The 144,179-nt window shown below is 42.2% G+C and overlaps 2 protein-coding genes across 2 annotated transcripts; one reads left to right on the top strand and one right to left on the bottom strand.

Annotated features, from left to right (window-relative positions):
- Positions 1-18,407: 18,407 nt before the first annotated feature.
- On the bottom strand, positions 18,408-41,619 carry LOC144600965 (uncharacterized). The gene is made up of 4 exons (XM_078412870.1): positions 41,343-41,619; positions 25,514-25,672; positions 22,708-22,758; positions 18,408-20,469 (listed from the first exon to the last, which is right to left on the bottom strand). Exons 1-4 carry the CDS (start codon positions 41,613-41,615, stop codon positions 20,440-20,442), a joined length of 513 nt encoding a protein of 170 aa, XP_078268996.1. The 5' UTR covers positions 41,616-41,619; the 3' UTR covers positions 18,408-20,439.
- Positions 41,620-50,570: 8,951 nt separating this feature from the next.
- Positions 50,571-74,245, top strand: glrx3 (glutaredoxin 3). The gene is made up of 11 exons (XM_078413650.1): positions 50,571-50,740; positions 56,974-57,082; positions 60,875-60,949; positions 62,913-63,084; positions 63,974-64,146; positions 64,876-64,937; positions 66,358-66,415; positions 67,190-67,242; positions 67,340-67,379; positions 69,967-70,059; positions 72,788-74,245. Exons 1-11 carry the CDS (start codon positions 50,682-50,684, stop codon positions 72,842-72,844), a joined length of 951 nt encoding a protein of 316 aa, XP_078269776.1. The 5' UTR covers positions 50,571-50,681; the 3' UTR covers positions 72,845-74,245.
- Positions 74,246-144,179: the final 69,934 nt, after the last annotated feature.

Raw genomic sequence — 144,179 nt, forward strand, 5'->3', positions numbered from 1 at the left:
ACTAATTCCTCAGCAGTGCCTTCTCTTTCCCAATCCACAAGTAGTGGGCCTCCCACCTTCCCAAAGCTAAGTAGAGTACCTCCGGTTTTTTTCCTGATCAGCATGTGGGCAGACTTCCATCTTCCCGATCGCCCAAAACAGAGCTGTTTCCTTTCCTCTCAATCCCCAGATAAGAGCTAAACACAAAGTTTTCAACATCTGCACGCATCCTTGACTTTCCATTGCCAAGAAAAAGGCAACGTTAGACTGAAATTAGAGAATACTTTCGAGGAAACTGGCCCTTTGGCCCACTGAGTCCACGCCGACCAGTGATCGGCCCCGAACACTAACACTATCCTACACACTGGGGACAAATTACAGTTTTACCAAAGCCAATTAACTTACAAACCTGTTATTCTCTGGAGTGTGGAAGGAAACCGGAGCACCGAGAAAATAGCCACGCGGTCACGGGGAGAACGTACAAGATCCGTACTGACAGCACCTGTAGTCGGGATCCAACCCGCTCTCTGGCGCTGTACGATAGCACTCTACCGCTACGCCACCGTGTGCCCCAAGTTGTTCCAGGAGTACACAGTGATAGACACAAAAAGCTGGAGTAATTCAGCGGGACAGGCAGCATCTCTGGAGAGAAGGAATGGGTGACATTTCGGGTCGAGACCCTTCTTCAAGAGTAGGGTCTGAAGAAAGGTCTCAACCCGAAATGTCACCCATTCCTTCTCTCCAGAGATGCTGCCTGTCCCACTGAGTTACTCCAGCATTTTGTGTCTATCTTCGGAGAGTTACACTGATGACCTAGTTGACATTCCTCCCCTAACGGCACGGTGGTGTGCCTATCTTTTGTGCCTGTCTTTGGTTTAAACCAGCATCTGCAGTTCCTTCCTACACAGTACACAATGATGGTTGTTCCCAGGATATTTCTTCTGCAACTTCTAGATATTACTTCTCCACTTACAATTAAAAAAGATCAGACACTGAAATCAGCCTGGGCAAATGTCTTTGTACATCTGTACCAATATCTATCTCAAAGCTAATTTGAACTAGTTTGGGAATTTGGTAGTAACCTAGTACTGCAATTAACTTTGGCATACACCAGTCCCGGCATTCCTGTCACCAGAGATGAGGACATAAAAACATTTTGTTTTAAACATTGATCTATCTTAAATGGAAATAAATTGTTTAGGTCCAAAAAGAGCAGAAATGCAGCTGATATGAATGCATTCTGCTTCAGATTATTTTGTTATTTAAGGATTTATTCTTTGTCCTTTCTTCGATTTCTATGTAACTATAGTAACACCATTAAGCCCAAGGTAATAGATATAAATAGAATGGGCCATAAATCAAGAATTTAATGATTTACAAGCACATTTGTCAATGATTGTTTTTATATTGAACATTGAGATTAATGAAGTTTGGATGATGATATATGTGGTCAATTGAGATGACTGATATGTCAGTTTCAAAAATATTTCACCTGTATTGTCCATTGCTGAAATAAAGAGATACTAAAGCTACTTAATAAAAAAAAAACATTTTTCAAAACTAGTAGCCTAACATTATTCAATATCCTTCAAATAAAAATTCAAGACCAAATGCACTGTGCAACCAATGTTGCTTCAACATTACCAAGAGTTAACACTGGTCAGCTGGGTGTCTGGTGTTTCTGGAAATGAAATTGGAGTCAACTACTTCACGGGCCTGTAATGTTAATAATGGGCACAATTCAAGTCAAGTCAAGTTTATTTGTCACATACACATACACGATGTGCAGTGAAATGAAAGTGGCAATGCCTGCGGATTGTGCACAAAAAAGAATTACAGTTACAGCATATAAATAAAGTTAATATAGAGAATTCTGGTGAAAGGTGATGCACCTGAAATGTTAATTCTCTCTCTCTCTATCTCTCTCTCCCCCTCTCTCTCCCCCCCCTCTCTCTCCCCCCCCCCCCCTCTCTCCCCCCTCTCTCCCCCCTCTCTCCCCCCCCCCCCCCCCCCCACAGAGAGAGAGCTCTGATGAGTATTTCCTGCTCAGATGACTATTTCCACCACTTGCTGTGTTATACCACATCGTGTCAACTGCATTGCTGCATCAGACACTACTCAATGTCTATTCCAGTCGTGAATCCTATTCCAGGATACTATTCCAGCTACTGTCACAGAGTTATGGGCTTGGACCCAAAAATACCTCAGTACATCAATGCTGTTAAAGGTCCAACAATTAACTGTACACTTTCCACTTACATTTGACCTCTCGAAATGCAACACCACACATGCCCAGGTTAAATTCCATCTGCCATTCCTCCACCCATATCTATAATTGATTTATTTCATTCTGTATCATTTGACAGCCTTCTTCGCTGTCCACAACTCCACCAATTTTAGACCAAACTTGGTAACTATCTACATTTTCTTCCAAGTTATTTACATATGTCACAAATGACAAAGGGTCTAGTACCGATCATTGTGCAACACCACTGGTCACAGACCTATAGCCAGATTAACACCCTTCCACCATTACCCTCTGTCTTCTGTGGGTTCTGAATCCAAATGATCAAGTTAGCATGGATGCCATGGATCGTTTAATCTTCTGGATCAGCTACCAAGATGAGCGAGATGTATTCCTGCTCTCCATCCACAATATGGTCAGATACTGCTTTCTTTGGCCTTGATGGACCTAGAAGATTGTGTGTTTGGTTTGCATTCTCCTGTTGGCATTTTTGAACCAATTATAACGTTTGCTCTTCTTTTGGTGGTTGCACTGTGCTAAAGTCTGGTCTTATCTTATCACCCGATACATATCACTTTAACAGGTTACCAAATGCAGCAAGCAAGAAAATAAAATATGCTCAAAACATATTTATATATTGCTTTTGGTTTTAATCTATCCCACTACAATTGTAACTTAAAAGTTTCAACGATTAAGGAAAAACAAAAATCTGAAATGTTTACCGATAAACTCATCCATTTTTATATAACAAAAACTTTCATCCTGCAAATGACTGTGACTTTGATGCCTTCTTTACTGATTTGGGAGCTTTGAGTCCTTCAAATGCTGTTTATCAGGCACATGTTTATGTGAAGTGTGTAAGAAGGAACTGCAGATGGTGGTTTACACAAAATGCTGGAGTAACTCAGCGGGACAGGCAGCATCTCTGGAGAGAAGGAATGGGTGACGTTTCGGGTCGAGACCCTTCTTCAGGATTTATGTGAATCATGGAGCTACAGATTGTCCATCTATATCGCTGGCAAGTTTGACAAAGAAAGGCGAATGGAAAATGAATAGATCTGTGTTAGCAACGTCAGCAGCCAGCCATGTCTTCTGGATACGTGGATACATTTCCCCTGCACGGTGGCAGATCTCCGTTGTGTTTGATCTTAATCCCTCTCGACGGGTGCAGGCATTCTGTCCTCAACGTAAATAAATGCGAGTTGTTGTCCAGCTCTACTTTTGTTTCAAAACTTTATCAGGCTGTCCAACTATTTTAGTTCTTTCCATTGGACATTCCATTACTTAGATTCATCTGGGAGTGTAGTCCAAAGTTACTCCAATTGTTTTGCAGGAGAGGAAACAGTTCATTATTTACAGCAATGTGTTACCATAAATCGCATTTGGTAAAGATTTTAAAAGACAGGCGTAATTTAAAGGAAGACATTCATATTTCCCAAGGGGTTTTGGATGGTCTCTGTGAAAAGACGGATCATTATCTACGCATAATGTACAATCAAGGGAGGCACTAATTTTTAAGGTTAATTCTGTCGGGGCACATCAGTCACTGAAAGTAAGCATGCAGGTAACAGCAGGCAGTGAAGAAAACTAATGGCATATTGGCCTTCATTACGAGAGGATTTGAGTTTAGGAGCAAAGAAGTCCTTCTCCAGTTGTACCGGGCCCTGGTGAGACCACACCTGGAGTATTGAGGGCAGTTTTGATCTCCTAATTCGAGGAAGGACATTCTTGCTATTGAGGGAGTGCAGCGTAGGTTCACGAGGTTAATTCCCGGGATGGCGGGATTGTCATATGATGAAAGAACGGAACGACCGGGCTTGTATTCACTGGAATTTAGAAGGATGAGAATGGATCTGATGCAAACATATAAAATTCTTAAGGGATTGGGCAAGCTAGATGCAGGAAACATGTTCCCGATGTTGGGGGAGTCCAGAGCCAGGCACCACAGTTTAAGAATAAACTGTTTCCATCGCCCGGCGGGGGTTTCAAAAGTCGGGAGCCTCGATCGCCTCGAGGCAGCAGTTTGACTGCCTGACCGCGGGGGAAGAATGAGGAGGAGATAAGACTTTCCTTGCCTTCCATCACAGTGAGGGTGTGCCTGGAGCAATCACTGTGATGGTTGTTTGTGTTAAATTGTAATTGTGTGTCTTGTGTTCTTTATTGTTTATTGTCGGACCCTGACGTGAGAGGACGCTGGCGCTGTTTGTTCGCCGCTTCTCCGTCTGGACAAATCTTTTGTTTGTTTGTTTGTTTTTATGTTTTGTTTGCTCTGTAAAGCGTCTTTGAGTATCCTGAAAAGCGCTATATAAATTAAATGTATTATTATTATTATTATTATTAAGAATAAGGGGCAGGCCATTTAGAACTGAGATGAGGAAAAACTTTTTCACCCAGAGTTGTGAATTTGTGGAATTCTCTGCCTCAGAAGGCAGTGGAGGCTGATTCACTGGATTAATTCAAAAGAGAGCTAGATAGAGCTCTTAGGGATAGTGGAATTAAGGGATATGGGGAGAAGGCAGGAACGGGGTACTGATTGTGGATGATCAGCCGTGATCACATTGAATGGCAGTGCTGGCTCAAAGGGCCTATTTTATATGTTTCTATGTTTCTATGCTATCTCAATTTTCCAAACTGTAGTCTTGGCAAGCATGTTTCTTCTGGGAATCTAGAAATTAGTTTCATTGGAGGTAAATTCATCTTTCTATCGCTGACATGGAAGGAACCACTTTCTCTGTCTCTTCTCACAATAGTTTGCTCAAGTGATATTGCTCACTACATCAAAGTCAACAGTACTTCAAATGCCTTTTTAGAGTTAATCCAAATTACAAAATGCTGTTCTCCCTTTAACGTCAGAACTTCTAACTAATAGTTCATCTTCTTTGTAAACTATTAATGCAAAATATTATAGATAATAAGTCTTTTGAGAATTTTTTACAATGGTTTCATGTCAAAATTTGCCTAGTAGTTTCCTGTCAAGTTTCACATCACAATTAGTTGCAGGCTTCAGCCTCAAAATGGCAACATGGGCCTTGTTATCTATCTGCCAAACTCCCATTAGTACCAGCACTCCCCCTCTTCACCCTTTCTATTTCCCTTTTCCAACCTATTCGATAACCAACACCACTCCCTCCATTTCTGACATTTATCTTCCTACCCCTTCTACAACTGCTAGGATTTTCATGCCGCCCATTCCTCTCCCCTTCCATCTTCACACTGCTGCACTCCATCCTTTCTATCCTTTTATCCCCACCATCATGCTCCCCACCTCCCAAAGCACAAGGTTTGATTGACCCGCTCGCAGGCCCCTCATCGCCCTGCGTGGCCTGGCCGCGGCGGCACTTTCCATCGCCCGGTGGGGGCTCAGGACCTACATCGGCCTGCTTGGCTCGGCCCTGGGACTTTCCATCGCCCGGTGGGGGCTTCAAAAGTCGGGAGCCTCGATCGCCTCGTGGTTGCGGGTTGTGCACAAAAAAGAATTAGTTACAGCATATAAATAAAGTTAATAAGTTACTATTAGTGTCGACAAAAATTTAGTCTCTGGGGTTATAAAAGTTGACAGTCCTGATGGCCTGTGGGAAGAAGCTCCGTCTCATCCTCTCCGTTTTCGCAGCGTGACAGCAGAGGCGTTTGCCTGATCGTAGCATCTGGAACAGTCCGTTACTGGGGTGGCAGGGGTCCCTCATGATCTTGCTTGCTCTGGATCTGCACCTCCTGATGTATAGGTCCTGCAGGGGGACAAGTGTAGTTCCCATGGTGCGTTCTGCCGAACGCACTACTCTCTGCAGGGCCATCCTGTCCTGGGCAGAGCTGTTCCCAAACCAGACTGTAATGTTGCCGGACAGGATGCTCTCTACAGCCCCAGAGTAGAAGCAATGAAGGATCCTCAGAGACACTCTAAATTTCCTCAGTTGTCTAAGGTGGTAAAGGCGCTGCTTAGCCACGTCAGATCCTCTGTGATGCGGACTCCCAAGTATTTAAAACTGCTCACCCTATCCATAATAAACCCATTTATCTCCAGTGGCGTGTACGTCCTTGGATGTTTAGCCCTTCTGAAGTCCACAATCAGCTCCTTTGTTTTAGTGACATTCAAGAGGAGGCTATTGTACTGACACCAGAGTGCCAGATCAGCCACCTCCTCCCGGTAGGCCTTCTCATTGTTGTTGGAGATCCGGCCCACCACCACAGCGTCATCAGCAAACTTGACGATGGAGTTTGAGCTGAACCTGGCCCCACAGTCATGTGTGTACAGGGAGTACAGTAGGGGGCTAAGGACGCAGCCCTGGGGGGATCCTATTTTCAGGGTGAGGGAGCTAGATGTGTGTTCCCCCATCCTGACCACTTGGGGCCTGGCAGTGAGAAAGTCCAGGACCCAGGCACACAGAGGGGTGCTAAGCCCCAGTCCCAGCAGCTTCTCAACCAGTCTGCTGGGGACTATTATGTTGAATGCTGAACTAAAGTCAATCTACTGGCTGTCCAGATGAGAGAGAGCGGTGTGTAGAACCTGGGAGACCACATCATCCGTGGACCTGTTCGGACGGTATGCAAACTGTAGTGGGTCCATGTTGCGAGGAAGGAGGGCGCAGATGTGCTTCTTGACTAACCTCTCAAAGCATTTCATGACAACCGAGGTGAGGGCCACCGGTCGGTAGTCATTTAAACACGCTGGAGAGGCATTCTTTGGCACCGGTACAATGATGGATCTTTTGAAGCATGCAGGGAACACGGACTTTGCCAAGGAGAGGTTGAATATTGTGGTGAGCACTGGAGCAAGCTGAGTAGCACAATACTTTAGTACTCGAGGAGGGGAAGGGAGGGACAGAGAAACTATCTAAAGTTGGAGAAGTCGATGTTCATACCACTGGGCTGCAAACTGCCCAGGCGAAATATGAGGTGTATCTCATCACCATTCCCCAAACTGCATTTATCCACACCATTTTTCCCTTATGAATTCCATATCCCCAATCTCCAACACCATTCCTCTTCTGCGATTTATATCCCTGGCGCCTTTCCCCAATCCAAAGGGGGAGGGGGTTGGGGAACCTTGTTGATAAGCTCGCATTCCCAGCAAATTTCTGCCTTGGGGCTATACGCACCCTGCGCATGAGCCCTTATTTTCATTGTTTCTGTATACCTGTATCTGGCCTCTATTTCTCCCCATGTTCCCAACCCTGGTGTTTGACAGAGCTCCCTCTCTCTGCTCCATAACCATCACTTTTTTTGACATGGCCAAAGATTACTTTTATTTTAATAGAGCTCACGCGCCTTGGTATTTTGGCTGATCTGGATGTCAGTTTCCTACTTACCCCAGGACAGGTCCCAAGTAAATCAATGACTGTCAAAGCCAGCCCCCTTTCAATGGCCTCCTTCCACTCTCTTCAGCTTGCTGCTCTTGTCAGCACTTCTTCATCCTGAATCTTTTTCTTTTGACGGTTTTCTCTGATCCTTTCAAATGCAGTCTGTCTACATTTATCTTTGGTCTGCAATCAGGCTCTTGACAGCTAAGAGATGGGGGTCAAGAGGCTAGGAAATGGAAAGGGGTAAAGGGTAGGAGATATGAGCTGAACGCCGCACGAATATAGGGCTTCACGATGTCATCGCCCCTCAGCATAATTACTTGCTTTCATTTGGCTGGATTGGGGGAGCCAGTTTTGTTTTTGGAGAGACAGCAATACAAACCTGACAACAGCAGGCATGTGACAAACCATGTTTTCTTATGTACAGTCAGCAAGGCCGCAGAGATTTGAGCTTTATATTTATTTGTTTGTAGCTGAAAAATTATGGTTTTAAAATACATAGAATTACTAGGCTAGTCTCCTGCTAAGCACAAGTACGGTAATAAATTATAATTAATAAGATCAATAGCAAAGCTTTCAAAAAATACTGCAATTTGCATGAATGAGGTACTGCATTAACTAGGCCTATCAGCATTTTCTATTCAATTGACATCTTCTAGTATTGTAATGGTGTCTGCCTGCTCCTCCACAGGAATCATGCAATTCCACCTTAACATGACAAGCCTTTGGCTGGCTTTACATTCCAGCTTATCTACATGTTCTGTTCACGCAGAGCGACTGAAATGTGCACTTCTTAGTTCACAATATTCTAGAAATAATGATAAACCATATAAAAAATATGGCATTGAACAGATGTTCTTCACCAAAATAATCTAGATTCAATGACCCCCAGAAATCAAATGCTTTAATTTAATAAAGTGCTCACAATAAAACAGAAAATGATATCAACCCTAAGCAAATATGCCAACTTTTCTGGAGTTTAATTTGGAGATCTAGCATACAAACAGGCCCTTCGGCCCGCCAAATCCGTGCTGACCAGCAATCCCACCACGCTAACGCTACCCTACAAACATTAGGGTCAATCAACAATTATACCAAGCCAATTAATCCACAAACCTGTACGTCTTTGGAGTATGGGAGGGAACCGGAGATCCCAGAGAAGACCATCGCAGGTCACGGACAAACCTCCGTACAAACAAGCACCCGTAGTCAGGATCGAACCCAGGGCTGCTGCCCCAATGTGGAGAAACATAATTAATATTTCAAGACTGATTTTTGGATGAATGAATATCTCAAATAGCTCTATTTCATATTAGCAGTTTTCCTTTTAGGGTATTAAAGAGATTCAGCATAAAAACAGCCCAATGAGACCACCATCAATCACCCACTTACGCCATTCCCACGTTGATCTCATTTAAATGTTTTTTTCCAGCATTTTTGTCAACTTGGCCCAGATTCTAGCTTTCTTGACTTATTCAGATTTATACCATCATAATATATACCTAGATAATACATGCCTTTAACTTGTCACAAACGGAAATCACTTAGATTAGCATAGACTGTGAATCTTGGTGAGGATGTCCATTTAAGACCGTTATGAGGGGGAAAAAAAATATTTTTAAAAATTGCATTGTGGGCAGAGTCCCAGGGTTTATTTAAGACTGACATGGATAGATTTCTCTTCAGTAAGGACCTCAAGTGTTATGGAGAAAAGGAGTGGACGAGGCATTTTAGATCAGCCATGATCCTATTCAATGGCTGAGATGACCAAAATGGCTAATTGGTCTACGCCCATTCCTATATTGCCTTATGAGCTAACAAACTCAGTCAGCAAGGAATTTTGGTATATGCTAGAGGGGCATGGACCCGTTGGGTCCAAACCTCTCCTGCGGGCCTGGCTACCCTCCGTCCAAACCTTCCCCAACTGACGACCCATGGACCCGCTGCTGGCCAGGGAATCTCCCCAGAGCCACTCACCCGAGCCCCGGGCGGCCATCACGGCATCCAGAGCGACCTGTGAACCCGTTGGGTGTAAACCTCTCCTGCAGCAGCAGCTCGATGGCAACGGCCATTGGTTTGAGCGGGACGAAGCCCTGGTGGGCAAGCAGCAGACTTTGAGCACACACGCGGATCCGGCGGCCATCTTATGTAAGTATTAGATCAGTGGGCCCCAACAGCGCAGGCACGGACACATTGGGATCCCATTGTGACGTCGAACACGCAGGTATTACTGCGCAGGCACGGCTGACGGGCAGGGCAAGTGGAAAAGGGGTTTATTAAAGTTTAAAAAGTGATTTCTAAAGTTTAAAAAGTGAATATCTTTTAAAATATAACAACCATTTGATCCACAGGCCAATGGTGAGTAAGATGGGCCTAAAATTGATGTGCTATCGTGAACCGTTTTGGCTGTATTTCAGGTACAAATAAATAAATATGTACACCAGATGAGAGTTTTAGTAATATATAGATTTTTTTCTTGAAATTAGGTATCCGTAATCAAATATTTTAACCCCCGGATTCTTTCAATGTTTTTCTTGAATTTAAGCTTCCATATAGCAATAATTAGGAAGGCATTGGTCTCTTACTATCATAGTGTTTTTCAGTTGAAACAACGCATTTAGTCATAGCACCAAGCGCAAATAGCAGGCACGGGAGAGATCGGGTCTTGATTCAAATCTACTTCAAGATGCTGAAAGAATAGCAAATGTGTAATCCTTGTACTTCAAAATACGAAACACTTTCCATTTGTTTGGGCTTATTTGGGGCAGCAACCAAACTGGCCACATGCGTCTCCCTGGGATTACTTTTATTATTTACATTGTAAAAAAAAAATCTTTTGATTTTCAAATTTATGAATTAATGTATTTTAATGAAAATATTAGGCTACAATTTTAGGGGCTTAGAAATGTGCGGGAAATGACTGGGGCACCAGTGGCAGATTCTTTCATTGTTGTGGTGGAGCAATTTCATAAGGAGCATGTACCAACATATTTGTGTGATCTCGCACAGTGGCAGAGCTCTTAAAGTGGTACCTCTCAACAGAATTTTCTGCCTGGAATAGTCAATTTGAATCAGATGACCAATTGACGAGAGATCGACAGACACCCAACTTCTCCAAAGTACGGCTATGCATCATGGCCACAAAAGTGGCCACTTGAAGGGAAGTAACAGAATACTTCCACTTCTCACTCCTCTCGGTCACTTAGAGATAGAAAAAGATCCAATCGAGAATTTCTGATTCATCCGAGTAATTGCCAAGGTTGTCATCAGCAGTTTCTTCCTACATACAAACTATTCCTTTAGGACAGCTTTCCCAGTCAAGACCCACTGTATCTCCAGTGTGCATGTATGTCTCATTCCAGCAGTAATTTCACACTTATTTTGAATGGAGACCAACATCACTGTTGTTACATAATCTCTGAACACTGAAGAAGTCTGGTCTACTGCAACAGCTGTTGATGACATTCCACTGTTGCACCTTAGAGAGCATCCGAACACATGGCATCCCTGTGTGGTACCTCAGCTGCACGGAGGCCGAGAGGAAAGCTCTTCAGCGGGTAGTCCATAGAGCTCAGAGGACCATCGGAACACAGCTACCAGCCTTGGAGGGCATCTACAACAAACGATGCCTCAGAAAAGCTACCAGCATCCACAGAGACTCTTCACACCCCTGCAACAGTCTGTTTGAACTTCTACCATTGGGCAGACGATGGTAAGGTCTTCTACACCCGCACCTCCAGAGTCAGGAACAGCTTCATCCACAGGGCCATAGCTGCTATGAACCGGTCCTGCTGAGCCGGATGGTCACATCGCACAGTGATCCGGCACAGATCTACTTGCACTTTATTCTGTTTTAAAACTGTTACAATTTGTTTCATTGGGTTGTTTAAATTAATACTGACTAGCTAATTAAATTATTGCATCGTATGGGAGGCACATTCCCAACCTCGTTGTACCCCTGTACAATGACAATAAAGATATATTGTATTGTATTGCATTTTGGCAGGAAACTTGTTGGGAGAACCACTGGCTACAACCTTCCTACAGAGCAGCACATTCATGACTTCTGGACCTGTGCATTACAACAATGAAATGCTGAGGTGTTCAAGGTCAGATGCCAGCATATTGCCTCTCTCACTGTCTCCAGCCAAACTGGCACATCAGAGTGGCCAGGAACCCTGCATATCAAGCCCAGAGTTTTACATTGGCCATGACTAATAATATTGTGCATCGCAGGCCTTCATTAGAAGTGTAAAAGGTTACATTTCACTACAGACTACAGTAAAATTAAATATATATTTTTATTAATTCAATATTTTTAAATAACTATTTTGAGACTTAAATATTTCTATGTGTATGATCATCAAAAACAGGGACAGAATCAGAGCATGGAAACTGTCCCTTCAGCCATCATGATCGCATTGTACAACCAAAAAGGTCAAGTTCAAACATAGGACCAGAAGAGAGAAGGGAGCAGAGGTTACACTCAATGTCCTTGCTATCTCCATTTGAGTAATTGAATGCATAAACTATTGAACTTTGTTCTTCGTTTCTCAAGAAAACATAACTATTTTTTCACTTTTAAGTTATTAAAAACACAAAGAATTGACTGGTATAAAAAGCACCAAAGAAACAATTTAATATTCCCCTCCCACAAATTGCTTTGAGCATAAAAATCAATAATTCTTAATAAAAATGAATCTTGAAAAAAGATTGCCTCTATTCCATTTCTGTGGCTTTATTGGCATTCACATTTTGTCAAATGATTCTTCTATACATCCTAGTAACGTGCCTAAATAGTCCCTAATGTATAATGCTCCATTTTATATTATAAGAGGGAGACGGGATTTTATTGCCTATTGCAGTATACCCATCTACTCAAATGTAATAGTCTTCCAATAGTGTAAAATCAAAATGTAATTCAATTCTTCTGTGAAAGGAGTAATCTCTTTAGTTAAAATGCGAGCAGATCATTTGGCGTGGAGTTTAGCCAGTATGTTTGGCATTTCTAATTCAGGTAATAAAATGTAAAGATTTAAACATTTTCTATTTTAGTATACCCTAAAGTTTTAATTGAATATTAATCTTCAAATGCATAAAATTCAGTGGCTTGATGTTTTGGCTATTTTAAATTCAAACCTCTTGTTGTATTCAATTAGTCCTCAATTTTTTTTGTAGTATTCAGCAGAGAAGCAAAGTTACACAAATTATCTCTCTCGGTAGTTGCCCTTTTGGACTGAGGATAATGAGCTTCCACTGCTGTTCTGGGGGTTTTGAGGAAGAACCTGCTGGGGTAGAGCAGGAAATGCTTGGCAGTGGGCAAATAGTTTTGAGGTGATGCACACTTTTTGGTTATGCCCGTCTTCTGTGTGCTCCCGAGTATGAATGACTGCCTTCCCAAATGCTCTTTCTCCACTTTGAGCTACCAAGATCAGGGATTCATAGGAACTGGCAGGGATATTGCATTTTTTCCCCCTCAGACTTTAAGAACAGCTTTAAATCCTTCCTTGTACCAGATACTCTTCTTGCAATGAGAGTATTGTGGCGGATCAGGCCACTCCTCGGGTCAGCCCCCTCGTTACGTGACGGACAGGTTAAAGGAGTTAAAAGCCAGACCAAGGGAAGGCGTGGATCATCCCTTGGAGAACTACGCTGTGGGCACCAGCTCACAGCCTAATAAAGAATCTAACAAAACACTGCCTGGCGTCTTGCCTTTTCTCTGGCCTCCGCCAGGCCACTACATTGGTGACCTCGACGGACATCACAAGTAGTGATGTCAAACGATAATGTGCAACCCGGTCCTGCCGCCCTCGGCCCTGCCGACCTCGAGGCCGTCTCCCTCAAACTCCCGACCCTGTGGACCGAAGAGCCTGAGGTCTGGTTTCAGCAGGCAGTGGCACAGTTTGCTGTGCGAGGGGTAACCGTCGACTTGACGAAGTACTTTTACGTCGTCGGCGCCCTGGACCAGGCGACAGCAAGGCGAGTAAAGCCTTACCTTAATGACCCCCCCGCGAATGACAAATATAAAGGCCTGAAAGAACTCCTTATCAGGAGGTTCGGCCTCAGCGACGCCGAGAGGGCAACTCGCGTTATGAGCCAGGGGGGGCTCGGGGACCGACGGCCGTCGGCCCTTCTGGAGGACATGCTCGCCCTTATGGGCAACCACCCGCCCTGTTTTTTATTCAAGCAGGCCTACCTGCGGCAGCTCCCCGTCGACCTCCGTTCTCAGCTCGCAGAGGACCCCTTCACCGACACGCAGCGGCTGGGCGAGCGCGCTGACCAAATCTGGATGTCCCGTCGGGAGGACCTGGCAGCCCTAGCCGTCTTTTCCGCGGCGTCGGAAGGCCAACAGCAAGCTGGGGCCGCCGTCGACCCCGTTTCAGGGCGACCCCCGCGGCGAAATCCGGCCGCCATCGGGAACCCCGGTGCCGGCACGTCCTTCTCGCACGGCCCGCCGACAATTCAGCCAGACGCCACCAGAGGTCGCTGGTGGTCGGCCCAAGCAGCACCACCTCCAATACCGCTGGAGACCACCGGAGGTCGCTGGTGGGCATCCCAGTCTGCACCACCACCGGACACCAGCAAAAGCTGGTGCTATTATCACCGTCGTTGGGGACCGAACGCCAAGCAATGTCGCCTACCCTGTGCTTTTCCGGGAAACGCGAGGGCCGGCCGTCAGTGATCCCTTCGGCGGCCGGTCAGATCCACCGCGTGTTCGCTCGGGATCGCCGCACCGGGGGTCGGTTCCTCGTCGACACTGGAGCAGAGGTGAGCGTCCTACCTCCTTCCACCGCCGATATCCATACGGGCAAACACGGCCCCCTCCTCACTGCGGCGAACGGTAGCCCCATCAACACTTACGGGGTCTGCCAGCTCGCCCTTAACTTCGGCGACAGCTGGTTCACGTGGCAGTTCATCATTGCCGATGTATCCCAGCCGCTGCTGGGCGCCGACTTCCTGCGGGCGCATTCCATGCTCGTGGATGTCGGGCGGCAGCGCCTGGTGCACTCCAGCACGCTGAGGCCGGTCTCCCCCAACGTCGGACACCTGTCGTCCGTGGATGCGACGTACGCGCGCATCCTGGCGGACTTCCCGGACATTGTGGAAACCCACTTCTCCTCCTCCACTCCCAAGCACGGGGTGCAACATCACATCCCCACCACCGGGCCACCCGTGCACGCCCGAGCGCGGCGTCTCGCTCCAGACAAGCTCCGTCTAGCTCGAGAGGAGTTTCATCAGATGGAGTCAATGGGCATCGTGCGCCCTTCCGATAGCCCGTGGGCGTCACCACTCCACTTGGTCCCCAAGGTGGACGGGGGTTGGCGACCGTGCGGGGACTATCGGCGTTTAAATGACGCGACCGTTCCCGATAGGTACCCGGTTCCGCACATCCAGGACTTTAATGCCCACCTGGCCGGAGCATCCGTGTTCTCCAAGGTGGACCTTGTGCGCGGATATAATCAAATCCCGGTCCACCCCGATGACATCCCCAAGACTGCCATCATCACCCCGTTCGGCCTATTCGAGTTCCTACGGATGCCGTTCGGGTTGAAGAACGCCGCACAGGCCTTCCAACGGCTTATGGACTGTGTGTGCCGTGGCCTAGAATTCGTCTTTGTCTACTTGGACGACGTACTCGTGGCCAGCCGCTCGAAGCAGGAGCACTGCACCCACCTCCGCCAGCTGTGTAAACGCCTCAGCGAGTACGGTTTGTCCATCAACACTTCCAAGTGCCGTTTTGGGGTGACGGCCATCGATTTCCTCGGCCATCGGGTGACCCCACAAGGGGTGGTACCTCTTCCGGACAGGGTCGAAGCTGTCCGCCGTTTCCCCCGACCGACCACTGTCAAGGGCCTGCAGGAATTCGCTGGGATCGTCTCGTTCTATCACCGCTTCCTGCCGTCGGTAGCCCGAACTATGCGCCCACTCTTCCACCTCATGGCTGGTCGCCGCAAGGAGGTCGAGTGGGACGACGAAGCAGGAGCGGCCTTTGAGCAGGCTAAGGAGGCCCTGGCCAGGGCCACGATGCTCGTCCATCCTAAGGAGGATGCCCCAACCGCCCTGACCGTGGACGCTTCGGAGGTGGCGGTCGGCGCGGTGCTAGAGCAGCACATCGACGGGTGTTGGCGGCCACTCGCCTTCTTTAGCAGGCACCTCAGCGGGGCCCAACGGCATTACAGCGCGTTCGACCGGGAGCTCCTCGCCCTCTACCTCGCGGTACGCCACTTTCGGTACTTCCTAGAAGGGAGACCTTTTACCGCGTTCACCGACCACAAGCCACTCACCTTTGCGTTCGCCAAGGTTTCGGATCCGTGGTCTGCGCGGCAACAGAGACAATTGGCTTATGTGTCGGAATACACCACCTCAATTCGGTTCGTGGAGGGAAAAAACAACAGGGTGGCCGACGCCCTGTCTAGACCCGCGATCCACGCCGTCCTACAAATGGCCGGGGGGATCGACTATTCCGCCCTAGCAGCCACACAGCTGGGGGACGAGGAGATGGCCGCCTATCGTACAGCCGTGTCCGGCCTGCAGCTGGAGGACATTGTCTGTGGCCCCGGGGATACAACACTGTTGTGCGACACCTCCACTGGCCTGCCGCGGCCCATCGTCCCTGTCGTCTGGCGTCGCAGGGTATTCGAGGTGCTCCACGAGCTGTCTCACCCCTCCATTCGGGCGACGGTGGCCCTTGTATCCTCCCGTTTCATGTGGCACGGGCTGCGTAAGCAGGTCGCACACTGGGCACGCACCTGCATCCCGTGCCAAACTTCAAAAATCCAGCGACACGTGCGTGCGCCTCTGCAAGAGTTTCGTGTCCCTCGGCAGCGTTTCGACCACATTCATGTAGACATCGTGGGGCCGCTGCCGCCGTCCCGGGGCATGACCCACCTCTTCACTGTGGTAGATCGCTTCACGCGGTGGCCGGAGGCCATTCCGCTGGCAGACACCTCGACGGCCACCTGCGCGCGGGCCTTGGCGGCGCACTGGATCGCCCGGTTCGGGGTACCACTGGACATTACATCCGACCGGGGGCCACAGTTCACATCGGAACTGTGGTCGGCCATGGCAAGACTCTTGGGTGTCAGCCTACACCACACTACGGCGTACCATCCACAGTCGAACGGGTTGGTGGAACGCTTTCACCGCCAGCTGAAAGCTGCCTTGAAGGCTCGGCTCACGGGCCCAGACTGGGTGGACGCCCTGCCGTGGGTTTTGCTGGGGATCCGCACCGCACCCAAGGAGGACTTGGCCTCCTCCTCCGCCGAGTTGGTGTACGGGGCCCCCTTGACGGTTCCCGGGGAGTTCATCCCACCAGCGCACGGTCGAGTGGAGCAGCCTTCTGACGCCCTGCAACGTCTTCGGCAGACGGTGGGCAGGCTGGCACCTGTGCCCACACCACGTCATGGGACATTCCAGCCACACGTCCCTGCCGCTCTGGAGGACTGCCAGTTCGTGTTCCTGCGCAGGGACGCACACCGATCACTTCTCCAGCGGCCGTACGAGGGCCCCTTCCGGGTCCTACAACACGGCTCGGCCACATTCGTTCTGGACATGGGGGGTCGCAGAGAGACTGTTTCGATCGCACGGCTGAAGCCGGCACACGTGGACATTGACCGTCCAAGCTACCCCCTCCAGTGTCTGCTACGACCCCTCCACCTGTCGGTCAGTCGCCGGTCCCTGCGCCGGTCATGGTGCGCACCCGGGCTGGTCGCCTCGTGCGCCCTCCTGTCCGTTTTGTACCTCCGGTTCTTGGGGGGGGGGACCTGTGGCGGATCAGGCCACTCCTCGGGTCAGCCCCCTCGTTACGTGACGGACAGGTGAAAGGAGTTAAAAGCCAGACCAAGGGAAGGCGTGGATCATCCCTTGGAGAACTACGCTGTGGGCACCAGCTCACAGCCTAATAAAGAATCTAACAAAACACTGCCTGGCGTCTTGCCTTTTCTCTGGCCTCCGCCAGGCCACTACAGTATGGAATAGTATGTCTGGGTCAGGAGTCTGATATCATGTATGCAAATGACATATCATCCAACAGAGACCACGGAGTGTAATTAGGGCCTCCATGTTAGGATGTTGGCAGATATTGATGATGAATTTCATCACAAGCTATTGTATACCAGCATAACCTACCGTTTTCTGAGGAAAGGGGTGTTTGAAGATCAAGGTCTTAAACCCAAACACAAGCATATAATCCACCAGGGTGCAGGATTCCCTATCGTCCAGCACACTTCTGAAACTTGGATTTTGTTCGATTGCCCTGACAGTAGATCTGGAGAACCTGGCAGACAGTACTTTGACATGTTTGCTGTAGGTAGCTCAAGTTTCAGAAGCACACAGGCGGATAGGGAATCACTACTACCAGGTAGACCATGGATTTCGTGCTGGGTTTTCGGCTTTGATCAAACATTCATTTTCTTACTCACTAGGATTATACTGGTACAATGGAGGCAATTGTGAATTCATCACTGCTGTCTGGCTTCACTGAGAGGTGGCAACTGAGGTATGGGAAGTGATGCAACTTTGTATCAAAGTTGGTGCTCAAACAATACTCTTTTCCCAGTTATCCTTTGTCTGCTTCGGCCTCCAGCCTGGTACGATTACAATCTATATACTAAAACTCGAGAGGGGGAGACGGGGAAGAGGGGGCTGCACCAATGCAGGAGAGGCTTGGTCTAGTTTAAAGTAAAAGGTTCAGTATTAAAAAATCATTAGCGGCCATCACAGAATCACTGAAAAGACATAGCACACAGATATGATTTCAGACCACTGTAAAACTATTAATTTCACTAGCAGGATGGTTGCAAACAATTGCACCTCTATGTCCGGTACAAATCACACATCATCTTGTTTAATACAATTTTATTTGAGCTTAAATTTCAATTACATCTAGAAAGAGCCCCAAAATCAATTGAATATCCATTAAATAAGTGGATAAAAATGTACAGACTTAATTCCCAGTAAAAATATAATCTTCCCATTGCAATTCTTTTTAGGTTCTTGGATATATCAAAGCCTCAATTCTTGCAAATTTGTTTGGATTGAGGTTTCGAAATGGACAATTAATTCATTTGAACAGAAGTGAAGGAAATTGTTAAATGTCTTTAAGAGTACCGAGGATACAATTTCCTTCCGAGTTTAAAAAAAGTCAAACGTAGTAGGCGATTTTTTAAGCCCCACCTTTCTGTCAAATAGATTATATATATAGCATGGGAACAGGCCCTTCAGCCCACGCCGACCAGCGATCCCCAGCACAATCCTATACACCAAGGACAATTTACAATTTTACAAACCTGGACATCTTTGGAGTGTGGGAAAAAAACCCATGCGGTCACAGGGAGAATGTACAAACTCCATACAGACAGCACCCGTGGTCAGAATCGAACCCGGGTCTCTGCCGCTGAAAGACAGCAACTCTATCGCTGCGCCAACGTATAAATTATTTTGTTTAAAAATAAAAAATTAAATTCACGTTAATTCCTTCTCTGAAAAAGGATGACTTTCCTCCTCCCAGCTGGCATCACACCACCCCATTGAAACATTTGAACTCAACAAATTGGCCAAAGGTTCGGCTGTGTACCGCAGCAACTCAAGAGTCCTGAAAACGATTCATTCATCCTCTCTGGTCCAACAACAAAAGGCATGGGAGAGAACAAAGTGGTTTACTCCACAATTTTCCCCAGTGATATGCTCCACATAATAAAGTGCCCTCTCGGAGGTCATCCCCTTGGTACATAGCTGCAGCACATGTAATTTTGGCCATGGCAAGACCGACAATAGCAAGACCCTGTCGGGGATGAAGCATGGCAAATGAGTCCCTGGCGAGAATATCAGGTCGATATCTGACAGTGAAGGTGGCATAATTGATGGCAGCAAAAGACATAAACGCATCGCCGATCTTTTGATGTAACAAGCCGCTGCAGTGTGATTGGTCGGTTATTAAGGAACATAGATCTGTTGATGATGTTGTTGGATCCTTAATGTTTTTTAAAAAGGGTCAAGTCACTGCAATCACAGACATCGAGGACAATAATTATTCTTTTGCGAAGGCTCACATTAATAATTCACATGGTGTTAACATGTCAACCATCAATTGACAGGAAAGCACTTTTGCTGTTGAGTACGATCCTGAAAAGTGCCCAACTGTGGACATGATGAGGTTTACTACAATGTGTAATCTACTAGCTGAAGCTCACCAGCTTAGCTCATAAAGAATGATGTCACTTGCAGAGTTACTAATACTCAACTAGATAAACCATTAGCCAGCTTTATAACAAGAGGAATTAAAAGAAAGGAGGGAAAAAAAGTGAATACATAATTTGCAAATGAACTACTGCAAATCATTAACCATCATATACAATTTGAAAAATATGGGCAAAAATCCAGCCAATTTACTGTTTTGGAATAAAGTGCACAAAACATTTCTTACTCTTTCAGAATTTCAAGCAATAATCTGCTACATACATTCTAAATCAATTTAGAAAACCAATATGCATTAAGTGTCATCAATTCTATATGGCAATAGAAAATGCTCAATAATGTTCATTATTTAATTAGAATACAAAATTATTATTTTAGGCATCTATTGGTGAAAGATTCCCTGCAAGCCAACTACTTCCTCTAATTGGAAAATACATTCTTTTCCATGTTCATGGGATCATGGAGCAGGGAGGGCCAAATGGGTCTATTGTGTCCATGCAAGGAAATACCGAGTACAATATAATTATTCAAGAGTTTGAACAATAACATCAGCAATTTTCCGCTGGGTGAATCTTGGCCAGGCTTGAAATTAGTAACTTGAAATATCACTTAAGTAACTTTGTCATCTCTTGTAGAATGACATCTTGTGTCAGATCTTTCTAATGGCAGTAGGGATGATCTTGTTTGATCGAAGAATAGTCTGAAAAACTCCCCTCATTCCTTTTCTTAGCCAGTTATGATATGATTAATATGACCCTGAAAAAGAAACACATTCACTATTAATTTATTTTAGAATAGTTTTCAAACATTAACAGACAAAGTATGCTTATCATTTAGATTACATTACACATGGAAAATATACCTTATATACTAGAAGTTGAAAAATGATAAAATTGCCCAAAGAAAATGTGGCAGTTTCTCAAAGGCCAGTAGAAATGCCAGCCATGAGCTAATGACAGTCATGTTTTCTAGGAATAGCAAACAACATCTGAGCATAACCAATCTTATGCGTCTTTTCCTCTGCTTTCTTTACATATTTGAACTTTATCTTCTTGAGGATTGACTATATTTGAAAATGATTTTGCTGCCTCACTCATTATTTTCCTTTGTCCTTTTGACAACTATGAATTAGAAAAAACATTAGCGGCCCATTCAAACCAGTTGCCCAGAAATATACCTCCCGCAAAATATGTTAGATAATTGTGGCAATTTTCCTCACAAACTCAGGAACACCAGCTGCACCATCAACAAAATCATCAGATTCAAAGCCGCATCAAAATTTTAATGGTTTCAGAACTGGCATATTCATAGAAAGAGTTGTGGTGGAAGGTAGAAATTCTGGCTGGACTTCTGTGGCATGTGGAGTTCCGCAGGGATCTATGATGAGAACTCTACTGTTTATCATATACACAAATAACCTAAACAAAAATGGAGATGGGTTGATGAGCAAATTTTCTGATGACACCAAAATCGGAGGAGTTGCAGACAGTGATGAAAGCTATCAGAAGATACAGTGGAATATAGATCAGCTGCAGAAATAGGCGGAGAAAAGACACATGAAGTATTACCCGAGCATGCGTGAGGTGTTGCACTTTGGGAAGCTGAATGTAAGAGGAGAGTATACAGTTAAAGGCAAGATTCTCAACAACATCGATGTGCAGAGGGATCTTGGAGTCCAAGTTTACAGCTCCCCAAAGTTGACAGCACAAGTAGATAGAGTGGTAAAGAAGGCATATGGTATGTTTGCATTCATTGCTTGGGGCATTGAATATATGAGTCAGGAAGTAGTGATGGAGCTCTATAGGATTTTGGTTTGGACACATTTGGAGAATTTGGAACATCAGAAGTTGAGGGGTGACTTGGTTGAAGTATATAACATTGTGAGAGGCATAGATAGGTTAGACAATCAGAACCCCCCCCAGCATGGAAATGTCCAATACTAGAGGGCACAGCTATAAGGTGTGAAGGGAAACATTGGATGGAGATGTGCAGGGCAAGTTTTTTCTCACTTGTAGAGTAATGGGGGCCTGGAACACATTGCTGGTGGGGGTGGTAAAGGCAGATATAATGGTTTTTAAGAGGCTTTTACATAGGCACATGGAAGTGCAGGGAAAAGAGGAATATGGATCATGTACAGGTAGATGAGATCAGTTTAACTTGGCATCGTGTCCAGCACAAACATTGTGGGCCGAAGGGGCAGTTCCTGTGCTGTACTGCTCTATCTATGAAACTCGTAGCGGCACATGCCTTCAAGAAAGACTTCCTGAAACAGTGTGAAACTATTCTAGACTTAGTAATAGCAACAAGGCTGAAGATCACAATTACAACACGCAGTTCAAAAACATGAGCCATTAATTTTTTTTCACATGTCAATTCAGCACCAAGGAATTGCTCCATTGGATGTAATATTAATCCATGACAGTGTGTTTGTTTTCGTGCACGTGCACGCGCCCAAGCCATTTCATGCATCTCTCGCTTTTCCTGAGGGGATTTTCTCCTCCCTTACAGAAAACGGCCAAAAATAATTGTTTTACTTCATAGAGAAGCTGAATAGGATACAGCCCTAATTGTAATCAAATAATCCAATAAATTCAAGCTCGAAGGATAGCCATTGTAAGACTAAATAGTGCCAAGACCTTGTTAAAGGCTTAAATGGATGGATGAACAACTTTAGCTGCAGTTAGTTCACAGCACTGTGGGTTAACCTGGACCAAATATCCCAAAAGTTTTACACGTCTCTCAAAACTGAGGGCTTCAATGATATTTTATTACATTTTCATAAAATATTTTTTCTTTTATTAATTTGATCATCAGTCTGAAGAAGGGTCTCGACCCGAAACATTACCCATTCCTTCTCTCCTGAGATGCTGCCTAACCTGCTGAGTTACTCCAGCATTTTGTGAATAAATCAGTTCAACCTCCGTGTGTCATATTCACCATTTGTAAGGGCAACAAATTTGGGTTCAATAATCCTTGTGAAATTAAAATACTTACAGATCCACCTGCCAAACATCGTGGGCATGGCTTTAATGTGCCTCGTTGTATCTAGGGAAAGAAAATGTTGCTGTAAAAATTTACTGTATTATTATCGATGAACCTTGGGAGATTTCTTGAATGGAATGATTGGAGGACTGCATTGGACATGTACAGCATAAAAAATATTTAAGAGATTTCTTTATATATTTTGTATAAATACTGCATCACTGAAAATAGACAACAGCACATCAATCATTGTGCTATTTTAGTACTTTGTCTTAAACAAAGCATGATTCTACTTCTGAAAAAGCTCATAAATCAATAACAGTAAAAAATTACAATATTAGAAAATCTAGTGGCACCATTGCAAGTTCGTCACAAATTTCAGTTGTACTTGAATTTTCATAATGATGTTTGAGCAGGGGAGGTATGTGGAGACAGGCTCATAAGGATGGGAGAGAGATTGAGAATCTATGCTATTAGCTGATATAGTCAAGTAGAGATATTGATATTTTGTTGTAGATGGTTGAAGATGGTTTATTTTGTTGTTTTAGCTAATATAAAATGAATGCTTATTTTCAGTAGAAAGCAGTGAGATGGATGCTTGTGGCAGAAATGTTATCATTGGGAATGGAATGTGTTTGTCCCTCTAGGAATGATAGGGAGTAGACAGAGGAGTAAGGGGTTCTTTGTTCTTAAATTACTCCCTTGTCTGATAGTGTTAGCTTGTGCACTAAAACAGTTAGAAGCAAGGTCGTGCAGCTGCGAGATTGCTCGAATATAGTAGATAAAAAGTTTATTTCTCAAAAACAACTCCTTATATGGGTGCGTGTGAAAGTAGGAAAAGTTTTGAATCCACTCTAGGTAAATTGATGCGTTTCCCCGAAAGCATGTGACCTATATTAATGGTTTGGTTTTTAAGCATGCGACCTGTATTAATGGTTTTGTTTTCTCTGTAACCATGGGAATTGTATTAGAATTGTAATTGGTCATTGATTTCTTTTCTGTCACACCCTTTTCCTTTCTGTATAAAAAGTAAACAATCGTGGAAAAGTTTTGCTTTCTCTCTCCCCAGTTGAGATCTTTTCAGACACTAGCATTGTATCTGGAGATCCTCACGGGAAGAACCCCACTGTGGAATAAATCTGTTGTACTCATCCAGTATACGCATGTTATTCAGGCTGAAGGTAAAGAACTCAGATTATCAAGATCAGTGGGTTGACATGGCAGAACCCAAAGGATGAAATGGGAAGGCAAATGCCTTGCAGAATTTCTGATCCGGCACAAACAATGCCGATTTGTATCTGTACAATGCTCAATTAGGAATGCTGCAGAGAGATGGAGAATGATCAGTGCACAACTGACATTGAAATGGTTATGGCACCACGGTTACATGCCAGGTCATGCCCAGTTAGAATGCCACAAAATGATTGGCGCATTTCACTATGGGAAGAATCAATTGTTCAAATGAAAGTCTAGGCAAGTCACTTGTCACTTGACTGGGAAAACCACACACATTTACAATGTGGGTGATTTTTATCTTCAAGGATAACCTGACAATATCATTGAAAATGAAAATCAACCAGGCTCAATTTCAGATGGATAATCCAAAGAGCAAAAATAAAGTAACCACAATACCTTCTTTTTAAAAATGGGAATGGGAAAATATACCTTTTAGTCCAGAATAATAACCCTCAATTTAATTACATAAATGGATAGTGAAAGTAGGTATTCTCATAACGTTTGGGTACTATCCAAATGAACACGCAAAGCCAAGTGAGAGAAAATGGGGTTAGCATGGATAACATCTGATGGCCACCATGCAGATAGTGGGCCGAAAGACCATATATCTATGCTGTGTGACCCTACATAAACGTTGGAAACATGTAGAACCAACAGCTGACACAGCAAACATATGGCTAATGTTCAGGTAGAGATTAAATAAAATGAATAAAAGCAAGGGACAGAATATCCAAGATACCACCACAAGCCATGTATCATTTTTCCATTATTAATGATTTGATATATTTCAATACATAACTTACAAAAATACCATCTTACAAATATCAATCTCCACATAAACCAACTGAGATAAAAAAAAAGATAATTTAGCTGCACTCAGCATTGCAAAAATCTTGCAAATTATTCCCGTAGTTTGAGCTTCTGTAGATTCCGATAATCTATGTAGCTCCAGTTTAGTTGGGTAAGAGAGACTTTATTCTCATTCCTGAAAACACCATCCTAAATATTTTATGTCAATGACCATAATGTTTTAACTACAAGCGCTCCATGATCTGCTATGAAAATATTATCCTTAATTCCAACTTTTCACATTTTAATAAGGGAGTAATGCTGAGAGTGGTAATTTGAAACAGTTATATACGCACCATATAAAAAACACAAGCTACATCTCAATTTGCTCACATGCTAATGAGAACTGCAACCTCATTCAAATATTATACATAAACACAAAACACTCTGGTGTTTTCATTTTGGATAAATAAAATGTATTACTCCAACAACAAAAAACAATTTGTACAAAGCATACTTTGTGTGTTCATCCATCTTTACTTAAACCTTACTGGCAACTCTTGAATTCACAAAATTGTGAATATTCACTCATGTGAATTATTGTTAAAATGATCTGAAATGATCATTGATTATTGGTAGTCAGTATTTATCCATGGTGCTATTTAAAAACTCAAAGTTAGATAGTATTAAATTAAAAAGAGCAACTCAATGTATAAATTTAAAAAAACATGTATCTTACAATAGCAATCTTTGTACAAACATCAACTACAAGAGGACAAAAAAAATGTATTACCATGAAAGATAACTGGTCTATACTAGGCTGTGCAGAAACCCTGCATATTGTTCCAGCAGGTTGATCATGCTTCTGCAGTTCTATGGAGCTCCCATTTAGTTGGCTGTAGATGTTATTCTCATTCTCAAAACCGCCATCCAATCCTTGGCATGGCCGCTTCTGAAATTAAAATATATTATACGGGTTATTATTCCTTATCACAAGGAATGCAAAAGTGAGATCTTCTAGAATTACCGTTTTCTAAGCACATTGATAAGGCAAACACAAATATCAAGTTTTAATCCAAAAGTAACACTCTCCGCCTGGAGACATGCTTATAGAGCATGTAAATGAGGGGATCCAAATTGCTTTCATCCAATCCGACTCTATGAAAAGCCCTTTGCAATGATAGTGCCGAGTTCACCAACTTAATACCCACAAGCTTTTGAAAATTTGAAATATGGCGTTCTGACAATTATGTCAAATTTGTGCCATTAAATACTATTCAAACACTGCAGGGGGTGTGGCACTAGAGAGGAACAGAAGAGATACTTATGTCTGCATCTCACATCTTAACTTTTATTCCACATTTAAAAAAATACAGGACTTCGAATAGCAACAGAAGATGAAAGGTCTGGAAGAACCTAGCATGTCAAGCAGCATCTGTGGAAGCAAAAAGAGTAAGTTCACATCTCAAAAATCTGCCTCAGGTTTGAGGGGGAAGGGTAAAGGTTGCAGTCTATTGCAGTATGCAGGAGAGTGGGACAGATGTCAGCAGATGACGGGTAGTACCAGATGGGGAGATGATGAACAAATGGAACCAGATGGGAGGTGGTGGTAGGGATGGGAGAGGTGAACAGAGGGAGGAGGAACTAGATGGACAGGCAAGTGCATGTGGAAGCAGACCACAGAGTGACCTGAAATTAGGGAATTCAATGTTAAATTACAGCACCACATCGAAAATAAGTATAACATATGATTTGGAATTAACTATTGTTCATGACATCCTCATGATTATTCCACCCAACTCTCTACCCTTCTCAGAATCTCTTTGATGTATAACAATATCAGAGAAATTGGTAGATTTTGAGGTAAAGATTTTGATTTTGTTTTGCATCATTGGCCCCATATAACTGACAGTGAATTTGGGATTTCCAATAAGAATGCCAATTTGGTTCATTTGTTGGGCAACTGGTTGTACTTCGACTAGTTGTACTTCAACTGGTTGTACTTCGACACCAGACTCGGGGAGTTCATATTGGGAGAGGCAAGTTGGGCAAAGATGGGAGAGCCAAGAATTCACCATTGAGGAGCAGCAAAGGGATTTCTTAGAATTGGGATGATCGGCTCCAGAAGCAAAGCTACCTTTCTTTGTGCAAATCCCAGCCAGTGGTACTTTCTAGCAGCCGGCAAAAATGTTTTGGTGCAAACCACGTACCCACCCATCCAATTAACCAGTTTTACAAGGATATCTTGTTAAATACTGACCATATCTCTAAATGTGGCCTTGGTTGTACTTGTTCATGGCTTGATTGCACTTGTAGGATCTACCGAATCCCACGACAGAAAGCAAAGAACAAACGACACTTACCCAAGCCAGACACTTTGCATTACGTTTATTCCAGAAACCTCTTATCTACATTCTCACCAATCATAACCCATGTGCAGATAAGACCAATTAGTGCGTCTGACCTTGGAGTTGTGATTGAGCCCTTGTGGCTGGACCTTCTCGCGAGGCTGCTGGTGAGTCGCCAGCGGCGACAGGCTGTATGCAGCAAAGACCAAACGACACTTAGCCGAGCCAGACACCTTGCATTACGTTTATTTCAGAAGCCTCTTATCTACATAAAGAGGGCATGAAGGCGCCAGAGCTCCCCCCTCAACTACCGAGTCATACAAGTTGGCAACTGCCTGGCTTTGTCCTGCCCCGTACCAGTCTGGCGGGTTGATTTTACGGCCTGATCTTGTTTGGTACTGCAGCATGGGAGGTCTTTGACAGGAAGTGTTGGGGTCTTGTGACTTCGCCGATTCGGTGGGTGAGGTAGTAGTTTGGTTCTCGACGTATGCTGGCTTTAACTGGTCAACAGATACGGTGTCAGTTTTTCCATTCCGATAGATCACAAAACCTTTGGGTCAGCGTTGGATGACATGGTAAGGGCCATCGTATGCTTGCTGAAGAGACCCGGACGGCATTGTGTCAGACCAAAACACGTGTGCAGCGTTGGAGGTCAGCCGACACGTCGACCATTGCCGTGTCGGTTTTGGCTTGAGTAGCTGCATAGTTCGCCGTAATCGATCGACATACCTGCTTGGATCATAGGATGTCTGCGGGGATCGGTTCGACAAATTCGCTGGGCAGCTTGAGTTGTGCCGTAAACCATTTCCGCCGAACTTCCTAGGTCTGCTTTCACCGCCATACGAATGCCAAGCAGAAGCACAGGCAACTGTTCATTCCAGTTAAACGCGTCTCCTCCAGCCACCAGAGCGGCTTTCAACTGGCAATGGAACCGTTCAATCTGGCCGTTCGCAGTGGTTCGAATCCGGTTCGTACCCAAGAGGTCGGTTAGTGTTTGAAACAGCAGACTCAAAGTGAGGCCATCGGTCAGTTGTGATTGTACTTGGGACCCCAAAGACCAAAATCCATCGGACAACAATAGCGCGGGCTATTATTTCCGCTGAAATGTTGATGACTGGGATAGCATCTTGCCATCTTGTGAACCGGTCTTCACAAGTGAACAGATATGTAGTTTCTTGACAGTGGGAGTGGGCTGACCAAGTCCAGGTGCACATGCTCGAAACGAGTGTTCGGTACAGGAAACTCACTGAAAGGGGTCCTAGTGTGCCTGGAGATCTTGGATTGTTGACACGGTAGACAAGTCTTCGCCCATAATCCTTGATGAAAGGCCAGATGAAAGGTTCGGACATTAGTTTTATCGCAGCCTTCTTTACTGGATGTGATAAGTTGTGCAGCGCGCTGAAAGCTTCTCGACGCATCGTCCTAGGCACAAACGGCCTTGGTTTGCCAGTGAAAGTGTCACATATGATGGTTTCACTCGTGGCGCTGATAGGTACATCTTCCAATTTTAGGGCTGTATGCATCCGGTGGTAATGGATAAGATCGGGATCAGTATGCTGCTCGTGAGCCATGGCATACAAATCGATGAGCGTGGCCGCATTCAGAGCATCCACCTCCAGTCTTGATCGAGCGTCGGCAACTGGACTCTTGAATGTGCCTGATGTCACTGGAGAGTTGCAGAACGAAGTCCAAGTGACGATTTCCCGTGGTGAATATCTCCCCACACTAGTATGAGTAGCATATGTGAGTGGTTGGTGATCTGTATAGTGAAGGGATGGCCTTCCAATAGATGGCAGTAATGCTTGACAGCGAGGTATATAGCCAAAGGTTCTCGCCCGAACATACTGTACCTCATCTAAGTGGGTGACAATTTTGTCGAAAAGAATGCCAGAGGCTCCCACCTGCCATTGACTCATGACAGCTCTCATGGCGTTGACGGAGGCATCAGTGGCGAGTGAAAATACGGCATTGGGCCTCTGATGGACCAGACTAGTTGCGTCGGCGAGAGTCCTCTTCGCGGTGTTGAAGGCTTGCACTGCATCTTCAGGTAAACACAACGGTTTCTTTGAAGACGATTTGTCCGAACCTTTGAGTAAGTTGGTCAAGGGTAATAGGGAACCTGCGGCGTTCGGTACTAAGCGGCGGTAGAAATTCATCATTCCCCAAAAATCGCCATAATTGGTTTAACAAATTTGGCACTGGGTAGTTTAGGATTTCCTGCATCTTTGATTCGCCAGGCAGGATGCTGTTCTCCATCACACGACGACCGAGGAAAGTGCCATACATGCATTTGTTCATGTTAATGACAATACCATATTCGTCGAGACGCTGGAACATGAATCCGAGGTGTTTCTTGTGTTCATCTTCACTGGAGCTCGCTACCAACACGTCGTTCACGTATGCGTAGACAAAATCGAGGCTGGAGAGTACATGGTCCATGAAATGCTGGAACAATTGTGCTGCGTTCCGTAAACCAAACGGCATCCGTAGAAATTCGAACTTCCCGAACAGAGTGACCACGGCTAACTTGGGAATATCGGCAGGCTCAACTGGAATTTGATAGTACGCGTGCACGAGATCGATGCTTGCGAACACCCGCTTACCCTGTAGGCTTGCAGAGAAAAGCCTGCAAATGTGGGATACTGTATCGATCTGGAATAGTGGCATTGTTGTGAACAGTAGACACCACAAGGGTCGCCAATCTCCGGGAGACTTGTTCTGGACCATGTGAAGTGGTCTTAGATCTGTAGATGATCCCCAGCTCCAACATATAGTCAAATTCGGTCTTGGTAACTTTGGGGCGATCTACAGGTAACCTGCGCGCTCTTGCCGAAACTGGTGGGCCGCGGGTCTGAATATGATGCGTGACAGTGTGTTTGATATTGTTGTGTCGGTAAGATGGAGTTATTAGTCATGGAAATTGTTTAAGTAACTCCTGAGATGGTTTGTTTTGGGTTGGAGGCTGGTAAGGAGAGAGATAGTCATTGCCGGACGGCAGATGCAGTTCACCTGTGCTCGGGTGCAGTAATCACTTAAGCGGCGATTTTTAAAATCCACCAGCAAAGGAAAGTGTGAAAGAAAATCCACTCCGATAATGGGTTTTGATGCGTCGGCGACTGTGAAAATCCAGCGAAACATTTTCTGCAGACCGAAGCTGAGCGTAACTGATTTCTGACCAAATGTCTGTATGCTAGAAATGTTTGCAGCGGTGAGAACACATCCAGGGTTAGGGTAAAAGCGCTCTTGGGAACTAGGAGGAATGACCAATAACTCAGCGCCGGAGTCAATGAGATATTGCATACCGCAAGTCTAATGCACAAAACAGTTTTCCCCAGCTACTTAAAATAAGGTCACTGTATGACGGTATACAAGTTCACATTTGAGATTCACATTCAGCATTTTATCTATTTTCAAAATACTTTTGGGTCAAGTGTTTAAAGATTCAATAATTGGTTAAGTTAGCCTTCTGGATCTTTAATTGGAAATCACAACAGCTGAACAAACATTATACACAGGATACCTAACAAGAGCAGGTCTTAGAGGATAAGGTCTGTAAGCTACCACAAGAGGGCACTTGATGGTGTCTGTAGGCAAGGTGGACTTTTTACTCATTAGTTTATCAGATATTCTCAGTGAATTCTGCCCAGAATTATTAACCTGGAATAACAACTTGGATCAAATCTGATTAAAGTTCTTTTTTCTCTAATGGAAAAAATATATATTTCAGAAACATTATAAATATTATAGCAGCTGCTTTACAAATTATAACTCAATTACAGTATCATATACCTCTGAATATAACCAGATGGCATAATGGCGTAGCTGGTAGAGCTGCTGCCTCTCAGTGCCAGAGACTCGGGTTTGACCAGGACCTCGAATGCTGCCTGTGCGGAGTTTGCATGTTCTCCCTGTGACCACGTTGGTTTCCTCCCACATCCCAAATACGATATGAGAAATTTTATTTGTCCCCAGAGGGAAATTGGTCTGCTGACAGTCACAACACACAAGGTGCACAAAAATTGAAATTAAAAGTGAAAACAAAAAGAAAAAGACAAGTGACTGTTGGCTGGTTGCCGTGTGCACAGCACCTTCACGGGAACGAACAAACATACACAGCCATTCTAAACTAGAGTGCCCCCCCCTCCCCGGGTCCCCTTTTGTTCTCCCACCGTCCCTCACGGCCGCCCCCCCACGTCGGATCCTCATTGTTCTTCACAGCGTTCCCCCCCCCCCCCCACAAAGGGTCCCCATTGTCTTCAGCTCCCCCCTCACGCTCATCGACCGTGAGGCCCCACCGCCACCAAAGGCTATGTTGCCACTGCTGAGTCTCTTGCTGCCGCGGAGGCACCCGCTGCCACTGTCGCCCTGACAGGCCTTGCCACCCACCTTCACCAACCAGAAGGTCCAGAATCAACGCTTAACCACACTGTCAATCCCATGACATGGAAAACTACTGGCTATGCACTCCAGAGGTCTTGAGCAATTCTAACTTGTCATTTCTGCTTCTCAAATTCAAGAAAGATCTGCAGGTAAACTCAGACAGCTGGCACCCCGCCTGTTTGCAATCTCTGCCACACTCCTCTCCTCTCCCCGTTTTGCTTTGCCCGTGCAGGGCTGTAGGCTAATTGGCCTCTAAATTGCCTCTGGCGTGTAGGGAGTGGATTAGAAAACAGTATAACATAGAACTAGGGTGAATGGGTGATTAATGGTCAGCATGGCTTCGGTAGGCCGAAGGGCCTGCTTCCATGCTGCGTCTCTAAACTGATCGCATGATCATAAATCAAGTTCATAAATTTTGAATACCTACAATCTATAGCCAGATTGGTATATAGTACAGAAGCCTATCAGTTTGCCTGTAAATTGTAATGATTCGGTTTAAGTGAACGTCATTATTTTAAGAATAAATGATTTACCGTTCCCTTTAAGATGAATGAAAATAAATGGAAAAAGAGTCAAGCCAAGTAGAGCAAGTAACAGAATATCATTTGGGAATATAAAGGATATAATTATTATAATTTAAGATTTGGAATATCTGGAAAAGGGAAATAGACCATGCCAAGATGGGAAAAAAAGCAACGTGTAAAAGGGCCATTTTCAAATGGATGAGTACAGATCTGATACCAATAAACTTGATTCAAAGCTTGGCAGGCAAAACAGTCATTTAATAATGGGAAGTCTTTAAATTTGACATATTTTAACTACAGTCTTGGTTTATTCCCATGAGGGAATAGGCCAAGGAAATTAAAGCCAGAAATCCAAAAGCACAGCAAAACAGAACAGAAAAAGAATAAAGCATATGATATAACAGACTTGCCAGGTGAGAATCAGACTGATTACAGGAAGTTCACAGAGGAAGTAAAAGTAAAGGAAGGAATAAGCAAGGAAAGAACATGAAATACATTTGGCAGAAAGGAAAAAAGGAAATCCAAAGATATTTTATAGGCCTGCAAACAGGGTAAAGGCAAGTGAGGCCAATTGGAAACTTAGGATATAAATGAAATCAGCTCCTTAACATGTGAAATGCTGCTAGACTCTTCAAAAGGAGATGTGATTGAGATACTGGATGAGTTAAAAACATTCAAACGAAGAGGTACTAGAAAGATACTTTATCCACATCAAATGCATTCTAGGTTGCTGAAGGAAACCATGGAATGAATTGTAGATTCTTGTTATACTCCTCCACTATTTATAAACTCTGAGGACAAAGAAATGGAAAATATTAACACTTGTTCTAATTAAGATCCAGGCATAAATCTAATAACCTACAGATCAAAGAAAAAACTTGAGAAAGCTTGAGAACTAATAATTAAAGACAAATTTTGTATTTATTTGGCAAAGTGTGGGTTGAGTAAAGAACACAGGCATAGATTTGTTAAAGACAGTATGCACCTTAAAGTTTTTTTTTGACAAAATAACAGAAGGGGTCAATGACTGAATCGTGGATGACGCGGCATAAATGTAGTTTCAAAAGGCATTTGACAAGATGTGACATCAAGACTTGAAGATTAGGAAAGGAATTGCAGCAGAGGTAGAAATTGATTAAGTGAAGACATTTTAGAAGCCAATTTTTTTTAAATTTCAAATTGAAAGTGCACAGTAAAATTCCTTAGGATTTGTGAGAGGTTCAATGCTTTTCAATATGCTAATCTTTAACCTCTCCTTACCATATCATATCATATCATATATATACAGCCGGAAACAGGCCTTTTCGGCCCTCCAAGTCCGTGCCGCCCAGCGATCCCCGTACATTAACACTATCCTACACCCACTAGGGACAATTTTTACATTTACCCAGCCAATTAACCTACATACCTGTACGTCTTTGGAGTGTGGGAGGAAACCGAAGATCTCGGAGAAAACCCACGCAGGTCACGGGGAGAACGTACAAACTCCTTACAGTGCAGCACCCGTAGTCAGGATCGAACCCGAGTCTCCGGCGCTGCATTCGCTGCACCTGCTTTAAGACCCAGTACCAAAGAAAAGGTAGCATGCCTTAATGGATACTATCCAGTGGCTCTGAATCCACCATTATGAAGTGTCTCGCAAAGCTGGTCATCGCACCATCTTTCAATTTCAGACTCGCTGGAAGCCTTGATCTATTGTAATTCACCTACTCACACAGATGCCATCTTCCAGCACTACACTTATCCCTGAAATGTAGAGATTATTTAACTTGGCAACATGTTCAGCACTGACATTGTGGGACGAGGGCCTGTTCTTGAGCTGTACTCTTCCATGTTCTATTTGGTTAATGTCAGACTCTTATGAATTGATTATTGATCAACCTTCAAGACCATAATTCCAATCATACATATCTCCAAACTACTGGGCACAGTATTCAGCACCCCTCTCTACAACTGGATCCTCAACATCTGGACTCATAGACCACAATCAGCAAGGATAGATGACAAAACATCCTCCATAACACTGGTGCCCCACAAGGATTCATTCTCAGCCCCTTAATATACTTCCTATATTGTATTATACTCACAACTGTATAGCCAAATTCTGCACTAAGTTTCTTTACAAGTAGGTGGGCAGGATGTGGAACAATGAAAGACTGAAAGAGATAAAGAACTTAGCAACATGCCTCAAGCCAACAACCCCTCCCTCAACATCAGCAAAGCAAAGGATCTAACCATTGAATACAGAAAGTGGAGTGGAGTATATGCACCAGTCTGTATCAATAGTGCTGAAATAGTGAACGTCGAGAGCTTCGAGTTCCTTGGCGTAAATATCACCAACAATTGCCTTGGTCCAACCACATCAGTGACAGTCAAGAAAGCATATCAACATATTACCTCAGAGGATAGGGGAGATTCAGTATGTTGACAAATACTCTTTTGAACCTCTACAGGTGTATGGTAGAGAACTGATTTCACCATGGCCTGCTTCAACAACCGAAACACCCAGAATTGAAGGTGATTACAGGGAATACTAGACACTGCCTGATACATCTCAGATACTATCTCCGCTCCAAAGGGAGCTGTAGAAGGAGCTGCCTTACAAAAGCAGCCAATATCAAAGATTACATCAAAGATAGACACAAAAGGCTGGATTAACTCAACGGGTCAGGCAGCATCTCTGGAGAGAAGGAATGGGTGACGTTTTGGGTCGAGACCCTTCTTCAGACTGGTTAGGGATAGGGGAAACGAGAGATATAGACGGTGATGTGGAGAGATAAAGAACAATGAATGAAAGTAATGATGATAAAGGAAACAGGCCATTGTAAGCTGTTTGTAGGGTGAAAATGAGAAGCTAGTGTGACTTGAGTGGGGGAGGGATAGAGAGAGAGGGAATGCTGGGGCCACATGAAGTAAGAGAAATCAATATTCATACCACTGGGCTGTAAGCTGTCCAAGCGAAATATGAGATGCTGTACCTCCAATTTACGTTTAGCCTCACTCTTATGTGTTGGAATGGGAAGGAGAATTAAAGTGTCCAGCAACCAGGAAGATCAGGTCGGTTCACGCGGGCTGAGCGAAGGTGTTTCGTGAAACGATCGCCCAGTCTGCGTTTGGCCTCGCCGATGTACAAGAGTCCACACCTTGAACAACGGATACAGTAGTGAGGTTGGAGGTGCAAGTGAACCTCTGCTTCACCTGAAAGGACTGTCGGGGTCCCTGGACAGAGTTGAGGGAGGAGGTAAAGCGACAAGTGTAACAAGGTACCTGGGGAGGGGGTGGTTTGGGTGGGAAGGGATGAGTTAACCAGGGAGTTGCAGAGGGAAATTTCTCCGCAAAAGGTGGAAAGGGGTGGAGATGGGAAAATGTGGCCAGTGGTGGGATCCCGTTGGAGGTGGTAGAAATTTCAGAGGATTATGCGTTGTATGTGATGGCTGATGGGGTGGAAGGCAAGGACTAGGTAAGGATTCTGTCTCTGTTGCGACTAGGCAGAGGGGAAGCATGGGCGGAGCACCGAGGAGCACGAGTGAGGACCTCATCTATAATGGGAGAGGGGAACCGCCATTCCCTAAAGAATGAGGACATACCGGAAGTTCTAGTATGGAACATCTCATGCTGGATACAGATACGGCGTAGACAGAGGAATTAGGAGTACGGCAGTCTTTGCAGGAAGCAGGGTGGGAAGAAGTGTAGTCAAGATAGTTGAGGGAGTCAGTGGGTTGTAGGGTAAGTTGAACAATCCCTGTTACAGGCAACGCTGGCCCTATCCCCGAACTTGTTCTCCGTTACATTGATGACTGCATCGGTGCTACCTCCTGCACCCATGCTGAACTCATGGACTTCATCGACTCACCAATTTTCATCCTGCACTCAAATTTACTTGAACCATCTCCGACACCTCCCTCCCCTTTCTTGATCTCAGTCTCAATCACAAGAAAATGAAGCAACAGAGACAGAGTCCCCCTAGTCATTACCTTCCACCCCATCAGCTGTCGCATACAACACACAATCCTCCACAATTCCCACCACCTCCAACGGGATCCCACCACTAGCCACATTTTCCTATGGCCACCCCTTTCCGCCTTCTGCAGAGCCCATTCCTTCCGCAACTCCCTGGTTAACTCATCCCTTCCCACCCAAACCACCCTCTCCTTTGCAACTGCAGAAGACTGCTATATCTCCTCCCTCGACTTTGTACAGGGACCCCAACAGTCCTTTCAGGTTAGGTAGAGGTTCAGTTGCACCTCCTCCACCTCATCTACCGTATCCGTTGTTCAAGATATGGACTCTTGAATGGACAAGATTTTGTTTTTGCAGTGGCATTGTGGTTATTTAATTTTTGTTTATTAAAACATTTCTGTAGGTATTGTGTTTGCACGATTACTGTGTTGTTGAATGTACGAATTTTAGCGTTTCATTGTCCGTACATATGACAATTGAACACTCTTGACCTTTGAAGACATTTACTTCCTGAGAAGACGAAGGAAGTTTAGCATACCATTTCCACAGATGCACCATAGGAAGCATACTATTTGGATGCATCACTACCTGGTTTGACAACTGCTCTGCTGAAGAGCGCAAGAAATTTGAGAAAGTTGCCAGCATAGCCTAGTCCACCACATAAATCAGCCTCATCTACCCTTCACTCTGCTTGGGAAGGCAGACAACAAAATCCAGCACCACTCACACAAAGGGGAATTTTCTCTTCTCCCCACTATGTTCAGGCAGAAGATGCAAAAGCTAGAAAGAACATACCATCAGATTCAAGAACAGTTTCTTCCCTGCTGTTAAGATTATTGTACAGACCTCACATAAGCAAAGGATATAGTTCCCAATCTACCTTTTTGTGACCCTTGCACTTTTTTTCCATCTGCACTTTCTCTGTAGTTGTAACACTGAATAGAGTATGCAGGCAGATACAATTGTATCGTTCAAAAGCGAGCTAGGAAAATGTTTGTAGGGCTATAGGGATGGGGCCGAGTATGATTTGTTAAATTTCTTTCATACAGCTGGTGTGGACTTGATGCTTCCTTTAGTGTTGTTATCGGTCTAAAGGCAGTGAAGTAACAGGTGGTTGCTGAGATATTCACGTTGTCGATTCTTTAATCCAATCTTTAAATGGAATTTAGCTATACATGTATGAGAGGCTTTTTCAATGTTTGATTGTTCACAAATTCATAAGTTATAGGAGCAGAATTAGGCCATTTGGCCCATAGTTACTCCACCATTCAATCATGGCTGATCCATCTTTTCCTCTCAACCCCATTCTCCCACCTTCTCTCCATAACCCCTGACACCCGTACTAATCAAGAATCTGTCAATCTGCACCTTAAAAATACACAATGCCTGATTGTATATAATCCAGCTGCTGTCATACCTCTCCAGATTGTTAATATTTAAATTTCCCGAATATAGTATTTTTGTTTTAAAAATATTCCCTCTCAAGTGATTTCTTGTCCTTACCAATCTAATACACCCTAGCTTCTCCAGTGGAACATCTTTTTTCATTCAATCCACATCTTTTTTCAAACATGAGCTCCTGATTGGAGAATAAGATCAAAAGGAGGTAGTAATTCTGGAATTGTCAGATCCCGCAGATGGCATGAACAAAATAGTGGGAGAGGGGCCAGCACACAAATACACCCTGCAGTTTAGTATAACGCAGAGCTATGATGAATAAATGCTCTCTGGGCTGAGGTGGTAAAACCATACAACAGTGTATAAAAAGAAAATAGTTAAAGTGAGATTAATCCTTCAAAAAATCTTAGTGCTTCAATGATGTAACTTTAAGTATCTTCATTAATAACATTTTAATTATTTAAATTATTTCTAGTTACATTACAACTCAACTTTCATGTATTACCATCCACATATCTTTGCGCAAATAATGCTGAGGTCAACGCAATGCTTAAAACTTGATTGCTGAAACTGAGATAATTCTGAAAACACGGAGGAGCTAAAGAAATTCAATTAATATTTTTTTACAACTATATTGACAGTTTAGGAATAGGAATACTTTGTCACATGTGACTAGGCACAGTGAGATTCTTTGCTTGCATACACAATATATACAAATAGCAGCCACCTACTGCGTTGACAAAGTTACAAAGCACGCCAGCTCCTCCTTTTGTTGTCCCCCCCCAACAATTCGCCCACGCCAGCTCCTCCATTATTCTCCCCCCCTCACGGCGGTCCCCCCACACTGGGTCCTCCATTGTCCTTTGTCTCCCCCCCACCATTTTCCTCCCCCTCCTCCCTCACGATGTCCCCCCCATGCCGGGTCCTCCATTATTTTCCCCCCTCCTCCCTCACGGTTGTCCCCCCATGCCGAGTCCTCCATTGTTCTTCCCCATCCCCCCCTCAAGGCGGTCCTCCACGCTCTCATTGACCGTCGACCACAGGTCGACACGCGTGGTGTCACCACCGCCGAGGTGCCATCGTTGCGAGGCTTCACCTCTGCCGCTGCCGAGGCCTCGTCGCTGTCGACGACCCACTTCACGTCTCCATGGTGACGACCCCGGCCACGGGCTCCGTCGACCGCTTCGCCCAACTGGGGCTTCTACCCGCGAGGCCCCGACCCGGGCTTCTACCCGCGAGGCCCCGACCCGGGCTTCTAAGCGGCAATCCGGGAGGCATCGAGCTGCGGCCCGTCGGGAAGAGTTGTGGCAGATACTGTCAGGGCCTGACATCAGTCTGAAGAAGGGTCTCAACCCGAAACGTCACCCATTCCTTCTATCCAACCCATTCCTTCGCTCCAGAGATGCTGCCTGATCCGCTGAGTTACTCCAGCATTTTGTCTACCTTCGATTTAAGCCAGCATCTGCAGTTCTTTCCTGCACATCTTATGGGGCAAACTATATTATTATCACAAAGCTAATTTCAGTTCTCCAGCAAAAAACTGAAACTTTAGTTCAAAAAATTGAACTTCATTTGAAGTAGTACTAATGACAGCGGGGAAGTTTTCAAGTTATGAATGAAAAGTTATACTATTGTACAGCATAAGGAAGTTTAAATAGTCGGAAACATAATCACAAGTTTCGGCATCTCATCTCAAATTAAGTTGGCACTTTCACAATGGATTGTGAATTCTATGATGAGTTCCAGAACTTAATTTAAAACTCCCATCAACAATGCTATCAAATAAGGAAACAAAAGCACAAATAGTGCAAGTGATGCTCTATAAGCAGCTTTGAAAACATACGTCACATCTACAAGCCTTTTTGCACATTCCGATGGAGATCAGAAAGGCTCTGAAATTCTGCAGAATGTCTCTTTTGGTCCAAAGCCACAACATCTAATGTTTAAGACTAAACTTCAACAAATGTAAGGCCCATATTCTGCAGCAGATCGAGGAGGAAACACTGACAACAGGGAAAGGGAATGCAAGAACACAATGACGATTCACTGCTCAACCTCATCCTAATGTAACTTTACGTCTAGTGGTTTTGAGCGAAGCTAATTTTGCAATCTGCCCATGCCATCCTTATTGATTTGCGAAAAAGCAGGAAAGCACTAAAGCACCATGAATTTTTTTTTGCGTGCCATTTTTCAAGTGAGAAAATCAACTGTCATAGCATGTCATATATCAGAGGATAGTTTTAAAATAATGCACACAGTCATGTCAACTTCCACAAAAAGATCAGAGATATTCTGTAGACACAAGGAACTAGATGCAGGAATTTGAGCAAAATACTATGTTGCTGGAGGAACTCAACAGACCAATCAGCAGCTTTGCAGGGAACAGACAGGTGACGTTTCTTCAGTCTGAATTCAAATGATATACTTTAAGATAAGGGAACTCCAAATCCGCTTTTTACCATCATCCAACACTTTTTGGCAAATTACAGAAAACCCTGTTTTCACTATTTCTTTCCAACTGCCATTGGATTATTAAAAGTAAAGAATGCCTTTTGAAGCAACAACTTTTTAAAATGAGCAGCACTTAGTGACCATGAAGTCCAGCAAGCAGGGTGCAGCAAGAGATTGATTGCCTGTGATTCCTCCTGCTCTCCAGCCACGTTTTAACCCAGACTCACTAACACAGCCATGTGTTTAACCCTCGCATCCCCTCTCTCTGTCTTTCCCCCACCCTAGCCGTCATACTAGTTTCACTGTCATCCAGTTGACTTACACTGTCTGTTTAACACGTTATCACCTACCCCACAGCCAACAACAGACCATCGTGGGCTCCAAACTTTCCTTGATCACCATTGCAATTTTGCATCTTTCATTCACTCAGTCTGAAGCAGGGTCTCGACCCAAAACGTTACCTATTCCTTTCCTCCAGAGATGCCGAGTTACTCCAGCTTTTTGTGTCCATCGTCACTGTTCTCTCTTGTTCATTTAGCCATGCTTCCAGAATATAAACTGCAACCATTATATCGGAAAAATAACAATTAACCAATAACTACTGCATTAATAGGCTTTTGAATTCTACACAATTCTAGACTGAGGACTGCCAAATAACATTCAGTTAAATAACTCGTAATGAACTCATTCAGCTCCCAAAAATTCTACAATCTCTATTTTGCTCCAAGCCAAGACTCTTCTGCCAGCAGCATCATATCATTTAATATCAACTTTTGCTTCTACTTTTTTCAATGTTGTATTCTTATTTGGATAACTGTAACCACCCTCTCCACATGTTCTTGTGTACATTAACAAGAGTTGCACATAAACCTGTGGATTTTCCCTCACTACCCGCACCACCGTGGTTCCACAAGGTCACTGTTTCCTCTACAGTTCACATGCAAGGTCATCACGTTTCTCCAGCTTTCCCCTCGCACTGGGTGATTGTAATGGCCGAGAAATAAAAAGAAACACATCTTTCCACTCATGTATGTGCGGTCTTTTAACCTTTTACTAAATAATTTGGACAAAGTCTATTGCACCACGTAGGAGGTGCACAGTTTAGTTCGTGCCCTTGGTCAACTTTTCCCACCCAGTTGACATCCTGCAAGGAGTGTTTTGCCCCACGTCATAAATCCAAAAATGCACACTTAAAATACCACTTTCATGATACGGCAAAGTCAGAGCACTCCGACTCCGAGCCAACATCCGTGTTTTACGATAAGCAATGAATGTAAAAACAAACATTTAACTTTCTCTGAATGTGCAGGATCTCACCGTCGGTATGACTTAACCTTAAGTGCTCTTTCGAAGCGAAAAAGCTTTTCACTGCTGTTCCGCGGCACATAAACTAAACTAAACTTCATCATAAAGCTACATATCGGTTGGCAGGTCAACCGAAGCAGGTCCCTGGTCCACTCTCCAGCATCGGTCGCTCCAAGTTCATCACCGTCGAAGTCAGTAATAACCAGAGTTTATAAATAAACGTCGCAAACATGATTTTTAAGCGGTAAAGCTTGACCTTGTCCGGTTGCCCCCAGCTGTCCGGTTCCTCGTCGAGACGCCGCTTATGGAGAGTGACCAAGTAATCCATGGTTGGAGACGGTGGTGGTGGTGGAGACGGCACAGACGAAGCAACAAGCAGACGAAAAGGTGCAGGAAGGAAGTGCAGACGCTGGTTTACACGGAAGGGAGTCACCAAAATGCTGGAGTAACTCAGAGCTTGGGACAGAGACTCTCCTCCTCTTTTTGGCCAAGCGGCAGCTGCGACCCTCTCTCCTCCCTCCCCCCCCATTGGGGGAAGGTAAAGGAGGGAGGGAGGGAGGGCGGGCACGCGCATGCGTGGTAAGAGCGGCGGCGGCCGCGTAACGGCTGCGGTCACGTGTGCCGATTCAAACCGGTGCCGCGGGAGCGCGCGGCGGCCGCAACGTCTGTCGACGAGGGCGGGAGTGGGAGTGCGCGGCGGCCGCAACGTCTGTCGACGGGGGGGGGGGGGGGGGGGGGGAGCGGGAGCGGGAGCGCGCGGCGGTTGCAACGTCTGTCTCGAGGGGGGCGGTTCGGCAAGCAACCCGAAGACAGTCACAAAACGTGCAGAAGGAACTGCAGATGCTGCTTTAAACCCGAAGACAGTCACAAAACGTGCAGAAGGAACTGCAGATGCTGCTTTAAACCCGAAGACAAACACAACATGCTGGAGCAACTCAGCGGGGGGACAGGCAGCGTCTCTGTGGGAAGAAGGACTGGGTGACGTTTCGTGGTTGAGACCATTCTTCAGCCTGAGGGTCATGGATAAGGAAGTGGGAGGTGTGAAACCAGGACAAAGGGGATATGGGTCAAGGACAATGTAGAATCGATCATTGTTGGCTGGGAGAAGGTAACAACAGAGCAAACAGAGATAAAATGTAGTGGAAGACAGTCAGACTGGTCGGAGAACTGGTGTTTTGTCATTGTGTTTCCTTTCTGTAAACTACTCCATTACAGCTACACAACTAATTAACAGAGGCTTTCCACACAGAGACTATTCCCATAACATCCCCCTTTATTTACAAAACAGATATGTACAGGAACTTTACATGTATACCCATAAATTAAATTCTTCCATGGCATCTTATTTCACTGAGTCCAACATGTCTCCAACAAGTCCATTTTCCAACATGCCTTTGACAATCCATTTCCATGGTAGCTTCCAAATTCTCCCTTGGATCTGCGACAGTTCAGTGCTCTGAATTATCTAAACTTTGAACAACACATGTCTGGTTCCTCATTCCCTTTCCCCTTTTTATTTATTCATTTGTTTTTATTTATTTATTTAGTTTTAAAATGGCCATTACCACTACTTCTACATAAAACTATGCATATCAACTATAACCGAAAATATAATATTAACTTTTAAACATAACCTAATAGCCTTTACATCTATACTCAACTACATGTACAGGCCCTATCCTTATTTGGGCACATAATCCTGCAGATATCGTGGTTTCCGAACGCATCTACCAGATCTTGGTGTCAGAGTTTGATGCTCCCTGGGGACCGGTGGTCGGCTCATAGGTCGATTGTCTTGCCCCGGTTTAGGCGTCGTCACCCGGTCATCCCGGTCAACCAGGGTTTGATGCTCCCTAGGGACCGGTGGTCGGCTCATAGGTCGATTGTCTTGCCCCGGTTTATGCGTCGTCACCCGGTCAACCAGGGTTTGAAGCTCCCTAGGGACCGGTGGTCGGCTCATAGGTCGATTGTCTCGCTCCGGTTCAGGTGATGTCACCAGGTCAACATCAGCGCGATGAAATGGCTCGTTGGTCTTCCTCAGATGGCGCCGATTCCGTCGATAGATGACGCCGTCCTCGGTTCTGACTTCATAAGATCTGGGTTGCGCAACATGGCCTACAACCACAGCTTACCTCCAGGGCTGATGTCGATCATTGGTCAGCTTCACTCGAACTGGATCGCCAGCTTTCAGGGGAATCAGATCTTGAGATCCTCTGTTGTAGTAGTCTGCTTGTCTGTCTCTCGCTGCTCTCAACTCATCTACCTTTTCCTGTATTTCAGGTTTGAGCAGCCTCTGAGTAGTCGGTAGAATGGTCCTGGTACGTCTGTTCATCAATCCTTGAACTGGACTGCTACTCATGCCAAGTGTTGGTGTGTTGCAAAAAGCTAGTATGCTCAGGTAAGGGTCTGCTCCAGCAGCCTTAGCCTTCCTCAGCAATGGACTTCGCAACTTTCACACTGCTCTCAGCCTTTCCATTATTCTGTGGATAATAGGGTGATGCGCTCGTATGTTCAAACTGCCACTTCTTGGTAAATCTCTTGAACTCCTCAGCTGTGAACTGTGGCCTATTATCTGTGATGAGCTGATCTGGTATTCCATATCTTGCGAACTGGACTTTGATTTTATGGATGACATTCACTGCCAGTGTTTTCTCTAGATAGTCTATTTCCCAATATCCTGAGAAATAGTCCACAGTAACCAAATAGTTCCTTCCATCCAAGTGGAACAAATCTGCACCCACCTTCGCCCATGGCCTCTCTGGAATTTCATGGGAATGCAGTGTTTCTTTTGGTTGCTCTTTCCCTTGAGCTTGACATGTCTCACATTTTTGTACGAAGTCCTTGATTTCTGCACTCATTCAGGACCAGTGCAGATATTCTCTTGCTCTTCTTAGACAGCCATTCACACCAATATGGGAATCATGTACTCGTGTGAGCATGTCGCGTCTCCTGGCTTTAGGGATGATTACTCTCTCTCCCCGAAATATGAGGCCATCTCCAACACTCAGCTCGTCCCTCACATGGAAATAGGAGATAAGTTCTGGGTCAACATCCTTCTTGTTCTCTGGCCAGCCTCGTTTGATCACCTCTTGCAGTTTCTGCAGTCTCATCTTTTTCTGTTGCATCCCTTATGCCATTTAGCAGAGGCTGTGCTATTGGGATGTGCCTTGCCAGGTTTACAGTCTCCAGTTCTCTCATGGTCTTGTCAGTCTTGCCAGTCTGAATATATGCTCTGCTCAGCGTGTCTGCAAGCTGCATCTCCTTCCCTGGTCTGTATCTTATTGTCACATCATAGGTCTGCATCCTCACCAGCATCCTCTGCAATCTCTTTGGTACACGATGAAGTGGTTTTGTGGCGAATATCTCCAGTGGCTTATGGTCTGACTACACATTCACTGGCCTTCCATATGTGTACACATGGAACCTCTCTAGACCAAACATCACTGGCAGCAATTCTTTCTCTACTTGTGCATATCTGGTCTCCGCATCCGTCAGGGCCCTGCTGGCATAGGCAACTGGATGGCCCTCCTGCATCAGCGCCGCACCAAGTCCAGTTTCTGACGCGTCGGCTTGTACTGTCAGCTCCTTGGATGGATCATAGTATCTGAGTACTGGCTTGGCAGTTACTAGCTTCTTTATGTCCATCACCGCCCTGTCATGCACCTGTGCCCACCACCAAACTACATCCTTCTGTGTCAGCTGGCATAGCGGTTCACATTGGTCGCTTATTCCAGGAAGGAATTTGCTCAAGTAGTCAACAAACCCAATAAATCGCTGAACTCCTTGGACATCCGTTGGGTTAGGCATCTGTAGCACTGCTTCTACCTTCCTTGGATCTGGTTTCAGTCCTGCAGCAGAGACTCTATGCCCTATGAAAGTGACTTCCTTCACCTTCAGCTTTGCCTTCTCTATGTTCAGCTTCAGGTGTCGGTCATGACATCTCTCCATCAGAGCTTTAACCTTCCTGTCGTGGTCTCTTTCTGCTTCCTCTGCCGTTTTCGTCAGCAACAGACCTCACTCCTTCCAGACCCTTCAGCACTTGGTTCTATCGTCGCTGGAACTCCTCAGGGGCCATGGACAGACCAAACGGCATGCGTCTCCACCTATATCTACCATATGGTGTGTTAAATGTCGTAAGCTGAGAACTCTCCTCATTCAGTTCCACATGCCAAAACCCATTCTTGGCATCAAACATGCTAAAGACCTTGGCATCATTCAGGTCGGTGAGGACATCTTTGATCGTCGTCATTGGGTAATGACTTCTTTTAAGCCTCTTGTTCAGATCCCTCGGGTCTAAACACACTCTCAACTTCCCATTGGGTTTTTCTACACACACACAAGGCTGGATACCCATGGTGTGTGGGCCTCTACTGGGGCAATTATTTCCGCTTCTGTTAGTCTGCCTAACTCCTCTTTCAGCTTACTCCGTAAGGCTACAGGGACTCTTTGTGGTGGATGGATCACCTGCGTTATGCCGTCAGCTACCAGCAGATGGTACTTGCCCACAAATTTACCTGTCCCATCAAATACATCAGCATACTCCGCTATCAATCTTTCCTTGCTCAGAGGGATTTCACTGCCATTCAATGTCATTATGTTCTCTTTACACACTGAGATGAGCCCCATCTGCTGGGCTGCCCTGCTTCCCAGGATTGGAATGCAGTCTTCCTCCAGGACTACAAACTGTACTTTGTATTTCCTTCCATTCTTTGGGTTCACCAGTCTCACCTTGCTTTTCCCAAGAGGCACCACTGTCGTATTGTTGTACATGGACAATACTTGCTTGGTTTCATCCACACCCTTTGCATACATCTTGGGAATGATGTTACATGTGGCTCCACTGTCCACCTGGAATTTTACTTCCTTCCCTTTCAGCATCATGGTCACAAAGATTTTCTTTGGGAATTGAGTCTCCTCCTCCCTGTGCACATTTTTTGCTTTTACTGTTTCTGGTTGCAATTCCATTGTGTGAATTTCATCATCCTCTTGACTGTCCTCATACTCATCACTGGAACTCTCCACTTCCACCACTGCATGCACAGGTTTTTTCCCTTTCTTTTCTTTCTTCTGTTGCCCCTGCTTTTCTGTGCATTGAGAGGCGAAATGATCTTTCTGATGGCATTTGAAACACTCCCTGCCAAATGCCGCATATTTCTCCATCTTTCTCTCATGTTTGTATCCACAGTATTTGCACTGTATGGTTGGCTGGTATCTTTTCCCCTCATGTCTCACTGCACAGACATCTTGTCGCTGGTCCCATAACAGGACATCAACTCTGGCCTTGGCCAGCACCGAAGCCTGGCATGCCTTCACACACTTTTCTTCGTCAAGTGAGGTTTCTCGGAGAAGTCTTTCCCGCAGCATGTCATCCCTAATGCCGCATATTATTCTATCACGTATCAGTGAATCCTTCAACTCTCTGAAACCGCAATGAGCTGCCAAGAGCTTCAGTTCTATTAAAAACTAATCAAAAGTCTCCCCTCTCTCTTGGCTCCTCGTAAAGAATCTATACCTGTCGATGGTCTTGTTCCTCACGGGTTGACAATGCTGTTCGAAAGCATCGAGAGCCTGCTCTATCGTAACTTCTTGTACGTTGCCCTCCGGCGTCCGTGTCTCTAGCGTTTGGTAGAGCTCTCTCCCTTGCAGTCCAACTAGGTACATTAGCAGTTTCTTCATTGTCTTGTCATCCTTCCCTTCCATGCTCAAATCAACATAGAGCTCAAACTCCTCCCTCCATTGTCTCCACTCCATTGGCAGGTCCCTTGCCTCAAAATTCATTTGCCTAGGGGGCTTCAGCTGCTCCATTTTCCTGATAAATCCACCCCTCCATCAATGGAAACAATGTAGGCCGCACAATCATCTCTCGGTAGTACTTACAAACGTCGTCCGCTGTCGCCGTGCACCCAATCAACTCTCGACGAATCCTGAAACAGGCCCCGATCTGACACCATGTTTTGTTATTGTGTTTCCTTTCTGTAAACTACTCCATTACAGCTACACAACTAATTAACAGAGGCTTTACACTCGAGCCTTGGGTTCAGCCATTTTAATTCAGGATCCCCTTGGCTACGGCCTCATGGGTATTATATCCTCTGTACTGCGCCACAGAGCGCGTTATTCCCATAACAACTGGGAAGGGGGAGGGGATGGAGAGAGAGGGAAAGCAAGATCTATTTGAACTTAGAGAAGTCATTGTTCATACTGCAGCGGTGTAAGCTACCGAGAGGTGTTATACTGGGGTGTAAGCTACCGAGAGGTGTTATACTGGGGTGTAAGCTACCAAATTATGAGGCGCTGTTCCTCCAATTTGTGCTGGGCCTCACTCTGACGGTGGAGGAGACCCAGGCCAGAAATGTCAGTGTGGGAATGGGAGGGGGAGTTAAAGTGTTTAGCAACCAGGAGATCAGGTAGATCGCCGAACAACCGAAGACAGGAACAAAATGCTGGAGAAACTCAGCGGGTCAGGCAGCATCTTATTTTGTCGCCTTCCCAGTTCTGACAAAGGTTCTTCAACCTGAAACGTTACCTTATTTCCCACCACAGACGCGGTCTGACCTGCTGAGCATTTCCAGCATTTTCTCTAATAGAAAAGCCAATTACCACCTTTTTGGGCTGATTATCAATTCATGTGCGAATTTACTTCAAAATGTTATTAGTATACAGTGACATATCCACATTATTTTGTAATGTCAGTTTTTACTTTGAAATGCACTAAAAGAGGCTTGAAGCTGGAGCAATTCTGTGTGTAAATTTTCAAAATGTTTCCAATTTTTTGACCCCTGCTGTACGCCTCGCACAAGCGCTTGACTCTTTTCCTCTTTTTTTGACATCACTCACATGCCTGCTTAAAAACTCTTCAACAATTTGCTGCGTAGTATTGAGGATCTTGGGAAACTGTAATGAAAACATCAACAACAAATTATTCCTACTTTCTCCCTACATCCCTCCCCAGTCTGTAAGAATCCCATGCTATTCCTATGGCTATACACTGTCCTAATTCTTAGTAATAATACCAAGCCAATCCTTCCACCCTATTTTTTCCCAAGTGTCAATCCCAAATGATCTCACAACCCCTTGTTCTCCCTATAACCCAATATAACCCCAAACAAGACCAAATGCCCTGCTCTCTTCCTATTGCCTGTTTTGGCCTGAAACTACTTTGAGACAATGTTTTTGTTGCATGGAGAATGGTTGATATTTGGAACTCATTGCCAGAAGAATTGGTGGAGTCATGTACAGTCACCACGTTCAAGAGACATTTGGACAGACACTAGGCAAGAAATAGTGGGAGTAAAAAAAAACTGCTGGAGGAACTCATGATGAAAATATATGTAAAGTAAAAGTAAGTATATATATCATATATACACACACACACTGAACTTGTTTCTCGTTTATTATATTATTTACAGTGTACTATGTTTACATATTCCATTGTGCTGCCGCAAGTAAGAATTTCATTGTTCTATCTGGGACATATGACAATAAAACACTCTTGACTGAAGAAGGGTCTCAACCCGAAACGTCACCCATTCCTATTCTCCAGGGATGCTCTCTAACCCGCTGAGTTACTCCAGCTTTTTGTGTTTATCTCCGGTTTAAACCTGAATCTACAGTTCCTTCCTACTCTGTTGATTCTCTGCGAGCAAATGGGATTGGAGAAGAGCAAAAAAAGGTTGATGTGGATGTCGTGGGCCAAAACGGGTTCCATCGGGTGATGCCACCAGTATTGGCTTCCTCACCAACAGTCTGTCTGTCCTTTCTACTGTTTCTATTATTTTAAGTATGTGTTAGAATATGTTTTAGTGTTTCTTGGTTTGTTTTATGTGGGGAGTTGGGGGAAACTTTTTTTCAATCTCTTACCTCGACGAAGATGCGATTTTTTCCGTATCGTATCTCCGTCCCCATTGCGGCCTAACATCCAAGAGTTGGCGGCTTTTCCTGGAGACTGGCCCGGCGCTTTATGCCGCAGGCGTGGTGCGGACTTTAACATCGTAACAAAGTAACATTAGCAAATTTGCGGATGACACAAAGCTGGGTGGCAGTGTGAACTGTGAGGAGGATGCTATGAGGATGCAGGGTGACTTGGACAGGTTGTATGAGTGGCAGATGCATGGCAGATACAGTTTAATGTGGATAATTGTGAGGTTATCCACTTTGGTGGAAAGAACAGGAAGGCAGATTATTATCTGAATGGTGTCGTTAGGAAATGGGGAAGTACAAAGAGATCTGAGTGTCCTTGTTCATCAGTCACTTAAAGTTAGCATGCAGGTACAGCAGGCAGTGAAGAAAGCTAATGGCATGTTGGCCTTTGTGACAAGAGGACTTGAGTATAGGAGCAAAGAGGTCCTTCTGCAGTTGTACAGGGCCCTAGTGAGACTGCACCTGGAGTACTGTGTGCAGTTTTGGGCTCCAAATTTGAGGATGGATATTCTTGCTATTGAAGGCGTGCAGCGTAGATTCACTAGGTTAATTCCCGGAATGGCGGGACTGTCGTATGTTGAAAGACTGGAGCGACTAGGCTTGTATACGCTGGAATTTAGAAGGATGAGAGGGGATCTTATTGAAACATATAAGATTATTAAGGGATTGGACACATTAGAGGCAGGAAACATGTTCCCAATGTTGAGGGAGGCCAGAACCAGGGGCCTCAGTTTAAGAATAAGGGGTAGGCCATTTAGAACTGAGATGAGGAAAAACTTTTTCAGTCAGAGAGTTGTAAATCTGTGGAATTCTCTGCCTCAGAAGGCAGTGGAGGCCAATTCTCTGGATGTTTTCAAGAGAGAGCTAGATAGAGCTCTTAAAGATAGCGGAGTCAGGGGGTATGGGGAGAAGGCAGGAACAGGGTACTGATTGAGAATGTCAGCCATGATCACATTGAATGGCGGTGCTTGCTCGAAGGCCCCAATGGCCTACTCCTGCATCTATTGTCTATTATCTATCGTGCAGCTTGCGATCCTTTGCCGAGGATCGACCGTGGAGAGCTCCAACCGCGGGGCCTGTGGACTTTAACATCGTGAAACCCGCGGTCTCTGGTAAGAAGAGGCCGACTCAGGAACTCCAAGCCGTGGAGAATACTTTCAACCGTCCCGACGCCGGTGTTTCCATCATCCAGACACGAAGGTTGGACAGTGGGCAGCGGCGACTACGGATGGTTCAACAGCCCTGACCGCGGGTGAACAAAGAGGAAGGTGATTGAACTTTATTATCTTCCATCACATTGAGGAATGTGGAATCCGCTGTGGTGGATGTTTATGTTAAATTTTATTTTATGTGGCTGTGTTTTCACTCTTAGTATGGCTGTTTGGCAACTCAAATTTCACTGTACCTGCTTAATTGGCACATGTGACAAATAAATTTGAATCTTGAACCCTGAATCTTGAAAAGGCCCGTTTCTGTGCTGTACCACGCCATGATTTTAAAACGAAACATCATAAAACGTGAGCTTTCTTTCTCTTTGCACAAGTTGGGACGAGCAGCCCCCACCCACCCATCGTTGCACGTTGGGCTGCACCGCGTTCGTTTGCCGTCAGGCAGCGGTAGCAGATCGGCGCGATGTTTCCTTCCACTTCCGCGCCACTCGTGTGGTCTGGTAATCATGGCGACCGCGGTGGAGACGGCGAAACAGTTCGAGGAGACTCTGCAAAAGGCAAAGAGGTAAGTAAGCGTGTGGCCGAATGACCCTTGATCCAGCTTTCTCCACGTACACGCGAGTACGGGGGTAACAGAGGGAGGTGTGGGGGCCAGGGTGGGCAGCAGGGCAGGGACTGTCTGAGTTGCTGTGCTGTGTGGGCCCGATGCTGGAGGCGGCGATGCCTCCCTTGTGCTGTACAAGGCAGCTTTCATACCAAAATAATGTTAAAATAAAAGAGAAACTAGCTGCCCGAGCAAAATTAATATGGGAACAGAACAGAACAGAAAAGCATTTTGCACAAATAATTCTAGCAGCTGGGTCAATGGATGGTGAGACCTGCCCAGCACATTACTGTTGTTGGAATATATATTTAAAACACTAGCGCCCTGAAAGTAGAGTTTGAACGGTTAAATGTCGATTTTATTTATCATGACAGGATTGTCGAGAACCTATGATTTTCAGTCAAGTACGTTGATCACATTTTTTTTATTGGAATGAAGGCATAATACCCTCCTTCATTACTGAAACTGGCAACAGCACATCCGCAGTTAAAGACAGTAGACCAGAGGAGTTGTCAATGATTCCTTGCTTCCCCCATCGGCTGCGCTGTTTTCCAGCTTGCTCAGCGATATCTATGTGTTTAAAAAGTGAGAAGATTCAACTATGATTCTTGCTATGAAATACTCAGAAAATGTGTTGTGATGTTGTTGTATAATGGGAGAGGCTTCTGTGTCCGTATAGGGAGACAGCAAGAGGAAAATCAAAATTGGACGAACAAAATTTCAGGGGTGTTTTTAATAAGTTTAAAGTACAAAATGATACCAAGAATGTTGGAAGGTCAAGCCTAACGACCATGTCTCATAATGTATGTAATAAGGTGGATGAATTAATCATGCCAATAGATTAAAATGAGTATGCAATAGTTGAGATCATGGAGATCTCTTAAGATGAAGAGGAATTGGTAGCTAAAGAAGAACCAAGGAGAAGAACTGAAATCCAGGTGTATTCAGGAAGGAAAAGGAAAACTAGGGTGGTTAAAAAGATGATTAATGTATGTAAATCAGATGACATGGAATTTATTTAAATGGTGTTCAGAAATGCCGTGGGGCAGGAAATGTTAGTTGGAATTGAATGCACATGCTCAAACTAGTGATGACATTGAGGATGGCATAAAACAAGAAATGAGTGTTGATGGCATAAGATTTAACCGTGAAAAGGGTAACTTTCATTTAACATTCTTAACAATAGTGTGCAGGAGACATTCATATGTAGTATGTTTTTCTGGATTAATGCACTGAGAAATCAACAAATCGCCAGTACCAATAGTGTGCAGAATAATTGAAAAAGTGGCCAAGCAATAGTAGATATACTGGTTGTCATTTTTTTTAACATTCTTTAGACTGGATCAATTCCCATAGATTGAAAATGGAATCCCACTTTTTAAGAAGGACGAAGAGAAAATTTCTAAAAATTGATGATCCTCAAAGAAGAAATTCCTCTTCATCTTAAGAGATGACCGTTTATTCTAAAACTTGCCCCCTAGGAGAAACATCTATTCAGCAATCACTGTGTCTATTCCACTTGTCTGTTGTTCCTATGTTTATGGGTTTCTATAAGATTACGTCTCATTCTTTTAAAGTCCATTAAGCTACTACTCAGACTACTGGCCCAAACTATTCAACATTTCTTTAGACATCAGCCCCTTGTCCCAGTAATCAACCCAGTGCACCTTTCATGCACTTCCTTTTTTGCAATACTATCATTCATTAAATATGGAGCCAAAAATTATATATAGTACTCTAGGAATAGTCTCAGCAACACTATAAAGATGCTTCGGAACCTTTGGTTCATACTCCACATTCCTTGCAATTCCTTCAATATCTTTCCAATTATTGCATGCTACCCTTTTTGTGTTTCATTAGAGCAGTTCTGATGAAGAATCTTTGACTTGAAACGTTAAGGCATGTTACTCTTTCCACAGTTGGTACCTGACCTGCTGCATGTTTTGAGGATTTTCTGTTTTTATTTCAGATATAAGATTAATTTGTTTTGGCACATCCCTTTCTACATGGGAACAGAAAACATTGGGATTATTACCATTTCTGCAAAGGATAATTACTGACAGTGCCAAGTCATAACAATTTACTAATTAACTATTATATTGATGATCAGGATTGAAGTGACCGTGTATATTAGCCGAAATTATAACATTTACAAAGTTTGCATGTTGTAAGAACTGAAAATAAACTACAAAGGCAATGAATATACTTAAAAATACTCTTAAAACTCGGCAAATGAAAGAGGGGGAAAGGTTTGTGAAAGCAAAATGTATCAGTATGGAGTTGTACAAAATGATTTCAAGTAGATAGACACAAAATGTTGGAGTAACTCAGTGGAACAGGCAGCATCTCTGGAGAGAAGGAATGGGTGACGTTTCGGGTCGAGACTCTTCTTCAGACTATGATTTCAAGTAGTCATGGCACGGTATAATAAGAATGACTGAAAACAAAGTCATTTGTGGGGACTTGTAAAACATTGGTCACTTGCAAAGATATTTTCAGTTAGCTTTTATCTGTCTAATTAACATGCTTTAAATAGTTAATAGCATACTGTTAGAAAGCTGTATATTTCTTAACGGGACAGGAATTAAATACAAAAGCAGGGAAGTTATACTTATCCCCTACTCCCAATTCCTCCGCTTACGCCACATCTGCGCCCAGGATGGGGTTTTCCATACCAGGGCATCGGAGATGTCCTCATTCTTTACGAAAAGAGGGTTCCCCTCTTCCGTTATAGATGAGGCTCTCATTATGGTCTCCTCGATATCCACAGCTCCGCTCTTGCTCCCCCTCCCCCCCATTCGTAACAAGGACAGAGTCCCCCTTGTCCTCACCTTCCACCCCATCAGCCATCGCATACAGCATATAATTCTCCAACATTTTTGCCACCTCCAATGGGATCCCACTACTGGCCACATCTTCCCATCTCCACCCCTTTCTGCGTTTCGCAGGGACCGTTCCCTCCGAAATTCCCTGGTCAACATGTCCCTTCCCACCCAGACCATCCCCCTCCCCAGATACTTTCCCTTGCAACCGCAGGGGATGCAACACCTGTCCCTTTACCTCCCCTCTCGACTCCATCCAAGGACCCAAACACTCTTTCTGGGTGAGATGGAGGTTCACTTGTACCTCCTCCAACCTCATCTACTGTATCCGCTGTTCCAGGTATCAACTTCTCTGCATCGGTGAGACGAAGCGCAGGTTTGGCGATCGTTTCGCTTAACACCTTCACTCAGTCCGTCTTAACTTACCTGATATCCAGGTTGCTCAGCACTTCAACTCCCCCTCCCATTCCCAATCTGACCTTTCTGTCCTGGGCCTCCTCCATTGTCAGAGTGAGGCCCAGTGCAAATTGGAGGAACAGCATCTCATATTTTGCTTGGGTAGTTTGCATCCCAGCAGTATGAACATTGACTTCTCTTACTTCAAATTGCCCTTGCTTTCCCTCTCTATCCCCTCCCCCTTCTCAGTTCTCCCATTGGTCTTACTGTCTCCAACTACATTCTATCTTTGTCCCGCCCACTCCCCTGACATCAGTCTGAAAAAGGGTCTTGACGCGAAACGTCACCCATTACTTCTTTTGAGGAAGGATATTCTTGCTATTGAGGGAGTGCAGCGTAGGTTTACTAGGTTAATTCCCGGAATGGCGGGACTGTCGTATGTTGAAAGACTGGAGCGACTAGGTTTGTATACACTGGAATTTAGAAGGATGAGAGGGCATCTTATCGAAACGTATAAAATTATTAAGGGGTTGGACACGTTAGAGGCAGGAAACATGTTCCCAATGTTGGAGGAGTCCAAAACCAGGGGCCACAGTTTAAGAATAAGGGGTAGGCCATTTAGAACAGAGATGAGGAAAAACATTTTTAGTCAGAGAGTTGTGAATCTGTGGAATTCTCTGCCTCAGAGGGCAGTGGAGGCCAATTCTGAATACATTCAAGAGAGAGCTAGATAGAGCTCTTAAGGATAGCGGAGTCAGGTGGTATGGGGAGAAGGCAGGAACGGTGTACTGATTGAGAATGATCAGCCATGATCACATTGAATGGCGGTGCTGGCTCGAAGGGCCGAATGGCCTTCTCCTGCACCTATTTTCTATTGTCTATTCTCCCCATAATCTTTGACATCCTTACTAATGCAAAATCTGTCAATCTCCACTTTAAAACTACCCAAGGACGACCTCCACTGCCATCTATGGCAATGAATTCCTCAGATTCACCACTCTGACTAAAGAAATTCCGCCTCATCTCCAAACGGGACATATTTTTATTCTGAGGCTATGCCTTCTGGTCCTCGAATCTCCCCCTAGTGGAAACATCCTCTGCACATCCACTCTACCCAGACCTTTCCCCCTCATCCTTCTAAACTCCAGCGAGTACAGGCCCAGTGCAGTCAAATACATTCATCATACATTAACCCAACCGTCCCACGGATCATTCTTGTAAACGTCCACAGTCACATCTGTGGAGTCGTTTAAGTTCCTTGGAACCATCATCTCCCGGACCTTAAATGGGGGGCCACCATTGACTCCACAGTCAAAAAGGCCCAACAGAGGATGTACTTCCTGTGTCAACTGAGGAAACACCATCTGCCACAGGCAATGATGGTCCAATTCTATACTGCTATCATTGAGTCCGTTCTCACCTTCTCCATCATGGTCTGGTTTGGCTCAGCCACCAAGCACGACATCCGGAGGCTGCAACAGATCGTTCGATCCACCGAGAAGGTTGTTGGCTGCAACCTTCCCCCCCCATTGACGAACTGTACACTGCAAGGGCAAGGAAGCGAACGGGCAAGATCATCTCTGACCCCTCTCACCCTGGCCATAAAATCTTTGAAGCACTTCCCTCTGGAAGGCGACTCCGGACTGTCAAAGCAGCCATAGCCAGACATAAAAAACAGATTTTTTTTCCACGAGTAGTAGTTCTAGTCAATAACCAAAATCTGTAGTTCCTTTTGCTCTGGTTTATTTTCACCCACATGTTTAGACCGTAATGTTGTATCCTTATTGTTTTGATGTGTTTATGTTTTATTCTTAATTGTGAAATGTATGTTTGTGTCGTCATTTGTGAACGGAGCACCAAGGCACATTCCTTGTCTATGCACATACTTGGCCAATAAATTTATTCATTCATTCATTCATTCCTCTGGACCCTCTCCAACGCCAGCACACGCCTTCCTCGGATCTGGGGCCCAAAACAGCTCACGATACTCCAATACTTCAAATTTCGAAACATTGCTTACACACATGAGCAATTTATTTTATTTCTTCCAGTCTAGCACAATATATTGGGAACTAATGTGGAGCTTTCTGCGAATAGGAGAGGTAGTGCAGATTTACTGATGAATGGGTTGAATACGCACAACCCCTACATGAAATGTGTCCTTCTACATTCTTTTGTTGATGTTCAGGTGAAGCTCAACTTTCTGCTGGGCATTTTAGTGTCTTGGCTTCAACATTAACTTTAACAAGTTCAGAATCTGCATATGGCTCTTGGTTTCTCACTGGCACATATTATGATCATTTATCCTTTCTTTTTCACAACTGCCTATCATCTGTCTTCTCTCTCCCATAGTCCCACACTCCTTGGTCTGATTATCCTTCTACAGCTCTGTTTAACATTAATACTACAACAATATTAAAAAAAACACAAGCGGATATATATATTTAAAATAAACAACGGTATGTAGTGAAATAAAAGTTTATCCGTGGAATTATAGCAGTTATTCCCACTTGTCCAGAAAGCCCACCACCAGGAAAGTCCCAAGGGTGCTGAATTATCAGAATTTTACTATATGTTGAAACTCAACGAGAGAAACTAAGCTGTTTGCAGAATTTCATATTTGACTTAAATAAACTAATCTTTCTCATAATATTTTTTAACCATAAAATTGAATAGAAATGAGAGTAATCCCACCTGTCAAACTATTGTGGGTGGCACAGTGGCAGAGTGCAGTGGGAGGAACAGCTTGGACTTCTGAAAAATCAGATAGTAAATTATCAGAGTTTATTTTATGGGGGAATGAAATATCAAATGGTGAAATTCTCCTCCGTGCTAAGGGATGGTTGGTTAAGTGAATATTTGTAAATGGTTTTACTAAGAGTTTTAGATGAGCCAGAATTTTGATGGTAGAGAGCAACTAAGCTTCAAAATTAACTTTCAAACATCACATCATGTTTAATTATTCTATTTCTGTAGATCGCTGGTAGTTGTCCACTTCTGGGCACCATGGGCTGGGCAGTGTACGCAAATGAATGACGTTATGACTGAATTGGCCAAAGAATATGCACATGTTATCTTTGTAAAGGTAAATCTCATGCCTAATCAGCTGACTTGTCTGTGATGAATAATGCCTAATGTGTCATAACATCAAAATTTATCTCCTGCAGAATTATTCATAAGAAAATTGGACCTCTTCGTATAATATATTTATCCAACTGGTTATTATAGAAAGTTACTAAATCATGTAAATGCTTAAATGAAGTGTTCAAAGCTTTAAATAGGGTATGATTCTTTATATTTTTCTATAATTGAAATGTATTTTGTGGACCATAAGCCAAGGAATCTGTTTCCTCTCTTACATTAAGACAATAGATCATAATGAAGATTGAATGAACCACCAATGTGTCGAGTCTTTGTCAAAGCACATCCACTTGATTGAATTGAGGAAGGCAAACTAATGGCGTGTTTGAAGTACTGTTCATAAAGTTGAATGGTGGGTTCAACAGATTGGAAAAGTATGGATAATCTTAAATGGAAGGACAGCACAGGAGAGCTTACTAAAGGCTCCAGAGTAAGAAATAGGATAGAAAATTTAGTAACTGATAAGATCTATCGTCAGGCAATATGGGGAGCAAGTTGAGAAGAGGGATGGTGAATACAGCACCGAAGATATATTTGATTGCAAGCAGTGTACAAAACAAGGTGGATGAGCTTTTACCATGTTTAGAAATCGGCAGGTACAACGTCGTGGGCATCACAGTCGTGGCTGAAAGATGATCTGAGCTGGTAGCTGAGCATCCCAAGTTACACATCAAGACAGGCAGGTGGGCAGAAGGGGGGGGGGGGCTTTGTTAGTAAGGAGTGAAATCCAACGCTTATTAACAAGCAACATAGGATCTGAAGATGTAGAATCCTTGTGGGTAGAGTTCAGAAACTGCAAGGATAAAATTACTCTGATGAGAGTCATATAAAGGCCTCTGCATAGTAGCTAGGATGTAGGGTCAAATTATATCTCCTGATGTAGTTTGTACCCTACATCCTAGCTACTATTCACATAAGAAAGGCGATGTTACAGTGGTCTTAAGGGATTTCAATATACAGGTAGACTGAAAGAATCAGATTGGTGCTGGATCTCAAGAGAAGGAATTTATAGAATGTCTACAAGATGGCTTTTAAGAGCAGGTGGTCAAGCCTACCAGGGAAAAGGCAATTCTGGATTTGGTATTGTGCAATAAGCCAGATTTGATTAGGGACCTTAAGGTGACCCTTAGCGACTGTGATCATAATATGATATTCAGGGAGAAGCTGAAAATGGATGTACTGGTATCACTCTTGAGTAAAGATAAGTGGAGAGGCACGAGTTAGGAGCTGACTAAAAGTGATTGGAATGGGACCCTGGCAGAAATGATGGTGGAGCAGGAGTTTCTGGGAGTAATTTAGAAGACACAGGATCTTTTCATCCCAAAGAGAATGAAACATACTATGGGGAGAATAAGGCAACCGTGGCTGCCAAAGGAAGTAAAAGGCAGTATAAAAGCCAAAGAGAAGGCTTATAATATGGCAAAGATTAGTAGGAAGCTATAGGATTGGGAAGCTTTTAAAAACCAACCAAAGGCAACTAAAAAATGAATAAGGGGAGAAAAGATAAAATATGAAGGTGAGCTAGTTAGTAATATAAATAAGGATATCCAAATTTTTCTTTCAGCTATATAAAGGGTAAAAGAGAGGCAAGAGTGGACATTAGACTGCTGGAAATTGACGCTGAAGAAGTAGTAAAAGGGAACGTAGAAATGGCTGAATGTGTTTTGCGTCAGTCTTCACTGTGGTCGACACCAGCAGCATGCCAGAAATTCAAGAGAGTCAGGGGAGAGAAGTGAGTGCAGCCACGATTACTCTGGAGAAAGTGCTTGGAAATCTGATAGGTCTGAAGGCAGATAAGTCACCTGGACAGGTGAACTACACCCCAGGATTCTGAAAGAGGTAGGTATAGAGATTGTGAAGACATTAGTGGTGAACTTTCAAGAATCACTTGAATCAGGAATGCTCTCAGAGGATTCGAAAATCGCAAATGTAACTCCGCAGTTTGAGAAGGGAGCAAAGCAAAAAGAAAGGACATTATAGGCCGGTTAGACTGAATTCTTTGGTTGGTAAGATTTTAGAGTCCATTATTAAGGATGAGCAACAACCGAGTGAGGTGGAGGACATTTGTCAATGGCCTATGCTCCCTAGAGGAGCAAAGGGCTTAAGAAGAAGAAGAAGAAGTTTAAGGATGAGGTTTTGGGGTACTTGGAGACACATAATATAGGCGGAAGTCATCATGGTTTTGTTAAGGGGAGGTCTTGCCTGATAAATCTGTTGGAATTCTTTGAGGAAATAATAAGCAGGATAGACAAAGGAGAGTGAGTGGATGTTGTTTCTTTGGATTTTCAGAAGGCCTTTGATAAGGTGCCGCACGCAAGCCTGCTAAACAAGATAGGAGGCCATTCCTTGCCACTGACTGCTGTGGATGACGTCATTGGGTATTTTTAAAGTGGAGATTGATAACTTCTTGATTAGTGAGGGCATCAAAGGTTACGGAGAGAAGAAAGACTGGGGTTGAGAAGGAGAAATAGATCAGCAATGATTGAATGATGGAATAGATTGAATGATGGGCTGAATGGCCTAATTCTGCTCCTATGTCTTATGATCTCATGGTCTTGAAAGAGAATCATGTTAAGTTTGGTATTCTCAAAATGTTATTTGTGTCAGAGATGTCCGTTGGATAACGCTTAGGTAGTTGCCGAAGAACAAGTGGAAAACCAGTGTAGAATCTGAAGATTATGACAAACCATTGGACTCCACCTGTTAATTCATTCATCTGGTCACAAGATCACATAGCCGTGACTGATGTTAAAGTGATAAACTGAAAAGACTCCGATGCAGAATATTGTATTGGAAAGAAACTAAGCAAAATATATTGCAGACGAACAGTTGAATATAGTGAACATGGGCAGAATGAAATGTTATGGGTCAATTGTAATGAAGTAAAGGGTAGAAAATCCTGAACATTGTTGATGAGTTAAAAAAAAGAATGAAGCAAGCACAGAGCATTAGAACTAAATTCTGGAAATTTGCAATATGAGATATTAGTAAGTTGCCTTCACTGAAAGAATGCTTTGGCTTGGACAAGTTAGTGAATTCATTCTTTTGGGTTAAAACATTTTTGGAAGATAGTAAGATTTAATAAAAAAGCATTACCCTCATAATAATATCCGTAGAAATGAATAGAGCCAAAGAAAGAAACATTTGAAAAGATGCTGGTGGAGTTGTCTGCGTCATTTCTGTTACCTGCTTAAATAATTCTGGCAGTTTGTATCATTTAGTTGGGGAAATGATTTATTAACAGAAATATTCAACTATTTGTCCTGTCCCAACCACATTGACACTGGACCGTGAGAAATTGCAGAGTTCTGGACATAGCCCAGTCCATCCTACAAATCACCCACCACCCCACCAATCGATTCCACCATGCTGTCTTGGCAAAGCAGCCAGCATAACCAAAGGCCACTCACACCCTGGTTATTCTCTCTTCCCCCCCCCCCCTCCGGTGTTGTGCGGTAGATGCAAAAGCCTGAAAGCACATATCACCAGATTTAAGAGGGGTTTATTTCTCCGTTATTACCAGGTTTTTTTTCAAACAGATCTCTCATGTGCTAAAGATGAATTCCCAATCTACTTCGGCTAATTCAGATTGAATAATTACTTTGTTTACAAGTTTATTTTAGGTGATTGATGTTTTGTTTTGTTTTGGAAATATAATCTTGTTAATGATATTTGAAGAATATTTGGTTGATCTGCAATGAAACAAGTTTATTGATGGACCTCTTTTTTTTAACAGCTTGAAGCTGAATCTGTTCCAGAGATATCTGAAAAATATGAGATTTGTTCTGTGCCAACTTTCCTGTTTTTTAAGGCAAGTGTTTATAGTTTTTGAAATTTAAAATAGTAGACCACTTTGAAGTAGCTAAACACTAGTTGGTTGTTGTCTAATTTTAGGTTGTCGTGGATACCAGATTCGATGCTTCCTGAATTTTCTTGAGAAAAGAACCTTGATGGACCACAAAGTGGCTATATAAATAATTTATTGTGCTATCTTTTGAAAATGTTCTTTGGTCTAAGGCAGTGCCATTTTTTTCTGGCAGTACGCACTGTTCTGTATACCGGCACTCCTAAAAAGTTAAACGTGATTATTTTGTTTTCTGGCAATGTCATGAATGTTTAGAAATGGTACACACAAAAATGCACAGGCTTTGGAGCTGAGCTCTTTATATTGTAAAGAAAAAAACTAATTGTTACAGCATACAGTTTGAAAAGGTGTTGAAAATGTACAATTAAGAACTATTTACTATCAACTTTTCTGTAATTCTTTTTTAGTATCTATTTTTAACAACCCCCAGAATTTACTGATGTGACGCCGTTTCCTATTGTTATAGCTTTGAATTGGTAAACGTATTCCTAAATTCAAAGGTTACGAATTGTTTACCTTTTGCCTCTTGCTGTAGTGCGCTGCTGCACATTGTAGGATCCATAAATGCAGAAAATAAAAACTGATTTTATGTCATTCATCATTATCATGTCCAAGATCTTTCTGGTAAATTGAAAGAATTTCATATCACCAATCTTCAACAGTCGGTTATTATTGCTTTATACATTCAAAAATTAAAAGTTACAGGTTCATTAATGGAGAACATATTAAAATATATTTTTTTTTTCCTACTCGTGCATGGCTAGAAATATGTGGTCTGACTTCTAAAGATAATCCAGGAAGTGGAGGGGTACGTTACACGTGAATAAATGAAAAGGAATGATGGTAAAAGACACACAGGTCAATTCACACACTTATGCGGCAGTTGGACATCACAATCCATATGCTCTTCTCGTGCCAATAACTATGTAATTACTGCCAACAATACTGATTCCAGGCTCTGATTTTGAAGCTGTGAAACCATTAGATGAAAACTAGTCTTTCCATCATAGAGCCATACAGCATGGAACAGGCCCTTTAGCCCAACTTTCCCATGCTGCCCATCTACACAAGTCTAACATGTCCACATTTGGCCAATGTCCCTCTAAACCTTTGCTATCCACGTACCTGTTCAAATGTTTTTTTAAATGTTGCTATGGAACCGCGACCTCAACTATGTCCTTTGGCAGCTCATTCCATATACCTACAACCCTCTGTGTGAAAAAGTTGTCCCTCGGGTTCCTATTAAATCTTCCCCCTCTCACCTTAGACCTATGTTCTCTGGTTCTTGATTCCCCTTCTTTGGGTAAAGGACTGTGCGTTCATCCTATCTGGTCCCTTCATGATCTCATCAACCTCTATAAGATCACCCCTCATCGTCCTGCGCTCCAAGGAATAAAATCCTATGCTGGCCAACCTATCCCAGTAGCTCAGGCCTCTAGTCCTGGTAACATCCTCGTAAATCTTCTCTGCACTCTTTCCAGCTTAGAAACATCCTTCCCATAGTAGGGTGATCAAAACTGAATACAATACTCCAAATGCAGCCTCACCAACATCTTGAACTTTCCCCAGAAAGATCAGATAATTCATGTTTTTACATAAAATGCTTGGGTCAATTGATAAATCAATTGGTTATGCTTCAATAACAGTTTAATTTTCCAAATGTTGGATTTTACATCTCTAGCATTGAATTATATTGCAAAGACTGAATTGGATAATAAGTTGTATTCTTGTACATTTTCTACTTGCATTGAGCAAATATTGTAGCATTTAGATCAACATCTTTCTAAATATTGACTATAATGGATGGTTTCTATTACTTGATGTAGGTTGCTAGATGGTCATGCTTAATTGTAAATTAAAATCTCTTGGATTAACAGTGCTTTTATTAAGTGCATATTTTTTGTTTCAGAACTGTCAGAAAATTGACCGACTAGATGGTGCTCACGCTCCTGCTTTAACTAAAAAAGTTCAACAGCACAGTGAGACTGCCAAACAAGATCTGAATGATCAATTGCGAAAACTTATAAATTCAGCGCCCTGTATGCTATTTATGAAGGGTACATCCCAAGAACCTCGTTGTGGTAAACATAATTTTGTTTTACTGATGAATCTGAGGGATTTTAATGGGCTAAATCATGCTTGATCTGACTCGTGGCTCCTGCCTGTTCTCTCATGCTAACCTTCTGTAGTATGTGGTTCCTAATGACTTAAAGTCCTCAGTTCCACGATCATCCTGATAGCATCCTACATGTCGCAACTAGGCCTCTCGGTGTGGCATCTCAAGACTTGCAGACTGCAGTACCTTGACACCCTTTGATAGCTAGTTCTATCCATATAATTAATCGCAAATGCCAGATCAGGAAAAGAAAAGCTAAATATGTATGTAGTGCCAATTCTATCCTGTGTTAGTGCATTTCACATTATAAAATAATAAAAAGTTGGTTATTATTAGGAATAATATTGAAAAGCTAGTAAGTAACACACCATTTTTATTTATTGTTGTGGAAAGTCAGCTAGTTTATCAAATAATATTGTTTTAATGAATATTATACCTAAAAATATCAAGAAATGAAAAAAATCCCTGATTTTTGTGTAAAATCCCTAATTAATGTTTAGTGACTTTTTGAGTGTTCATGACTGTACAGGTTTTCCTACTTTGTTTCCTCTTACTATGTTTACTGTTACTCCAGCACTTTGGGTCTTTTTTTGTTAACCAGCATCTGCAGTTCCTTGTTTCCTTGTTTCTTCATTCTCATTTGGTTCTTGCCTTCATCTTGTAATGCTCAGTAGATCAGCACTGTGAGCATGTCCCCAAGTCACTTCAAGTTCACTGTCTTACAACATAGCTGCAAATTTCCCTGGTGTGGGACAAATAAAGGAATATATAATAACAACTCAGCAAACATTGCTGGAGAAAATATAATTTTTCTGCATTCATTGTTTCTTATTATATCATGTTCTATTTGGCAGGCTTCAGCAAGAAAATTGTGGAAATCCTCAATGAACATAATATTCGCTTTAGCACCTTTGATATTCTTTCCGATGATGATGTGCGTCAGGGGCTGAAGGTTTACTCAAACTGGCCCACATATCCCCAACTCTATGCGAATGGCGAACTGGTGGGAGGATTTGACATAGTAAAGGTTGGTGTTGCAGAATTGCATGCTATACAGCCAGTATTGAAAACAAAGCAAAACGACTGATGTGAAAATGACTGTTAAGGGGAATGTGTTTTCACAGTGGTGAAAGATGATTAACCTGAGAAAGGATTGTATATTTTGCACATGCTCAGTACTTCAAAAGGAATAAAATATCTTGGGACAAACCTGACAGAAAGCATTGCATTTGAATAGCTTACTTTAGTTCTTTCATAGGATGGCTTTTAATAGAGAAATTTACATTAAAAGTAATCATTCTGAAACAAGTTAAGTGTGATTTTAAGCAATGCAAACAATCTGGGTAGTCGTGCATTTTGCAGCAAAATGCCCAATGGCCCGACAGTCACCGATTACTTAACAAATGACCTATAGGTCACAAAGTCAAATTAATGACACGTGAACTGTAAGTTACAAATGTGGCCTTAGTGAAATTACTATTTTCATAAAAAGGAAAATCTGCTCCCCTCAACTACTTCACGAAAACACGACAGTAGATAAATCGTGCCTCGTGTCCCATGCGCGTGAGTACACAGTCAACTCATTAAGCCTTGCATTTGAATGGGTCTGATTAGATTTGCATTACCTATTAATTGATGGAGTATCTATATATTTTTTAATTAATAAAGTAATATTCTGGTTTGATGTTTTTCATGTCAATTAGAGCCAGAATAAGAGATTTGATGCATTTTTTGGATTTTTTTTTTACTCTCACAGGAGCAAGCTGAATCGGGAGAACTAGACAAAATTTGCCCAAAGGAAATGGGACTGGAACAGAGGTAAAATACTGCTTGTTACTGTAACAGATTTTATGTACTTAGATCATAGAGCTATATAGCACGGACATTTTGACCGTACCAACCAGGTTGGCAGACTAGGTTAGTTCAATTTGCTTGCATTTTGCCCATGACCTTCTAAACCTTCAAATCCATATATTTGTCCAAATGCCTTTATCAGTTGGAATTCTATCCACTGCAATAGCTTCTTCTGACAGCTCATTGCAAATATGGACTATCCTCTGAGTGAAAGGTTGCCACTAAGGACCCTCTTAGTTTTAGAGCCTCTATCCTGGAAAAAAACTGAGTGTTCATTTTGTCCATGCCCCTCATGATCATGTACATCTCAGTAAGATCACCCCTCAGCCACCTACGTTCCAAAGAAAAAACATTCCAACCTTTCCCAAAAACTCAAGCGTGCATTTCCAGGTAACATCCTGTTGAATGTCTCTGCTCTCTTTCCAACTTAATGACATCTTCCGATAAGTGGGCAACCAGAATTACATGCAGCATTTCAGGTGTAGTCTCACGAACGTCTTGTACAGCTGCATCATGATGTCCCAACCTTTGTACTCAATACCATTCCCAATAAAGGCAAGCGTGCCAAACGCCTTCTTCACCACACTGTCCACTTAACCTGCCACTTTTCGGGAACCATGCACCTGTACTCTCAGATCTCTCTGTTCTGCAACTCTCTCCAGTGTTATGTCCAGAAAGGTTACACATGTTTACAAGGGGAATAGCCACAAGAGATCCTGCACTCTTTGTCTTCTCCGTTTACCCTGGTAGTCACCCATCTACTTTCTGCCTGCACCTTAGGTATGACCACCTTGCTTTGATTCTTATCTATGCTGATCTCACTCTCGTAGATATCCTGTGGTCGTCCAGCTGTAGCTCCAGTTCCCTCATGCAAATCAGGAGCTGCAGCTGGACCTACTTCCCGCAGATGTAGTCATCAAGGACACTGGACATTTTCCTGACTTCCCACATCCTACACCAGTAGCACATCAGTGCGCTAACTGCCATTCTGACTGCACTTAGATTATCGAGGAAAGTTACAAAAAAAAGACCTTGCCTTATCTTGCATCACCCTCTGCTCAGCCTCCTCACCGAAGCCTCAACACATTTCCTCAGTCACAGAACTTAGCCTCAAAACATGGCTGTTCCACCATGCTGTCATTTCTTATATGCCGCTGTGCCTCTGAGCAAGCCAATTAAATGGCAGCCTTTTAAATCCTCCCGCTGCTGCTTTGATCTGCTCTACCTTGCAGGAAACTCACTGAAATTGCAAGCAATGCAGTGCGTAGTGAGATTTTAATCCTTGACATTGATTGTTTTTAAATATTCAGCCATAAATGTGATGTAGTTTTTTTGTTATATTTTACACTACCATTTGGTGTTCAGCTGTTTATTGTATTTGTAGGTTGAAAACACTGATAAATAAAGCAAAGGTGGTTCTGTTTATGAAGGGGAACAAAGCGGTAAGCACTTTGTACTTGAGAAGAAAAATTTGGGTTTATATCGTACTTAACTATTTAGAATAAACAAAGATACTTTGTGATCTAAATTCTCATTTAGAAGGCATTATCAGTATGTGTGGAACTATTTACTTTTGTTTACAGAGCCCTTGGGTTCAGTGCTTCTCAATGCTGCTTTACGATTTGTTACCATACAATGATCAAAAGCAAACTTGAATCAAACATCCTAGATTTGGTGTCATAGATAAATAGCGATGGATTTGTACTCCTCCCTCCCCCCCCACCCCATTTCTTGAAGTATGTTCTTCTGTTATGATCTGTATGCAGCTTGGTCTCTTTACATTGGTGTAATAAGGTCATGCGATTTCCTGACCTGAACAGAAATGCACCTATTGTTAAAAGTCTCCGAGATATATATATACATCTACCGAAAGGCACCTAACATTGGCTACACTCAAGATCTATGAAAAGAAGGATATTATTTGGGGTTTTTTAAGTTGCCACTGATGTGCACATAGGCCTACCTTTATAAAGGAGAAACGAGGAACTGCAGATGCTGGTTTACAAAAAAAGACATAAAGTGCTAGAATAACTCTGGGGTCAGCAGTATCTCTGGAGAACATGGATAAGGGTTGGGATCCTTCTTCAGTCAGAGTTACTCCAGCACTGTCCCCATTAGGCCTACCTTTAGCTTTTTTATGTATCTAATAAGCAGTTTTAAAATGGTAATTTTAAGAGAATAACTCGTATTTTATGTGGTTATAATGTTTTGTTTAGTTGGCAAAGTGTGGATTCAGTTGTACCATCATCGAAATACTAAACGAAACTGGGTAAGTATCAGCATTTGACTAAGAGTCTTTTTGCAATAACTTAAATCATTTCTGCTTCCTTAAATTTAGAACATAACATGATTTTTTTTTAATGCAGTGTTGACTATGAAACCTTTAACATTCTGGAAGATGAAGAAGTAAGTTCTGTTTACATTCCCTACAATCGTATGTTGGTCAAGTTTTGTATATTTGTTTTTGACTTTTAGGGTAGAACTGTATAAATGTTTTGATTTTAGCTAAGTTCCAACACTACTACTCTTTCCCAACCTGTAAACCAAAATGGTTCTAAGTGTCTAGCATCACATTTCCTTTTTTTAGGTGGATCTGTGATGGCAGTATTGTGTTAAATGCTTTTGACAGCAATATTCGGTAGCGTGCATATTTTCAGTAAAGCCACTTTGTGTCAATGTGGAAACAACATCTATATGTGGCAGAGATTTCATGATATACCTAACAGCAAAGTTTAAATATTTTAGTAATGTTTAATTTGGTAAAGATCTAGATTTTCTCTCGGTTATCCTGTTTACTATACATTGCCCAGTTATAACCTTATTTAAGCTTATAACTTATCGAGTGAGAGATGAGACCATTAGTTTAACGTTGTGTACCTTTGATTGAAATTCATAGTATTGACTGTAATGTCCCATCCATATAACATCTTGGCTCGTTTCCTTTGATGTATCTCGGAATGTATTTTTTTCTGCTGCCAAAGACCCATGCCAAATGTGGTGTGTTTGTTTTTAATGTCTACTTTTTGTTTCTTGATTGGTGAAATTTTCACCTGGCCTTCAACCCTGTTGGACATGACCAATTCACTTGAATATTATATAATTTGTTATTGAGTGTTCAATTTAAAAAAAACATGTACAGATACAGATTGAAATTTATCACTGTCCTGTTGCTAAGTTAAAAGGAAGCAGGTGTTTTGTACAGAATGGTAAATTTCTGTTTAACTGCCATTTGTTTTAGAGTAAGTAAATTTATAATTGCTCAATTGAAAACAAATGTATTGCCGAACAGTTAGATGGTTGGTTTTTGAATATGCATTGCAGAATATCATTAAATTCAGCTACATTATTCAGTCAGTCACTGATTTTAATCGTGCGTTGATTGGCAATGCCCAATTATCACTACGGAGTGCAAGGAACAGAAGACGTTAATGGAAGCTATTGGATGGCATGCAATAGAACAAATTTAAAGGGCAATGCACAAGTTTGTCTTGTATACTGTGAGCAGAAACTTCATTGCCATTTCAGTCATGTTTTATATTGACCTGGACTTTCTTGTCAGTGGTGTCCTCCATGGAGAACTTATTCTTGTGCAAGCAAAGCAAGTGACTATATGTCTCCCCAACTAATTAGATTGACAAATTCTTAATATGGTATGCAATTTGTACCTAAAACTATAAATAAAAGTAGTAAATCTCCAAACATGTACGAGAAACAAAAGAGAGGAACCTAAAGTTGATGTTAAAACTGAATAGGTTTTTTTTATGAAGGTTATAAAGTCTTAGCATGAAAATTAGAGCACACTTGTCCAGGAATATACATATCTTGGTCAAAATAAGTCAGGATTTAGTTAATGGGTACTTACCATATAATTGTTCAACTCTACTTTTCTTGTATTTCAATGCTTAATCTCTTGACAAGTTATAGTTATAGTAAAAAAATCTATAGCAGAAGGGCATCTTGACTTGGAAATTCCTGATTTCCATTCTTAATTATGTATGCATAGATCACAGAGTTAGTGTTCATAATGGTGAGCACTGTTGTCTTCAAAAAAATCAAAGGAACAATTAAATTAAGAGGACTATGCCACACTGTCTCTTGAACTTGTTCTATCATTTTGTCTGATCTGGTTATAACTCAATGTCACAGTAAACTTTTACCCCCTTGCTCATCATGTTTCTGAATACTTCTGGTTTAAAAATAGTCAAATAACTTTTCTGTCATTGCCTTACTTGGATGAGAGTTTCAAAGCTTTACGACCATCTGAGATAAAAACTTTCATCTTAATGAAAGAATTATTTTTAAGTAGTAACTGTTTGTTTAAATTCTCACATAAGAAGTAATATTCTCTTCACATCCACCCCTCAGAATTGTACATGTTTCAGTCAATTAATGGAGTTTCCAGGCAAACTTAGCCGTGATCCCATCATGCACACATTGGCATTGCAGTCAGCAAACTGCATCGAAGTGAATGAAGCACAGGAGAATCATTTCTTCCAATTATTCTGTGTCACGAGCAAATAGTCTGGAGGCCAATTGCCCTTTGTGTGAGGAGAATTGGGAACCTTTCCCCTACTAATTTCGCTATTGCTTATTACATTCTGTGTAGTTTCAATAGCTAGAGAAGCAAAACTATTTAGGAGAATGATCAGTAGAATGAACCCACAGTATCAAAATTCAATCAAATGTTTCTAGAAAAATAATACTTAAGAAATTTGCATAGAAGTGTTGATTGCCGCAATTTATATTTTTGGTGGGTAATCCATCAGATTGCAAGTCTATATGTTGTGAATGTTTGTCACTATGGAACAATATTTCATTATTGTGAATTACTTCACCAAACAGCTTAGTTGGAATTTCAGGAAACTCCATACATTGATAAAACGCTGTTGAATAATAATGCAAAATCACTTTGCCATTTGACTATTTAATAGCAGGTTCCGTTTTAAATCACCAGTAAATTTTGTTTTTAACCTTGCCCATTCTTTCTGTACAGGTGAGGCAAGGATTAAAGACTTTTTCCAACTGGCCAACATATCCACAACTTTATGTGAATGGTAACCTTATTGGTGGGCTCGATATTGTAAAGGTAAGTACATATAATTGCTAAATGTGACTGGCAAGGAGAGTCCAGTATTCTCCTTGGTATTACAGTTTAGTGTGAAAAGTATTTATGAAAGGTGTAAATCTTGTTTGATAAATTTTGCTAGATTGCTTTGAGGATATAACAAGCAGGGTTGATAGAAGGGAACTTGGAGATTTAGCATATTTGAATTTTCAGAAGGCATTTGATAAGTTTCAACATAAAAGGCTACTGCATAAAGTAAGAGCTCATTAGTTGAGGGATGTGTGTTTGTAATTAGTTATTGTATGAAAGGGTCTGTTTCAAGCTCTAAGGATGGAACTAGTTAAACATCCCAAGGGCCAGCTCTTGGCCTTCATGATATATGATTTATATTTATGATCTAGACGAGGGGATAGCATGCAAGTTTTGCTAGTGATATAAAAGTAGATTGGAGGCCGTGTGGTGATGAAAATATTTGGACCACACTATAGGCAATGAGTGGGCGAGAACTAGCCAAATGGAGCTTAATGTGGGGCAGTATCACATCATGCAATTAAGAGGGATCTAAAGGTATGTTGTTATCTAAATGGAGAAAGACTGCAGATGAATGAAGTATTAAGATATTATTGCGCACTAATTGCAAAATGTCTGCAAACAGGTGCAGTAAGTGGTCAAGTAGGCAAATGGCATTTTGATTTTCATCACAGGAGGGTTGCAGTTTAAAATTGTTATGTTTGTTTTGGGTATTGGTGAGGCCAGACTTGGTTTTAGGTTTATAATTGGCACGCGTACCAAGGTACAGATAAAAAAACTTTATTTTCCATGCTATCCAGATACTACTATAGTTAAGTACAATCAAGCCCAACTCTAATACAAATAAGTAGATCAAAAGGAAAGATATAGAGTGCAGAATATAGTTCTCAATAGTCAATAGTCATTTATTTGTCACATACACATAAATGTGTAGTGAAATGAAACATTACCCGCAGTTCAACAATAAGACCAATAAGAATAATCAATAAAACTGCAATAACACATACAATCATAAACTAACACCAAACAAAAAGAAACATCCATCACAGTGAGTCTCCTCCAGTCACCTCCTCACTGTGATAGAAGGCCAGAATGTCTTTTCTCTTCCCCTGCCGTCTTCTCCCGCGGTCAGGCTGTTGGAGTTGCCACGTCGGGGCGGTCGTGGCTCCCGACATTGAAGCCCCCGCCAAGCGGAGAAAACCCCGCGGCCTATTTCAGGCCTCGCCGGACGGTGAAAGGTCCGCGGTGGGCCGACCCAAGCCCCGCGATTCGGGGCGGGCGAAGCCGCTGCCGGAGGTCCCGATGTCGGCCCCCACCCAGGGGCCTGGCGGCTTCCGACGTCCACGCGGCCCACGTCGGAGACGAGTCGCAGCCGCTCCCGCAGCCTCCGAAGGCAGCCAGTGCGGGCTCTGCGCAGGCTCTGCCTGGCCGCGGGCTCTGCAAAACAGAGCCCCAGGTGGTCCCAGGTGCATGGCCGATGGTAGGCCGCAGCGGGAACGGAGACACGACACAGAAACAAAGGTCGCGTCTCCGTTCGGGAGAGAGAATTTTACAGTTCCCGTTCCTTCCCGTTCCCTCCCACATAACATACAAACACTACACCATATTAAAACTACAATTCAGACAAAAACAACAAAAAACACAAAAGACAAATGGACTGCGGACAAGCCGCAGCTGCAAGGCAGCTGCGAGGGCAGCATTATGACCCAACAGTTCCAGGGACAAAGTCTAATGTCAGCAATGAGGTAGAAGAGAATCGGATTGTACCCGAGCGTATGGATCGATTGTACAAGAGTCTGATAACAGAGGGGAAGAAACTGTTCCCATGTCTGGTGGTATACACTTTCAAGTTTCTGTATCTTCTGCCCGAAGGGAGTAGCGAGACGACGGAATGACCAGGGTGAGAATGGTCTTTGATAGTGTTGGTGACTTTCACAAGGCAGAGTGAAGTGTAGATGGAGTCAATGCTGGGGAGTCTATTCGATAGATGGGCTACATCCACAATTCTCTGCAAATCCTTGTGGAGTCGTTCCCAATCCAAGCTGTGATGCAACCAGACAGTATGCTTTCTATGATTTATCTGTCGAGGTTTGTAAGACTCATTGGAGACGTACTCAATTTTCGTAGTCTCCTGAGGAAGTAGTGCCTTCTTGACTGTCGCTTCAATGTGGTTGGACCAAAACAAATAGTTGGGTTATATTTATGTCAAGAAACGTGAAGCTCTCAACCAGTTCCACTTTGGCATCATTGTTCACTTGAGAGGCAGTCATATCAAAAACACTATTAAGAAAAAGTATCCTTTGAAAGCATGCAACCCTTTCATATAAATAGATTAAGGCTAAATATAATTAGAAATGGATTATCAAATGTCACAGATGATTTCTACTCGGGTCCACTGTGGTTTTGCTTATATATAAAGAAAATATTCTCATCCATGAATAATATTGTGCCTTTAGAGTTGTAATTAATATAATGGCAAAGCTTCCTAGTTTTCATAGCATTCAGAACACCTTTATTGTTGGTTCCTAAAAATGGCCATTGGAGGATTATGGACAAATCCTATTGCACAGTAGACATAGAGAGTATACTGGAGATGCAAAAATTGGAAAAGGGGCTCAAAAACTAATTTCTCTGTTTGAGTATTGTTTCCTTGCAAGCGGATGGGAAAATAATAGTTGGTATGTACCCTAATATATTTGCACAATGTTTTCTTTTACAGGAATTGAAAAATACCGGAGAGCTTCTTCCAATATTAAAGGAAGAAAATGCTGGTTAGAATTTGATGAACAGGAACAACTGCCTTGTACTTGTATTTGTCCACTTTAAAAACTATTATTCAATGACAATAATATAGTCTAAAGCTGGGTGACACAATGGTGGATGTAAATCATCTTTGGTGTTTTAATGCCTCTATAATATTTCATGAGTAACATTGTATGATGAAGGGTGCAACATGCAAATGGGCTAGAACAATGATTAAATGTTATACTTTTATTGTTATATGTACAGACTTTTTGCGATTTACTTCTTGAATCGTATTTAGGTGTTGCCTTATTGGAAGCCCAGTGAGGCAAGTAGCATATTCGTTTTGTACTCTGAAGAAGGGTCTCGACCCAAAAAGTCACCTATCAATGTTCTCCAGGATAGACACAAAATGCTGGAGTAACTCAGCGGGACAAGCAGCATCTGGAGAGAAGGAATGGGTGACGTTTCGGGTCGAGTCGTTCTCCAGGATGCTGCCTGCCCTGCTGATTTACTCTTATTACTTTGTGTCCTTTGGCATTTTTGTTGTTGTTTAAAAGTTGCTTGAGCTACCTCATAATGCATCCATTGTGAGCTACATGATTATCGTACAAGGCATGCAGCATTATTCTGACATACACATGAAGAGATTTATTGAATATAAACCATTATAAATTGATTGTTATGCATCAAGGTTAAAAAGCCTCTCACCATTTTCAACTTAAAAACATGGGGAAGTAAGCTAAGATGTTTTAAAATATGTTGCTCATTGATGTATTGTTTGTCACCATTTTTTGTCTAGACTTTAAAATAAAACTAAGTGACTGCCTATTTTCAAAATTTGGATATATGTATCGTTATTTGAAATTAGTTATAATCTCAAATATTTCAATTCAAAATTTTTTACAGTCGTCCCCTTCCCTTTTGGAGAGCAGAGTTGCATTACAGGAAAATGACCGATAGATAAATTAAGGGGCAGCTTACAAGTTGTAGATAAATAAAGACTTTGCATCCTTGTGCATTTAGATAATCAAAAGCAAGTACAGGTGTTAATAACACCAGTATTGTACTTAGCTTTACTGCCAATCTCTGAGAGCAATCTGCAAAGTCCTTTTTGTGGGTCAGCCTGTCTCAAACATCTGCGTCCTTATTTACCACAAGCCTAAAATGAGCATCTGAGCACCTCTCTTGTCACAGGATCTGTCACTGAGAACAGAGGAGCACAAATGTACTGAGTTTAGGTTAGTTTAGGTGCTGGATGCAATTTGCATTTGACCATTCAGCATAATGCCATAAATGGCTTACAAATGCAACTTGACCCCGTTTGAATGCGCTCACAGATAATGCTGTTTGACCCGCTGAGTTACTCCAGCTTTTTGTGTCTATCTTTGGTTTAAACCAGCATCTGCAGTTCCTTCCTACACAACTTGATTGAAAAGATGTTTTCTCTTAATGTTACTGTTATTTTCAGTTTGTTTTGTTAATTATTTGTCATGTATTTAAACTTTTCAAATATTATCATTTGAAGTCATTCTTATCATTTGTTCAAACTCTGACAGCAAAAACCACTCAAGGCATCCCTATGCAATGCAGGACAGCCAGAGCGATTGTGTATCAAGTTGAATCACTCTGCAGATCTGCAGAAGATACATACATTCATTGGATAAGAGTGGAAATAAGCAAGGATAAACAATCTAACTCTCTGAAGAAGGGTCTCGACCCAGAACGTCACCCATTCATTCTTTCTCTCCAGAGATGCTGCCTGTCCCGCTGAGTTACTCCAGCATTTTGTGTCTATTTTCAGTTTTAACCAGCATCTGCAGTTCCTACCTACAACTAACTCATTGTCACTGCTTTACTCAGATTCAAAACAAACATGACAATAAAATGATTCTGAGTTCGAGCCCAAGGTTAGTTGAACATACTACCCCTGCTTATGTCCTTTGTTTAAAGAGACTTGATGGGCCGAATGGCCTAATTCTGATCCTATCACTTCAAACCTTATAACATTAATACACAACATATTAAAACAGGACCTTGATATTATTTGCAAAGTTAAAAATACTTTCTGAAAGAATGCAACAGAAAGCAAGCCATTAGAGTTATTTGGTATGCTAGCATTGGTCCTTGAGCTTTCGGGTAAAGCAATCAGGTCAATCAGTCTGAAGGGTCTCAACCTGAAACGTCACCCATTCCTTCTCTCCTGAGATGCTGCCTGACCTGCTGAGTTACTCCAGCATTTTGTAAAAATAAATACCTTCGATTTGTACCAGCATCTGCCGTTATTTTCTTACACAGGTCAATCAGATCGGATCATTGACACCTGTAACAAATCTTGATCAAACCATCAGGAAAAATCCTTTACGTTTGAACTAGAATTAAGAAAATTCTTTGCACATTTGAAAACATTTTTTTCTACTTTGTTGGTATTATCAATAAGCCACTGTGAATCAATAAGGGTTTTAAGAAAGGAATGAGTATTTGAAAGAATTGTATTTTTTGACCTACAGGGAAATAGGAAAGTAATGGCCCTGACTGGAGTGCTGTAAAAAGTGATGTGGATCATGGGCCCCAATGTCTTCATTCTGTGCCACAGTGATTCTATACGTCTCGTGTCTGTTACAGAGGATACACACATTTTGTGATATATAAATGCTTGCATTTATGAGTAGAAAAGATAAACGTGAGACAGAATCTATCTCATTATCTTCATCCAATAGAAATGCTCACAAGCCTCACCTGCACCATTTTCATCATTACTTAGTTAAGCATTCACTTATCACCCAGGATACAGCTTCTGAAAAGCAAGTCAGCATTAGGGTTAGCGCTGTTGAAATATTATAAAGCATCTTATTAGTACCACTTTTGTTAGGGAACACAGTATTATTTGATTCATAGAGAATCATAAAGTCATTCAGCATGGAAGCAGGTCTTTTGATGCACTGTCTGTGCAAACTACCAAGCATCTGTTTTATTCTCTTCTGCCCATTGGAAAGTTTAGTATCTAAGTAAGTATTATCTTAACACATTTTCAAAGTCCCTTCATGCACCATTCCACTGTCATTTGATCAAATAATTATATTGATCTCATCAATTTCAAATTCCTTCAACCGTTAAAGCAACAAGCAATCAGCTGGAGGAACGCAGCGGGCCAAGCAGCATCCAGCACAAACATTATGGAATTGAACTCTGGCAAGTGTGAGGTGAGGCACTTTGGCATGTCAAACCAGGGCAGGCCTTACACAGTTAAAGGTAGAGCCATGAAGAGAGTTGCAGAACAGAGAACAGGTGCATGGTTCCTAAAAGTGGTGGGCCATGTGGACAATACAATACAATACAATATCTTTTATTGTCATTGAACAAGTACAACGAGATTGAGAAGTATAAGAAAATAACTGCAGATGCTGGTACAAATCGAAGGTATTCACAAAATGCTGGAGTAACTCAGCAGGTCAGGCAGCATCTCGGGAGAGAAGGAATGGGTAACGTTTCGGGTCGAGACCCTTCTTCAGACTGCTGCCTGACCTGCTGAGTTACTCCAGCATTTTGTGAATAAATACGAGATTGAGAATGTCACTTCCATATCGATGCTATCAAATATATAAACAAATCACGGCGAAAATGTCGTCGTGTCGACATGTCGAACACGACAGTGGTGAAAAAGGCATTTGGTATGCTTGTGTTCGTTGGGAAGGGTATTGAGTACAAATGTTGGCACATCAGGATGCCAACAAGTCATTGGTGAGACCACACTAGGAGTACTGCGTGCAGTTCTAGTTCCTCCGCTGTAGGCAGGATGTCATTAATGTGGAAGGATTTTATTAAGTTGGGCTTGCATCTTGTTGAGGGTGGAGAGGTTGTGACCTTTTTCTTTGGAGCATTGGATGCTGAAGGGTGACTTTGTTAAGGTGTATAAAATTAAGAGAAGCATGGTTAAAGTGAACGCTCTCAGTCTGTGAGGATAGAAGATTCTAAGACTAGAGGCCATAGGCTTAATGAGCGAGGAGAGATTTAAGAGGGACCATAACACAACGGAGCTGAATTAGGCCATTTGGCCCATTGTGTCTGCTCTGCCATTCGATCATGGCTGATCTAAACTTCCCTGTCAACCCCATTCTCCTGCTTCTATGATGCCAGATGACCTTTTACACCCTACCTGATCAAGAACCTATCAATCTCCACTTTAAATATATACAACGGACCTCGGGGGCAGCCTTTTCATTCAGAGAGTGGTCTGCATCTGGATTGAGCTACCAGAGGAAGTGGATACAATTGAAAAAAGCATTTGGACAGAACTATGCTTCTCTCAACTGGAAGGGATGGAGTGGGGAGGCAGAGGCAGGTGGGTGATGAATGGAAATAGAAAAAAAAAACATGAGAAAGAAAAGGTAGATGGAGCGAAGTGAGAGTGAAGGTGGTGACAGCTACTGTAAGGTGATGATGAGTAAAGAATGTGATCATGGGTGGGTGAGGGGCGTGGGGGATGGCAGATGGAACCAGAAGCAGATGGAGGAGTGGCGGAGAAGCCTGTCATTCCCTTTTGTGGCAATGTGACAGTCTGTACTCCAATATTTTCTTTGAACCTATTTTATTGCTTCCTAACAGTTTTATCTGCCAGTCCTTAATCCATTTGAGCTGGACCAAGTTTCCCCACTCAATATTTCATTTGAGTATTCAGTTTTTAAAATATTCCTTGACATCTGTTCCAAATCATATGATAGCAGTAACCTAGAAATCTGAAGTGCATACTTAAAATACTGAAAAAATCACATTCAGTCAGTACGTGCAGAGAGAAATGAAGCAAATTCTTAATTAAAAAGAGAAAGGTGATAGAGATGAACAGCTTTTAATGAAAAAGTGAGCCAAGAGGAAAAGGGGTAGTGTGAAAAGAAAGTAAATGCTTTTAAAATGAATAAATAGCCTGTAAAGTTTATACTTAAATGAATGTTAACAGTAGATTTTATTGAATCAAAAGCAACCCTACAATAGCACAGCAAAATCACAATAGACAGACAATCACTGCACAAGCTATTATATATACACACACACAAACATGCCTTGACCAAACATTGAGTAGTTGTTTGATGACCACAGATCTCTTCACCTGTGACACCTCAAGCATTGAGACAAATGAGACTGCAGATGCTGAAATCTTGAGCAAAGCATGTCTTCTTGATCTGAAAAAGGGCCCCGAACCAAGATCCCACTCTTCTTTTCCCTACCTAGATGCTGCCTGGCCCACTGAGTTCTTCAAACACTTTGTGTTAGACACCTCATGAATGGCTCAGTCGGTCTTCTTAGTCCCAGTGAACATCAGTTTAGCCAAAGAAGGCAAGAGGATTTCATTTTATAGTTCTTATTTTCTTTTACTTCAGCTAATTCCTTATCAACATGTTTTGTGTTTGATGCAAGTAAGTAAATTGTGGGCAAAGATAATCAGCACTAAATATATATGTGTGCATAAGTTTTATTGAATTATTTAAATTTGTACAATCAATATCAAGGTTAAGAAAACAAGATTTCATCAAGATGCTGTTTGCAGAACAGATGTCACATTACAGATGATTAAATAATGATAGTGCAAGATGTTTGCAATAGTTTGCTTTACATTCTTGTCATTTTTGTCTTTTTCATCCAAATTACAGAGCATAGATGAATATCTGAAGGCTATTGTGCAAGTAATGCAAGATGTTAGGAAAGTCACCAATATGTTAGTCTTTGTTGCAAAAGGATGGTGTCTTACTCCAGCATGATTGGGCATGTGGATTATTGTGCACACATTTGGTTGCCCTACCCATGAAAGAGGGTTGCAATGAAAATTCTCCAGATTGACTTCTGGGACTCAGTTTGTGAAATGAGAATAACTTAAGCACATAACTTAAGCACAATAACTTTCTGGAGGATCTGTCCTCCAGAAAGTAGAAGAAAAAAAATATGATTTTATTGAAATGTACAACATTTCTATGTGGATTGATAGGATGGATGCAGTGATGATATTTTCCCTGGTTTGCGACATTCACAGTGCATATTTGCTATTGCACCAAATACCTTTTTATTGCAAAGTCAAGGATCTTTTGGTTACCTTTTGCTGGTCTTGTCTATTTGTATCCATTGAATCAGAGAGCCATAGAGTTATACATATGTCTGCATATCACAATCTCTCTGTTTCTTGTAGAAACAAGGAATTGCAGATGCTGGTTTACAAAAAAGACACAAATTGCTGGAGTAACTCAATGAGTCAGTCAACATATCGTGAGAACTTGGATAGGTGAGATTTCCGGTCGGGAAATTTCTTCAGATTGAATATAGGCAAATAGGACTAGCTCAGATACAACTTGGTTACCATGGGTTAACATAGAAACATCGAAAATAGGTGCAGGAGTAGGCCATTCGGACCTTCGAGCCTGCACCGCCATTCAATATGATCATGGCTGATCATCCAGCTCAGTAACCTGTACCTGCCTTCTCTTCATACCCCCTGATCCCTTTAGCCATAAGGGCCACATCTAACTCTCTCTTAAATATAGCCAATGAACTGGCCTCAACTACCTTCTGTGGCAGAGAATTCCACAGACTCACCACTCTCTGTGTGAAGAAATGTTTTCTCATGTCGGTCCTAAAAGACTTCCCCTTATCCTTAAGCTGTGACCCCTGGTTCTGGACTTCCCCAACATCGGGAACAATATTCCCACATCTAGCCTCTCCAACCTCTTAAGAATTTTATATGTTTCAATAAGATCCCCCCTCAGTCTTCTAAATTCCAGCGAGTATAAGCCTAGTCTATCCAGTCTTTCTTCTTATGAAAGTCCTGCCATCCCAGGGATCAATCTGGTGAACCTTCTCTGTCCTCCCTCTATGGCAAGAATGTCTTTCCTCAGATTAGGAGATCAAAACTGTACACAATAATCCAGGTGCAGTCTCACCAAGGCACTGTACAACTGCAGCAGAACCTCCCTGCTCCTATACTTAAATCCTCGCCGAAAGGCCTGTTTCTCCATGTGTTTTTTCCATTTTCTGACAATAATGCACTCTTTTATTAATGTGCAAATCAGCTATTGATGTAGCATGTACAATTGGTTCAGGAAATGTTATCTCCTTATGGTATCTTCATAAAGTCGCTGAATTAGCACATTAATTGCACACTGGTGGATAATCCTAGAATACTGGACAGACTGACTAAAGTTGACTAAAGCTCGTGAAAAGTATGTATCATTTCAGCGAAGAGGTTCACTACCATCTTCTACAAGACAGTTGAGGATGGTCAATAAATGGTAGCTTTGTCAGTGATGGCCACATCAGGACTCTGTGAACGGTAAAATATATACAACTGCAAATGAGTAAAAGATACCTAGTCATAGCTGTACAGCATGGAGACAGGCTGGTTGGTCCACCTTGTTCATGCCAACTAGGTGTACTGGGCAAGTCCCATTTGCTTGTTTTGGCCCAGTGCTCTCCAAACCCTTGATATCCGTATTTATATCCAAATATCTTATAAAAGTCACAATTATATCAATTTCCAGAACTTCCTCTGGCAGCTCATTCCAGATACAGAGGACACTGAGTGAAAATATTATCCCTGAGGTCCTGCTTAAATCTCTTCCCTCTCACTTTAAGCTTAGTTATGGAATCTTCTACCCTGGGAAAAAGACTGTGAGCATTCACTTTATCCATGCCCCTCTTAATCTTGTACACGTCAATAAGGTCACCCCTTAGCCTCCTCCTAGCCAAAGAAAAATGGCCGCTTATGCAACATTTTCCTAAAATCAAAGCCTGCAAGTCCAGGTAACATCCTGGGGAATCTGTCTGCACCCTTTCCAAATTAATGAAATGCTTCCTATACCTGACATGCAGTACTCCAAGTGTGGCCTCACCGACGACTTGTAAAGCTGCATCATGACGTGCCAACTTTTGCCCCCAATACCCACCCCATTGAAGACAAGTGTGGCAAACCCTCTTCTTCACCACATTGTCACCACTTTCTTTTTTATTTATTTATGTATTTATTTTTGAAAAGCATATGTACAGATAGAAATAAAAGACAAATTTGTTACAAAATTCTTACATAGCTTCAATTTTTAATTTTTTAAAGAGAGAAAATAAAAAAAAGAATGAAAAAAAAAAAATGAAAAAAAAAACTATAAACTATTGAGAAGAGAGAATAAAAAAAGAGTTATAACTATAAAAATTAAAGGAGGACAATAACCACAGTTGCACATCCAACCCTAAACTCAAGTTTCAACTTTTAATTTTAAATTTTTATTTTAGTCCTGTGTCAAACCCATTTACTTTTCTAAAAATTCAATAAATGGAGACCATATTTTAAAAAATAAATCAGGTTTGTCAATTAAGGCAAATCTTATTTTTTCCAAATGCAAAGTCTCTGTCATTTCCGTAATCCACATTTTAATTGTGGGGGTTATTGTTTTTTTCCAAAATTTAAGTATTAATTTTTTCGCAGTTATTAAACTGTAATCAAGAAAATGTACCTGACTTGTTGTAAATTGTCACCACTTTCAGGCAACCATGGACCTATGCTGCCAGATATACACACTCTGGGAGTCTACCATTTTTTGTGTAGGCCCTGCTCTGGTTTGACATACTGTACCAAAGTGCAATACCTGTCAGAGTTAAATTCCATTTGCCATTCCTTGGCCCACCTCCCTGACTCATCTGGATCTTGTCGTAAATTTATATGTCCTTCCTCACTACCTACTCCGCCACCAATTTTGATGTAATCTGCAAATGTACGAACAGGGTCAACTACATTGTCATCCAAATCAATAATGTATATAACAGCCTGCTGGGGACCCGGCACCACTCCTACAGTACTCCACTGGACATAGGCCTCCAATCAGAAAAACAACCCTCTACAACTACCTTTTCATTGCTTCCTCTATTCCAATTTTGAATCCAATTGGCCAGCTCAGAATGAATTCCATAAAATCTAACCTTTCAGACACGCCTCCTTGCAGGACCTTATCAAAGGCCTTGCTAAAGTCCAAAGACAATGTCCACTACCCTACTCTCGTAAATCCTTTTGAACTCTAATAGATGCCATTCTCTACGCACAAAACCTTGCTAACTATCCCTGATCAGTCTATGCCCATCCAAATGCTGGTAAATCCTGTCCCTGAGAATCTTCTCCAACAACTTTTCTACTACTGACTCACTGGCCTGTATTTCCCTAGTTTGTTCTTGCTGCATTCTTAGATAATGCTATAACATTAGCAGCTCTCCAGTCTTCCTGAACTGTGGCTGAAGAAGATACAAATATCTCTGCCAATGCCTCCACAATGTCCTCCATGGCTTCCCAGGGTTCAAGGAAGCACTTGGCCAGGCCCAGGAAATTTATCCACCTTAGTGCACTTTGAAACTGCCAATACCTCCTCTTTGGTAATTCATATCTGATCTTAGATATCACAACTCCTCTACCTCAAATGCTTAGCTTCCATGAACTTCTCAGTAAAATTGGATGAGGTATTCATCCCCACTCCCCCATCTCTTGTGGGTCAATGCCAAAACAGCCGTCCTGATCTTTACGGGGACCTATTCTATCCCTGGCCGCCCTTTTAATATTAATATACCTGTTGAATCTCTTGGGGTTGTTTAAATCTTGTCTGCCAGCTCCACTACATGTCCCCTTTTTGCCCTCCCGATTGCCTTCTTAAATGTACATTTTATACTCATAGAGGGATTCACTTGATCCCAAAGATAGACAGCAAATGCTGGATTAACTCAGCGGGTCGGGCAGCATCTGCGGAGGAAAGGAATAGGTGACATTTTGGGTCTGAACCCTTCTTCAGACTTCAGATTTTTGAGTCTGAAAATGAAAATGGAAAATGTCACCTATTCCTTTTCAGTCTGAAGAAGGGTTCCAACCTGAAATGTCACCTATTCCTTTTCAGTCTGAGGAAGGGTTACGACCAAAAACGTCACCTATTCCTCTTCTCCAGAGATGCTGCCTGACCCCAGTAAGTTACTCTTGCATTTTGTGCACATCTTCGGTATAAACTAGCATCTGCAGTTCCTTCCTACACATTCACTTGATCCCGACTGCCTAAATCTAACGTGTGCTTCTCTTTCCTGACTAGAGCCCCAACATCTAGCCATGCGTTTGGCCATAATTATACCATAATCACCAATAAATATAATGTAACAATCACATGCAAACTCACCTCAGCCATGTGTTCTTGATCCATCGGATCTGAGGAATCTGTGGAATTCTCTGCCTCAGAAGGCAGTGGAGGCCAATTCTCTGGATGCTTTCAAGAGAGAGCTAGATAGAGCTCTTAATGATAGCGGAGTCAGGGGGTATGGAGAGAAGGCAGGAATGGGGCACTGATTGTGAATGATCAGCCATGATCACATCGAAGGGCCGAATGGCCTACTCCTGCACCTATTGATCTGTGTCCATCTGGTGGCACATCTGTGAGTCTCACAATTGAGCACTCCAGAGCCAGGTAACACTCGTAGTCTAGGTATTTTAAGCAGTGAAGCAACAAGCTGAGTGAACAAAATGGCATGTCCTGTAAACGAAAAGGGTATAGTTCATTGAGAACCAAAGATTCGAGAGTTTGGCAATTTCAAGGTTGCATGTCTAATAAAGCATAAGAAAATGGGCGAGAAAAAGTTGAGATAGTGGAAAACGTAAATACCGGGGAGAAATGCTGGGAGCTGGTCAGGACCCCCAATAGTCATAGTAATGGGATACAAAGTTAGAGAGGCCAACTTTATGGGTAGGAAAGGGAGTTTGCAAAGATGGAGGTTTTTTAAATATATATTTTTAAACGATTCACAAAGGAAGTAGAACAATTTGATGAGATCTCGAACTAATGGGCCAGAATTTCCTGAAGCATAGTTTTCTTTGATGTGCCAGTTTGTCAGAATATTTCCTGCAGACTTAAGCTCCATTTTTTTTTTACACATGTAAATTGTTGCAAATTTGAGCTCAAGGCATTATGACATGCCGAATTATGTCTGAGATTTGGTCACTGTGCATCTCCTTAATCACTGAAATAGAGAAATGACAGAGAAAGAAGTAAGAAGAGAAAATGAATTAAAATGGATGAATTTTGTGTAAATTAATGTAGAGAAAGAAAAAAAAAGAAAAGAAAATGGTGTGCACACTGTAGTTGTGATGGGATTTCCAGGATTTAGGCTCAGATTCGTAGCATAAACACTTTGTTTTTTCCGCTCAGTATCACTCTCCCTGGTATAGCATAGCTAAATGTTGCCAAGGAGGAGAACCATCAAAGTACCTGGCATATAATAAGCTTAGCCAACTGTCAGTGGACATGGCTGAACCATATCAAACATTTTATGGTCACAGTCACCGTGATTCCCACTACTATTTAGACAATGGACAATAGACAATAGGTGCAGGAGTAGGCCATTTGGCCCTTTGAGCCAGCACCGCCATTCACCGTGCTCATGGCGGATCAACCACAGTCAGTATCCCATTCCTGCCTTCTCCCCATATCCCTTGACTCCGCTATCATTAAGGGCTCTATCTAACTCTCTCTTGAAAGCAACCAGGGAATTGGCCTCCACTGCCTTCTGAGGCAGAGAGTTCCACAGTTTCACAACTCTCTGAGTGAAAAAGTTTTTCCTCATCTTTATTTAGTGGCAAATAAAAATAATTAAAACTGCAGAGGCTTGAAATCTGATGTAAGAACAGAAAATGTGGAAACACTCAACAGGTTTATGACTTGTGAGAAGAGAAACAGAGTTAACGGTTCAAGTCAAAGATCTTTTGCCAGAGTTCTGAAATTGTTCAGTTCTGATGAACAGCTTTCAGTCTAAAACATTATCTGTTTCTCGGTCAACATGTGCTGCCAGACCTGTTGAGTGTTTCCAGTACTTTCTGTTTTAGTCCCATGATGTAAGGTTAACCCGATAGAGCAAAAATAAATCTTCATGTTTTCCCTTTGCTATTAACATCTCCTTTACATAGCTTGTGTAGGAAAATAATTGCAGATGCTGGTACAAATCGAAAGTATCCCAAAATGGTGGAGTAACTCAGCAGGTCAGGCAGCATCTCAGGAGAGAAGGAATGGGTGACGTTTCGGGTCGAGACCCTTCTTCAGTCTGAAAAAATGTCTCGACCCGAAAAGTCACCCATTCCTTCTCTCCTGAGATGCTGCCTGACCCGCTGAGTTACTCCAGCATTTTGGATACCTTTACATACCTTACTAAGTGTTTGTGTTACAGAAGGTATATTTATTATAAAGTTACTGCAGTATAAGGGGAAACAGTTTATGCTGCAATTAGTTCCTGAAGGTCATGTGCGGCAGAAGCTCCCGAAAGACTGTGGGGCACTGCTATAGCTCCCCCTCTGCAGAACAGGGAACCTGCCTGGGGTGGGAGCCTCATCCGAGGCTCATCTCCTGCTCGCCCCCCGAAGACCCAGGGTCGGCAACGGCGGTGGACACTGGACAATGGGCTGGTAAGAAGAACTGGTGTCTTACTTTCTGCACCCTCAAAGTCGTCTGTGGGAGGGGCCCCTGGGGCCGGACGGCTGACGGTGGCCGGGCGAGAAGAGGGACGACTGTTCGCTGGACGATCCAGATCACGGCGATGGCTGTAACGGGCCTTTATGGCCAGCTGCAGCTGGGGCTTTGAAAATAGCGGCAAAACCTGGCGACTCTTGCAAATGGACTCAGAGGGCTGTTTGTTTGCATTCTGTCCTTAATCAGGATTGTACTCATGAATGGCTATAATCTTACTAATCTGTATGCAAAAAAAATAATCCACTGTGACTTTGTACACTTGGTACCTTCCATCGCCCGGTGGGGGCTTCAAAGGTTGGGAGCCTCGATCGCCTCGTGGCACTACGGGAGAAGAATGAGGAGGAGATAAGACTTCCATCACAGTGAGGGTGTGCCTGGAGCAATCACTGTGATGGCTGTTTGTGTTAAAATTGTAATTGTGTGTCTTGTGTTCTTTATTGTCTACTGCCGGACCCTGACGTGAGAGGACGCTGGCGCTATTTGTTCGCCGCTTCTCCGTCAGGATAGTTCGTTTGTTTCTTTTTATGTCTTGACTGTATTGTAAAGCGTCTTTGAGCACTTGGAAAAGCGCTATAAAAAATAAATGTTTATTATTATTATTATAATAAAGAACCTTTGAACCATTGAATTGTTTGTGGTTTTGGAAAGACCAGTTTTTGGTAGAGTATCTTACCTGGGGAAGTACTGTATAAATAGAGTCATAGCACTACAGAAACAGGCCCTTTGGCCCACCTTGCACACACCGACCAAGATCCCCCATCTACATTAGTCCCACCTTCCTGCATTTGGCCCATATCCTCTAAACCTTTCCTATCTCTGTAATATATATATATCTTTTAAATGTTATATAGTAACTGCCTCCTCTGGCAGCTTATTCCATATATCCATCACCATCTGTGTGAAAAAGTTACCCCTCGGGCTCCCAGTGAATCTTTCCTCTCTCACCTTAAAATGGTGTGGTGGAAGTGCAATGGATTGCTTCCTGAGATACGAGGGCTTTCTTCTGAAGAAAGATTGAATGCAATGTGCATATTTAAAGTCGAGGAAAATGAGAGGTGATATCATTGAAACCTTTGATATTTTTCAAAGGTTTAACAAAGTAGATGCATTTTTCCCAACCCAGACGGCAATGATCCTATGCATGGATGAGTTCATAAGTTCATAAGTGATGGGTGCAGAATTAGGCCATTCGGCCCATCAAGTCTACTCTGCCATTCAATCATGGCTGATCTATCTCTCCTTCCTAACCCCATTCTCCTGCCTTCTCCCCATAACTCCTGACACCCGTACAAATCAAGAATCTATCTATCTCTGCCTTAAAAATATCTGAGGTGGTTTGAGGCGCTGAATGGTATACTCCTGTTGCTATTTTTACCTCGTTCTTTTGAGAATTGAATGTGCCAGAGTTTGAAAAGGTTTGATGAAACCACAGTCATTTTACTGACTTAAATATCAACAATTATTTTATTATACATTTCATCATTCACATGACAATTTGATTGCAGTCAGTTACTGACTTTTCTCAAAATAAATTTTATTTGCAGCAAAAAATATATATCCTAAGCAAAATCCATGCAAAATACATCTTTCAATAGACAATAGACAATAGGTGCAGGAGTAGGCCATTCGGCCCTTCGAACCAGCACCACCGTTCAATGTGATCATGGCTGATCATTCTCAATCAGTACCCTGTTCCTGCCTTCTCCCCATACCCCCTGACTCCGCTATCCATAAGAGCTCTATCTAGCTCTCTCTTGAATGCATTCAGAGAATTGGCCCCCACTGCCTTCTGAGGCAGAGAATTCCACAGATTTACAACTCTCTGACTGAAAAAAGTTTTTCCTCATCTCTGTTCTAAATGGCCTACCCCTTATTCTTAAACTATGGCCCCTGGTTCTGGACTCCCCCAACATGTTTCCAGCCTCTAACGTGTCCAACCCCTTAATAATCTTATATGTTTCGATAAGATCCCCTCTCATCCTTCTAAATTCCAGCGTCTACAAGCCTAGTCGCTCCAGTCTTTCAACATATGACAGTCCCGCCATTCCGGGAATTAACCTAGTAAACCTACGCTGCACGCCCTCAATGGCAAGAATATCCTTCATCAAATTTGGAGACCAAAACAGCACACAGTACTCCAGGTGCGGTCTCACTAGGGCCCTGTAACCTTTCGTGTCTAAACCTTCAATAGTGGTGTTAGCACCCGAATTTACACAAGACACACACGTGGCCTCCTGGAGTGATACCCCTTCCCTAGCTTGAGGGGAATCCCCACCAGACTCAGCCCCTCAACACCCATCGTAAGAATGACCTTAGATTAATGTCCTTCTATGGCGGCTGCACCAAGTTTCAGTGCGTCACTCAGCATGCACTCCTGTACTGTGTGTCCTGGGATAGTTGGCAACATCTTCTTATGGACATGTCACTGTATGGAGGTTTTGGGCAGATCAATGCTTTTCACCAATTGATGGTCTTCCAGCAGCACTCAATGTGAGTCACTGGGAATAACTCAGAATTTTTGCAGGTCTAATTTGGACGTTATCAGCTGCATCGTTGCACAGATCAGTAGAGTGGCAGATTTGTGAAATCAGGTAAACACATAACAAGATATAGATGATAATTCAGAAGTTGGTGGACGTAATCCATTATGGAGCCCTGTTTACAAGACTGCCAGTTAGAACTTTACTGCTTTGCAAATAAACCCTGATTTGGTCGGATATAGAACTAAATATGCAAATGGAGCTAGGGCAATCAAGCCAAAAGAGATATAATTCATTAAAATCGCTACCAGATGGCTACAATCATTTTATCACAGGTCCACTGGGGCTCCTCAGTCTAGTGCCAAAGTAGACAACATCTTCTCAAGTAAAATCCCTGTGCACCTTCTAATTCCCAAGTTCTAGTCGAGTGAAATTACTTTAGATCAGTAGGGGTCTCTTCCCACCCAACCCTGTGGCACAATGTAGAGTATTTCAGAGGATATACTGTGTTAGAATAGTTCAGCTTAGAATATTCTGGTTTTTCAAGGTAATGCCAAATGATTGAATAAGTCTAAATCAGCCTTATCAGGATTACTATCTTTCTATTATTCCGTGTGTGCCATAATTGCATCATTTTTTACACGTGCTTTTAATTTTTTTATTTTTACTCTTAACTATTTTAAAAGTTGAGGCTATGCAGAATAATAGTTGTGCAATACCCATACCAAGGTCACAGCTTGATATATTCCTAGAAATAACCTACGTTGAAGTAATTATAGGCTTTTGGAAAATTATGCAAAATTCAAGCTGGTCCTCCATAGTTTCATCAAAACAAAGCATTAAAATAGACAATAGACAATAGATGAAGGAGTAGGCCATTCGGCCCTTCGAGCCAGCACCGCCATTCAATGTGATGATGGCTGATTATCCACAATCGGTACCCCCGTTCCTGCCCTCTCCCCATACCCCCTGACTCCGCTATCATTAAGAACTCTATCTAACTCTCTCTTGAAAGCATCCAGAGAATTGGCCTCCACTGCCTTCTGAGGCAGAGAATTCCACAGATTTACAACTCTCTGAGTGAAAACGTTTTTCCTCATCTCCGTTCTAAATGACCTACCCCTTATTCCTAAACTATGGCCCCTGGTTCTGAACTCCCCCAACATTGAGTACATGTTTCCTGCCTCTAGCGTGTCCAATCCCTTAATAATCTTATATGTTTCAATAAGATCCCCTCTCATCCTTCTAAACTCCAGTGTAAACAAGCCCAGTCGCTCCAGTCTTTCAACATACGACCCATGCTGGCACCATTATTCAAAGTCTAAAGTCCTGTCAGCCCATCTGGCCATCTTTGTGTCCCGGGCGCACCTCCTGTAGCCGACCTTTCAAGGTACTGGAGGCATTACCCCGGTTCACCCTCCCACCGCCCCACGCTCCCCACATTTGACGTCTCCAGCTCCCTCCCGGTTATGCCGTCCGACGAGCCTTCAGACGGGTTACCGGTATCGTCAACAGATGAGCCTTCGGGCGGTTTCCCAGTCCCACCGTCTGATGAGCCTTCGGGCTAGGTCCAGCCGACCGGGCGGTCACTGGGGCCACAGCACCTCAGGAAGGCTTCCGCCGTGAGGCACCTTGGGAAGGCCTCTGCCTTTGTGCAGCAGCAGGTCCTCTCATGACACCACTGTGCTGTCCTCAGCAGCACAATCAAGAAATGGTGGTGTTGCTAATTCGGTGGATGGAAAAACCTGCGGAAAAAGACACCAATCCCTAAGAATAAGGGGTAGGCCATTTAGAACGGAGATGAGGAAGAACTTTTTCAGTCAGAGAGTGGTGAAGGTGTGGAATTCTCTGCCTCAGAAGGCAGTGGAGGCCAGTTCGTTGGATGCTTTCAAGAGAGAGCTGGATAGAGCTCTTAAGGATAGCGGAGTGAGGGGGTATGGGGAGAAGGCAGGAACGGGGTACTGATTGAGAGTGATCAGCCATGATCGCATTGAATGGCGGTGCTGGCTCGAAGGGCTGAATGGCCTCCTCCTGCACCTATTGTCTATTGTCTATTGTAAGAGATGATTGAAACTAATTTGACAGAGATAGCTGCAGGAAACATTAAAAAGATAAAATGCACAGAGGACTGAGGAGGCAAGCAGTATTAAAATACAGCACGGTCGCGCAGCGGTAGAGTTGCTGCCTTACAGCAAATGCAGCGCCGGAGACTCAGGTTCGATCCTGACTACGGGCGCCGTGTGTACGGAGTTTGTACGTTCTCCCTGTGACCTGTGTGGGTTTTCTCCGAGATCTTCGGTTTCCTCCCACACTCCAAAGACGTACAGGTATGTAGGTTAATTGACTGGGTAAATGTTAAAATTGTCCCTAGTGTGTGTAGGATAGTGTTAATGTGCGGGGATCGCTGGGCGGCGCGGACTCGGTGGGCCGAAGGGCCTGTTTCCGCGCTGTATCTCAAAATCAAATCAAAACATGTTCAAATTAAGATTAGGCAAGAGAAACCATAATTCAAACTGAAATGGCTCAGAATGTATGTGCATAAAATGTTACGTGATGTGTGCTGGATAAGAGCTGCAGGCACAAGTAGTCACATCAGATGACTACATTGTGGCAGTATCAGAGAACGTGCTCTGACAGGAGGAGAGTAGATACTTGGGTTACAATTGACCCATGAAAGATAACGAAGAAAAACAAAGAGTGGCAAAAGTGAGTTTGAAGGAGCTGGCCAAAAAAATGTATCACAACAATGGAAATCTCCAAAGAGATTTTATAAGTAGAGTAACTAGGGAGAGAATAGGGACCGTCACAATCCAAACTGGTCATCTCTGTGTGGAGTCGAGGGAGATGAGTGAGTTCAATGAATATATTTCTCCTTTTACAGTGGAGAAAGACATGATGATAAGGGAAGATGGGAAGGTTAATGGCGATGTCTTGAAGGATAATCAATATTATACTTGAGGAGGTCCCTGATGTCCCAAAACATATGAAGGTCGGTAAATTTCATGGCCTTGATCAGGTATATCCAAGGATAAGAAAATAACTGCAGATGCTGGTACAAATCGATTTATTCACGAGACGTCACCCATTCCTTCTCTCCCGAGATGCTGCCTGACCTGCTGAGTTACTCCAGCATTTTGTGAATATATCCAAGGATAAAGTGGGAAGGCCAAGAAGAAATTGCAGGAGACCTAGCTGAGATGTATTGTTGGCCACTGATGAGGTACCTGTGATATCATGAGGGGAATAGATGGTGTGAATGCACAGTGCTCTTTTTACATGGTAAGGGAATCAAAAACTGGAGGGCATAGATTTAAGATGAAATAGGAAAGATATAATAGGAGCTTGAGGGGAAATTATTTCAGAGAGGTGGGTATATGGAACAAGTTGCCAGTGGAAGAAGTTGAGGCAGGCATAATAACACCGGGGCGGAACAGAGGTGCAGCGGTAGAAATGTTGTCCGGCTTCGATCCTGACTAAGGGTGTTGCCTGTACGGTTTGCATCTTCTCCCCGTGACCTGCATGGGATTTCCCTGGGATAGAAACATAGAAACATAGAAAATAGGTGCAGGAGGGGGCCATTTGGCCCTTCGAGCCAACACCGCCATTCATTGTGATCATGGCTGATCATCCACAATCAGTAACCCGTGCCTGCCTTCTCCCCATATTCCTTGATTCCGTTAGCCCCTAGAGCTCTATCTAACTCTCTTTTAAATTCATCCAGTGAAATCAGCCTTCTGTGGCAGAGGATTGCACAAATTCACAACTCCGGTTGGAATCTCCGGTTTCCTCCCACGCTCCAAAGACGTACGGGTTTGTAGGTTAATTGGCTTGGTAAAATTGTACACTGTCCCTAGTGGGTGTAGAATAGTGTTAATGTTGGGGGATCGCTGGTTAGCACAGACTTGGTGGGCCAAAGGGCCTGTTTTTGCACTGTATATCTAAATTAAACTGAACTAAACAACATGAACAATTCGAAGATAGACAAAAAAAGCTGGAGTAATTCAGCGGGACAGGCAGAATCTCTGGAGAGAAGGAATGGGTGACATTTCGGGTCGAGACCCTGGTTAGGGATGCTGCCTGTCCAGCTGAGTTACTCCAGCTTTTTGTGTCTATCTTTGGTTTAAACCAGCATCTACAGTTCTTTCAAACACAACATGTACAAGTAATTTGAACAGAAAGAGGATAAGAAAGGTTTTGAGAGATATGGGCCAAACGTGGCAAATTTAGATGAGCTTAGATTGGAACCTTGGCCAGTGTGGGTATGTGCCACCTATTTCCATGTTCATGTGGCATGAACAAAGCCAATTCTGTATCCAGTTACCAAAGGTCTGGATGACATCCATATAGACTACATCCACAGACCTACTGTACCCTAGGCTTAAGCTCAGGGGTGACCGCGCTTTTGCGGTTGCAGCTCCTAGACTGTGGAACAGCATCCCTCTCCCCATCAGAACTGCCCCCTCCATCGAATCCTTTAAGTCCAGGCTCAAAACCTATTTCTACTCCCTAGCGTTTGAGGCCCTCTGAGGGGGCGCTTTGAACTGTTTATGTATGTGCTGTTATGTTTGTGTGTCATTGTATGCTCGTTTCTTAGTACCTGCACTGATGTACAGCACTTTGGTCAACGTGGGTTGTTTTTAAATGTGCGATACAAATAAAATTGACTTGACTTGACTTGACCCTCATCAGCTTCTTGGTTACTTCTTCAAAAACTCTATCAAATTCATGCGGCATGATTTCCCTTGCACAAAACCAGGTTGATTATACCTAATCAACCCGTGTATACAGGAACACATCGATATCTTGACCATTAGAATTGACCTGTAGTTCCTAGGTTGTCCCTTGCAGCCCTTTTTAAATAGAGGCATAACATTAGACACCCTTCAGTCTTCCAGCCCCTCACTCATATCAACCGGGGCACCTGCAATTTTTTCTCTAACTTTCCACAGTATCCTTCAATATAGATTTTTTTTTAAGAGATACAGCGCGGAAACAGGCCCTTCGGCCGACCGAGTCCGCGCCGCCCAGCGATCCCCGCACATTAACACTATCCTACACACACTAGGGACAATTTTTACATTTACCCAGTCAATTAACCTACATACCTGTATGTCTTTGGAGTGTGGGAGGAAACCAAAGATCTCGGAGAAAACCCACGCAGATCACGGGGAGAACGTACAAACTCCATACAGACGGCGCCTGTAGTCAGGATCGAACCTGAGTCTCCGGCGCTGCATTCGCTGTAAGGCAGCAATTCTACAGCTGTACCACCGTGCCGACCTTCATACATCTTGGGGCAAAGAGCATCTCCTTGACTGTAACAGTGGTAGTCCTTCCTTTAGCTCTGCGGTAAAAACAGAGGAGGAATATTCATAGACGACCTTACCCATCTTAGGTGGCTCCACCCATAGTCAAGTCAAGTCAAGTCAATTTTATTTGTATAGCACATTTAAAAACAACCCACGTTGACCAAAGTGCTGTACATCTGATTAGGTACTAAGGAAAAAAAAAGAAACATACAGTAGCACGCAAACAGTTCACAGCGCCTCCTCAATGAGCCTCAAACGCTAGGGAGTAGAAATAGGTTTTGAGCCTGGACTTAAAGGAGTCGATGGAGGGGGCAGTTCTGATGGGGAGAGGGATGCTGTTCCACAGTCTAGGAGCTGTGGAACAGCATCATAGATGATAGATGATAGATGACCACTTTAGTTCATAGATGACCACTTTAGTTTCCGAACGGCACAATTCTCTCTCCAGTTACCCTTTTCTTCATAATATAAAATCTCTTTGAGTTCTCCTTAATCTTATCTCATGCCCCCTTTTCTACCCTCCTGGTTTCCTTCTTCAATTTATTCCTCTGTTCCCTCTACTGTACTTCTCCAGGGATACTCTTGATTCCAGTTGTCTACACCTGACCCATACCTTCTTTTCCCTGACCAGAGCCTCAGTTTGTCTCATCATCTAGGGGTACTTACCTGTTTTGCCCTTCACTCTAAAGTCTGTTAAAAAAAAAACCCCAATACTTTATTGATGGATCTAGTTAAATTGAGATTATGAGAAAATTCTCAAAAGGTTTTGTATTCATAAACCAGAATTTATTCTGCTCTAGTCAACTGTCACCTTTGTGCAGAATTGTGCTTGATTGTATTTTTTGCATGAATATTTTGTGAACATTTACCATAATTGAAACATTTATTCTCTGCTGATCACCTATACTAAACTTTAAGTTGTTTGACAGCTTTGCTTTAAAATTTTGTTTTCAATCATGCTCATTTTTTCAATATGAATTTGTACTTTGTTTTATCCCTTTTTATGTTTGTTAGTCAGAAGAATAAAATCGTTTGCATTTCAATTATGCATCTTCCAAATATTATTTTAATTATTGTAAAGTATTTATAGAGAAAAAAGCATGTAAGGCTCCTTGTGTGTGTCATGCTATTACAGAACTCTAATTCAATGATCTTTAAAATGATCTGTTCTTTATTATAAAAAATAGATTTACAAAATGGCATGCATTTTAGATTTGTTTTAATGTTGCAGCATTTACCCCGTGGCCTGCTGTTCTCGTATTATACCAGGAGAGGGTAGTGTGTGCCATAGAAAGAAAATTGGTGGGCATTTTTAAGTTCTCAGCCTAACCTCTGAGGGGCAGAATTGTAAGATTATCTGTGACAGGCACTCAGTTTCATGATAACCTGCTTGCTTTCTGATGAAGAACATTTTGCAAAAAAAGATATGTGACGCGTCTGGTCATTTAAACACTATTACCTGTAAAATGGGAATTTTAGACTAACATTCAGTTTGTCTATCTGGACTGCAATAGGCATTTCCTCAGAAGGTGTCTCTGATTATGCATGAGGTACTTCGGAAAAGATAAAGCAATCATTATTTCCTAGACGGTTAAAACATTGCTCCATTCTGGTGCTTGCCACAATATATAGCTCATTCATTCATTTTATATTCATTTGCTTAGAAAATACAGTCATTGTTTGAAAACGGAATAATGGTCAAGAACAGAATGGATAATAAGAGGTCAAAAACATGCAGATGAATAACTTTATTCACAGTAAAATGCAACAGTCTACGTTATTCATCCTTTGATTTCATTCTTTTCCATTTATCCTTATTCATTCTCCAATGTAATTGTATGGGAATTACTGTGGCTGCTGCATTGGACGCTAAGATAATGTGTTGTGCTATTTTATCCAAGTCGTTAACTTGATCATTTTGGCTGAATTAATGTGTCCATTAATATAATGGAGTGAAAATGTGATGAAAGCAAGATGGATGATCATGCGATAATGTCGTTGACAGTAATTTATTATGTTAACGATTACAAGGTCTATCATTGGAAATTTGCATGCAACGCCTTTATTTAATATTAAAATTTTGCTCAAAATACATCAGGGTCCCTATTAACACAAGTTAATTGAGTTTGCATGCGCAGTTCTTAGACAATGTCAGTGGAAGAGTGGGAACTATGTGAGGAAATTTCTGGTCAAAACATTTCAGGCTTTCTGTGGAAAGACATGCAGCAATGTAAAAGCAATTACTCAAATCTGCAGATACTTTTGATACCTATTGTAAAATGTAAGAGATATATCATCTTGATGTTTCTTTGTATCATGGATTGATAGTACAAAATGCCACACTGGATTTAACATTACAATCAACAGATGACAAGTCATATATTAGAGTATCATATTCATACATGTGGAAAACAATTGGGGTGATAGGCTGACTAGAGTAACTTGTTCTTCTTTATTTGTTTCTCCCATTTGAAACAAATAAATGGGGCCATTTCCTCCTGCTCCAACCAGTTCATTTACCTTCAAGCACAAGAAAAGCAATCATTGTCCTTCCACCTTCACCCACATCTATCAAGAGCCCCAAATATTTCTTCAGGTGAAACAATAAATTTCCAACACTAGTTTCTAGTTTTGGTTCATTGCCTGGAAGTTTGATTGTTTTTGTTCCCCAATGCCACACGATTGAAAATCATTTTACGCTGGATGAAATTATATTTGCAGCCATTTTCAGATGAAATCATAGAGTATTTCTGTGAACCTGACATGATTTGGTATCACACAGATATATGGGATGACTTACTTCTGCGTGCAGTTCCTTTTTTGAGCATTCTAGCATTTAGTGGCGTTGAGTGTCAGGAGACAGGCAGTATATAGTCACGATGCACTGACTCCCTGACTTCTTTCTCTCACCACAGAGGCTGCCTGGCGTGCTGAATAATTAATTTTCCTTGTTTACAATTCAGAAATAAGGAATTTTAAAGATACATAATTTCTTTATATATTTTCATTTTGAGGAAAACCTTCAATTTAACTGCAAATTTTTTGTATCAAACAAGATATAAAAAATCAGATATTAATTATTCATTTTCTATCATTATTTAGGCAGCCACTTTCAAATTACCCAGAACACTAGCAGAGAGCAGTGCATTCTTTTGTGAATATATACATATCAATTTCCTTTTCAAATAATTTTATGCAATTCTTTATGCAAACTAGCTTATATAGCACATAATAACAGCTCATTTAATTGCAAGCCACTAACCTTTACTTGCACAACAGTTATTTTCTTTAAGAATAGTTATATAATTTCATTATATTGAGGTAAAATCATAATAATTCACTGCAGGAAACCACTACTTGGCCCATTGTGCCTTTGCCACCCACTCAATTAGCCCCACATCCCTGTTATTTCACCCAGCTCTGAACATGTTTCCCTCATTAGTATTTATCAAATTCATTTTCTAAAATGGGCGCTGAATTTATTTGCGTTCAACTTTCAGGCAGAGTGTTACAGATTATTTATGAATGTAAAAATGATTTTTCTCTTGCCACCTCTAGTACTTTTGCCAATTATCGTCCAATTGCATCTTCAAGTTACCAGCTTACTGCCATGGGAAGAGGTTTTGTGTATTCGTTATGTCAAAACTCTTCATGATTTTAAACACTTCTATCAAATCTTAATCTTTTCTGGTCAGAAAGGCCAACAAACCCCCATTTTTTGAGTATTTCTGTGGGATTTTTTACAACTCCTTCATCCCTGGTACCGTTCTTGTTACTCTCATCAGATTATTTTGTAAATCCTTGACATCTTTCCTAAGATCTGGTGAAAGAATTGGCCATTTGGGGACCAAGCGGAGGTTTATAAAGGTTAGAACTTTTGCAGTCAGTGTGTCTGAATATAAATCAAAGGATTTTATCCGGCCTTTCAACTGCCTTCTCAATGTGCCCTGTCACTTTCAAAGGTCTCCATATATCCACCCCATGTCTCTCTGCTTTTAAAATGCACCATTTACTTCAGTGGCTCCCAACCTTTTTCATCCCCGGCCAAAAAAATGATCAAGCATTTGGACTTACAGCCCATATTTTAAGACAGCACAATAAATGAATTAGTAATACTGTCAAAATAATCCGCGTTTTCAATGTATTTTATTTTTGGCATTTCGGCCTATTAATCACAAAATTCAAGCATTCAATATAGATCAAATTAAATAATTGGAAACCAAATTAAAACATGATTTTTTGTTTGTTTGTCAGTGCTGGGCATGTACTCGCTGGAGTTTAGAAGAATGAGGAGGGACCTCATTGAAACATACGGAATAACGAAAGGCTTGGATAGAGTGGATGTGGAGTGGATGTTTCCACTAGTGGGAGAGTCTAGGACTACAGGTCGTTCTTTTAGGAAGGAGATGAGGAGAAATTTCTTCAGTCAGAGGGTGGTGAATCTGCGGAATTCTTTGCCACAGAAGGCTGTGGAGGCCAAGTCAGGGGATATTTTTAAGGCAGAGATAGATAGATTCTTGATTAGTACAAGTGTCAGAATTTATGGGGAGAAGGCAGGAGAATGGGGATAGGAGGGAGAGATCAGCCATGATTGAATGGTGGAGTAGACTTGATGGGCCAAATGGCCTAATTCTACTCCTATCCCTTATGACCTTATGACATGAAAGGAAAGACTCTCAATGAATATTGTGAAGACATTGAATATTGTACTGGAGATAGCCACAAAGTGCTGGAGTAACTCAGCGGGACAGGCAGCATGTGTGGAGGGAAGGAATGGGTGACGTTTCGGGTCGAGGCCCTTCAGACCTTTTGAACCTAATATAGTAATTTACCAATATATTGTAATAATAATATAATGTATATTAACAATAACAATATAATGTAATACAGTAATATACCTATATATTATCAGTCTACCCACCTGCCGCTTACATGCTGAAACTTGGATAACAGCTTCAAGTCTGCACGTCGACCCTTACAGCAACTTTTGCCAAAATTTTCTATAATTTTTTTAAACAATTTTTGGATACCTTCATTGCGCAGTTTCAATCCTTTGTCGTTCAATTTTTTGAACCAGCAATTTATTTTGTCCTCATTTTTAAGGTCAACCTTAACAATTAAATCTCCCAGTATTAAGTTCATCATGACATGTGGCTGGCCATTTCACCATATGAATCATGGGCGGCACGGTAGCGCAGCGGTAGAGTTGCTGCTTTACAGCGAATGCAGCGCCGGAGACTCAGGTTCGATCCTGACTACGGGTGCTGCACTGTAAGGAGTTTGTACGTTCTCCCCGTGACCTGCGTGGGTTTTCTCCGAGATCTTCGGTTTCCTCCCACACTCCAAAGACGTACAGGTGTACAGGTATGTAGGTTAATTGGCTGGGTAAATGTAAAAATTGTCCCTAGTGGGTGTAGGATAGTGTTAATGTACGGGGATCGCTGGGCGGCACGGACTTGGAGGGCCGAAAAGGCCTGTTTCCGGCTGTATATATATGATGATATGATATATGTCCAACTGAAGCATATTGTGATTCTTTTTACTGTTTAATGCATTTTTCATAAGGGTTCATAAGGCAAAGGAGCAGAATTAAGTCATTTGACACATCGAGTCTGTTCCACTATCATGGCTGATCTATTTTTCTCTTTCAATCCCATTCTCCTGCCTTTTCACCATAACCTTTGATACCTTTACTAATCAAGAACCTATCACTCTCCACTTTAAAATACCCAATGGCGGCCTCCGCAGTGCCTGTAGTAATTAATTCCACAAATTCACCACCCCCTAGCTTAAGAAATCCCTCCATTCGAAAGGTACGTTCCTTTGGTCCTAGACTCTCCCACCACAGAGGTCCTCTCCGCATCCACTATCTGGGCCTTTCATTATTCAGTAGGTTTCAATGTGATCCGCTTTTAGAGTTTTGTGTCCGCAGCAAACTCATGGAATGATACCATTGTGCTGAAGTCCTGGTCTTTTATTTTTGCCACCAAGAGGAGAGTCCTTAAACTAATCTCCAGACTGCACTCTTCTTTCCAAACTGTTGTTCTGAAGTACCATCAATTTCACTGAACGTTCTTGATGGCAGCTAAACGAACATCCTGTGAAAGTCCGTATAAACAATAGTAACCACACTATCCTCATCAACACTTGTCAATTACCATTAAATAGCACAATCGTGTGAGGCGACCATGATTTATCTGTAAGGAACTCTCCATCTAATTTACCCTTTATGTTAACATTGAAAATATTCTCTCATATTCTCTTGTGAAAGTGATCATTTAGTAACTTAAACGAGGGTCTCCTCTTTGGCCCTTCAATGTCCCTGCTCTTCGTACTATTTATATGTTTAAAAACGGACACTTTGGTTTATTACACAATCTCACGGGTACTCGGTTACTTTTGCAGTATGTCTCACACTTTCTGAATTCCACTTGTTTGTCATTCTGGACATGAATGAATGAATGAATGGATGAATGAATGAATGAATGAATGAATGAATGAATGAATGAATGAATGGATGAATGAATGAATGAATGAATGGATGAATGAATGAATGAATGAATGAATGAATGAATGAATATAACTTTATTGTGATTCAAAACTCTACAGACGAGTGCATATTTGAATGAAATTCCGTTGCAACTGGCTCACAATGTAACACCAGATAATAAAAATTGATTAAAGGAAAATAAATAAATAAGTGACTCACACATAAAATAATGGTGGCGGATCATTGCGAATTCAAGAGTCTGATGGCTCGGGGGAAGAAGCTATTGCAGAACCTGGCTGTTCTGCTCCGTATGCTGCAGTACCTTTGACCAGAGGGCAGCAGGGTGAACAGTCCATGATGGAGATGGGTGGGGTCTTTAATAATGTTTTTGGCCTTGTTGGCCAAGCAGCGTTTGTGTGAAATGTCCTGGATGGAAGAAAGTGAAGTTTACTATGACATTTACTATAAGTGTTTTTCTGTTTCATTTCTCCTTTATTCATTTGCATTTAGGTTTGTATATCTTTACTTTCCCTCTGCAGGGAAATAGTCCTACCTACACCTGAACCTGCCCTGTCTGGAGGCTTTCCACTGTTTATTGACTGTTGTTACTGCCAATTTTTAGCATTTGCCCATTTAAAAATGGACACCTTGTCACCTTACTAAAATCATCCCATTCCCATTTGAATGTTTCCAAATTTGATTGTTCCTTCCACAACCACTCTTAAACCTGATAATATTGTAATCGTTGTGGCCTAAATAACTAAATAACACTGTTAACACAGGAACTGCAGGAGCTGGTTTAAACCGAAGAGAGACACAAAAAGCTGGAGTGACTCTACAGGTCAGGCAGCATCTCTAGAGAAAAGGAATAGGTAACGAAACTACTCTAGCAGAAACACAACCCATAATATACTGAAAGATATTTCCAATAAATGACAGATTGCCAGATGGGGCAGGCAGGAGAACTGGCACATTTTTTATCCCTCAAAGTAGAAACAAGAAATTGCAGGTTCTGGCTTGCCAAAAAGGACACAGAGTGTTGGAGTAACTCAGCAGGCCAGGCAGCATCACTGGAGAACATGGATAGGGGACGTTTTGGGTCAGGACACCTCTTCAGACTCTTCCATTCCTCCAGTAAGTTTGATCCTTTTTTCTTGGGAGCCAGTCGCTGGTGCATATTCTGACCTAATGTGCTTAAAATCAAATTGTTCAAGCTTATATTCCTCATATAATATCCGATGATCAACTGAAGACTTGCACTGATGCTTGACAGCTAAAGTACCAATAAGCAGAATAATAAGGAGGATATTATTGTTAGTGAGAGTTTATTAATTCGATTTTAAACACATTAGGTGTAGATAGTTAATCTTTCACCAGCAAACAAATGAACAGATCTTGCAGGGTATAACAGGTATGTTCATACTAACGGCATGACGTATTAATCCATTAATGACCCCTTTTGAAACAGCATGATCAACAAACATTAGAAAAATATACATTTAACAAATAAATTCAATATATTTAATTGATTTTATTTGGTCACGAAACGTTCCGGACAATTATCTTTGGAGAGTACAAATGTGAAAAAAGATCGCTCTGAAATCCTGCTCATAAATAATTGATTCCTGGAGAATTATTAAACTACAGAGAGAGCAATTAAAAGTAGGCTGCGTCGATCTATGACTCAAAATCAATGAAGTCAACAATAATGCAACCAATTTCAGAAAATGATGTCTTTCATTACCGCTGTAGTCACCACAGGCTCATCGTACGACTTTTTTGTTTTCAGAATGTGAAAATAGCTAACATCTTCCAAAATGCAGGGTAAGTATATAAAATTCTTACTTCTGAAATAGCTAATATCACTGGTAATACAGATAAATCTACTTTTGAAAAGAAACACGATATTACAAGTAGATTTCACTTGCTATCTCTTCCACTATTTCTATGCATTTACAGCTACCTTATTCTAAATTGCGGATTATTTCCCATATAATTTTTTTTATCTAATGTTTTACATTATCAGGTTATCTTGAGTGTCATTTTTCCTGCATAAACTCATAAATTACATTTCTGACACCTACATGTTAGTTGAACAATGGACTAGACCATCACTGCGACAAATGCAAGGTGAATATGGAGAGTAACACTGAATTTTACACGCAGTCTGCTTTGGCTTCAACTAGAGCCTTCCACTTCATCTATCGAGAGCCCAATGAGTAAGACCAAAGAGCATAGAGTGTGAATCGGCACATGGAACCACAATATTATTGCACAGCACATAGTTGCTGGATGAGGCACATCCTGGCCACTCCCTCCTCCCCTCTCCCATCAGGCAAAAGGTATAGAAGTGTGAAAACGCACAGCTCCAGATTCAGGGACAGTTTCTTCCCAGCTGTTATCAGGCAACTGAACCAAACAACAGCTAGAGAGCAGTGCTGAACTACTGTCTACCTCTTTGATGTCCCTCGGACTATCCTTGATTGGACTTTGCTGGCTTTACCTAGCACTAAAACGTTATTCCCTTACAATGTATCTGTACACTGTAAATGGATTGATTGTAATCATGTATTCTCTTTCTACTGACTGGTTAGCACCCAACAAAAGGCTTTTCACTGTACCTCGGTAAACATGGCAATAAACTAAACTGATCGAATAAACTGAACTGATAGTTGAATGAAGGGCAGGACTAATAGCTCAATATTCCAGGGTATAGAAGTTTCAGGTGTGATAAGGGAGAAGGTAAAAGAGGAGATAGCATTGCAACATTGATTGTGGAGAGCGTCAGGGTAGTACCCAAGGGAAGATGTCTTGGAAGAGTCTTCCAGTGACGCCATGTGGAAAGAGCTTGGAAATGTGAAAGGGGTGATCACTTTGCTGGGTTACACAACAGGGTCCTGACAGCCAATGGCAGACACAGAAGCAGAAATGCAGAGAAAGTTGGAAAAACAATATAAACTCATAGAAAGGTGTAAAAACAATAGGGTTATAATTGTGGGGCACATTAACTTTCAAATATTGATAGGGAATGCCTTAGTGTGAGGAGTTTAGATGGGGATTTTTTTTTAAAGGGCATCCAGATGAATTTTTTTGAGCCAATACATAGATAGTCCTGCAAGGCAAGGAGCTCTATTTAATTTGATTTTAGGAAATGCAGACAAGCTTCTGTGAAGGAACATTTGGGGAAAAGTGATCATCATTTTCTAAGTTTCCAGTAACATACAACAGACCTGGTGAAAATAGATTGGTAGTTATCACTTAAAAGTAAAACAACATGCAACAGGTGAGAGTGCTCTGAAAAGGGTGGCTGTGATATTTCGGGCCAACATGTCCCCTGGAGTGTGGAAGGTAAGGATGGCAAGATTGAATCATCCTTGATGATCAAGGATGTTGAAGGGCTGCTGAAGAGAAAGATGGGTAAGCATATGATAAGTTTAGAAACTGAAAATGGGAAAGTTCCTCAGGGAATGTTGGACCTGTTGGAAAATACTTAAAAAGGAAACAAGGAAAGGAAAATGAGGCCATGAAATATCACTGGTAAACAAGATTATGGTAAATCCCAAAGCATTATACAAGTATACAGTTTAAGGTGCGGCATGGTGGCGCATTGGTAAAGTTGCTGCCTTCCAGTGCTGGAGACCCGAGACCCGAGACCCGGGACCGATCCTGACTACAGGTGCTGTCTGTACGGAGTTTGTACGTTCTCCTCGTGACCTGCCTGGGTTTTCTCCGAGATCTTCGGTTTCCTCCCACACTCCAAAGACGTACAGGTTTGCAGACTGATTGGCTTGGTATAAAAGTAAATTGTCCCTAGTGTGTGTAGGATAGTGTTAATGTGCGGGGATCGCTGGTCGGTGCAGACTCGGTAGGCCGAAGGGCTTGTTTCTGCGCTGTATCTCCAAATTAAAACAAAACTATATTAAGAGGACGAGGTGACAACGGAAGAAGTAGGTCTCTGAAGGGTTCACGGGGGCAATTCATGGATGGAGCCAGGATATATCTCGGAGGCATCCTAAATGAATACCTGCAGCATTCTCTAAGGAGAAGGACACCATAGAGGGAGACTGTAGAGAGCGGGATGATGATGTTCGGGAGAATGTTAGCATTAGAAGGGTGCGGTGCTGGACATCTTGGGATGCACAAAGTTAGACAAGGTTGCGATGAGAGGCCTGGGAGCAGATTACTGGGGATCCCATGCATCTTCCTTGCAGCTCAAGCACCAGCTGATCGGACACCAGCAAAGTTATTCCTTTATTCCATAAGGAAAGCAGGGATAGACAAGATCCAGGCCCATGAATCTTACATCACTGATAGCTCAGAGCAGTGAATCCCAGGAAAGCTGCAGGCCCCGATGGTGTGACGGGCAGAGTGCTGAGGGAATGTGCAGACCAATTATCTGAGGTCTTCACAAAAATCTTCAACCTGTCCCTTTTAAAATCCACCATCCCTCCCTGCCTGAAGTCCGCCATAATCATCCCACTGCCGAAAAAGTCTGTCATCAGCAGTCTTAACGACTACCGTCCGGTAGCACTCACACCGGTCATCACAAAGTGCTTCGAGAGACTGGTCCTGCAGCACATCAAAGCCAGCCTCCCACCCACCTTCGACCCACACCAGTTTGCCTACAGAGCAAATAGGTCTACAGGGGATGCCATCGACACTGCTCTTCACACTGCACTGACCCACCTTGAACACCAGGGGAGCTATGTGAGGATGCTCTTCCTCGACTTCAGCTCTGCCTTTAACACGGTCATCCCGAGCAGACTGGTCACCAAACTTTCCGACCTTGGATTTTCCCAAACCATCTGCAAATGGATCAAGGACTTTCTGACCAACCGCCCCCAGACAGTCAAAATAGGCCCTCACCTCTCCTCCACCATTACACTGAGCACCGGCTCACCACAGGGCTGTGTGTTGAGCCCCATCCTTTACTCCCTCTACACTCACGACTGCACCCCCACCCATCCCACCAACACCATCATCAAGTTCGCGGATGACACGACTGTGGTTGGACTCATCTCAGAAGGAGATGAGACAGCCTATAGGGATGAAATCCAAAGGCTGGCAGCATGGTGTTCAGTGAACAATCTGGTCCTGAACTCCTCCAAAACAAAGGAACTTATAATTGACTTTAGGAAAACCAGTGGAGATTACGACCCACTCTACATCAATGGGGTCTGTGTGGAAAGGGTACCAGCTTTCAGGTTCCTGGGTACGCACATCGCAGAGGATCTCACCTGGTCTACCAACACCATCACCACAGTAAAGAAGGCACAGCAGAGACTCCACTTCCTGAGGATCCTCAGGAAAACCAACCTGCAGGAGAAGCTCATGTTGTCCTTCTATCGCTGCTCCATCGAGAGTGTGCTGGCATACTGTATAACCACATGGTATGCCAGCTGCTCAGAAAAGGACAGGAAGGCCCTTCAGAGGGTCATCACGACGGCCCAGAAAATCATCGGCTGCTTACTGCCCTCCCTGGAGCACCTGTTCAGCCTACGCTGCCTCAGTAGAGCAGGCAAAATAATAAAAGATCCATCCCACCCCGGCCACCGTCTGTTTGTTCATCTGCCCTCTGGTCGACGTTTCAGGTCGATAAAATCCCGAACAAACAGACTTAAGAACAGTTTTTACCCCAGGGCCATACGAGAACTGAACACTACCTTTGCACTAGGCAACACTAAAAAATCTTTGTACTTAACATAATTGTATTTAATTGTATTTATGTATTTATTTGTTTTTGCATTTATTGCATATATGTTTGTACGCACCGTCAGGATTGGCTATTTTTTAATTTCGTTGTACTCGTTGCAATGACAATAAATGAATATTATTATAATATTATTATTATAAACTAAATGAAACCATTCTATCTTCATTTGGAAAGGCAGGAATTGATTACGGATAGTCACCATAGCTTCGTTTATGGGAAATCCTATCACAGAGATTCAACTGACCAGGCATATTGAAGAAGAAACTGCAGTGTGTGTTGTTTACCTAATCTTATGTAAGACCTTGTAAGGTCCCACATGGCAGGCTGTTACAAGATACAAAAATCAGAGCTCAGGGGTGAATGGAAAATTGGCTTCCAAATTGGCTTGATACTAGGAGGCAGAGGTTGATGGTGGGGGGGGGGGGGGGGGGGGGGGGTGGAGGGCGGGGGGGGGGGGGGGGGGGGGCTTGTTTGGTTGTAAGTCTGTGACCAGTGATATACTACAAACATGGGGATTGAGAACTTTGATGTTTCTGAAATACATTACAATCTGACACAATCAAAAAAGCACTCCTCCACCATCAACCACTGCCTCCTACTACCACCTGCTTGTGTTTGACCCATATCCCTCTAAACCTGTACCTGTCTAATTGTTTCTTAAATGTTGCAATAGTCCCTGTCTTAACTACCTCCTCTGGCAGCTTGTTCCATACACCCACCTCCTTTTGTATGAAAAAGTTACCCCTCAGATTGAAATCTTAACCCCTTCACCTTAAAACCATATCCTTTGGTTCTCGATTCCCCTATTCTGGCCAAGAGATTCTGTGGGTCTACCCGATATATTCCACTCATGATTTTGTACACCTCCCAGCCTGCTTAACCTCTCCCGATATCTCAGACCCTCGAATCCTGGCAACATCCTCGTAAATCTTCTCTGTACCCTTTCCAACTTGACAACATCTTTCCTATAACATAGTGCCCAGAACTGAACACAATACTCTATATGTGGCCTCACCAACATCTTATGTAACTGCAACATGACCTCCCAACGTCTATACTCGATACTCTGACTGATGAAGGCCAATGTGCCTAAGCCTTTTTGACTACCCCATCTACTTGTGGCGCCACCTACAAGGAACTGAACCTTGAACTTCGCTCCACATTGACCTCACTACAAACAACAGTAGCCGACTATGCTAACAAAATCTCTGCACTGGAAGACTCACAGAACGATGTTACGGATAGGCTAGCGGAGCTTGAGACCCGGTGCGCTTCCCTAGCGTCAGATAACATTAAGCTCAAGGCTGCTGTGGATAACCAAGAAAATCGCTCCCGTCGTCAGAACTTACGCATTGTAGGCCTACCCGAGGGCGAGGAGGGCAACAACCCTACAGCATTCATGGGTCCTTTTCTGAGGGAACTCCTGGGTGAGGGAGCTTTGACCACCACACCGGTTGTTGATAGAACGCACCGCACCTTCGTGGCCAAGCCACCTCCGGGCCAGCCTCCGAGAGCGATGCTGGTGCGGTTGCACTACTACCAGACGAAGGAGAGGATTCTCCGCGCATTGCGTGAATGTAGTCAGCTGTCCTATCATGGGAAAAGGATCCACATATTTCCGGACTATTCTGCCGCACTTGCCCGACGCAGAGCGGAGTTTAAGGTCGTGAAAGCACAACTCCACCAGGCGGGTGTGAAGTTCGGTCTGATTTACCCTGCTAAGTTACGGCTAACTTACGGCACACGTTCGACAGTCCCGAGGCTGCGCTCCTCTTCTGCCGGACTTCTATACAACCTGCGACGGAGCGGCCGGGCGACAGAGAATGTAGTATCCTTTTCAAACACTGATCACTATATCTGGACTGTTTAATTTCAGGGAAACAGAACTCTAAGAGAAGCTTTTTCTTTACTGACTCTCAGGGCTAGATAATTTTTTTAAGTTCTGCAGTAATTTGTTGCAAACAGCTCAGTTGGTTGTCTCTATTTTGTCTCTATTTTACTCAGACTCAGTGACATGTTTGTGATTTACCTCTGACCAACTGTTGTACCTGACTATGTTTACTGTCTATTAGAGTTATGGCTAGATGTTAAGTTTATTTTTGTTAATGGTTCAGTGGAGTTACTGTTAGTTTTATGACAGAGGCAGGAAACATGTTCCCAATGTTGGGGGAGTCCAGAACAAGGGGCCACAGTTTAAGAATAAGGGGTAGGCCATTTAGAAAGGAGATGAGGAAGAACTTTTTCAGTCAGAGAGTGGTGAAGGTGTGGAATTCTCTACCTCAGAAGGCAGTGGAGGCCAGTTCGTTGGATGCTTTCAAGAGAGCGCTGGATAGAGCTCTTAAGGATAGCGGAGTGAGGGGGTATGGGGAGAAGGCAGGAACGGGGTACTGATTGAGAGTGATCAGCCATGATCGCATTGAATGGCGGTGCTGGCTCGAAGGGCTGAATGGCCTACTCCTGCACCTATTGTCTATTGTCTATTGTCTATTGACAGAGAACGTCTGTGTTTCTTTACACAAGCGTTTGTTGTGACAGGGGTTTGGGTTCAAGGTGCCTTAGTTGGGAAGATGCCAAGGGGTGGGGATAGGTGGGACGTAGGGGGTGGATGGGTGGGGGGGGGTTAGACTGGGAGCAGAGATATGGTTTTTCTTTTTTCTTTTTGTTTTGTGGGGGGTGTTTTGTTTTTTTTGGGGGTTTTTTCTCCCTCTTTTTTTTTTTTTTGTCCCTCCCCCCACGTGTGTGTGTATACCTAGGCTACTTTATGGCGGCGGACACGGTTAAATATTGTCTCTCCTATATTTCAAATGGCTGACTTAACTACGACTCAGAATAGTGTTCCTGGAACGTCAAAGGTTTAAACAAGGCTAGTAAACTAAACCGAATAATGTCTCATGTGCAACATTTAAAAGTAGATATATGTTTTCTACAAGAGACACACTTATGTGCCTCAGATGTCTCAAGACTCAAAAGGGGATGGGTTGGACATTTATTTCATTCTAAGTTTAATTACAAAGCCAGGGGCACTGCAATTTTAATTAATAAAAATATTACTTTTGAACTATTGAGCTCTATTACTGATCCCAATGGACGTTATGTTATTGTATCAGGTGTCATCCAAAACACTCCCGTAGTCCTTGCTTGCGTATACGCACCAAATTGGGATGATAGTCAGTTTATCTCTAAGTTATTTTCTACATTATCCGTTCTTGACAACAGTTTTTTAATTATAGGGGGGGACTTTAATATGGTTCAAGATACAGCTCTTGATAGATCATCCACCAAGGACTATGTTCCTTCCAACTCTGCCAGGGTTTTGGCCTCTCATGCTGAACAGCTCGGCCTAACCGACCCCTGGAGGTTCTTCTTTCCATCAGCCAAAGCATATTCTTTTTTTTCTCATCCCCACCATACATACTCTCGGATAGATTTCTTTCTTGTGGACGACAGACTTTTATCAAACCTTAAGTCATCTGAGTACCACAGCATTGTTATATCTGACCACGCCCCCACTTCTATGGAGATCAATTTATTAAAAAGCTATGTTCCATCGAGGCAGTGGCGCTTTAATTCCCCAATGCTGTCTGATAAGATATTCAAGGACTATCTTACCTCTCAAATTGGATTTTATTTTGAAATTAACAAAACTCCTGATGTCTCCCAATCAATTCTATGGGAAGCTTTTAAGGCTTATTTAAGGGGTCAGATAATATCTTTTGTTTCATATGCCAAAAAGTCAGAGGCAAAGAAACTGTCTCAAATCTCTGAGGAAATTTTAAAATGAGACAATCAGTATGCGATATCCCCATCTCCTGCTCTGTACAGTAGGCGCCTGCACCTCCAGACTGAGTTTGACATGTTATCAACAACCAAGGCTGAAACACTTTTGCTTAAGTCTAGGCAACGTGTTTTTGAGATGGGGACAAAGCAAGTAAACTTCTAGCCTATCAAGCTCGTTCAGTTGCTGCCTCCAGGCTGATTACTAAAATTAAATCACCCACTGGTGCTATTCTGTCTGATACAAGAGATATAAACAAAGCCTTTGTAAACTATTATTCCGATCTTTACTCGTCTGAAAGCCCCCCAGATATCTGGGACCAGGATCACCCTCTTAACAGTATACGCTATCCTGTACTTGATGAAATGGTTTCCAGCAACCTCGGAAGACCGATTTCACTTCTTGAAATCCAAGAAGCCATTAAAGCCATGCAAAATGGTAAATCCCCAGGGCCTGACGGATATACAGTGGAGTTTTACAAGACATTTTTTCATCTTCTAGGCCCCGAACTACAAATTATGTACAATGAGTCGTTCCAGAAAGGCCAGTTGCCAGAAACATTGTCTCAAGCCTCTATTTTCTTGTTGCTTAAGAAAGATAAGGACCCGCTTCTGTGTAGTAGCAGAAGACCAATTTCTCTTCTCAATGTGGACCAAAAGATCTTGGCCAAAGTCCTTTATAACCGTCTTCGACACGTGGTCCCAGATTTAATATCAACGGACCAAACAGGCTTTATCCAGGGGAGGCACTCCTTTTTTAATTCAAGGCGCCTGTTGGACATAGTTCATGCTCCAATTTCTGAACTCCCTGAAATTGTCCTTTCGTTGGACGCTGAGAAGGCCTTCGACAGGGTAGAGTGGACCTATCTTTTTTTTGTTCTTCAGAAAATGGGGATTAATGAAGATTTTATTTCATGGATTAAACTTTTATATTCAGCCCCTGTAGCTTCCGTTATCACTAATGACACACTCACCTTTCTTTCCCCTCAAACGAGGTACTAAACAAGGTTGTCCTCTATCACCGTTGTTATTCGCAATCGCCATAGAACCTCTGGCTATCTGGCTCCGTAGCGAAGTTAGGTTCGAAGGTATTGTCAAGGGGGGTGGGGGGGGTCACCCACAAAGTGTCTTTGTAGGCGGATGATCTACCTTTATTTATATCTAACCCCAACTCTTCCGTTTCAGTTATTATATCTATCCTTGAGCAGTTTGGCAGATTCTCCGGGTACAAACTGAACATTCAGAAAAGTGAGCTTTTTCCGATAAACCCCGCAGCAACAAGAATGCCTCATTCACTTTTCCCTTTTAAGCGCATGGATAGTGGGTTTAAATACCTTGGCATTGTCATCACTAAATCCTTCTCCCATATTTTTAATGCAAATTTTCTCCCCTTACTAGAACGTTGTAAACAAGATTTTAACCGCTGGTCTACTCTGCCCTTATCACTGGCCGGTCGCATTAACCTAATTAAAATGGTTACTTTACCAAAATTTTTATACCTTTTTCAACATATACCAATATTTATTAGGGGAAGCTTTTTTGTAAAATTGGACCAGACCATAGCTTCCTTTTTATGGGGAAACAAACCACGGCGCATCAGGAAAGAGTATCTCCAGCGGTCCAAGTCAATGGGGGGGATGGGCCTTCCAAATTTCCTTAAGTATTATTGGGCATGTAATATTCAGAAGCTTCTCTACTGGTCTAATCTGGAAAACACTCCTTTTTGGGCACAAATGGAGCTGTCCTCGTGCCAGTACTCTCTTTGCTCTTTAGTTTGTTCAGGTTTACCGCTTACCTCTCTCTATTGCCTGTTCTATGCCCACCGTTACGCACACTTTAAAGATCTGGATGCAATTCAGGAGACACTTTGGTCTTACAAGGCCATCCCTGTATTCTCCAATACATCGCAATTATTTGTTTAAACCATCATGTACTGATTTTACTTTTCAAACCTGGTTTGATAAGGGTATCAGACTGTTAATGATCTGTATGGTGATGGGACCTTCTTGTCATTTCCAGAGCTGTCTGAACGGTTCAACTTACCCCGATCACATCTATTTCGCTATTTTCAGGTCAGGCACTTCTTACAAAGGCAATTTCCAGAATTTCCAAGTCAGCCCACTTACTCTGAAATTGATTTTTTTTTTTTTTTTTTTTTTTTTTTTTTTTTTTTTTTTTTTTTGAAAAGCATATGTACAAATCGAAATAAGAAAAAACACATTTGTTACAAAGTTCTTACATAGCTTCAATTTTTAAATTTTTGAAGAGAGAAAGTAAAAATAAAAATATAAAACTATAAACTTGGGGAGAGAGAGAGTAAGAGGGTTAAAAAAAAAGAAAAAAAGATCTAACAATAAAAATTAACGGGAGTAGATCCGGGAGACAAAAACCACAGCTGTACATCCAACCCCCAACTCAAGTTTCAACTTTTTATTTAAATTTTTTTAAAAATTTTAGTCCTGTGCCAAGCCCATTTACTTTTCCAAAAATTCAATAAATGGAGACCATATTTTTAAAAATAACTCAGGTTTGTCGATTAAGGCAAACCTTATTTTTTCCAAATGCAGGGTCTCTGTCATTTCCATAGTCCACATTTTAATTGTGGGGGTTATTGGTTTTTTCCAAAATTTAAGTATTAGTTTTTTCGCAGTTATTAGACTGTAATCAAGAAAATGTACCTGACTTACTGTAAAATTTGTAGTATGTTCTGATAATCCTAATATAATTAATTTTGGGTCCATATCTAATTTTTTATTAATAACTTTAGAAACTATTTTAAAAATCTCCAACCAGAAGTTTTGCATTTTTATACAAGTTACGAAAATATGAGTTAAATTAGCTTCTTGAAATTGACATTTATCACACATAGGAGAGATACTAGGAAAAATCCTATTTAATTTCGTCTTCGAATAATGTAATCTATGTATTATTTTAAATTGTATTAGGGAATGTCTAGTATTCAATGAACATTGATGTATATGTTGTAAACTTTCATCCCATATATCTTGCATTATAACTTGATTCAATTCGTCCTCCCATGCTCGTCTATAAGATTCTGATGACGGAATGTCAATGTCAAGGAGAATATTGTAAATAAAAGATATTAATTTATTTGAGTTATAATGTCGATTCAGGCATACATCAAGTATTTCTGGACCTCTAAACTTATATTCTTGCATGTGTGATTTTACATAATCTCTAAGTTGTAAATATCTAAAATAATTATTAACATGTAATCCGTACTTCTGCTGTAACTCCTGAAACGAAAGAAAAGTTCCCTTATGATAAAGATCTCCCACCCTTTTGATTCCATAACTTTTCCATTGAGCAAAGCCTCTATCTAAGACAGACGGTTTAAAAGAAGGATTATTCGCAATAGGAAGGAAAACAGATAATTTACTCAATTTTAACGTAAGCTTTAATTGTTTCCAGGTACGGATAACACTATGTATAATGGAATTACCTCCATATGTTTTTTTATTTAAATTTATTGGAGCTAAGAGGATCGCACCAATATCGAATGGTAAACAATCCTCTTTCTCCATCTTTAACCAATCCGGTTGTTGATCAGAATCATCCAACCAGCAGGTTATATTTTTAATATTAACCGCCCAATAATAAAATAAAAAGTTAGGTAAAGCAATTCCTCCATTAATTTTAGACTTACATAAGTGTCTTTTATTTATTCTATGAGTCTTGTAGTCCCAAATAAAATTAGTAACAATTGAATCAATTTTTTAAAAAAACTTTTTTGGAAGGTAGATCGGAATTGCTTGAAATAAGTATAGTAGCTGTGGCAGAAAGATCATCTTTATAGCATTACTACGACCAACTAATGATATAGGAAGTGTTTTCCAAAATTGGATATTTCTGTGTAATTTAACAAGTAAAGGAGGAAAATTTGATTTAAATAAAGAAGTATATTTCCTAGTCACGTAAATTCCAAGATATTTAAACTTTTCATAGGCAATTTTGAAAGGAAATTGTTGAAGTATGGCCGGATTATGCTCCATTATTGGCATAATTTCACTTTTATACCAGTTAATTCTATAACCTGAAAATGAACCAAATTGAGTTATGAGATTTAATAAATTCGGAATGCTAATTTCTGGCTTTGTAATATATATTAATACATCATCCGCATATAAAGAAATTTTATTGGTTGTATGTTTAGTGTTGTAGCCATAAATATGTGAATTTGATCTAATACTCTCAGCAAGTGGTTCTATAATTAGGGCAAATAAAAGTGGTGATAGTGGACATCCTTGTCTACAACCCCTAGCTAAATGAAATTTAGATGACAGCATTTGATTAGTTAATATTCTAGCTGTTGGGGATGTATATAAAAGTTTCACCCATGCACAAAAATTTTCACCTAGTTGAAATTTTTCCATCACTGAGAAAAGATAAGGCCATTCTACTTGATCAAATGCTTTTTCAGCATCTAGCGAGATGATTGCTAAATCTTCATTTAATAGTCTATTTGAATAAATTATATTAAACAAGCGTCTCAAATTGAAAAATGAATATCGTTTGGCTATAAAGCCTGATTGATCGGGGTGTATCAATTTGTCTATAACTAGACTTAATCTCTGAGCTAAAATTTTCGCTAATATCTTCTGATCAGTATTTAAAAGAGCTATCGCCCTATACGAACCAGGGTCTTCAGAATCCTTATCTTTTTTAGGAATGAGGATTATTGTTGATTCAGTCAGAGTTTGTGGCAATCTCTGTTGTTTAAAGGCGTGACTATATACAGTTTGCAAACGTGGAGAGATCAAACCACTGAATTTTTTATAAAACTCATTATTTAAGCCATCAGGGCCAGGAGTCTTCCCATTTTTCATGGATTTAATAGTCTCTTCAACATCTTTCATAGTTATTTCTGCGCCCAGTAAATTTCTATCACTCACATTCAAACCAGGAAGGTTACATTCCTGCAAAAACTTTTGCATCTGCGCAGAAGTATCTGTTATTTTTGATGAATATAATGACTGATAAAATTGCAAAAATCTCTGATTAATATCCTTAGGTAGTTTAAGCAAATCTCCATTTTCTGATCTAATTTTATGAATTGTAGAATCATCTTCTAATTTACGGAGTTGACGTGCTAACAATTTCTGTGGTTTATCTCCAAATTCAAAATGTTTTTGTTTAGTATATTGAAAAAGCCTTAAAATATGAGCTGAAAGGATATAATTTAACTTATATTTGAGAACTGCAATTTTATTATGTATTTCAATAGAGGGAGCGATGGCATTTGTTATGTCTAACTGTCTTATCTGACTTTCCAGGTCATTCTGTTCAGCTCGGTTCTTCTTGTTTTGAGACGCTTGAAAAGCAATAATACATCCTCTCACAAACGCTTTAAATGTTTCCCAAAGCAGGGACGCAGGTGTTTCAGGAAGGTCATTTGCGTTAAAAAAAATCTCAAATTGCGATTTAAGATAGTCATAACATGCTTTTTCATTTAAGATTTGCGGGTTAAATCTCCAATTAGTCTGTTTCCCCATTGCTCCTTGGAGTTTTACCCTAAATGTTAAAGGGGCATGATCGGATATAATAATATTATGATATTTTGAATTATACGTATAAGGAATAAGTTTGGAGTCCACCAAGAAATAATCAATTCTTGAATAAGTTTTATGCACAGGTGAATAAAATGAATACTCTCGGCCTGAAGGATTATCAATCCTCCAAACATCTTTTATATTTGCATTATTTATATAAGAGTTTAATAATTCACACGACTTGGATTTTGTTTTCCTTTGAGTTGAAGATCTATCCAAATAAGGATCTAATGTACAATTTAAATCTCCTCCAATTATCAAATTATATTGTCCAAATTCTGGAATGGTATTAAATATTTTTTAAAAAAATAACGGATTATCAAAATTTGGTGCGTAGACATTCACCAATATCAATTTTGTAGAATATAGTTCTCCCACTAATATAACATATCTACCTTCAGTGTCGACTATAGAGGAAGTATTTATAAATGGTATACCCTTACGAATTAAAATAGCAACACCTCTTGATTTGAAGGGAAACGATGAGTGAAATACTTTATCAATCCATTTGCCTTTCAGTCTATTATGTGCTACATTTTTTAGATGAGTTTCCTGAAGGAACATTATGTCTGCATCAATAGATTTTAAATGTGAAAGTACTTTACCTCTTTTAATTGGTTCATTAACACCCTTGACATTCCAACTACAAAATGTAATACCTTTAACCCCTGTTTTCCTAATAGAATCTTGCATCTTAACCAATAAATGGTCTATAATAAAGCAAATGGTCTGGCACCCGGACTACAACATTTTTCTTGAATGAGGGGTGGATGATTTTTTGTACAGCGTAGAGTGCCTCCCGGAAATATCTCCCAAAAGTATATAATTTCTGAAAAAAAACATAATAATAAAAGTTAAATCTAAAAACAAAATCAATATCTAAAAGGTTAAAAGAGTGCAGGAAAAAAGAAGAGACAACTAAAGCTACAACTACAATTAGTGCAGTTAGTGTTAGCCACCCTAAGGTGGCAAAAAATCTAAGGACTTCCGTAAGATGTAAAAAAAAATTAATACTAGCTCCGTTTGTTAACACAGTTATTATTTGTTTTTTGTTTTTTAAAAAGAGAGATAAACGGGGCAGGCCCGAAACTAATTAGTCTATATTAAATCAATTTTTCTATCTAAAGTGTATTAATTAAGTATTCAAAGTAAGGTTTACATAAATCAAATATTACTTATACTTCTTATTAGTGATGATTAATAAAAATATACATGTTTTTTTTTAATTAATAATTATTAATTACGGTTAATATACGTATAGTATATACACTAAACTTAAATCTTTGAATTTTCATATTTTTAAAGTCCAATTAAATGTCTGCCAATTAAGATAGCCATGAAATCATAATCAAGCCTTCAGCGACCTTTCGATCTCCCGAGCAAATTCCAGTGCTTTATTATAATCAGTAAAAAAGGATTCTTTTTGATTGTAGGTCACTCGGAGTTTTGCTGGATACAACATACCAAATCTGAGCGCTGGGATCTTCTTAAGAATAGATCTTGTCTCGTTAAACAGTGCTCTTTTCTTAACCACCTCAAAGGGATAATCTCTGAAGATACGAATCTCATCGCCTCGGAATGATAAAGCTCTGTTACTAGCAATTCTTGACAACATATCTTCTAAAACGTGCGCATTATGCACCCTCAGAATCAAATGTCTTGGAGGCGCATTAGCACCTGGCCGTGCTCTCAGTGCTCTATGGGCTCGATCCAGCAAGGGCTTTGAATCCATTTTCAAAACTTCCTGTAATAACTCAGCAGTAAAATCACGAACGTTTTTATCTTTTTCTTTGCCTTCTTTAACACCAAGGATTCTTAAATTTTGTCGTTTTGAATGACCCTCTAAGTCAGTACATTTTTCGGTTAATCTCATCACTAAATCAGAAAGACGCTGAGTCTCTGACAATACTACTTTTGTAGTTTCAGCACTCGTCTCGGCTAAAATTTCCAAGTCACCTATAGCCTCATCATGTTGTTCTATTGACGCGGTAATGTGGTTCAGCTTACCAGAAAAATCAGAGTCCAACTTTTGTAACTTGGAGGTTACTTCCTCCATGTGTTCATTCATTTCAGCCTTTGATTTATCCAACTGCTCCTTAATAGTAGATAGTATAACCCCCTTCATTCCTTTAAGGGAAACTAATTCAGCTTTCATCTCTTGTAATTCAACTGTCATATTTACCACTTTAGACTTCATATCTGAAAGCTCCTCACCCACAACGCTGCGAAATTCTTCCAATCCAATTTTTTTAGGCTGTGGATTCCGGGTTGTTCGTTTGGCAGGTTCTTCCTGACCCGCTGCTGAGGTTTGAGCTGTAGCAGAGGCTTCCATCTGGCTTGATTCTTCTTCTTCCACGGGTCTTGTTCTGACCGTTCCTTTTTTAACGATTTTTAACGGGGGGGTGCGACTTGTCGAAATTCACTTTTAAAAGTCGCGATCTGATGACGTCACCCACCCTTCGTTGAAAATTGCCGGTAAGTTGCAACGGGCCCGACCCGTTCCTCTCTTCCTAAATCGGAATATTCACGGAGCTAGTTGACGTGCGACTTGTTCAGTCCATAACGCCACCGGAAGTCCTGAAATTGATTCTATTCTTCTTTTGAATCCCAATGCGCAGAGGCTGATTTCAATTATATACACTGAAATAGACTCCATTAAGCCTGAATCTCTCCATAATCTTAAGGTAGCTTGGGAACAGGATTTGGGGTTTGGCATGACGGATTGGACATGGGAACTGTGCTGGGACTTGTTCACACTTCCTCAATTTGTGCTAGACATAGTCTTATACAATGTAACATTTTGCATCGCACGCATTACACTAACGCTAGACTAGCAAGAATATTTCCCGGCACGAGTGACGCATGTAACCGTTGTCGACAAACACCTGCCGACTTGATTCACATGTTTTGGACGTGCCCCCGCCTGTCTAAATTTTAGACGGGGATTTTTAAATCCTTTAGGGATATATCCGGTATAGATATTCTACCTAATCCTCTTACAGCTCTTTTTGGTGTCCCTTCCGGAACTAATACCCCCCCCCCCCCCCCCCCGATATCTAAAAGTAATTATGTCTTTTACTTCTCTTTTGGCTAGACGTCTTATACTTCTTAATTGGAAGCATGTATTGCCACCCACTCATAATAGATGGATCAAGGATGTGTTATATCACTTAAAGCTAGAGAAGATTAGATTCTCTCTTAAAGGTTCACTGGAAAGCTTTAAAGAAACATGGTTACCGTTTCTAAATTATGCAAAAACTTTAATGATTGTTTTAGAGAATGGGGATAAACCAAAGTGTTGACTGCTTATATGTCTGCCTACACTCTTCCTCCCTTGTCTGTAATCAAAAAAAAATTTTTTTATTTTTTATTTTTTTAACTTTGTATTTGTTTTACTAATGTCAATGTTTATCTCTGCGTCTGGGATGGGGCGGGGGTGGGGGGTGGGGTGTATCTTTACGTGTATTGTTTGTTCATTGTTGAAATAATTGTAAAAACTAATAAACAGATTAAAAAATTTTAAAAAAGGAACTGCACCATGTTATTGAGTTCATGAGTGGAAATGGGATGTCCATTGAAGGAATTAGGTGTTAGTTGGAATGCATGGCAACTTCATCACAGTTATAGTCGACATGTTTAATTAAAAGTACATCTGGTGGAGATAATTCATACACTTAAAAATAATGAAGGCGGCTAAGTATTATTTTTGTTAGAGGTATATCAAATCATTTAACTGTAAAAATAATGGAAGTAAGACTTTAATTTAGGATTGCTTAAAACTATCAGCATATGTTTTAGCTTTGAATTTCTTTCACCTTTTGCCATTTATCTCATTCATTTCTCCATTCTGCAATTATATTTAATTTTGAGATTTTCAACCAAAGAGTTTTTAAGAGTACTCCAAGATTAATGAGAGTAAAAGAGTTCTTACTGTTCTGCAGGAAACAGATGAATCATCGGCATTTGGCAGGAATAAGCTATCTTATTTAAAACTTCAATGTAACCCAGAAATGATTCTGACTTGATTGCTAATAATTCTCCTGCTTTAGGAGCAGCTGTAATTTAAGAAATCTGTAAGTTCATTTCATTTCACTGAATACCAGACAGACATCAGTTCTTAACATGCATAACAATAATTGTACTGCAGTCTAATGTGATATATGTTGCTATAACTAAGAGTTTAAATTCTATACTAAAGTTAAGTCACATGAAACCTTCCTCTCAGGACACTTACAGTCAAATGGAACAGCCCACATTTGCTTAGATTTTATATTTGATATAAATAAATCTATGTGCCAATGTATGATATTTAATATTAAAACATATAAACATAAAATTCTTAAGGGATAGGACAGGCTAGGTGCAGGAAAAATGTTCCCGATGTTGGGGGAGTCCAGAACCAGGGGTCAGTTTAAGAATAAGGGGTAGGCCATTTAGGACTGAGATGAGGCAAAACTTCTTCACCCAGGGAGTTATGAATCTGTGGAATTCTCTGCCACAGAAGGCAGTGGAGGCCAATTCACTAGATGTTTTCAAGATTCTTAGACTTAGCTCTTAGGGCTAAAGGATATGGGGAGAAAGCAGGAACAAGGTACTGATTTTAGATGATCAGCCATGATCATATTGAATGGTGGTGCTGGCTCGAAGGCCTGAATGGCCTACTCCTGCACCTATTTTTCTATGTTTCTATGTTTCTATAGGAAAAACCTTTTCACCCAGAGAGTTGTGAATATGTGGAATTCTCTGCCACAGAGTGGAAGCCATTTCACTGGATGTTTTCAAGAGAGAGTTAGATATAGTTCTTGGGGTTAATGGAATCAAGGGATATGGGGAGAAAGCAGGAACGGGGTACTGATTTTGGATGATCAGCCATGATTATATTAAATGGCGGTGCTGGCTCGAGGGGCTGAATGGCCTACTCCAGCACCTATTTTCTATGTTTTTATGTTTCTATGTTTCTATTTTTCATTTTTGCTTCAAAATATATTAAGTGATATTCTGGAGGCAGTTTGTGGTTGCACAACTAGACAATACTTAACACAAGATCAAAACATATATTCATACCTCAGGCCAAAGCCTCAGGTGTGGCTCTATTAGATTCGGTAGCACACTCCATTAACCTCCATGTGTTGTTGCAAAGCTCAAGGAAGATAGAAAGCAAGGAGCTCTGAAGAGATATATAAGTACATAGCACAAAAGGGCAAAGTGTAGGAGAATGTATCTGGAAAGGGGATTTATGTACAATATCTTTGAAAAGCTCTTGCAAATCTTTGCAATAGGTCCTAAAGCAGAAAATAATTCACTAAAAAAATAACTCAATTATATAAATGTATGTAATACTCATAATATTTGCGAGCAAGAATATCTGGGAGTAGTTGCTAAGAATAGTGGAGACGGCGGGTCAAGTGGAGGTCAAAGGTGGGATTGTACCATGGAATGAATCCTATGACGATGGTTGTGAAGTCAAGCTGGTATAGGTGGGTCCTTTGCCACCTGCCTGCTGTTCCAATCTTGAGCCACAGCTGGATTTTTAAAGGACACGTTCTTATTTCCAAATGTCCCAGAAATCTGCCTTTATCTTTCTCAGGTTTTACTGTAAGGAATCCTCCAATGGATCCGCAACTGCTTATAAAACACAATGCAAATGACCCTCTGGACTAGCTATCTTGACTACACTTCTTCCCACCCTGTTTCCTGTAAAAACTATCCCCTACTCCTAATTCCTCCGTCTATGCCACATCTGCGCCCAGGATGAGTTGTTTCATACCAGGGCATCAGAGATGTCCTCATTCTTTAGGAAACGGGGGTTCCCCTCTTCCATTATAGATGAGGCTCTCACTAGGGTCTCCTCTATATCACGCAGCTCCGCTCTTGCCCCCCCACTCCCCATTCGTAACAAGGACAGAGTCCCCCGCTTTCTCACCTTCCGCCCCATCAGCCGTTGTATACATCAAATTATCCTCTAACATTTCCGTCACCTCCAACGGGATCCCACTACAGGCCACATCTTCCCATCTCCACTCCTTTCTGCTTTCCACAGAGACCGTTCCCTCCATAACTCCCTGGTCCACTCGTCCCTTCCCACCCAAACCACCCCATCCCAGGGCATTTTCCCCTGCAACCGCAGGAGATGCAACACCTGTCCCTTTACCTCCCTCCATCCAAGGACCTAAACAGTCTTTCCAGGTGAGACAGAGGTTCACCTGCACCTCCTCGAACCTCATCTATTGTTCCAGATGTCAACTTCTCTACGTCGGCGAGACCAAACACGGGCTCGGCGATTGTTTCGCTGAATATCTTCGCTCAGTCCGCCTTAACCAACCTGATCTCCCGGTAGTTACGCACTTCAACTCCCCCTCCCACTCCCAGTCTGACCTTTCTGTCATCGGCGTCCTCCATTGTCATAGTGAGGTCCACTGCAAATTGGAGGAACAGCATCTCATATTTCGCTTGGGCAGTTTACACCCAAGCCGTATGAACATTGATTTCTCTAACTTCAGATAGTTCCTCTGTCCCTCTATTTCCCCTCCCCCTTCCCAGTTCTCCCACTGTCTCCCTGTCTCCCACTACATCCTATCTTTGTCCCATCCCCTCCCCTGACATCAGTTGAAGAAGGGTCTCGATCCGAAGTAGAATCGATATGGGTAGAGCTACGAAACACTAAGGGGCAGAAAACGCTAGTGGGAGTTGTGTACAGGCCACCTAACAGCAGTAGTGAGGTTGGGGATGGCATCAAGCAGGAAATTAGAAATGCGTGCACTAAAGGTGCAGCAGTTATAATGGGTGACTTCAATCTACATATAGATTGGGTGAACCAAACTGGCAGGGGTGCTGAGGAAGAGGATTTCTTGGAATGTTTGAGAGATGATTTTCTAAACCAACATGTCGAGGAACCAACGAGAGAACAGGCCATTCTAGACTGGGTATTGAGTAATGAGGAAGGGTTAGTTAGCAGTCTTGTTGTGCGAGGCCCCTTGGGCAAGAGTGATCATAATATGGTAGAGTTCTTCATTAGGATGGAGAGTGACAAAGTCGATACAGAAACAAGTGTTCTGAACTTAAAGAAAGGTAACTTTGAGGGTATGAGGCGTGAATTGTCCAAGATAGACTGGCGATTGATGCTGAAATGGTTGACGGTGGACATGCAATGGAAGGCATTTAAAGGTCGCATGGATGAACTACAACAAGTGTTCATCCCAGTTTGGCAAAAGAACAAACCAGGAAAGGTAGTGCATCCGTGGCTAACAAGGGAAATCAAGGATAGTATTAAAACAAAAGATGAAGCATACAGATTAGCCAGAAAAAGTAGCATACCAGAGGACTGGGAGAAATTCAGAGTCCAGCAGAGGAGGACAAAGGGCTTAATTAGGAAAGGGAAAATAGATTATGAGGGAAAACTGGCAAGGAACATAAAAACTGACTGCAAAAGCTTTTATAGATATGTCAAGAGAAAAAGATTAGTTAAGACAAATGTAGGTCCCTTGCAGTCGGAAACAGGTGAATTGATCATAGGGAACAAGGAGATGGCAGACCAATTGAACAAATACTTTGGTTCTGTCTTCACTAAGGAAGACATAAACCGTCTGCCGGAAATAGCGGGGGACCGGGGGTCTAATGAGATGGAGGAACTGAAAGAAATCCAGGTTAGTCGGGAAGTGGTGTTAGGTAAATTAAATGGATTAAAGGCAGATAAATCCCCAGAGCCAGATAGGCTGCATCCCAGAGTGCTTAAGGAAGTAGCCTCAGAAATAGTGGATGCATTAGTGATAATTTTTCAAAACTCTTTAGATTCTGGAGTAGTTCCTGAGGACTGGAGGGTAGCTAATGTAACCCTACTTTTTAAAAAGGGAGGGAGAGAGAAAACGGGGAATTATAGACCAGTTAGCCTAACATCGGTAGTGGGGAAAATGCTAGAGTCAGTTATTAAAGATGTGATAGCATCACATTTGGAAAGTGGTGAAATCATCGGACAAAGTCAGCATGGATTTACCAAAGGCAAATCATGTCTGACGAATCTTATAGAATTTTTTGAGGATGTAACTAGTAGAGTGGATAAGGGAGAACCAGTCGATGTGTTATATCTGGACTTTCAGAAGGCCTTCGACAAGGTCCCACATAGGAGATTGGTGTACAAACGTAAAGCACACGGTATTGAGGGTTCAGTGTTGAGGTGGATAGAAAATTGGTTGGCGGACAGGAAGCAAAGAGTAGGAATAAACGGGTCCTTTTCGGAATGGCAGGCAGTGACTAGTGGGGTACCGCAAGGCTCAGTGCTGGGACCCTAGTTATTTACAGTGTATATTAATGATTTGGACGAGGGAATTGAATGCAACATCTCTAAGTTTGCGGATGACACGAAGCTGGGTGGCAGTGTTAGCTGCGAGGAGGATGCTAGGAGGCTGCAGAGTGACTTGGATAGATTAGGCGAGTGGGCAAATGCATGGCAGATGCAATATAATGTGGATAAATGTGAGGTTATCCACTTTGGCGGCAAGAACAGGAAAGCAGAGTATTACCTGAATGGTGACCGATTGGGAGAAGGGGAGATGCAACGTGACCTGGGTGTCATGGTGCACCAGTCATTTTGAAAGCAAGCATGCAGGTGCAGCAGGCAGTGAAGAAAGCAAATGGTATGTTGGCATTCATAGCAAGAGGATTTGAGTTTAGGAGCAGGGAGGTTCTGCTGCAGTTGTACAGGGCCTTGGTGAGACCGCACCTGGAGTATTGTGTGCAGTTTTGGTCTCCTAACCTGAGGAAAGACGTTCTTGCCTTAGAGGGAGTACACAGAAGGTTCACCAGATTGATCCCTGGGATGGCGTGACTTTCATATGAGGAAAGACTGGATAGACTGGGCTTGTACTCGCTGGAATTTAGAAGACTGAGGGGGGGATCTTATAGAAACATATAAAATTCTTAAGGGGTTGGAGAGGCTAGATGCAGGAAGATTGTTCCCGATGTTGGGGGAGTCCAGAACCAGGGGTCACAGCTTAAGGATAAGGGGGAAGTCTTTTAGGACCGAGATGAGAAAACATTTCTTCACACAGAGAGTGGTGAGTCTGTGGAATTCTCTGCCACAGAAGGTAGTTGAGGCCAGTTCATTGGCTATATTTAAGAGGGAGTTAGATGTGGCCCTTTTTGCTAAAGGGATGAGGGGGTATGGAGAGAAGGCAGGTACAGGCTACTGAGCTGGATGATCAGCCATGATCATATTGAATGGCGGTGCAGGCTCGAAGGGCCGAATGGCCTACTCCTGCACCTATTTTCTATGTTTCTATGTTTCTATGAAATGTCACCCATAACTTCTCTCCTAAGATGCGGCTGACCCGCTGAGTTACTCCAGTATTTTGTGTCCACCTCTGGACTAGCTTTATGATTAATTTCAGTGTCAGTAATGGTGCAACGTTCTGTGAGTGATCTTGATGCTTAATATCATTGGGATCAAGATTTTGGTTCTCTACCCTTGCAGTTGTCTTCAAGGCTAAGAGTGAACCTCATTGTCGGTGGTATGATATTCAAGAAACAAGTTGTAGTTTTTAAACCAAGTGTCCAAACATCTTACCTAGTAAACTGTGGCCTTACCATCAACACTGACTTACCACAACCAAGTAGACCTACTGCTAGTTTGTTCTCTCAGGTGAGCATAAAATAAAGCATGACACTATTTTTAAGAACAGGGATGAAGTTTATCTTTCTCTATCGTTTGCCTTTTGTAGCAGTTTGCTTTGGCCAAAGTCGCTGCTTTGCTTCCTTCTTCTTCTAAGCCAGTATCCCGGGATTGAGGATGTATTGTATCCGCCCTGCTTCTGTGGATTCTGAGATGACCAATGAGGCTAATGTGGGACTCATAGATTCTCCTGTCATGGGACAGGAAATGGCAGAGATGAAGCAATGGGTAAGACTGCCCCAGTGCAACTCTGACTACATTTCAAAAACGCTTAATTAACTCTAACAAATACGCGGTGGCATACAAAGAGGGCAGCACGATGGTGCATCGGTAGAGTTGCTGCCTTGCAGCGCTCGCAGCGCCGGAGACCCGGGATTCGATCCCCATTGTGGGCGCTGTCTGTACGGAGTTTGTACGTTCTCCCCATGACCTGCGTGCATTTTCCTTGAGATCTTTGGTTTCCTCCCACACTCCAAAGACGTACAAGTTTGTAGGTAAATTGGCTTGGTATAAATGTAAAAATTGTCCCTAGTGTGTGTAGGATAGTGTTAATGTGCGGGGATCGCTGGTTGGCATGGACCCGGTGGGCCGAAGGGCCTGTTTCCGTGCTGTATCTCTAAACTAAACTAAACTAAAATATGCAAAGTTTTGAGATCATGATAAGTATTATGAAAGGGAAAGCCTTCTAACTTTTACGATTTTAGTCATGGATCTTGTGAAACCTGCACTTTAATGATGCAGTACGGGCGAAAGAAGAGGGTAACAGGGCAATCACATCCACGTCTCACATCAGAACTCGACTGCTAGAGGTGAAACAACTTATTGCGATTCAGAGAAACTGGGGAGAGAGAGGAATACGAAAAGGAAAACCTGTGATAGTGTTCTAGGTTCATTGTTCAAGAGGTTAAGAATTTAGGTGATGAAGTAGGCCGGGGGGAAATGTAGCTACAGTATGTGGGAGTCTGAATTTATAATAAACATAGCCACAGAAACTGTGTAATACTATGAGTTCAATGACCTATTAATATTCCACTGTTATATACTCAACCATCATTTCCACAACATGGCAAGTAACTAATAGATGTGAGTTTTATCATGTTGTGGAAATTATTGAAACCAATTTAAAATAGACATTAAGTTTCTTAATGTTATTTTTGTAAAATCAGCTATAGGTCACAATAGTTCCTTAAATCATTTAGCTGGAAAATTGACTGTATGATACTTTGTTTTTTGATTATTTTGATTTTGTCGAAATGGCTTCGTTTATTACGTTTTAGTTCTGATCAGTTTTTATATCTGGAATCTTATATTATTTTGGGATTATGAACCAGAATTCACTAATCATTCTCCATTGATAATGAAATACAAAATTCCCATTCCCATTAAAATACAAAATTCCCATTTCTGCAGCAACTAGAGGCAAGGAGGGCCTGATTCACCTGCAGATTCCTAGGTAACTTTCATCTTTTCTTCTGAAGAAGTCTCGACCCGAAACATCACATATCCTTTTTCTTCAGTGATGCTGCCTCCAGAAATGCTGAGTTACTCCAGCACCTTGTATTTATCACTGATTCTGATATGACTGTCAATATGAGAAGCTTGAAGTGACTATATGACAATAATAAATGGTTTGAAATAACTCTAGAACACTCATAAGGCAGATTCTACCATAAGGTATTATTTAGTTCATTATACCTTAAGTATAACAACTGCACTCCAAGTTTAAACCAGAAAAAACCTTCACATGATGAAAATTATAATCAATTCAAACACTTCACATTTCTGTTGATTGTATACTTAGATTTGGTTTTTGATAACACAAATCCCTTAGATTTGTAGTGAAATATAGAAGTGTATTAATTTAATAATTTTAATCTAGATTAATTAAACAGATATTTGAATATAGATACATTTAATTAAACGGCACCCCCTGAACAAGGTGGCTGGCTATAGTTAAGCCCCCAGCATGATCTCCAAGCTGATCACTGCAGATCTGGACTCCTGAAATAAGACCAGAAAGTGCTAGAAATACCCAGAAGTTCAGTCAGCAATCAGAAACAGTTAGGACTTCAGATTGATGACCTTTCATCAGGACCTTTGACCCTGTGCTGAACCCAAGCTGTCGCTGCATCAGTGGATGCATGAAACCTACCTACCAAGACTGACAACATCTACGTACTCTCTGGCACTGCACCTCCTATAATCAGAAGAGCTGTAGCCAGTCAAAAAGAACACCTCAGACAATCAGAGGATGAAAGACACCCCCTACATGCCCACCCTCTGCTACCTCAGCATTTGAAATCACGCAGAAGTTTCCTCTCTTCTGTCCATCCCCTGGACTGCAGTGCATCGTCCAGAAGGCTCAAACTCTGGGAAGAGAGACCAGAGAAATCTCCGGAAGACATTCACATGGCAATCGATCCCTCTGAGAAGCTCCCACCAGGTTCCGACCAACTGTGGATAACCTGGCACAGTCTCAACAGACTGCGGACAGGCATGGGGAGGAGCAAATCAAACATGCTGAAGTGTGGATATACTGAAGATGTGGCAGAGTGCGAATGCGGACGGGGCCTCCAGACTATGGAACATCTCCTGAGCTGTGACAAGCTGCATGACGTGGCACTAAAACGACGTGGCACTAAAATTTGCTCGCAATTGGCAAACAGTTGTGTGATGAAACGAATTTTTAAAAAAAATCAGGGCACTTCAGATGCAAGATTATTGCTCTGAAACAATAACAGTATTTTGTTTCCCACATGATCTGACTAACCAGTTGACTATTTCTATCATGACCTCTCCATGATCTTCTGATGAGCAAAGTCCACACCATCTACATTACTTGTTCTTTCATATAGATGCAAAAAAAATCTCATGATACTAAATTACAAACAAAATGGTTGAGTTCTTTCCAAAGTTCTGTTAATAGCCAATTATCGCTAGAACAGATGATCTGGTCATTATACTGTGATGTCTTGAGAGGTCGGGAGCTTTTCTCTTGATGGTTGGGAGGTGTGGGTGCCGGAAATGAAAACAGAAAGGTTCTTGTTTTCAAACTTAAAGTCCATATATTTAGTCTTTTCCAAAAACAGGTAAACTTAATTGTTTGCAGACAGGTACACAAAACCAAAACAGGTAGTTAAATCAAAACTGTAGCTTGCTGCCTTCTTACAAAATATAACTCAAACACTGCTTCTCTCCCTGTCTGCTCCAGTCGTTGTATCTCTTTTTAAATGCACTGATTCCCTTCCTTTTTAGCTCTCTCACTGAGGCAATCAGCTCAACTGGTTCAGCTGGGCAGCAATCAGTGTCAGCAGCAATCAGTGTCAGCAGCAATCAGTGTCAGCAGCAATCAGTGTCAGCAGCAATCAGTGTTAGCAGCAATCAGTGTCAGCAGGGCAGGCAGCCCTGCTGACTATGGGTTTTGTAGTCTTTTGCTGGCAGCCATGATGGTTTGTAGTCCTTGTTGCATCCACCGGGAGGAAATGTATCTCCCCTCTATGACTCTACCTCTCATGATATCACAATACCATTACCATTTTGTGGAGTCTTGTTGTACTCACCCCAGCTACTTTGTTTCCTACATGACAGAAGTGATTCCACTTCAACAAATGCAAAGTATTTTGATATCCCCTCTTTGTGAAAAAGGCAACATGAACACAACTACAGTAAATCCATGTTATTACGGACCTCTTTACAATGGAGTTTGGTTATAGTGGACAGACCTATTGACCTTCAGCATGAGGCTGGTCAGCCGATGCCACCCCACCCCACACCACCTCCCTGGCCGCTTCCAGGCAGGGCCTACTGCGCCACTGCCGGCCTGCACAGCTTTGCCATCGTTACCGCTGGCCCTTACCTGCACTCCGGCTGCCCGTGGACCATGGCCAATGTCGCCGCCGATCCTCGCTGTGATGTATATGTAATATAAATGCCAGTGCCCCCTTGAGGCCAAGAGCAGAAGCGGGCCAATGGGCTTGTGTCCTGTGACTGAGGTCAGATGACCTTCTAGAAGTTTCCTGGTGAAGGATCATTATTAAAATCTTCTTACAAGATGTCGGGCGTGTATTCATTGTGCTAGCCACAACAGGGTCTTACAGCGGACATTACATGGTGTCAGAAGTGGATTCCAGGCCCAGTCCCAGATCTAAAGTCTGAAAAAGTTTCTCAACCCGAAACGTCAACCATCCATGTTTTCCAGAGATGCTGTCTGACCTGCTGACTTACTCCAGCACTTTGTGTCCTATTGTGTATTAACCAACATCTGTGGCTCTTTGTTTCTACAACCCATACAATGATACTCTATTGCTCGGAAATCGTTTTTCTTAGTTATAGCGGACAATCAGCATTACCCATTCCCCCCTCTGGTTCGTTATAACGAGGATTTGCTCTACCTTTGGTCATTATGTATCATTTGCCTTCAGTACTTTGTACAATTTTAGAAATTCCTATTAATGTATTATTGCTAGTTGCTCTCTAAGGACAAATAAAATAATGCCACAAATAAAAAAACTGTACATGTTATTTACTTCTTTGCAGTGGTGTTGAGCAAAATACTTTTAAACTTCACTTTGCACTGCAATGTTTGTTCTTTGTGACTTATTCAATTCTAGCAATTTGAAAGGGTATAATTCTAACAGTCAGGGGTAAACAGGAAATTGTGATTTTTCTGCACTTTCTGTTCCAAGTGTCTTAATTTCTGTTTTCTTTTAAAGTGATGGAATGAAAGTTAATATAGCCATCAATGGACTAAGAGTCACCTCAGTGCAATCAGACTGCGATGATGTCAGCTTCTTCCTCTCTCTCGGTGGTTATAATTGTTTCAATGGAGGAGATTTTGAAAGGCCTCGATCCATCTCCTCTTGGGCTAAAACAAAAATCCATTGTACAAAACAGTCAATAGCTAAGTATTGATCAAAACTGAATTTGGCAGTGTCACTCAGAGCGCAGTAAGAACGAGTGGTCTGGGAGCCAGAAAAGTAATGTTATTTGTAAACTGAGCTGCTCCAGAGTTCATTAGAGGGAAATTGTTGGGACAATGGAAAAATAATTTTACTCTGCACCCTGTCAATACCAGTCCTGCCTTGTGAGTGCTTAGTGCTGACCTGACAAGTCAAAATGGCAAAGGTTTTTTCTTAATTCTCCAGCACATTTGCTGATTTGATAGCTCTGTAATATTTTCCAATAGTAATACTTGAAAGGAAAAAAAAAAAATGTATGCGACAAGGAAGGATGTTGGATGTGGACCAAAGATGTTTGAGAAGAGCTTTGAATCATAAAGGCAGAAATCATTGTGTCTATTGCTGACATCGTTTTCCTTCCAAAGAATATATTGTGACTCAGTTGGCAGCATTATTAGTCCAAAGACTGAAGATCCAGGATCTTGAGAATAAAATCTGCACTGGCACTCTAGAATATTATTCTGACTAAACTGGGGATGACAGAATAACATGGTACTATTAACCAGAAACATTTGGAAAATTCAAAGCACGGATACAAGTGTTAAGCCCCAAACCTCTGAACTTTGCAAGACAGGACAAGGATTTCATGATCTCACCAGGTCAGTAAAGGCAAGCGCAATACCAAAATATACAGGTCAGCTCAGTCTTTACCTGGATATTTTAAAAAATGAGATCAATTTAATTGAGTTTTGAAAAGTTGCCAAGATGAATGTTGTCACACTTTGCAACATTTTACCATCAATCCTGTTTAACAGTACGCATTGGCTGGTACTCTAACCGATGCAGTATAGAAAGAATACAGTTGGGTTGCCTCACAGCTTGGTTTGGGAACACCTCTACCCAAGATGGCAAGAAATTGCAGAGAGTTGAAGATCTAGCCCAGTTATTCACAGAGATCAGGCTTCCCACCATTGACTCCATCTACACTTCATGCAGCCCTGGAAAAGCAGCCAACATAATCATAACCTTGTCCCACCCCGGTCATTCTTCCTTCTCTCTGCTCCCATCTGGCAGAAGGTACAACAGCTTGAAGGCGTGCACGTCCAGATTCAGAAACTGTTTCCTTCCCTTTGTTATCAAGCTTCTGAATGGTCCTTCCTCAAGTTAGGGTACTACCCATTTCTCCTCTACCCTCTTGAGGACATGGGACTTTGTATGATGCGCTATATTGTGGAGGACTGTGTTTTGCACTCTGTACCTTTCCCTTTGCTCTAACTATTATATTTGAGTTTGACTTGATCGTACTTACAGATGATATATCTGATTTGTTTGACTAGCGTGCAGAACAAAGCCTTTTACTTCACCATTTTACACGTGGCAATAATAAACCTAAGCCTAATCTGTTCCTAAAACTTAAAGAAAACAGCCTTGTGTGGTTCATTTTTGATAGAAAACTAAAAGCTAGAATAACTCAACTGGTCAGGCAGCATCTCTGGAGAAAAGGAGTAGGTGACGTTTTGGGTTGAGACCTTTCTTCAGACTGCATTAATTGACCGACTGATTCATTTTTCTTTGTTCAGCCAACTAATGCAGTGGTAATAGTTTTCAATTGGGGCCTAAACCTCTGTCAGATAATACGTTTATCTCCATTTTGTAAGGGACTCATTGTTCCCGCATTTGGAGTTTGGGCCTCTTTGAGGTTCAACCATGTCAACAGGATTCTGATTGCCTTTTATGTTTGTTCAGGTTGGAGCGTGCATGGCCCAAATAACTCCACGAACAACAGAGTCTCTAAAAGTTCCCCATCACATTTCCTATCATTTAAAATTCATTGCTGCGTGCAGACCATTCTGCAACTGATATCTCTATTTTAACATTTTAATTTACAAATGTTTAGAATTTAGTGACCCACAGCCTAAGTTCTTGTGAGTTTTCCTAATGATGTTCCACACGTTTGTTTAATGTTCACCTATTCACTGTCTTGCACCTGCTTCATTAATTTTATTTAAAAGTTGTTAATGCCTCTACTCATCATCGACGATGGCTCGGAGTCGAGTATGATTGTCCTCCTGGTGGAGCACAAACAAGCTGAGCTTGCAGCCCATCAGTATGAACATTGACCTACAACTTTAGATAGTTCCTCTGTCCCTTTCTTCCCCTCCCCTTCCCCTCCCCTTCCTGTCTCCATCTATATCCTTCCTTTATCCCACCCCCCTGACATCAGCCTGAAGAAGGGTCTCGACCCGAAACATCACCCATGCCTTCTCTCCTGAGATGCTGCCTGACCTGCTGAGTTACTCCAGCATTTTGTGAATAGTCCTCCTGGTGGGTTCTTTATGTGGGTCTTGAGAGGGCTGAAGAGGCTTGTTGTGCCACCAGGTGGACATCTGTGCGTGACATCTTTTAACGTGGGGAGACTGGTGCACGGACAGCCACCACACAGCCCTTGACAGTGACCGAATCTGGGTCCAACAGCATGGACTCAACAATAGTAGGAAGCCACTCCCTGGTGCAGCCTCTTTTCCATCTTCTCAGATGTTGTGGTGCTCGACCCACTGCCACCATCTTCTGTTTGTTTCACTGTTGAGGTCTTTGTCTTGGGCCTCACTTTACCAGGGACCTCCCCCTCGACCTGTTTAGCTCTTAGCTCAAGTAGCATTGAGAAGAATATCAGGCAAATATATGAAGTATATAGATATGAATACATATGGATATATGAAGTTCTATTAACTCACCATACAATGTCACACCTTTTTTGATTACACGGATACATTTTCCTTTTGTTCTTCACTTGCAAAACAGATTTGCTATCCCTGCAGATTCAGGGGAAAATATATTTCAAACAATTTGTCAATTGTTAGGGATAGAATATCCAAAATTGAGATATATTTCTTTCCTTCTAGGAATGACAGTAATATTATTTTGGTTTCAAATATTCACCATTTAAGGGCGGCCTAGTGGCGCAACGGTTGAGTTGCTGCTTTACAGCATCAGAGTACAAGGTTCGATCCTGACTATGGGTGCTGTCTATACAGACTTTGTACAATCTCCCTGTGACCACGTGGGCTTTCTCTGGATACACCGGTTTCCTGCCACATCCTGAAGACAGACAGGCTTGTAGGCTAATTGACTTTAGTAAAAAATTGACAATTGTCTTTAGTGTGTAGGATAGTGTATAGGATAGTGTGTAGGCTAGTGTGTAGGATAGTGTGTAGGATAGTGTGTAGGATAGTGTGTAGGATAGTGTGTAGGATAGTGTGTAGGATAGTGTGTAGGATAGTGTGTAGGCTAGTGTGTAGGATAGTGTGTGGGATAGTGTGTAGGATAGTGTGTAGGATAGTGTGTAGGATAATGTGTGGGATAGTGTGTGGGATAATGTGTGGGATAGTGTGTAGGATAGTGTGTAGGATAGTGTGTAGGATAATGTGTAGGATAGTGTGTAGGATAGTGTGTAGGATAGTGCTAGTGTACAGGGTGAACGCTGGTCGGAATGGACTCGCTGGGCCGAAGGGCCTGTTTCCACATCGCATCTCTGAAGTGTAAAGTGTAAAGTCTAAAATAGTAGGTGGATTCACTTTTGCGGTGGACAATATTGTCCAAGATTATTTTGTTAGTAATAATGTTCGGAAAGTGATAATTCACTTCAGGAATGTGATCAGATTTAAGTACGCCGCCTTCTTGCAGCAATATCTCAGAAATGCACAATACAAAAAAAATGGTGCTTACATTATTTTTTTTGCAACTGTTATTACGATTTCAGTCTGTCTGCTGAAAAGCCAAGGGTATTTATTTTATATATAAGCATTAATCTTTTACAGTACAATTGTTTCTCAATGCTTGGCGTGAGGCTGGCTGACACATATTGCTACTTTCTTCCCAGTTCTCCCACTGTCTTCCTGTCTCCTACTACATCCTATCTTTGTTCCGCCCCCTCCCCTGACATCAGTCTGAAGAAGGGTCTCGACCCGAAATGTCACCCATTCCTTCTCTCCTGAGATGCTGCCTGACCCGCTGAGTTACTCCAGCATCTTGTCTACCTTCAATTTGAACCAGCCTCTGCAGCTACTTTCCTACACATGTTGCTGCCAGATTAATCTCATGTCCATTTTTCATTGCATTACCACACTCTCATTAATGAGCAAAGAAGTTAAAGATTTGTTTATTGTCAATGATAACAAAGTCAGATATCCAATTTTGGAAACGTACTTCTACACAAAGTTCGTCAAATGATTCTCTTGGACATTGATTTCATAAGAAGGCAGCTATTTAATTATGTAGTGCAATCTCTTAAAAGATTACTCATATAAACAAAACAAGCACTTAACCAATGCCCGGGGATCACTAAACCAAGAAGGCAAGCCAACTTGTCTATTGTCATCTCCTTGGTGCCTGTCGTGAACCAGCCTGAAGGTAAAATCCCAAACTTCAGTGGCTTCTCTCCCTTTATGTTCCATTGCCTGACGTCTGTCTACATGCGATCACCTCGAGGTGTTATCTTGTTTTGTTCCTTTGCCTAATTACTCTTGTGACACTGCTTCTCCTTGGCTTCTAGTTTCTAAAATTTAACTTACGCAACAACAATAACACGCTTTGTGACTATTTTGCAGAGACGCACGCACATTTCGCAAACACTTAATCCTCTTCTTTCATGAATAATTCACATAAATAATTCTGCTTTCATATATTCTGAATTATTTAATTGTACTTTACACATGCCCTGTAATTCAGTCAGATTTGTCTGTGACTGAATACTTAACCAGACTTGGCTGCAAGACATGGCTTCTCGTGCATGACTTTAAACTTAGTAAGACTCCATGTTGAATATACAGCAAACCCTAGTTAAAGTGGACCATCGCGTGTGGGAATGGTGTCCATTATTGCCGATTGTCTGCCACAGCTGTGTAAGGAATTATCAAAGTCCAAGTTGTAGAAACGGACAACTGCAGTTGCCGGTTAATGTACAAAAGGACACAAAGTGCTGGAGTAACTCAGCAGGTCAGGCAGCATCTCTGGAGAACATGGATAGGTGACGTTTCAGGTTGAGACCCTTCTTCAGACTGTCAGTCCAGAACTGGAGCAGGAACCCAAGTGTGTTGACGGCCCTGGCCTGCTGGCGACCAGGGGAGAGGTGAGGATTGACGGAGTCAATGGTTGCGGCCTACAGGTGGCCAGGGTGCAGGTAAGGGTCTGGCGGTGGTGGCGGTAACAGCAGCAGGTGTGACATGGATCCATCCGAGGAAGCTGTGTGGGCCGGCGGGTGGTGCCAGAAGATGCGGTCTGGAAATGGCATGAGCCACAGGTGGTGTGGGCAGCCATGGATGTAAGCTGCCGGGGTGACGGTGCCAGCTGAGGGTGGCATAGGAAGCCAGGGCTGTGGGCATTCAGGCAGGCAGTGTGAACCAGGGGGTGACATGGGCATTGGGGCTGTAAGCAACGAGGGAGGGAGTGCAAGTTGGAGGGGGGGGGGGTGGTGACATGGGATCTGGCGCTGGAATTGACTGGCGAGGTGGTGCCCGGGATGGCAATGGGCAATGGGGACTACAAGTGGGCGGTGAAGCAGTTCGAGCCGGGGATGGCATGGGCAGCCAGGGCTATAGACAGTCAGGGAGGCAGTGCAAGCCAAGGGTGGCATCGGCAGCTGTCTGTACGTCCATCGGCTATAACCAAAATCCATTATAGTCAGTCAGTTAAAATGAGGGTTTACTGTATAACTGTGCATTTACTTTGCTCTCTTACAATAGTTTGCATTTTACCCTTAATAGATGGTGAATTAAATAAATTCTAAAGGGCCTGTCCCAGTTACGCGATTTTTAAGGCGACTGCCGACGACTGTCAAAGTCGTAGCAGATCGCCAAAGTTTTCTTTTACCCTACAACAATGACCACAACAATGACCACGACAATGCCGAGTCAAGTCGAAACAAGTTACTTTTTTTGGGAAACCAGCACCTGGCTAAGAGATTACACCGTCTTCGGAAACATCGCAAAATTCCCACGCTTACCTGACCGTCAAACTGTCACCTGTCAAATGTCTACCTGTCAAATGTCCTGACGGTAAATAAATTGGTTAAACAAAACTATCTTCTGGTATCTTCAAATGCCTTGTCTTAATTTAATATTACGTGCTTCTAAATGCATCTGCGACAACCTAGCAAACCTGGGGACAGCATGCGACAGCGCCCGCAATAAGCTACGATACCTGGCGACAAGCCAGCTGTCGCTGAGAAATTTCTATCTGGAAATTGTTTCCGCGATACGCCGAGATCCACTACGATTCATTGAAGACTCCTCACGATCATGCCCGCGACACCCCGGCAAACGTTCGGCGACAGCCTAGTCACCGGCAGTCGCCTTAAAATCACCTAAGTGGGACAGGCCCTTACGTTGAGTTAGTCAGAGCAAATGATAAATAAAATTTCAAAGTTGCAAGACCTGAACGGAGCCGACTTTAAAAAAAAGGTTTGCTGCTTGATTCTTCCACTGCCATGAGAGAATACCATCACGAGGTGCTGGATTAGGTTCGTAAATAATCGGAATGCTGCAGAAAATGCAAGGAGAAAGATAAAAGTGATTTATTAAGGATGCTGATAGATCAAGTTTAGCAATCTAAACAGAGCCGGACGGAAAAGTTCAGTTTCTAACCTCTAACCTAAAAGTCACATGAAGTTATGCTGAAAATGTTTGAGCCATCGTGTGAAACATCACTGTGTTTGAATTTATTATTATGCATTTATGGACGGTCCTTGTGATTTTCTGCAGTATTTTTAAAAAAAGGAACTTAGAAGTTATCTCCAATAATATATCGGTGTTCAGAAGTGATAAAAGGGATTTGAATAAGGATAAAAGTTATCTTTAATAAATGAGATTTGACTTGGGCTTTACCAATGTCCCTGTAGTCATATCTTATCACCAGATGCTGATTTTAAAACGTGGCCAATACATTGCTGTAGTTAAAGACACCTAACCATGAATGTAAGACTTTGAGCAGAAATATACAAAAGCAATTCTACTCCACTGCCTGTTTATTCTAGAAATTATCATATAATCATAAAAATAATATTACTTTGAAGGGATTTTGGTTTTTGAAGTGGTTGATAGAACACAATTGGGATATTACAATAGGTTTTAGTATTCTTAGCTGAGGAAGTGGAAGAAAATTATTTGCTCTTGTCATGAGATTAAGTAGATCTTGATGGAAAAGTCACTGGAAACGATGTTATGTGGGAATCAAAATATATTAAAAAATGCTGGAAATACTCAGCAGGTTAATAAGCTTTTGTCCATAGTATAGACAATAGACAATAGACAATAGATGCAGGAGTAGGCCATTTGGCCCTTCGAGCCAGCACCACCATTCAATTTGATCAGGGCTGATCATTCTCAATCAGTACCCCGTTCCTGCCTTCTCCCCATACCCCCTGACTGTACATCTATCCTTAAGAGCTCATAGTGTTACAGAATTAATGCTTTGGGTTGAAGGCCCTTCAGCAGAACTGCAAAAAATATAAAGAGAACACAGAATAGTTTTATGTTGCAAATAGAGCAGGGGTACATGGGTTAAAAGGGTTAAAACCAATAAAGTGAGACTTGGGTTGCCAAGATAACCTTGATATTTACTCAGCTGAAAAAGGCAAAAGACATGTTAAAGCTGTTAAACGTGGAGCAGAGCTGTTGCTCAAACCTAAAACCAAAAGGAAAATACTGGAAATGGCCAGTAAATCACATATATGGTTTAAGGAGGGAGAAAAGCTGATTTAATAGTATAGCTGATTTATATACAGTATAACTGGACAGTTCTGATACAAACTGGAAATGCAAATGATCTGAAATTGTTTTCTAGAAATTCAATCTTAAGTGAAATATGCCCAGATAGGAGATGAGGTGCTGGTCTTCAAACCTATCCTGAGCCTCATGGAACAGTGCAGATATTACAGAGAGATGGGTCAGAAAGACAGTGGGATGTAGAATTACAGTGACAGGCAACAGGCTTCTCGGGATTGTCAAACCTGCATTGCTTTTCTCTTTTATCGATGAGACCATGTTGTGTGGAATACGCAGGCAAAACGAGATTGGAAGAAGCGCAAGTGAATTGCTGCCTCATCTGGAGGAATGTTTCAGTTTCTGCACGTGGTGAGGAGAGGAGGGAAGGAAAACAGCTACTGCACCTCCTCCTGCTGCACGGATAAGAGCCAGGATCCAAAATGACAGACGGAGATGGTAGAGAGGGCCATGGAGCCACGAATGCTGGACGGGCCATGGTGGAGTGGCAGAATTTTGTTAGAGGAGTTGGAGACAAGGCTTGTGGGGTAGAACATGACCAGGGGAACTCCATCCTTGCTCTGGTCAGGGGCAGAGGGAGGAACATGACCAGGGGAACTCCATCCTTGCTCTGGTCAGGGGCAGAGGGAGGAACATGACCAGGGGAACTCCATCCTTGCTCTGGTCAGGGGCAGAGGGTGCAAGATACAGATGAGAGTAAGGTTCCGCTAATATTAGTAGGGGGACAAACCATGGTTAGGTGAAAAGGAAGGCATCACTGAGGCACCTGTACCAAACATCTTGCCATCAAAATATAATAAAGGTGGAGGAACTGCAAGAATGGAATGAGGTTCTTGCAGTATTTTGGAGATACAGGAGCTGTGGGCTTGCAATATATACCAGTTGCTACATTATCACTAGGGAAGGACACAGATAAATCCAGGGGGGGAAAGGGAAGAGCCAAAGACTATTTGAAAAAGTGAATGGGATTGAAGTTCATAGTGAAATTGTCAAATTCTCATGGGAAGCAGCAACAATACTGAAAAAGAATAAAGAGGTGGAGGGCTGTGTGCAATTGCACAAATCACTGTTCCATATATCCCACAAAGGGACTAGAGTAGCTTGGGTCTATGCAAAGTTCCACAGCTACACACTTGATTTGGAGAAAATGTGTGGAGTTGAAGGAAAGGTTATTCGATATGAGAACAGATTCAGCCAGATGAATGAGTGTAGTGGTGGAGGGGAGCGAGTCTGGCCCTTGTACCATCCTAGAGTTGGATGGAGATGTAGAGAGGTCCCATGATAAGAACGAGCTGCTTCAGACAAGGAAAGTGTTAAAGTGGCAGAGGGCATCAGAGGTGTCACAGATGCACGTAGGAAGGGATTCTGTGGCCCATGGTCTGCTGTTGAGTTGCACTGAAATGGGCTGCCTTCTTTATTCAGAGATGCTGGAGACCATAGATGCAGGAACCTTGAGCTTCTGCAGATGTTGGAATCTTGAGCCTCATTTATGCCCTTTAATATGTTGTAGACTTTTATAAAGGTTCTTTCTTGAGCTTCTCCTTTCAAGAGCTAGAGGAGATTCTATTTTCTCTGATCGTTCCTCGTAGCTTAATTCTCTGAAACCATCTCTCTACTGCCTTTTGGCCTGAATACTCCTCTTATTTATCAAGAACGAAGAAAGCTGTTCCTATCACTGCGAAGTCAATAATTGGTTTTACATAATGTTATCAATGAATGAAAAAACCCACAAGGTACTCCATGGAAGGAAAGAATGTGTGCAGACTCAACTGCTTTTAGATCGGCAAATATGACCAAAGTTTGAATGAAGAACTGCTTTGTAATAGATTTTTAAAAGATGAATTTTTTAGATTTAGATTTAGAGATACAGCGCAGAAACAGGCCCTTCGGCCCACCGGGTCCGCGCCGCCCAGCGATCCCCGCACACTAACACTATCCTACACCCACTAGGGACAATTTTTACATTTGCCCAGCCAATTAATCTACAAACCTGTACGTCTTTGGAGTGTGGGAGGAAACCGAAGATCTCGGAGAAAACCCACGCAGGTCACGGGGAGAACGTACAAACTCCGTACAGTACAGCACCCGTAGTCAGGATCGAACCTGAGTCTCCGGCGTTGCATTCGCTGTAAGGCAGCAACTCTACCGCTGCGCCACCGTGCCGCCAATGAAGCCAGAAATAACACGGTAATCAAAAGCACTTAAGGCCCTGTCCCAGTACGGTGATTTTTAAGGTGACTACAGGCGACGAGGCTGTCGGCCGCACGGTCGCTGAGGTGTCGCGGAGAACTTGGCGTAGCGTTTGTCTGGTCGTCGCTGAAGTTTGTCAAGGCATGACAATTGTCGGCGACTGCTGGTTTGACGCCAACGAGCGTAGCTTGTCGTCTCCTGACGTGGGCGCTGTCGTAGGTTGTCGCCAGGTTGTGGCCAGGTGACTTTGGTTGTCGCCGGTGCTGATCCATCTTTTATAAGAGTTTTGTTTCTTTGAATAAAGTACATTTTGGACATTTTGACAAAAGATTGATGTTTGAAGTTATTGCATTTCAGAGTAGTTTCTCATGGCATCAAATATTTCAAATATTTTAATTTCATTTATATTTTGACCAATAAAACAAACACAAACACAAGCATTGCACTGCATTGAAAAGCGAACTCTTTTCATTTATTTTGACATTGCACTGCATTGAAAAGCGAACCATTTTCATTTATTTTGATCAATGAAACAAACACAAACACAAGCATTGTACTGCATTGAAAAATAAACTCTTTTGGGAGGATGTGGGTGGCCCTCAAAAGGGTCTTTTCTTGTGGTCTTTTGTCGGCTCTCTTCCTGGAGTAGTGGACTTCTGTTTGTGGTGTGGTTTGTTTTCTGCTGGTCTTCAGATCATGTCATTCTGCCATGGCACGCTGCCTAGTTCGGAGTTGTAGTAAGTGCAGAGATGGTCTCTCTGCCCCTTGGCTCTCTTGGTGGAGGTGTTTCCTGGCAATATCCCCAATCCCACCATTGGTGCAGCCTGTCCTCCAGTTCTCCATGAGCCTCGTGTGATGTGGCCTGTCTGGTTGTCCACCTGGTCACCCTCTACCATGGCTGCTGTTGCTGCTACGGATCAGGTTGTGGAGGACACATGCTGCGTAGACAATGGTCTGCACATTCTTGGGCTCCTGCTGCATCGTAGTCAGCAAGCATCGGAATCTGCTGGCGAGGACAACGAAGGCATTTTCCACCACCCCCCTGGCCCTGGACAGCCTGCAGTTGAAGATCCTCTGCTCCCTTGACATCCCCCTGTGAGAGTATGGCTTCATCATCCATGACCTGAAAGGGAAAGCGTCATCACCAACCAGGGTGTATGGGATGCCAGGCTTGTCTTCTGGCAAAGGTTCTGGATCAGGAAAGCTGCTCTTCATTCTTCCAGTGCTTCCCCAAGGGAGGTCTCTCTCCAGATCCCACCATCTGTGACACTGCCAGGTGTGCCCACATGAACAAACAGGAAGTTGTAGTTTGCATCCACCACAGCCATGAGTACGATGGAATGGAACTTCTTGTGGTTGAAGTACATCGAACCTCCATTGGGTGGACACCTGTTGCCCACATACCCACATAATGGAATGCATCACCTAAAATTCACCATTTCCTGGATTAAGCAAGTCATGCGGGTAAAACTTCCCCATTTTTTTTTTGTCTTGAATTGGATCCACCATTTCTGGCACAAAATGGTCCGAACCTAAAACAGTAAACTTAGTCATCATTTTATCTGCACACGTTTGCAACTGTAAGTTAGTACATGCTTTGTCATATCATCATATCATATCATATCATATATATACAGCCGGAAACAGGCCTTTTCGGCCCTCCAAGTCCGTGCTGCCCAGCGATCCCCGTACATTAACACTATCCTACACCCACTAGGGACAATTTTTACATTTAACCAGCCAATTAACCTACAAACCTGTACGTCTTTGGAGTGTGGGAGGAAACCGAAGATCTCGGAGAAAACCCACGCAGGTCACGGGGAGAACGTACAAACTCCTTACAGTGCAGCACCCGTAGTCAGGATCGAACCTGAGTCTCCGGCGCTGCATTCGCTGTAAAGCAGCAACTCTACCGCTGCGCTACCGTGCCGTTTTATGCTTCAATGTGATTCAAGCATCTCTCACTTACACCCCAAACTCAATTCCCTAAACACATGAGACACTCCCCAGTCCCTGATTCCATCTCCAAACCCTTGCTCCAACATATTACTGAAATATACTCTTTTAAAGGTGAAATTGTTTCTTTTAAATGAAAAGGCATGAGTACAATTTTTCAAAAAGATTTACATTTTGAATCCTTGTCCCCTCAAAATGTCACAATCTAAATATTAACCTTATTTTTACTTTTTTAGTTGGTGATATATATCTATTATGTATTTCCATTATTTTCCAGTTTGTTTTCAGATTTCTGATAGTCATATTTCTCACCTCTGCATAATTCACACCATTATGAAATGTCAATTGTGAATTATTTTCTCTTTCATTCATCAAATGGTCTCCATACCTCATTACCTGTGCAAATGCCATTCACAGCTGTGTGGAGAAATGAGTTGACCTCATTTCATTAAGGGAGGTTAATGCATTGAATGTCTTTATGATGCTCATGATGGACTTTGAAGCTGCCCGTGAAGCAGAGGTAATTCTTTTTGATGTCAATATGGCTACAGGTTGTCTATTGGATGTAGACGGAGATTCACAATGTGATGAGGTGCACAGAGGACTGGAGCAGAAATGGAATGGGGTAAAATAAGTTATGTCACTGGGAAGAAGAGACCGATGGAAAGGGGGGGGGGGGGGGGGGAGGGGGGAGGTGGTCATTATTGTGAAGGGCATTTAAATTATGTTTTTGATTAGTACCGATAGGCTGGAGCACAATTTAAGTGCTTCTGTCAGAAAGTCGCTAATTTAAGATCTTTGGAAGAACTTAATGAACTTTCAGTTAATGATGTCTGACAGTTAGCCTTTCATCCTTTTTCCGTTGGAAAAAGCACTGAAGTTTAAGTGTTTCTACAATCCTCTCTGTCTTAAAGATAGAACTCTTTCATCTTTCACTTTTAAGTCTTCGGCATTAATTCAGGTAAAATGAAACGGTGACTATTATAGAGGATTATTTAAAACACAAAGTGCTGGAGAAACACAGTGGGTCGGGCAGCTTTCGGGGAGAGAGTGGACAGACGATGTTTTGGGTCAGATCCCTTCCACAGACTGAAGAAGGGTCCCGACATGAAACATTGCCTATACGTTCTCTCCTCAAATGCCGCCTGACCTGTTGAGTTTCCCCAGTACTGTGTTTTACTCAAGATTATAGCATTTACGGGCTCTTGTGTCTCTATTTAGGATTACTTGTTTCATTTTGTTGTAATAAAACAATCTTGTCAACATTAGAATCAATCAATCTTCTTATTGATGTTCCTTCTTGTGAGTTTTCGTGGGATTAATGCTATTTTGGCAGTTAATGGACATGATTGTCAGGATTAGCTGTATGTAGGCATATCATTTCAAGAGAAAAATAGAGTGAAGGATGGGGATGTGAATGTGTAATGCCTTCTTATTGTTGACTTCATGAGTTTATGGCTTGTAATATGCACCAGCCCAATCAGTTCACGTCAGGGAATATCAATTCTGAAAATTCAAACTGACATGTTTACATCCCTATAGCCGTTTAGTCTCTCAGTCACAACATTTGTTAGGTAAATGGAAGAATTGTTTTCCAATATCAGTAAACAAGAGGTTAAATCTTGATCAGTGGTGAATTGTTTCAAGGGCTTTAAATCCACATGTAACCATTGTGTTGTGGGAATATAAAAATGCTGTGGTGCTGCCAATCTTTGAAACACTTTGGGTTCTCTCAAATTGTTTCTCAGTGCACACTGTTAAGGCCTTGAATAAACCAACTTGTTTGAGAAACTCACCACTGCATGATGTTCTTTGTGTCTGTTCCTATCTGAACCGTAATAAAGAAGGCAACTGGGCCCCACATGAAGCCAGATTCAGGATGCAGGTTAAACACTAAATTCCCTCCAACAATTGGTGTCGTTGCCAGGATACTCACAGGACAACAGTCAACAATGTGGCCTCCAATCGTGTGAGTAAGTTTAATGAGGAACCTTTGACAGCCTCAGGGAAATAGAAGATTTTAAATTAAGTGCTTGTCTTTAAGAGGAACACACATAGGAGCAGGTATTTTGGTTTAAGTTAGCAGAGGTAAAGGAAGCTCAGACACTCGCAGTAGCATGGAGAAATAAGGGAAATTGAAGGAAGAGAAACCAGAGGGGCTATGTTTTAATTGTGGAAAAACAAGTCACTTTGCTAAGGTCACTCGATCATAACCAAGGAAGAGACCACGATGTCTCACAATTTTTAAATGAAAATGGGAATTGGAAGTTGATAGAGTTTGCGTTGATGTGGGGATGTTTAATGCATGTGTTTGTTTGAACAATGTCTCCCAGCATTCTGGTGCATCAAAGCCTTAAGGCTTTAAATTTTTTGCTTGATGTGTATGATTGTGCTTTGTGTGAGGGGGCCCCTCCAACTCATCATCTTTTATTCATTGGACAATGTGTCAGAAGCTATCAATGAAAAAAATAACTTTTTTCTTTGTTTTCTTTTAGTTATATACAATGTTTTTAATGAAGAGAAGGTCCAAGTTCCCCTCCTCAAGGTGCAGGCATGCAGTGTTGTTTTGTCTCATCTGCTTTTCAAGTTTGCTTTGCTTTTTTTCCTATTTCTTTCCTTTTGAATTGACTTCAAAGGGAGACCCAGATTCCACACAGGCCAAGTGGAATCCAGGTTAAAGTGTTAGAAATGTGTGTGTCTTTATTCCGGATATGAGATGCCAACATTTCAGAAATCAATTGGCATTTGAGGAAACTTTGAGGTATGTAGGTTAATTGGCTGGGTAAAGGTAAAAAATGTCCCTAGTAGGTGTAGGATAGTGTTAATGTGCGGGGATCGCTGGGCGGCACGGACTTGGTGGGCCGAAAAGGCCTGTTTCCGGCTGTATATATATGATATGATATGATATGAAACTCTGATTAGTATACATTGAGACTAGGAATTTGAAATTGGTATGTTTGGAGATAGATTGGAGACACAATGCTTTATTTAAAATACTCTGAAAAACAGGCTGGTCTCCAATCCCAGTGGATGGGACC

The sequence above is a fragment of the Rhinoraja longicauda genome, chromosome 16, assembly GCF_053455715.1.
Source record: "Rhinoraja longicauda isolate Sanriku21f chromosome 16, sRhiLon1.1, whole genome shotgun sequence".
NCBI classification, from domain to species: domain Eukaryota; kingdom Metazoa; phylum Chordata; class Chondrichthyes; order Rajiformes; family Arhynchobatidae; genus Rhinoraja; species Rhinoraja longicauda.

Excerpts from the sequence above, each read along its gene's own strand:
- glrx3 (XM_078413650.1), top strand. The coding sequence starts at position 50,682 with ATGGCGACCGCGGTGGAGACGGCGAAACAGTTCGAGGAGACTCTGCAA. Across the intron at positions 67,380-69,966 it reads ACATTCTGGAAGATGAAGAA|GTGAGGCAAGGATTAAAGAC; the intron begins GTAAGTTCTGTT and ends CTTTCTGTACAG. Across the intron at positions 70,060-72,787 it reads GTGGGCTCGATATTGTAAAG|GAATTGAAAAATACCGGAGA; the intron begins GTAAGTACATAT and ends TTTCTTTTACAG.
- LOC144600965 (XM_078412870.1), bottom strand. The coding sequence starts at position 41,615 with ATGGGGGGGGAGGGAGGAGAGAGGGTCGCAGCTGCCGCTTGGCCAAAA. Across the intron at positions 25,673-41,342 it reads GCTGGGGGCAACCGGACAAG|AAGCGGCCATGCCAAGGATT; the intron begins GTCAAGCTTTAC and ends TTTTAATTTCAG. Across the intron at positions 20,470-22,707 it reads GATGTTTGGCAGGTGGATCT|GGTCATATTAATCATATCAT; the intron begins GTAAGTATTTTA and ends TTTCTTTTTCAG.